The following is a 134,291-nucleotide window of genomic DNA, read 5'->3' on the forward strand; positions in this document are numbered from 1 at the left end:
CCCCCAGCACTGTGCCACCCTGACCCTGGACTGGGGCTCCTGGGCACTATTCAAAGCACCCACCGTCAGGCTCCTGCAGGAGTCCCAGCGCCCACGCGTCTCCCAGAGGGTCTGATTGGCGCCAGCCAGCTCCGACCGCAGCGCCGTGACCTCTGCCCTCGCCCCGTCCCGCTGCTTTTCCAGGGCCCCCTTGTCCTCCTCCAGGCTGGCGAGTTTCTCATCCAGATCTGAGGTCTTCAGCTGCTCCTGGCACTTGACCACACAGCAAGTGAGAGTGATTAATATGGCAGCTAATATGACGACGGAGGCACCTACCAGGCAGACGCAAAGTTTCTTACGCTTGGTGCCCATGTGTTCAGTCCCTAGACAGATGGGCCTGGGCACGACCCCCATCAGCTCTCGCTCCAGAGACTCAGATGGGTGGAGGTTGAGCGACAAATGTTCCCCGCAGTTTATTCCTCTCCTGCCGCTGTGTCTCTGGATGCAGCTGCTGCCCTTGTGCCAACCCCACTGAGCCGACAGCCCAGTCGCTGCTCCCTGCAAAAGGGTTTCTCTGGCCCCCTAGTGTTCAGTGCTGTGCTCCTCCTTAGTGGGAGGTGCAGCTCCAGATTCCCCAGGCTGGGGAGGAAGGACTCCCCCTAGAATGGGGCTTTCTAGAAAATCACATGGTCTCCTGTTAAAGGGCGCTAGGGAGCACTGAGGTCAGCGTCATTTGGCTGAAGACCCAGTTCCCCGTCCGTTGTTCTGATGGCCCTGTAGCCGGGTGCTGCAGAAGCCGGTCAGGGCTGTGGGCTAGCACTGTGGTTAGCCCTGGGGGAGACCTGGGTTTGATTCCTGGTCTCACTTCTTCCCCCAGTTGCCACCAGGGGGGCATGCTGCAGAAGCTGGTCATGGTGGCTAGCGCTCTGGGCTACCACACAGGGCAGCTGGCTCTGATTCTACCCCAGACTCCGGGGCTGGGATTTGTGCCTCCTGCACACGGTGAGGCCCCTGGGCTGCTCTGTGACCTGGCTGGATCCTTCCCCTGCGTTGGCAGAGCCCAGCAGCCCACACAGCCCAGGGGTTTGGCACCGGGTTCCATGCACACTGTGCCATGCCCCTAGGCTGGTGGCGGAGTGGACACCCTTTGCCCTGCTGTGGTCTGTGCCCCATTCTGTGAGGGGCGGGCAGCAGGGACAGAGAGGAGCCCTGCCCAGGGCAGCATGCGGGTGTCTGGGACGTGCTGTGTGGGTGAGAAGCCCTGAGGTGCTGCAGGGGGGTCTGTGTGCTGAGCTCCCCCGGGAGAAAAGAGATGCAGACAGAACAGGAGCTGCTGGGGTAGGTGATGCAGTGCCCTGCTGGGAACCGTGCCAGTCCAAGCTGGTGCCACACAGGCCCCTGGAACCAGCACCCTGGGGTCTCTGTGTCTGGGACTTCCGGGGCTGCTGGGGTTTCTTTTGAGCCACATTGTATTCTATTCTCATCCTCCTGCGTGATGCTGATGACAATAATGGGACATTATCAATTAATAACACGCTGCCCACTCAAGATGGTCACCAGCTGGGATAAATTCAACCCCCAATTCAAAGGAGGGGGGCAGTTGAGGATCATCCCCGCTTTCCTTGTGGGGGGGAACTGAGGCACAGAGAGGCTGTGACCATCAGCCACAGCCCACTGCAAACACACATTTCTTGCCCCAGGATGGGGAAGTGGTTCCCCTTCCCATCAGCCCCAAAACCCCCAATCCACATCTACTGGAAGTGGCCAGGGCTCATCAGTTTTAGTTTCCGTCCTGCTCACCTTTCCCCCTCCCCCGCCCTTGTTAGGTTTCGTTTCTCTGCAGAAGCTGCTTGCCAGGGGGGCGGAGAGGAGAGAGCCCGAGCGATGGGGAGGGACTGGTGGACTTGGAGCCCGGTGCTGGTTGGCTCTTTTGTTAGTTACAGAAAGTTTTCTTTCTTTCTTTCTTAAACACAACGCCCCCCCTCAAAAAAAACCCTCCCCAATATTCCCAGGTTCCCCCACAGCTAAACACAATAACCTCAGGCCATTCCTCCTCCCCTGCTGAGCCAGCCCTCTCTTTAGACCCCTCCCCCCAAAACCCAAACCAGCCCCCCTGCTCCAGCCTGCTCAGATCCATGGGCAGGGGCTGGGCTCCAGCTCGGGGGAGTGGATGAGGAAGAAATGCTGGGTCCAGACCCGCTAGAACTGCCCCTGGTTCTGGAGCGCCCGGCATGTGGCTGCTATGTGGCAGAGAACCCCACAGGCCAACCTGCCTGCTGGCGGTGTTGGCCTGGCAGGAGCTGGGGGCGGCCAGGATGTTTGGTAGATAATGGACTTTGCATTGATGATTATTATCATGTACAGCCCCTAGCGCAGTGGGGTCCAGGCCCATTGCTGGGGCTCTTTGGCTCCACCACTAGACAACTAATAACAGTACTGCCACAGGGTGTCTCCCCCTTTCAGGGGAAGGGGCTGACTGATTGTTCAACTTCTCCCCCCCCGCCCCCCCCGGGAGAGGGCAGGCATGGGAGCTGGACCTAAGAAGGGGTTAATGGGAGCACCTGAGCCTTGTCAGATCTACTCTGCTACACCTGGGGGTGTCCGGCAGGGTGGAGCTGGCCGGAGGAAGCTCAGGGGTGCTGGGGCAGTTGGTACATTAGGGCTTGGCTCTTGCTCAGGGCAGCTGGCTGGGGCTGCAGGAGGCCAGGCAGCCCCTGTACAGCGACCTGGCCTTGGCTGCATGAGGGGCGGGTCTCTGTCCTGGGTCTGAGAGGAGCAGAGGATGCAATAAGAAGCTGGAGTGAGTTCAGTCTTCAACCTATGGGGATTCACTGCCTCTTGGAGTCAGTGCTGGCCCCTCTGAGCTGGTGCGAGGGTCCCAGCCCGAGGCACGGCAGAGCCGGCTGTGGTACGTTTTGTGTTCAAACCTGGACAGCGGAATCTGGTGTCCCGGAAGGGGTGAGACTGTGGCTAGGACGTGGCACGGGCCCAAGTGACTAGAAGAACCAGATCAGCCCTGGGTTGAAGGGCTCTGAAGGAGGTGACTGAGGGGAAGGTCTGGCTATGCTGTGCCCAGCCACACTGGTGAGTCTCCGTTGGGGAATCTCTCTCTGCAAGTACCTAGAGGCCTGCTGTATTAATTTAAATGGAATAAAGGGTCCCCAAAAGTCCAAGGTGTTCCCCTAAGCCTGTCACTGTCCAGCATGAAACAGTGTTAACGAAGGTCCAGGGTTTGGTATACACAAAAAGAAAAGGAGGACTTATGGCACCTTAGAGACTAACCAATTTATTTGAGCATAAGCTTTCGTGAGCTACAGCTCACTTCATCGGATGCTGAGCTGTAGCTCACGAAAGCTTATGCTCAAATAAATTGGTTAGTCTCCAAGGTGCCACAAGTCCTCCTTTTCTTTTTGCGAATACAGACTAACACGGCTGTTACTCTGAAACCTGTCATTATGCAAGGTTTGGAATACAGTGTCCCTAGCCCACTTAGTACCCTGGCAAACAAACTAAAAAACTCATGCTGAGGCTTAGAGGTTAATTGGTTAGTAGAAAACAGGAGAGAAAAGGAGTTATAAAGCACAGCGAAACTGAACGATATGAAACAAACTTAACCCAAACCTGTCCAAGTCCCTTCAAGAAAACAGGATATTGGTTAGAATCCCTTATTTTGCTGGACAACCTTTCCTGGGGGGAAAGAACAGGCCAGTTCTGTTGCTCAGCTTAGCGATGTGAGGAATAGTTAACTTCCTGCCTTTGACAGACAGACAGGGGCAGAAGAGACAGAACCGTAAAGAGGGGGAAATGCAGCTTTTGTTGATGTTCTCAGGACTCCGGGCGACTGGTCCATCACGGGTGTATTCTCTAGGCTGGCAGGCTGGCCTCAATAGCAGGTGCCCTGAGCTCAGGCTTTTCTCCTGGTCGGGGATGCCATCGGGTGGGTCTGGTCCTGCTCCTTTACCCCTCTCTCTGGTGGGCAGAGTTGGCTGGGTCGTCTCGTCTCGGTACGCTGATGCCCTGTGGCACAGCTGACCTGGGGATCAGATGAAAAGCCAAGAAAGAGACGGGAGAGAAGTAAAATCGTGAGGCAGAAAGGACCTCCAAGGGAAGGGGAGGCAGAGTGGAATCTCACCTGTCTCCGGCTGGAGTCTCCGCTGGCACAGCAGTGATGGCCAGGTGTTCCCGCTGCTGGCCGAAGTCAGGGCTTCACGATGGGGTGCGAACGGTTGCGATCCACAGCATCCTGGGAGCAGAGGCCAGACGGCCTCCCACTCCTCCGGAAACCCTCAGTTGGGCTACCTGTTCCTGCCCCCAAAGTCTCTTTATAAGGGCCCCCGAAAGAGGGGTGGGGGGCAGATTAGTCAGTCCTCTCTTTGTTTTATTCACCAGTTAGTGCTAACTTCTGCCGTGCCCAGTTTGGTTCACTGACTTCCGGTCCCACACGTCTCCTCGTCACCAGGCATGATCGTAACACGGTCCCTGAGTTCCCGCAGGAGGCCTTGTTACTTAGGCTAACGCAGCTTTGCTGTGTTTCACTTTTGCCCCTTTTCCCATCAGCGCTGGTCGCTCTAGGTTGTCGGGATGCTCCCTTCCCGTCTCACAGCTGAACTCAGTTAGGATAAATCTGTAGGGCCAGGGATCCCAACAGGCCTGAACCAAGATCAGTGCCCCTGTTGGGCTGGGTGCTGCACAGCCACAGGGCCAGATGATCGCTGTCCCAAGGAGTCTGCAGCGTAAACAAACAAGGTGGTTTCTCCCTTGGTTGACAGTCCGGGTCCCCGCTCCACCGGGCGGATCAGCTGAGTCACGGTGGGACATGTGCTGGTGTGTTGCAGCCAGGGACTATGGCTGGAGAGACCATCCCCACGGTTCATCCTGCTCTCTGCCACTGTCCCTTCCTCCCACCACCCTGCTTGCCCCTCGCTGCTCCCTCCTGTCTCTTCCCCTTCTGGACAAAGGGTCGGTAGCTGGGGGGCAGCCATTAAGAAGACCGGACAGTACTGGGTGCAGCGGTGAGTTCTCCATCTCTCAATGTCTTCCAATCCAGACTGGCTGCCTTCCGGGAAGCTGTTAGTCAAACACGTTATTGGGCTCCATGCAGGGGAAAAGGGTGACATTTAATGTCGGGGGCTATGCAGGAGATCGGACAAGATGAGCTAATGGTCCCTTCTGGCCTGAAACTCTATGAAACTGTGGTCTGTGCGTTAAAACACCAGGAGCTGGGAGCCAGGACTCCTGGGTTCCATTGCCAGCTTTGCCACTGTGTGCCCTGGGGCCGGTTCCTTTCCCTCTGTCTGCTGTGGTTCCCCCCCTCCTCCAGTCCCGTAGAATGGGGCTAATGTTTCTGATTACCCAGGGAGTGCTGCGAGGTTCGGCTCACCCATGTTGGACAGGTGCTTTGAGATCCTCAGCAGGAGGGCCCTGGAGAAGGGCAGCGATTGTTCTGCGTATCCCCCAGTTGCAGGGGCACAGATCCCAGCAGGTCTGGGGACTGCCCCGGGGAGGTGCTAGGAATTGAAACACCAGGGCCCTTCTCTCATCCCTCAGCAGCATCTGGCTCCTGTGAGAGGAGAGCAAAGCTGCGTTTGGCTTGGTTCTGCAAAACAAAACCGCAGGGCGGTGTCGGGTCTAACACTGGGCACCTTCAAGCTTTGGGGCGGGGGGGTGGGTGGGTGCCTGGGTTGGCTCCATCTTTAATATCCCCACCCCGCAGCCAGATGGCTTTGAAGGCAGGGAAAAGTTAGCGCAGACTCTTGCGTCTGAGCCGTGCAGGGCTGCACTAGGCCACCAGAGGTCCGTGCAGGCCAGCGAGTGGAGTGGAGGGAGCAGAGCAGAGCCGCCAGACGGGTGCAGAGTGGCTGCCCCCCCCTGGCATTTCTCATGGCGCTGGGTCGCGGTGTCCCAGTAAGAGCCGTGTGCAGCAGCCCCAACAGGGGGGTGCACGAGGAGGGAGGCTCAATATTAATATTTGTGGCAACACCAGACCCTGTCCATACTTCCTGTACCCCGGCTCTGTCTTGCCTGCAACGTGCTGTTGTTCTGGGACCCCTGCCACAGCCCTGCCGATGCCCCTCGATCCTGACTCGCATCCCCATACTCTCCTGGGTCTGGGCTCCCTCCCTCCAGCTCTGCTGATGCATCTGGATCCTGGTCCGTGCAGCCCAGAGATTTTCAAGAAGCAGGCGTAGCTGTTCTGGCTCATCGATGTGATGAATTGGGCCCGTTGTCTCTGACGGTCCCATTGGCTTTGCAGCGAGTCGTGGTGACTGGCTGGCTGAGAGGCTGGTCTCTGTGGGGCCCTGTCCTGGCGGCCCTGGCCCTGATCGTACAATAACCCCCGGAATCACACACACAGACACACACACACACCCCTCAGACACACTGGCACAGATGTGCACACCCCACACACAATTGCATCAGCCCCCTGCAATCTGAACAGGGGTGTTATTCTCCTCCTGGTTATTTTAGTGGTAACTGGACACCGGGCTGAGCCGGGCCAGCCTGTGTTTGCTTTGGCAGCCCTGGCAGCTCCTGAGGGATCCGCCTGCCCAATGGCTGCTGCATTTCAACAACACAAGGTGAATGTGCAGCCGTCCCAGTGAGGAAGTGTACATGGCCCTGCGGGAGACTCCAGGCTTCCCCCTCGGAGGCCTGTGGAGTGAGGTCCCCGCCGTGGCCCCATCCTACGGGATGAATGGGGTTTTCCATCCTCTGGTAACTCTAGGCTGGTAGCTACTTTGTAACATGCCTTACTCTCCACGATGCACCAGCGTGGCACTAGGGGGCGCTGTGCTGGAGGCAGGGAGCTCAGTAGGGGGCGCTCTCCCCGTGCACGCCGGTTGACCCCAATACTCCAGGGTGGGGTGCTGTGTTGCAGGGGGTCAGGGTAGGCGCTCAGCAGGGGGGTGCGCTAAACAGATAGAAACGACCTGGTTATTAGAAACCCGAGCCGAATGGGAACTGACTCGCTCCAGCACCTGTCCCCAGTTCCACGAGCAACCTGTCCCGCTAGCCAGCTCGCCCCCTCTGCCTTCATGGGCTTTGTCCCCACGCTGTCCCAGGAGGGGGCGAGGAGGCTGCCCCAGGGCGTTAGTTTTCATTGTTGGTGCATTAACCCTTTCCTTGCCATGTGTTTATTCCACCATCCATGTTCGTAACGCGGAACAAGATGTCTGGGTGGTTCTTTCAAAAGTTTACCACTGAACATTGACTTCACACAGCTTTGAAACTTGATTGTGCAGAAGAAAAATGCTGCTTCGAGCCATCTTAATTGAAACGAAACAAACACAGAAGCAGTTTCCTTCCCTTGCTCAAACATTGTTTTTAAACTTTCCCTTTATTTTGTTAGCCGGTGACTGTTTAACGCAATGCTGCGCTGTGCGGCATTTGCTCGGCTTTTGTCGCTGCTGCCTGATTGCGTACGTCCGGTTCCAAATGGTCAACCGAGCCGTCCATAACTCTGGTGTTCGTATCTCGAAAGATTGGGAGGGACTCGGATGCTCCGGGAATGGGGGTCAGAGCAGTACCCGAGCTGCCAAAAGAGGGACGAACCACCCTGCCTCTTGTTTTATATGAATTATTATCATTTGTAGCATGGTAGTGACCAGAGACGCCCTGATTGTGAGCTCTCCAGGGCAGGGCCTGCCAGCTTGTGTGTCTGGGCAGTGCTCTGCACCATGGGGGCCTGCTCTCAGCCCGGGGAGGGGGGAGTCTGTGCAGCACCTGGCACAGTGTGGCCCTGATTTCAGTTGGGACCTCTAGGCACCACCATAATACAGATGATAACCACGGCCCAGCCCCGACTTTATCTGATAACAAATATTGAGGGCCGTGAGGTCACATTTCCAAAAGCCCTTAAGGGACTGAGGAGCCTAAAATCCCATATTCAAAAGTGTCCTAGGCCCAATGGGCCAGATTGTCAAAGGGATTTAGGCCCCTAAAGATTCCCAGAGGTACCTAGTGGGATCTGCAAAAGCACCTGAATCCCCTTTCCAAATCTGGCCCCTGGGAGCACAAATCTCGGGGAGAGTAAGTGGAACTTGGGTACCGTGGAAAAGGTGATCCTCTTCTCCTCAGTGAAAACGGCCAGCAGCCGGTGAGGCTTGGCTCTGATCTCCCCTTGCAGCTGCGGAGAGGGCTGCTCACACGTTTGCTGGACTGCCCTCGAGGGAAAGGGGAGATGCCACAGAAAGGGGTGCTGGTGATTTTGCCAGGGGCACTCGTCCCTCTGCATCAGTCTCCCATCGCTGTCCATGGGGCCAGGGCTTAGGGGGCCAGAGGGGCCTTTTGTACCACGTTTCAAGCATCCAGATGACCCAGGGACAGGCTGCCCAGAAACTTACTGATAACAGAGGTGCTGGAACTAGGGGTGCTGCTGCACCCCTTGGCTTGAAGGAGGTTTCATCATATACAGGATTACAAACAACCTCCATTCCCGAGGGGTTCGTCACTCTGAGGTTCTACTGTATAGTATTTATCCTCTCAGCAGCCCCGTGAGGCACGGCAGGATGTTGTCCCCATGGGGACTGAGGCAGGTACTGGCTAAGTGGCTTGGCCAAGGGCTCCCAGGGAGTCTGTGGCAGGACAGAGAATTGATAAAGTGTCCCTGGCCAGCGCCTCATAAACCTTATTAAGATCCCGCTACAAGCCATCTGCTGAGAGAAACCTCTTTTTTGCAAAGTGGCCTGTTTCATATGGTCACCGCCAGTCTCTCAGAAGGAAATTTTTAAAGGGGGCTGTTAGTTGGCAGGGGTGAAAGGGGCTTTTACCATGAGGAATTAACTTTGAATCCTTTGCGCGCCCACGGGGCTGCCAGAAACCATGTCACTTCGAAGGGTAAAAAATCCAACTCTGTCTGAGGTCCAATGAACCCAGTTGTAAAACAAATGGCTTTTTCTTAAATTGGATATAAATAGCCAACATTCCTGTCCTGTGCTGGCGAGCGGCGCAGTCCGGAATTTCACTTAATGTTTGGTTCCGTTGTGGTGAAATTTAAACCCTTTTTTTTTCCTGGTACGTGTGCTAAAGTTCTCTTTTTCTCTTCTTTTTTTAATTTTTTTTTTCCTGCAGACAGTTTTTAATGCACAATGGAGGGGGTGGGGTGGGGGAACCCAACCAAAGTCAATAATAATTGTTCCATCCTCCAAAGTATTTCAAAATATTGTGGTTAGATGGGGTGGAGCGCTCTGAGTAAAATATATAATTTTTTTGAAATGATGGGGGATTGGCCGGCATGGTGGGGATCAGGAATGAGAGAGAAAGTCTCCTCACCACTAGGTGGCGGTGGCTACATCTGGTAGGGGATAAAAGTGATCAGGTCTGAGAGTTTTGTCTACATGCAGAGTTGAATCGTGGGTTTTAAACCACTTTAGCTACACTGCTGCTGAAGACTGTTTGGATGATCTTATTTCATTTTCAACCAGGCTCATTTCAGTTTAGTTTCAGTTTATTAGGAACTGAAATAAGCTGCTTTCAAACTGAAATGAGGGTGCCCGCACAAGGGGGTTAAACCGATTTAACCAAACTGGAGTAAGTTTGTGTGAACCCAAAGCTTGACTCCGCTCCCTGTTATACACTAATTCAATGAGTTTGATTCACTATCACCTCATGCCGTCATCTAAACCAGCACAGAGTGAGCGTGAGACGCAGGACCGGCTCTAGGCACCGGCAAAGCAAGCACGTGCTGGGGGTGCACATTTCCAGGGGCAGCATTCTGGCCATCCTTGTTTCTCGGGGCAGTTGCGCTCTCGGAGCCGCACCACTTACATGGGGCAAGGGTGCAGCGGGAAGGGGAAGCCCCAGCCCCAGGATGCTGAGCTGCCAGGGCCCAGCCGCATCCTGGGGAGGAGAAGGTGAGTCGAGCCGAGGCTGCACTGCCTTGTGCCCACCCTTATATCGGGGCTTCTCTGCGCAGCCTGACGGGGGAGGTGGGGAAGTCCCTGCAGGCGCTGGGAGAAACACCGCCTGCAAGCCCCAGCCCCACCTGAGCTTGGGGTCGCAAAAAACCTAGAGCCGGCCCTGCAAATCTCACGACATGTGTTGGGTTTCTTAAAGCCCCTGCTCCCGGCGTCTTGCTATGTCATGAGACTCTCGGCTTTTATTTTCTGATGCCAGGTCAGCAGCGGGGATCGACCCTGGGACCTGTGGATCTTAAATCATAAACCCCTGCAGCCTGAGCTGAAATACCTACCTCTGTCAGCTGGGCTTGCCTCAGGCTCATCCCCCTCTCCCCGTGGCCCAGCCACCATGGCTGTGGACAGAGTGCCACAGTGAATGGGCCTGGCTTGCAGCTTAACAAAGCAAAGTACGTTTCCAGCCCTGGTGGTTGCAGAGAGAAGCTTGCAGGCGTGAGCTGCGTGCGACCCCAGGGAGTCAGAAAGAGGCAGCCAGTAAAAGGAGCCCCACATTTATGATCATTTTTTAAAAATCTCATGAAGTTTAAACACTTGCGGTTGCAATAATGGTCCCATTCTGTTCTGCCAGGAGAGACTTTGCCCCCCTGTTGCTATGACAATAGTAACCATAGAACCAGCTGCCCAGGCGAGCTGCAAGATTTGACAATTGGGGGCTATTGGGGGCAATGGGAACCAGCTAATCAAACAGGGTCAGATGAAGCATGAGCTCCCTGTCAGCCCTGCTAGCTCTGATTCTTCAAGCAAAAAGCAGAGCTCATCCTTGGGTGCTTTGTAACAGTCCCTTGATCTCAGCCCAAGTTAATGTGCAATCAAATAAGACTGGTAGGGACAGGAGCATTCTGAATCAGCATTCAGAGCCCAGTGTCTCCAACTGTACTGCGGCTCTGCCATCTTACAACAAGCATTGCACAAAGGAATCATTAACTTATGGAACTCACTGCTGCAGGATGCTTTAAAGGCAAAGCTCAGCAAAGGAAAGAGTGACAGTAATCTCTACAGGGCCACAGACCACCGTGACTGGTACAAGTCTTCAAGTTTCCGGTACTTGCAGGGTCAGGAAGAAATGTCTCTGTGGTCTATTGTTGTGCAGTGGTCTGCAGGAAGGAAGGATGTTTGTGCAGATATAATGATGGGTTCTAAGTGAGCTGTTACTAAGAGATCTTGGGGTTGCTCTGGATAGTTCTCTGTAAACTTCTGCTCAGTGCACAGCAGTGGTCCAAAAAGCGATTGGGAAAGGGACGGAAAATGAGACAAAAGGTATCATAATGCCACTGTATAAATCCCTGGGGCGCCTACCCTTTGATTACCGTGTCCAGTGCGGGTCGCTTCATCTCAGAAAGGACACAGGGGAACCCACTGGGGCAGTGATAACTTGGGCCAGTTACACTCAATTTCCTGACCCCCACAGCACCGCACTCAGGATCTTTCCTTTAGCAAGCGCGGGTGGCAGGGAGGGCTAGAGTTTTCAAAACCAGGGCGGGGGGTAGGGGCTGCAGTCAGCTCCCAGATCCACATTTAGGCACCTAAATAAGTGGGCTCATTTTCAGCAGGGCTGAGCAACCAGCTGCTCCCACCGAAATGCCTGGCAGCACAGCCCCTTTGGAAACCAAGCCCCTGATTTACTTGCCCGTGGATAGACTTAGGAGCCCAGACCAAGATTTTCAAATGAAACTAATGTAGGGGGATTTTCAGAGGGAAGGGTGCGGGGCACTTCCTGGAAACTGGGCCTCTTTCGGGTGTCTCGATCACTGGTCTCCTTTGAAAATCTGGGTCCCAATTTTTTTTAAATCTTAGCCTGAGTCTCTAAGCTGCCCTCTGAACATCTCGGGGTGCCATTATTTCCGGGTATCCTGAGACACTCTGGAGCTCAAAGCTGGGCCTGTTTGATTGCGGAGGTCATTGGTTCCTGCATTCGAGTTGGGTTTTTTAGGCTGGAAAATGGATTTCTTCTTCTTTTATGAAAAACAAAAATCTCTAAAGAAGGCAGGTTCAAGCCAAAGTGCCCCCCAAACCACATGGTGCTGGGAAGGATACGTCAGGCACAGACTTTTGTGTCGGCACTCGGGGGGCCTGGGGAGGGCTATGGTTTGTGGGGCGATGTTCCTAGAGCAGGGTGCCCTTCCCAGCAGCACATCATCCTGCCCCAGCCTGATGGAAAGTTGCTTCATAAAGCTCTGCTAATCCTAATTAAAAGGAGACACAGCCCCGAGCTCTGCTGCATACATGGCTCCCTGCCTGACCCATGGGTCGAACGCTTTGCTTTGTTTTAATTCCAACAGGGATCCCAAGTGAGCTGAATGAGACAATGGGGAAGGGGGGCAAATAATTAACAGAGAGTGAGTGGTGTGTATGTGTGTGTGTGTGTGTGTACAAACAGCATAGGGAGGGCCCAATCCTGCACACCTGGAATCAATGGAGCCCCAGTGTAGACACAGTTCAGGCCTTTTTTGCTGTTCTAGCGTTATGCCGTTCAGGGTGGGGGCTTAACTATCCTGGCAAAAGAACTCTGTTTATTGGTATAAGCTGTGTCTTCACCAGGGGGTTTTGCCGGCGAAGTATTTTTTGTGTAGCTAACCCTTTGGAGTCAGGGTTCAGAGTTGGGCTGGGAAAGTCAGTGGTACTCTGAGCAAGCTCTTCTCTAGGGTATCTCAGGGTTTGCGCTTCTATGAGCAGCGGAGACATAGTTAACCACGCTGAAAGTTACAATGGCATCATCATTAGGTTTCAGAATCAATGCCCCTGCTGAGATGACTGATGTTAGCTTGCTTCTACCTCTCAGAGCAATTGTTTCAGGCTGTCTGGTTGGAGACTTGAGCTGGCAGCCTGCATCAGAAGGATTTCTTTGCAGCAAATAGTTTGAAACTATTTATTTACATGAAAGCTTCATTTCTGCTGGTATGGATCGGGCCTCCTTGGCACAGGTCACCACTGGCTCATTAGCCCCATGTATCAAAGTAGCCACTCATGAATCCAGGCTCCCATTTTCCTTCCTTTTAATCACTAGACCAACGTCCCCAGTAATAATAATTAAGAACAGGTTGCACTAAAATGCCCCAGCTGGCTTCCTGCCTGCAGTTAGTAGTCCTGTGTTCTGAATTTCAGCAAGACACCATGTTATTGTCTGGCATGAAATATTTTCTAAAAGGCTGCTTAAAAATAGCCCTTTCAGTAAACTTTTTATTGTTGTTATGCAATAAAACAGCGTGTGGCTGTGAAACTGAACCCTACCCCCATTCCCCCGCAAAATAATATTTACTGACCGTCAAGTTTTTGAGTCAGATTTTCAACATCTGGAAAATTTTAAAAATCCTCTGGTCAAATGGATGGCTTGTCATCCTAAGGGTGTTTTATTAATGGGATTATTATTTATTATCTAAATATGGGGGATGATTTAGGGTTCTCAAAAATAAATTGGTAAATGGGAATGGATTTTGTCCTTTGGGATGCTAAGATATTAAGACATAACTTGATTTAAATAAATCTGAAGAATACATCTGAAAAGCAACTGGGAGTGGAATGTTCTCTGTAAAATCTTGAACCTAGAATTAGTCTTGACATTTGGTAGAGTGAAACATTCAGGAAGATTCTTTTGGTAAACAGAATGATGTTTCAATTAAAGTCCTTTGCCAAAAAAAAAAAAAATTATTTGCCCTTTCTGCTGTGGTTGAGTCTCGTAGCAAAGAGCCAGATTTTGAAAAGTCTTTAGATGCCTAAATACCTTTAAAAATCTGGCCCTAACCTGCTTGTGTCTGAGTGTTCCCGGTGCTGTACAGACATGAAGTGAATGGATGGAGCTCTGGACTGGGGTTCAGGAGATCTGGGTTTTATTCCTGCCATTGACCTGTTGGGTGGTCCCACTCTGTGCCTCGGTTTCCCCACCTGCACAAGGGGGGTAATGATACTGACCCCCTTTGTAAAGCACTTGGAGACGTAGGGATGGGAAGAGCTATGTATTAGTATTGACTGGCTGCTCCAGAGAGTCTAGAATCTTAGTGGGTTTGATCAAATCATTGACAATCATAGTCAGCAATTCCCTGTAGTGATAGTAATGGCTTGGGGAAAACCAGGCTCCCAGCTGGACTCTGGGTTGACTCGCTGATCGCCAGCCCCCTCCATTTTCCAGCTCTTCCAGCCCAATGAGGAGAGTCCATCATGCTCTCGCCTGGGCAGGGGCCGTGCTGGAACCACCCCACCTTCCTTAACCAGAAAAGGTGCTGCCCCCGCCCTGCTCCGCTGAACCAGGGGCTGGGGTCTGCTGGGGACCTGGCTGGCCTCTGCAAGGTGCTTCGCACCTCGGGGCTGGCAGCTCAAAGGCCCCTGGCTTGTGCGGGCAGAGCTTTGAATCTAGTGAGAGGAAGGGACAGGGCCTGTCCTGGGCCCCACCCCATCCAGCTCTCAAGGAGCAGAGAGGGAATCCAGACCCCACTCTTTTCTATCCTCTTCCAAGGGCGGGGGGGTCTCAAAGCACTTTTCAAACAGTAGAGAAGCAAACCGTCCAGCCCTCTCTGTGGGGCCAGTTTCATCGTCCCTATGTTACATGGGAAACTGAGGCACAGAGAAGGAAAACATTTATGAAGGTCGCTCAGTGAGAATGTGGCAGAGCTGGGGAGAGAAGCCAGCAGTCGAGTGCTCCCCTCCCGCTCTGGGGAGCTGCAGCTTTTTCTCTTTTTGCCCAGCTTCCCAGCAGGCCAGCCTGAGGGGCTGGGGGAGAGACAATCACGCAAAACTCCAACCCGCCAACCCCAGTCACAGCCCTGCCTGCGTCTTCCCGCCCCCATCCCATGCCCACACAGTCCATCACTGATACACGAGAAGCGTCAAACCCTGACGGCTGTTTGAACTCCGTCAGACCCTGAGTGTAGTGCCAGGTATCCCGCCCTCCTCCCAGCACACAGCAGCCCTGTTTGCGAGTCAGACTCTCCCATGAGCTTTCTCGTTACCTGTCATCATTTTCTGCATGGCCCCCATCACTGCAGTATCATAGTCTGTAACTTGTTTATCCTCACAACACCCCTGTGGGGCAGAGCAATGCTATTATCCCCATTGCACAGATGGGGAAACTGAGGCACTGAGACTCAGTGACCTGCCCAAGGTTGCACAGGGAGTCTGGTGTAGCTGGGTATTGAACCCAGGTCTCCCAAGTGAAGGGGTTTCTTCGCCCACAGAGCCAAACTCATTAAAACCCCCTCCTGACGCTGGTTAAAGCCAAGAGAAGCCAAAAGCCACAGAGATTCCAACTCCCCGGCTGCAGGTTTCTGCTCTGGGTGGTCAGTATCATCTCTGTCCAGCTTACCCTAGGGATTGGCCCAGATGAAGCTTGTGAGCCTTGTCTTGTGACATAGCCAGCGGGTGGAGGGGGAGCACTAACTCCATAAAACACAGAGCAATGCTAAAAATGAGAGTTCTTTTGTTTTGGCCAAGAAGCAAGAGGATCAGGTTAAGGAGTCGCTGGTCTCTCAGCTCGACAGTGTTCTAGGAAGCGTTTGTTTTCCTCCTTAACTGTTTGTCCAGATCGAGCAAGGGGAGCAGGGCCACGTTCCTTGGCCAGACGGAGTGGAATTTTGCAGCTGGATGCATCCGGATGTTCACTCGTAGCTGCGGGAGAGAATGCACCGGGTTCGTAGAGACAGCTCTGAGGAAAAGGTCTCTGCCCCTAAGAGTTCACAGTCTACACTCAGCCCAGTTTTCACAAGGCTTCACTCCCCTTTAGGCACCGAAATGAGCAGCCAGATCCTTACAAAGAGCCCAACACGGTGGGTGCTTAGCACATGGGGAAATCTGGGCTCTTCCTTTAGGGGCCTCGCTGGAAGCCGAGCTCTTTTGAAAAATCTGGCCTAAGCTGAGCCCTTGGAAAGGTGCCCCTGAGCTTTTCGGAAGATCTTGCCCACAACTTACAGATGGGAGGATGGCATGGAACACGGCAGCGGCATGTTCTTCCTTGCAGGGTAGACTACTAGGCACTCAGATACAATAGACAGGTGAGGATCTAGGGTTGAAGGAGATAGATAGGCAGCTAGCTAGCTATATAAGGATGTAGGGATGGAGAGAGAGAGAGAGATCAGGCTTTCTAGGCCTCCTGGAAGGGGAGCGGCGACTCCAGGGCAGACTGGATGGAGGACGGTGTTAGTGTGTTGGACCAGTGCAATTCAAGGAACTATTCTGCGTGGAGAGGTTGGTGAGTGGTCAGTGCCAGAGGCAGGCAGAAGCAATGGGTGTTGAAGGAGAGGAAGGGCAGGTGGGCTCAGGGATGCAGAGGAAGACCAGAGATGTAGGTCTTGGAAACGAGATGGCTAAGAGGTGACGACTGGGGAAGCTGCCTGGCTCCGTCCCCCACAATATCAGCGGGCAGCAGCACGATGTGTCCAGCAGATGCAGCAGAAAGTCCAGGCAGGACATTGTGTCACTAAGTGATGACATTGGTAACAGCCTGGGAATGTCCCTCCATATCCTGACCAGGACTTGGGCGAAGCCAAGCAGAGACCGGCCCCCCAGACTGTCCCCCCAGGTTCTATGCCTGCTGGGAAAGGTGATGGCTCAGTGCTGCAAGGACGTGCTTCACGAAGCTGGCCATCTGCTTCTTCCCTCAGCAGTGGTTTGCTGCCCAGTGTGCCCTGGGCCCAGGCGCAGCCCTGCCTTGGCACAGCGGTGGGCTGGGTGGTCCTTGTGATGCATTGTGATGTCACACACGGTGGCTGTGGTGCCCCCTTCCCATGTGTCATAGCATCTCACACGATGCATTTCGGCAGAGATGTGTCGAACCTGGAGGGGTGCAGTGAGGGTGGAGGGCACACAGCTCTGGGCCCTGTCGGAGAGTCAGAGATGCTGGCACAAGATGGGCACAGGCTGCAGCAGCAAAAGGAGCGGGCACTATGGGAATTTAGGAGACACTTCCCCATGCAGAGAGTGGCGCGTGAGCTCCCAACAGCAACAAGAGAATAGGAGAGCTGGGAGTTTTCCAAGCACTCAGGACTGGGAAAACATCGCAGGGCACAAACGCTAGACAGGTGGGTGGACGACAGGCAGCCCGGTCTCCAATCCCAACTCATAGACATTTCATCTGCATTTCTCCATCTCAGCGACTCCAGATAGACCCTGCAAAACCCATCAGCACGAACAGTCATTGGCCTGGACGCTTGGCTTTGGTTGGGCATGGAAAGCCGTGTTTCCTTCTATATCTACAATAGAGTGCACAGAGCTGGGAATTCTTGAAGGAGTGAGTAGCTCACTGCTGGCAGAGATCTGCCCGTTAATAACATGATTAATGAGAGGCTGGTAATGACTTTTGATCTATAGATGTTTTACAGAGAGCAGCTAATAGCATGCAGGGCAGGCTTCCTGCTACAGTTGAGATCATGATGACTGGAAACCCAGAGGGTTGTCTTGGGGGTATTTTCAATCAGCCTTAACTAGGCTTCACAATGGGAGCGGCTCTGCAAGGCACCAGGCGTACAAAAACCCCAAGAGGCTTCCCGTAGGTCAGGGGGTTTCAGCCTGGGTGAAGCAAGCAGGTGTCAGTGGGTCCGTGCTGCTTGGTGGGAGTCCGGCTAGATGGGACAGGGCAGCCTCATACAGCTATGGGATGCCCAGATGGAGAAGGTTGACTGCCCCCTGCCATAGGTGATGCCAGGAGGGGATGGTGTTTTCTGGCAAGGTGAATCTGCCTTCTGTGAACAAATGGAGGGTGTGGGGGTCCCAGGTAAAATGGAGCCCCGCCCAATGCCAGGGTCCCCCCTCCCCAGCTTGTGAGTGGGGAGGGTCTTTGCTCACAGTGCTTATGGGCCAGTGCGGTGCTTATTCTGGGATGGAAATGGAAGAATGGCTCATAGACTTGTAGGACTGGAAGGGACCTTGAGAGATCTTTTAGTCCGGCCCCCTGCACTCAAGGCGGGACTATGTATTATCTAAGTATTAAGGAGAGAGAGAGAGGAGATCTTTGGCCTCCACTTGCCCTCACAGGAGTTAGGAGCCTGCTACCACTTGCTCCTAGGTGATACAGTCCTTTAGCTCAAGGGGTAGCTGCTTGCGTTATTAACTTCACAAGGCCTGGGGTCAAATCCCACTGGCTGCCTGAGAAGGGTCGGTTATAGAAGTGTGAAGATGCTGGTGTCTGACCCAAATGGACCCAGGAAGCACTATAAATCACCCCAGGGAGCCTGGCAAGTGACTCCCTGAACTGAACCTCAGAACCAGCATGTGCTAGTGAGGACTCACGCATGGTCCTAGAGTTGAGCCTGGTGCAAGCCAACCCCACTGCAGCAGGGGCTGCCATGAAGCGCTGGGTGATTGGAAGCAGATTTTCCTGGGCTGGCTCTTGCCCATGGATTCATTAGTCTCTAACCAGAAATAAGCACCCTTCTTCCATGATCACAGAGAGGAACAGATGCTTGGTTTAGCCGAGATGCTTGTCATCCCAGCTGGACTCTGCCATGTGGCTTGGCTAGTGGTGTTTTAAGAACACTGCTGTTTGTTCAAGGCCTGTTGGATGGCTGGCAATGTGGCTCTGTGGCCCAGCTCCTTCCCATTGTTCAGGGGATGAGTTACGTGAGGTTTTAGCCCCTAGCAAGAAGGAAAACAGGAGGCCTTACTGCAGAGCTTGGGCTGGAGCCTGCAGCTTGAAAACGTCTGGATTTCCGTTTCATCTCTTGCCTGGGCATGTTCTCGTTCTGCTCTAACTGCCGTTCGCTCGCCTCTGGTTTGGGTTGATGTTCCTAGTGGGGTCTTTAATTTTATTTAAACTCTGTTTCCGTTATTAACTTTAAAAAAAGACCAGACTCCTCCCGCAGCAGAGTTCCAGCTCAGTCACGCCTCTGTGGCCACGGGGGTCTGAACACGCTGCCCAGAGAGAACGGGGCTTTGTTCGGCTCTTCTCACTCAGCTACTTATCTGGCCCCACCCCACAATAGCTGAGCGCCTCGTGGCCTGCAGCGTGTTTATGGTCCCTGCTCCTTGTCACGGAGTCCCTGGGCGATGCTCTGGAGCTGCTCCCCACGAAGCCAGGCCGGACTCTGGGGAAGTCTCCTCTCTGGGTGCAGCCTGTCTGCAGGACACACAGCTCACCCGGCTTCCACCTTCCTGGGTCTGACCTCGGAGCATTCAGCCTCCTCTGCCCCTCCGTGCTCTTCCCCCAGCAAGTCCGCCCAGGCGGGGTCCTGGGGAAGCCAGATGGTCCTGCCCCCCAACTCCGCAGTCAGACTTGACTCTCAGCCAGCCAGAAAAACAGAAGTTTATTAGGAACACGGTCTAAACCAAAGCTTGTAGGTGCAGAGAACAGGACCCCTCAGCTGGGTCCATGTTGGGGGGCAGTGAGCCAGACAACCCCGTCTGCACTTCACTCCATGTCCCCAGCCAGCCCCAAAATGAAAACTCCCTCCAGCCCCTCCTCCTCTGGGCTTTGTCCCTTTCCCGGGCCAGGAGGTCTCCTGATTCCTTTGTTCTCCAACCCTTTAGCTCTCACCTTGCAGGGGGAAGGGCCCAGGACATCAGTTGCCAGGACACAGTGTCAGCCATTTATGTACACTGGCCCTTTGCTCTGCAACAGTGAGACCCCCTGCTTTATCCTGCCACCTAGAGACTTAAGAAATGCATAGGGGAAACTGAGGCACACCTACAGTATTCAGAGGAAACATTAAGAACAGTCCCACTTCGTCACACCCCTGTGAGGCCAGGCAGGGCCACTCTCCTGTTTGCATAGATTGGACGGTCCAGAGGCCCAGAGAGACTGAGTGACTTACCAAGGTCACACGGGGCAGAGGTGGTGATTGAACCAGGTCTCCCAAGCACCATCCTTGCTCCTGGGCCCAGCATGGGCTTTCCGCACGACACGCGCATTCACCCCCCATTTCCTTTGCTGGCACTAGGGAGCACCTCAGCCTGGCTGCCCCCAGGGTGTGGGAACATAGAGCCCCCGGGAGCTCTGTCCCAGAAATCCCAGAGCAGGCCCTGCAGAGCCAGGGCGCAGGTCCCCCCGTGCAGGTCTCCGTTCATCTCCGACGAGCACCGTTTCCCCTTTGCCTGTGGGGTCCCCAGCCAATGTGGCCGTGAGCTCCTGCCCGCTTCTCCAGGCCGACAAGAAGGGGGACTGGGGCATTAGCGCCAGGCCATCGCACGTTTGAGCTCAGAGCGTCTCCTGCTTTCCTCCCCAGCCCCTCCCTGCACAGTCCACCCCGGGTGTCACCCTCTGGGCCCCAGCGCCAACGCGCCCGGGCACTGACAGAGCCCTAGCGATGGTGGGAAGGGGTGAGGCCCACCATGTTCCCTGGACCCCCACCGGCCACCTGCGAGCGCAAGCTGAGAGCCTGTGGCCCCGCAGCTGCCGGGTTATGAAAGAAAGAAGCTGGGAGAGGAACTCACGCCGAGCTCCCAGCTAGGCTTCTAGGGTTACAGCCTCATGGGCCAGGGAGTGGGGGGGGGCGCTGCTCCCAGCCCCCAGCCCCTCACAGCTCAGCGCCATTTCACACTCTGCGCTTGGGACCCGTCCGAACCCCTGTGCTTCCGATGGAGTTGCAGGGAGAGAGACTCTGAGACTCCTCTTGAAACGCAGGACACGCCTGTGGAGGGGAGGAAATGGAGCAGGAGCTGATCAGGGTGCTTGGGACGGGAGGAGGGGCACTGAGGGCAGGAGAGAGAGACAGCACCCAGACACCTTGGGGAGGGCTCAAGGCACCACCTCCTTTGTGGCAAAGGGTAGTTAAAGTGGTGGGTTTGAGTCCCACGTCCGGCTTGGGCTCTTCCCCAGTCCTTTCATCCTGCATCAGAGAGGATTAAAACACCGTAAAGGCTCAAAACCCTCCCGCTGTAGGGCACAGCTACTAACTAACAGGGTCAGGAGTGAATTTCATCTCCAGGCAAGTTATTCCAGTTGAAGGCTACTCAGCGGCATCTGGTACAGACCACTGTCTGAGCCAGGACATGGGTGAGATGGATCCCCCGCTGGGCCATTCCCGTGGGGCTAGGCAGGGGGTGGGCCATCTCTAAACCGCACCTTGTCCTGATCCTAGGGCAGGCAGCTGGGGGACGGGCCCAGCCGACTCCTCCCTTAATGAACAAGGCTCTGCTGGGGCAGAGCGACTGCTGTGTTTGCAGGTATAGCCACTACCTACCTCTGCGAGCCCAGCGCTCCCCACGGTGCCTGAGCCCAGAGCTGCGAGGAGACGTTCACCACTCAGCAGAGCATTAACATGAGCAGCGGCTCGCGTCCGTCCTTGCAAAGCATGTTATTAATTATTTCTAATATTTTTGGTCATCCAATCAGGTGACAGAAACGATGCCATGTGACTTAGGAGCCCAGTCGCACAAGAGCTGGGTTAGAAGAATATCGAGATAACCAAACAGTGGGGTTAACGTTGTAACCTGAATTATTTGTGACAAGACCCTGGAAGCAGCTCTGCCTGGCGCTAAGGAGGGTGGTCTCGGGACCGTCTTAGATTTTAAGGCCAGAAGGGACCATTATGATCCCCGAGTCTGACCTTCTGCATAACCAGGGACAGAGACCCTAGCCCAGTGAGTCCCGCTTCCAGCCCATACCTTGTGGCTGAGCTAGCTAGCTGTTGGAACAGTCCATGCTGGATTTCAAGAGTTCAAGTGATGAAGAATCCACCCCGCCCGGGTAAATTGTCCCCGTGGTTCAGTCCCTTCCCTGTTACACATTTGCACCTTATTTCTAGTCTGAATTTGGCTAGTTTCAGCTTCCAGCCACGGGATCTCGTGCTGCCTGTCGCTGCCAGATTCCAGGGGCCTCCACTCTCCGAAATCTCTTCTCCGAGGGGGGACCAGGCGCAAGGCTCCTCTTCACCTTCTCTTGGATAAACGAAATAGATGACACTTCTTAAGTCTTTCTCCTTCAGGCAGGTTTTGCAGACCTTGAATCATTCTTGTAGCTCTTTTCTGATTTGGATTCCGTTCCCTGCCCTGCTCACACCCTGTGTGAACTGGGCAAGTCACATAATTTCTCTGGGCCTCAGTTTCCCCATCTATATGATGGCAGCTTTTGGGCTGCCCGTGCGCTGCACTGGCCCTGCTCCCAGCCCCCAGCCAAGGGGGCATGGCCAGAATGCACTGTGATCTGCTTCCCAATGTCCATAGGGAGCCATGGAAACAGTGTGTAGTTACAGCAGCCCTGAGGCTGCTCTAACTCACAGCAGGAGCTAGGCAGAATGTGGGGAGCACAAAGGTGTCTCAAGGCCCCCTTAACACTCCCCCCTCCCCCGCCCAAGCACAGGAATGGAGAAACTGAGGCGTTGTCTACACAGGGAAGTTAGTGCACAATAAGCGAGGGTGTGACTGTAAAGTGCCCGACAACTCTGCACTAACTCTCTGTGTGGATGCTTGTACTGCACAGGGCGGTTTAGCTTTGTACACTTCCAAACACGCAGCTAATACTGACAAAGACATGCTTAGTGCATCCACCTGGGGAGTTTGTACAAAGTCACCAGTGTGCACCAGCTCCTGCCAGCTTTTCCCTGGGCAGACGAGCACTGAGAACTCAGCCTGTGGCAAGAGAGTATCTCTGAGCTACTGCGGACACAGGGCTAAATGCATCCCTGGCTGGTGTCTGACTTCAGAGGAGTTATGCCAAGGATGAATCTGGCCCCTGATGCAGAAGGGGATGTGGTACTGGCCCCGGCTCCCAGCAAACCAACCGTGGGGTGAGCGTGTGCGTACAGAGATACGGTATGTGGGGAGATGCAGGGATGATGGGTCAAGTGGCATTGGGTTCCTCTGTCCCTGCCCCGTGGAGACAGCAACTGCTCCCTGAGGCCGGCCCATGCCCATAGAATCATAGAATATCAGGGTTGGAAGGGACCTCAGGAGGTCATCTAGTCCAACCCCCTGCTCAAAGCAGGACCAATCCCCAACTAAATCATCCCAGCCAGGGCTTTGTCAAGCCAGGCCTTAAAAACTTCTAAGGAAGGAGATTCCACCACCTCCCTAGGTAACGCATTCCAGTGTTTCACCACCCTCCTAGTGAAAAAGTTTTGCCTAATATCCAACCTAAACCTCCCCCACTGCAACTTGAGACCATTACTCCTCGTTCTGTCATCTGCTACCACTGAGAACAGTCTAGATGCATCCTCTTTGGAATCCCCCTTTCAGGTAGTTGAAAGCAGCTATCAAATCCCCCCTCATTCTTCTCTTCTGCAGATTAAACAATCCCAGTTCCCTCAGCCTCTCCTCATAAGTCATGTGTTCCAGTCCCCCAACCATTTTTGTTGCCCTCCGCTGGACTCTTTCCAATTTTTCCACATCCTTCTTGTAGTGTGGGGCCCAAAACTGGACACAGTACTCCAGATGAGGCCTCACCAATGTCGAATAGAGGGGAACGATCACGTCCCTCGATCTGCTGGCAATGCCCCTACTTATACAGCCCAAAATACATTGGCCTTCTTGGCAATAAGGGCACACTGTTGACTCATATCCAGCTTCTCGTCCACTGTCACCCCTAGGTCCTTCTCTGCAGAACTGCTGCCAAGCCATTCAGTCCCTAGTCTGTAGCGGTGCATGGGATTCTTCCGTCCCAAGTGCAGGACTCTGCACTTGTCCTTGTTGAACCTCATCAGATTTCCTTTGGCCCAATCCTCTAATTTGTCTAGGGCCCTCTGTATCCTATCCCTACCCGCCAGCGTATCTACCTCTCCTCCCAGTTTAGTGTCATCTGCAAACTTGCTGAGGATGCAATCCACACCATCCTCCAGATCATTAATGAAGATATTGAACAAAACTGGCCTGAAGACCGACCTTTGGGGCACTCCACTTGATACCGGCTGCCAGCTAGACATAGAGCCATTGATCACTACCCGTCTAGCCCGACAATCTAGCCAACTTTCTATCCACCTTATAGTCCATTCATCCAGCCCATATTTCTTTAACTTGCTGGCAAGAATACTGTGGGAGACCATGTCAAAAGCTTTGCTAAAGTCAAGGAACAACACGTCCACCGCTTTCCCCTCATCCACAGAGCCAGTTATCTCGTCATAGAAGGCAATTAGATTAGTAAGGCATGACTTGCCCTTGGTGAATCCAAGCTGACTGTTCCTGATCACTTTCCTCTCCTCTAAGTGCTTCAGAATTGATTCCTTGAGGACCTGCTCCATGATTTTTCCAGGGACTGAGGTGAGGCTGACTGGCCTGTAGTTCCCAGGATCCTCCTTCTTCCCTTTTTTAAAGATGGGCACTACATTAGCCTTTCTCCAGTCGTCCGGGACTTCCCCCGATCGCCATGAGTTTTCAAAGATAATGGCCAATGGCTCTGCAATCACATCCGCCAACTCCTTTAGCACTCTTGGATGCAGCGCATCCGGCCCCATGGACTTGTGCTGGTCCAGCTTTTCTAAATAGTCCCGAACCACTTCTTTCTCCACATAGGGCTGGTCACGTCCTCCCCATGCTGTGCTGCCCAGTGCAGTAGTCTGGGAGCTGACCTAGTTCGTGAAGACAGAGGCAAAAAAAGCATTGAGTACATTAGCTTTTTCCACATCCTCTGTCACTAGGTTGCCTCCCTCATTCAGTAAGGAGCCCGCACTTTCCTTGACTTTCTTCTTGTTGCTAACATACCTGAAGAAACCCTTCTTGTTACTCTTAACATCTCTTGCTAGCTGCACCTCCAGGTGTGATTTGGCCTTCCTGATTTCACTCCTGCATGCCTGAGCAATATTTTTATACTCTTCCCTGGTCATTTGTCCAATCTTCCACTTCTTGTAAGCTTCTTTTTTGTGTTTAAGATCAGCAAGGATCCCATGGGCTCTGACGGAGGCCAGATCAAGTTAACCGCGTGGCGCCAACAAGGTGGCTTTGGTGGCATTTCAGGATGTGACTGGTGATACGCTGTGGCAGGCGGCGATCATCTCGTTAATGTGCCTTGGGCTCCGGCCACCTCTAATTGCCGAGGGGGAAGGTGGGGGAGAGCTGGTTTCTTTTTCTCTCTCTCTCCTTTTTTCCCTTTGCCCATTTTATTCTATTTTGGACATGTTTGACCATAACGAGAAGCAGCTGGGCCCGCCCGAGCCCTGCGCTTTTCACACCGCCCCCAGGCTGCGTTTCTCATCAAGGCCTCCCCGGAGCAGCCCTGAACCGCGCTGGGTAAATAAAGCCAGGCAATCAGCCTCTCGAGCCAGGTCCAAACCGCCGCCACAGCACAGTGAGGCCTCGGAAAGGCCGTCCTAGGGCGCTGCCCCCGTCGGACACGTCCCAACCGTGGCGGGTGGGGCCTCTCGCCGGCCTTGGTGAGCCGGCTTGGTCCTTCATTCCTTGGCCGCTGCGTAAGGCTTTGCTCCAAAGGCTTCTGGGATTCAGGCCCCGAGCAGCTCGTGGGTCTGATCCTGCCAGCCCTTGTGGGGAGGGATTCTGAGTTATCGCAGCCTGCAGGAGAGCTGTGCACAGAGCTCAGGAGGCTTTGGGCTGGAGGCTGCAGGCAACAGCTCCGCCAAGGGAGCAGAAGGGGGCTGCCCCAGACCAACTCAGGTGCTGTGCAGAACCGGTCTCTGCTGGGAGTCTGTTCCCCTGGGCCAAGCCGGTAGGAGTCGCTCTGCGCCCACCTCAGTGTCGCCTCCCCCTGGGCCGAGCTGGGAGACGCACTGACCTGGAATCAGCTGGGACTCGTCTGCTTTTGCCCATGTTTCCCCCCCACCCCCTGGGACGGGGTCCTGGCTGTGAACCCTGCGTCGCCGGTAGCGAGTCCCCCAGCAAACCCCAGTTCTGCACGCTCCCCCATTCAGCCGTTGCTGCTTAGCAGCTCCCCATGGGGCACAACAAGTGGGGCCAGAGACGGGGGTGCGAGTGGCCCTGGTAGAGTTTGGAGAGCCCCTCCCTGAGGCGAGAACACACCAATGTCTTCCTGTTGGGCCGGCTGCCGCCTGAGGCTGCTGGAGAGCTCCTGCCCCTCAGGAAGGCATGTGCCCCCCCCCAAAGGTGGGGAGAGGCAGGTCACTGGGCTGTCCTTGTGGGCTGGATCTGGGGCAGCACCTCCAGGGGGTGGGAGTGCAGAGGCATGAGGGGGGTGAGAGGAGAAAGCAGGGAGAAGGACGCACAAATTCCCTATGCTCAGACGCCTCCCGAGGGAGGACTCAATGCAAAGATGCAGGGGCACCCCCTGGTCTGGGAAGAGCCCCACAGGAGCACGGCAGGACGAAGGGGGTCCCGCAGCACAGAGTTGTGCTGGCTGCCAGCCGAATGGCCGCCATTGCACATGACTGAGGCAGGATCATCCAGTTGTTAGAGCCCTGAAGAAACCTGGGTTCTGTCCCAGCTCTACTACAGAATCCCTGTGTGGCCTTGGGTGAGTCCTTTAGCCTCTCCAGAGCTCAGTTCTCCCTCCACAGAACGTGGCTAACACCCTGCGCTGCGTCCCTGCGAGGAGACATACATCACTGAGTCTGAGATGCTCTGCTCCTCTGGTAATGGGGGCCAGAGATTGCTCCATCCAGCCCCATGTGCCATGCCCTGCAGAGTCACATCAGACCCTGAGTTTATCTAGCCTGTGTCCTGACTGCAGGGGTGGCCAACAGCATGACTGCGGGGAGGTGTGGGGGATGCTTTTCCTTCCCGAACTGTGCAGCGACCATTCAGGGCCCGAAGCATGGGGCTGGCTGGCCCTTAGCCGTGCTCACCCGCCAGCTTTGCTATTGGCCTGGTCATCATCCAGACCCATCCGGAATCCAAGCGGACAATGACCTTCCCCATCGCAGCCCTGGGCGGTTGGATTTCCGGCGTGGCTCACGAAGACAGTGCAACCCTGAGAAGAACATAGCTGGGTAGGAAGAAGGAGCCTCTCTGCAGGGACCAGCTATTCACGCGAGGAGCCTGTTTTCACCCTGCCAGCCAATAATTGTCAGTGCCCCAACTCTTCTGCCAGTCTAGCTCTACAGAACCTGCCTCTACATGCATCTCTGCACCTCCCCAGCCTCCTCTCCCTGTGAAGCAACCAAAGGCGGACCGATGCTTAGCCATTGCCCATCCAAGATCCCCTGTGGTATCTCCTCTCCCTCCTGTAAGGCACCCATTGGATGTTCTTGAACAGCTGCGGCACCTTGAGCGTCACCTTCCCCCCCACGACGCCTCAGACGCCCCGCCCAGCCTGCAGCAACGAGTTCTGGTCCGTGGCTCTCCAGTGCAGGGGGAGAGACGGTCTCCTTCCGCAGCATCTCTGGGGGCCAAGCAACCAGCCAGCTAACCCTGAGCCGGCTGCTCGTGGTTTTGTGGATTAGAGACAAAGCCGTCCCAGCTGGTGGCTTGGAAGGCCAGCGGCATAATCAGAGCGTGAGGTTTTGCAACTCCCGGAGAGCTGTGGCCATGGGAGAGTTTATTTTCATACTTGACGAGGGTTCCTTAGCATGACATCAGAGCTTCAGCTTGTGGGTGGGAGGCATGTCAGGCTGGTTCCAACCAGCTGTGGGAAAGCTCGGCGGGGGTCTCATGGGCTTGGGGCAGCCAGGCGATCTGGACGCAGTCTCCGGGGCACTGCTGGGGTGCAGGGGGAACCGTAAGCAATGCACAAGGGGCCGTACAATGAGCCAAGCCCCCTCCTGGCACTCACTGGACGCTACTGCTCTGCCTTGGGGCCGCAAGCAGGGCCCAGAGCTTCCAGGGTGAGGAGCTCAGAGGCGTTATATTCCCCCAACACCTCTGCCATAGAGGAGCGTCTCCCACATCCCTGGACATGCAGGGGCTCCTGTGATCCTTCAGGCGCCCTGGGGAGGCCCAATGCCCCCTTGGGTGGTGCGCTGGGCTCAGCTTCTCGGTGTTGCTGCTGGCTACACCGGGCAAGCAGCACCCGAACCATCACCGCAGCCTCTGGTGGGGGCTGCTCCCAAGGTCTCCGGCTGGAATGCTCAGCTCAGAGCTTCACCCTGCACAAGTGCTGGGGCTTTTCCTCCCTCTCCTCCAGCCCCATCTCACCCGCTGCCTGGAGGCCACTTTGCACGGTCGGGCTGAACGGATTCTTTAGGGGGAGGCATCGCAGCTTGTGTAGACGCACCCAAGGTAGCTCGACTCTAACGCACCCAGGCACCGGAGCGGTGACGCCGTGGAAGCACCGGCCGCGTGAGTCTGCCGGGAACACGGGGTGGTTGCTCCGGTGGCCAGTCTGCTGCCACCGTCTTCGGGTGCATCACACGTGGGTGCCCGCCGGGCTTGAGGGGGAGCCCTTGCTCAGCCGGTGCCAGCACACCAGCGAACGGCCCTGGCTTGATGAGCCGCGCTGGGAGGTAGCTGTGTGACGTGTCTGGGAACGTTCATGTGGCTGGAGCCGGGGACTTGGATTCCTTGTGGGTTCAAGCCCTGCCCTGGCCTGCTGTGCGTGAGCGCTCGGGCAGGCTGAGTGTGGGGCGTGGCGCAGTGCAGCTTGCGTGCCAGGATCTACCCGAGTTACAGCGAACCCAGCGGGGAATAGAATCAATATCACGAGCTCCTGGACCAGCCCCGCAGCTGGACAATTCCCCCACACACACCCACACAACGGTGACCCTGCCCAGGGGGTGGCGTTTAGGTCCAGTTTCACTGCCGGCACTGGACGCATGAGTGCTGGGATGCCCTGGAAAGGGCGGGAGCCCCTGGAGCTGTTGCTCTGGGGGTCAAGCCATGCTCGTGGTATTTCTGACCTCGCTGGAAGCAGGCCCTGTTTGCTATTATCTAGTGGGTAGGGCCGTGAACTAGCAGTGTGGAGACCTGGGTTCGGTTCCTGACTCTGCTACTCACCTGCTGGGTGACCTTGGGCACCTCATTTCCCTGCTCTGTGCCTCAGTTTCCCCTCCCTCTTCTTTGTCTGTCTTGTCCCTTAGCACTGTAAGCTCTTTGGGACAGGAACTGTCTCTTACAGCTGAGCTGTACGTGGTGTTATTCAGGGATGACGCTGCCCGTGGACTCTCTTATTCCAAAGCAAGCGTGCCTCATTCCTGTTCAGCTAAACCCACAGTCACAGTGTTTATACAGCGCCTTGCGTAAGGGGCCCCCCATCTTGGCTGCTGCTGCCGTAATCCTAGACCTGGCACTCCCGGCACCTTCTAGAGCTGAGTGGGCGCGTGTGTCCTCCAGGGGTGCTCAGCCCTAGACTGCAGAGCTGGGAGTTCAGGACTCTGGCTGCTTCGGCCACCCAACCACAAACCCCATTCACCCACCCCTCCCGGCCGCAGCCCAGGGTGGGAATAACCTCCCTGCTGAGCCCCCGTGCCGGAGCTGACGCGCAGCAGAGGGAATGCAGGGAAGGGCTAAATAAATAGCTCCTGGCACAAATGATCATTCACGTGCAGCTTCCCCTTGAAGGTTTGAATTTCCCCGCCCCACCCCCCTTTGGGTTTCGGAAAAGCTGCATGGAGTCAGCGCCCGTTCATTGACCTCCCAGCACTGCCTCTGCCCCCATCCCACCACCCTGCTCCCACCCCTGGGGGCATGGGGCTTTGCTTCTGTCACTCCTAGTCCCTGGAGCCCAGCCCCCTCCCGTGCCCTGTGCTGAGCCCTCACAGCCTGGCCCTTCCTTTGTGCCTTGGCTCTGAGTGACTGTCCCATGCGGGGTGTTAGCAGGACCCAGCGAACAAGCCCCAGGGGACTCTCGGCAGACCAAGTGAGCGAAGGGTGGCTGCCTGCGGGATGTGGGTCCCCCATAGCCCCTCAGCGAAGGGTGGTTTGGCCGATGGGATGAGGCAGTGACCCAGGAGGTGGCTGGGTTAGGCTGCATGTTGAGTCCTGGACGTACATTTCGGTGCCCGGACTGGTCTGTGGTATTCATGTGGCTCCTTGCTGGGCCTTACCACGGCACCTCCCGAGCCCTGATTTCAGAGCTGGCCCCCTGGCATCATCATAACTGCAAAGAAATCAAATTCTTGAAGGAAATTCCATCCTGTCGGCCCCCGCACTGCACCTGTCCTCTCAGGCTGTGCCAGGTGTCACCGAGTCCCCGGGCGATGCTCTGGAGCTGCTCCCCACGAAGCCAGGCCAGACTCTGGGGAAGTCTCCTCTCTGTGAGCAGCCTGTCTGCTGGACACACAGCTCACCCGGCTCCACCTTCCTGGGTCTGACCTCGGAGCATTCAGCATCCTCTGGCCCTCCCTGCGCTTCCCACAGAGAGTCCACCCAGGCAGGCTCTTGGGGAAGCCAGAGGGTCCTGCTCCCCAACTCTGCAGTCAGACAGGACTCTCAGCCAGCCAGTAAAACAGAAGGTTTATTAGACGACAGGAACATGGTCTAACACAGAGCTTGCAGGTGCAGAGAACCGGATCCCTCAGCTGGGTCCATGTTGGGGGTCAGTGAGCCAGACAACCACATCTGCACTTCACTCCATGTCCCAGCCAGCCCCAAGGGCCAGGAGGGCACCTGATTCCTTTGTTCTCCAACCCTTTAGCTCTCACCTTGCAGGGGAAGGGCCCAGGCCATCAGTTGCCAGGAAACAGGGTGTCGGCCATTCTCTGTGTCCAGACCCCTGCACACACCTGCCCTCTAGGGCTCTGCAACGATCATACACCCTTACCCCACCCCCTAGATACTTAAGAACTGCCTAGGGGAAACTGAGGCACCCCCACAATATTCAGAGAAAACATTAAGAACAGTCCCACTTCATCACACCAGGCAGCCAGCTACCTGGGTGGGACAAAACCCTTGTGGTGTAGCCCATTGATGGGGCTTGTCAGGCACCAGGGGACTGATTGGGAAACGCAAAGCCACTTGGATGTTTATAGATCAGGAGCTTTTGATCAGGGGCTGGTGCAGCCAGGCCAGCCTAGCTGGGAGGAAAAATCTGTGATGGGCAAAGAGACAGAGGAGACTGCGACTGAGAGATAAACGATCCTAAGGCAGGTTTCAGGGTAGCAGCCATGTTAGTCTGTATTCACAAAAAGAAAAGGAGTACTAGTGGCACCTTAGAGACTAACCAATTTATTTGAGCATAAACTTTCGTGAGCTACAGCTCACTTCATTGGATGCGTTCAGTGGGAAATAAACCTAGGGCAGTCGGTGTGTGGGATTTAGCTACCACAGGGCCTTAGAAATGCCAGAGAGAGAGCAACACTAGGAACGAGGGACAGGTTAGATGAGATCTTCCCAAACCGCTATGAAAAATAAACTAAAGCCACAGAGAAGGAGTAACTTCTGCTCTCCCAAGTGATCTGTGAACAGAAAGGGGAGACAGAGGAGCGGAGAGCCAGAGAAAGGAAAACTGCCTGACGGTGCCCGCCGGATGCAGCAGGGAGCCGTGTCTCTGCATGGCTGATTGCACTGCTGGGGATGTGGCAAACCCCAGCCTGCTGGAGCGGCCTGGGGGGTTCTTCCCCCTTGTTTCCAGAAGCTGGTTTCCTGCTGGAAGGGCCGAGCCCCTTGTCAGCAAAGCTGCTGTACGTGGGGCAGGCTCCTGGGAGCCCACGGTGGCGTCCTGACCGGGGGCAGCTCACGCTGTGCAGCACGTTATCCTGCCGTTGCGCGGAGCGCTGGGGTCTCTCTGGCGAAGGCGGTTCTGGGGGACGTCGGGTCCCAGCTGGCCACCGTGGGCCAGCGCATGGGGGCCACGGGCTGTACTGGTGCCGACGGACGGGGAGGTGAGTGTGTCACTGTTGCGGGACTGTGTGCACCCATCCCCCTGTCCTCCCTCTGAGTGCACCGGCCCTGGGGTCAGGCCTTGAGCCTTCACCGCTGCTGGGGTGGAACCCTGCATTCCCCTGCTGTCAGACCCCCCCCGGGCTGCAGAGCCCTGACTGTCCACGCACCCCCCCCAGCAGGTTTAGGACCCCGTCAGGCACCTGGGGCGGCGTGGGACCAGGCAGCCTTCTTACCCAGCCGTGTTTATCTCGACAGGGAATGGAGCCTCAGAGAGGGAGGATTTGCAAACAGCAAGATGTCTACACAAAGGTCTGTCGGAGCTAAACCCTGCTCCCCTAGGATGGCGGCCTAGGTAGGCCTAGCCGCTGCAGCAACCCCAGAGGGTACCTGTCTCCCTCTGGTGCCCCTGAACAATGCCCCCACTCTTGGGAGGCCCCCCTTTTTAAGCTGCCAGCATTCCTCTGTTTTTCCATGTCCCTGGGCCTTGGCCCTACTTTTGCAAGGGAGGAGATAAAATCTTCCCATCTAACAGCCTGGGCATTGTCTCTTAACAACCCTCAAGTGTTTGTGGAGAACAGCTTATCTTGGGTCTTTCTTCTTCCTTCCTGCTTGTTTTTCCTCACAGCCCCTGTTAAGCCCCAGAGATTCCCTGGGAGCAGGCCAACATACAGCATTCATCCGTCACAGGGCACAGCAGGGCCAGCCAGCGATCATGCCCTGGTCTCTGCGATGGGAGGTGTTGTATTTGCACTAGGCTGCGTCCATCCACATCTGATTACCAGCCCTGGAGAGAGAGAGATGGGGAGGTGGGAACCAAACAGGAAGGCAAAGACTGGGCACCCCCTCTGAGCCCAATAGCCTTTGGCTTCTGTCTGGATCAGACTAATTGGAGCAGGGTCTGGGAGCCAGGACTGCTGGGTGCTGTCTATGGCTCTAGGATGGGGTGGGGTCTAGTGGTTAGAGCAGGGAGAGTGAGAACCAAGACTGCTGAGTTCTATCCCTTTCTCTGGCAGAGCAGTGTCATCTAGTGATTAGAGCACAGGACTGGGAGCCAGGACTCCTGAGTGCTGTCTATGGCTTTGAGTGGGGAGCGGGGGTCTAGTGATTAAAGCAGGGGGGGATTTGGTGCCAGGACTCCTGGGTTCCTGCTGACCTTTCTGTAGTACCACTTTGCTCCTAGTAGGTTAAAATAAATAACCCCAAAGCCATAGTAGCTTTCACGTCCATCTGCCCCCGTGTTCGTAAGGGCCTTTGACAAAGCCAAACGGATGGTGGAAAACAATCCCGAGTGCTAATCTGTTCAACACCAGCACTCGCCGTCCCCATGGGTTCTGAGGTCAGTGACGCACACTCCAAACTATTCAGCCACCGTTCTTCTGCAAACACCTCCTCCCCTCTCCATTCGAGACTAGGTCCAGCCCAGGCTGCAGCCCTGCTCGCACACTGGCAGGACATGCCTTCATGTCTGGGCACTCTTCGGAGGCCTGCCTGGAGCACTGACACCATGCATGCAGGGGTCCCTGGAGAGAGCAGTTTGAATAACAACACTAAAAGCAAAAAGAAAAGGAGTACTTGTGGCACCTTAGAGACTAACCAATTTATTTGAGCATGAGCTTTCGTGAGCTACACGAGCTGTAGCTCACGAAAGCTTATGCTCAAATAAATTGGTTAGTCTCTAAGGTGCCACAAGTACTCCTTTTCTTTTTGCGAATACAGACTAACACGGCTGTTACTCTGAACACTAAAAGCATTCTCCACTCACCACTACATTCCCCCAGGCCCCTTAGAGATGGAGACAAGGATGCACAAATCAGCAAAGTCACTGGCTTGAGGTCACATAGCAAGTCAGTGTCAGACTCCAGGAGTCCCCCTGCTGTGAGCACACACCCACCCAGAGCCAGGATAGAACCCAGGAGTCCTGGCTCCTAATTCCCCAGCCGCTACCCTCTCACCCTTGAAGCCAGGATAGAAGCCAGGAGTCCGTCTCCCATGATCTGAACATTAAACAACACTTGAACCCAGGAGTCCTGAGATCCAGCCTCCGGCTCTGACTGCTGGAGTGAGCTCCCTGCCACTCAAGGAGCAGCTGAGATTCTGCACCCCCTGATCTGGGGCAGCCTAGTGCTGTGTACTGGGGTCTCCCTCCAGCGTGAGGTCCCCATGTGGGACCCTTCATGGACAATGAGCTCCAGGCAGGCTGAGCCCAGGCTGACATGGCTTTGGATCCCTGCAGGTGCTGACGTGGGGCTGTGGGACTGGGACTGGCTGGCACTCACTGGGGGAGAGCACTTTCTGCCTGGAAAAATCTCAGCCCAATGGCTCGGGCAGTGCCTGTGGCTCATCGGGCAGGGTCCCAGCTCCCAAGCACGTGCAGCGAGAGAGGAAGATGCTCGTGTCTCCAACAGCCCCAGGGGTCACTTGCACAGTCAGCTTCCTGCACGTGGCTGGGCAGCTGAGGCACACGTGCTGTCCACTCCAGCCCTGGGAATGAGGAGAGCAGGAACGGAGCCATCCCAGCAGCAGGGTGGACCCAGGTTGCCTGGGACCGCAGGTTCAAAGCATCGTGCCAGCCCGTCACCCGTCCAGGGGGCAGTTCACCGTGGGTGGGGGTCAAGCCTTAGAAACCAGCTCAGCGTGGGCACTGTGAGAACAAGGGGTGGTTCACCTGGTTGTCCTTGGCCAACTTTTCCCCTGTATTGTGGGGGTGCTGAGAACCATTGAACCAAACTGTAAACCCTGTATATGATGGAAACCACTTCAAGCCAGGGGGTGCTGCTGCACCCCCAGCACCCCTAGTTCCAGCAGCCCTGGTCCTCCCACACTTGTGCTGGGATGTGCCCCACCCCAGAAGCAGCTGCATTTCTGTAGCAGAGGGAGTCCACTGAGGCTGGAGCAGTGTGTAATATGGACTGTATGAACTGGAACCATAAACTCACTGAACATTAAATCCCACCAAATGAGGGTAGATCCATCCCCATCATCGTATCCGCTCATTATACTTCAAACCTGAACATAGCCATTATATGGACAACATACCCCCATATCTCAATGTCTGTACTTTGACCGGTTAAACTTTTACCCCCAATCAGGGAGATTGCAGATTATGTATCCCTTACGCCACCAGCTCCTAAACCGAAATCCGAAATAAATTTGATAATCTGTACCTTATTCCCTGATAACCAGAAGCTTCTATGCTTGAACTCTGTACTGTTTTCTTTTTATTTCAACATTATCTTAATAAAATTATTAAGGGATCTGCGCTGGTGACAAAGGCCAGGGCCTACAGCCCAGTCGCTGAGGGGAAGGGACAGATGGAAAGGGCCAAGTGTCACAGCTGGGATGAACAGGCATGGGGAGGGGGAGCAAATTCCCAGAGCAGCTCAGCCCCCAGCAGCTCCCATTGATCTCCCTGGGAGGGGAGGGAGATAGTGATTGTTCTCAGGGGGGAGGGAGATTTTCCATTATTCTCCAAGCAGGGGAGGGGATGCTCCTTTGTTCTCAGTGGCTGCTGCTGGGCATGGAGGGCTATGGAAACCTTGGCCCTCTCTCACTGGGATCACCAGGACTTCGGTAGGGCCAGAGCACAAGCAGCCCCCTATCTAACGCCCTGCGGCCCCAGCACCTGGACCGGGGCCTCTGGGGGCCTTGCTCATACCAGTGAGCTGCCAGGTGGAGCTTGGCTTCTCTGCTGCACAGAACGGGGGCAAGTGGGGAGCTTGTCTGCTGGGAGCACCCATCCATGCTTCCTCCTTGCCACAAACAGGCTGTGCTGACAGTGTGAACTCGGCCTTCTCACCCAGCGGGAGACCCCTTCAGCATGAATTCCATACGTGGCAAAGGCAAATGGCGGGGAACCTGGGGGAGAGCCCCTCTCTGACACCCTGTCAGGGTTCCCTCCCCATTCTGAACCCTGGGGTATAGATGTGGGGACCCATATGAAAGACCCCCTAAGATTAATTCTACCAGTTTAGGTTAAAAGCTTCCCCAAGGCACAAATTCTGCCTTGCCCTTGGACAGTATCGCTGCCACCACCAAGTAAGTTAGACAAAGATTCAGGAAAAGGATCACTTGGTGTTCCTGTTTCCCCAAAATATCCCCCCAAGCCTCTTCACCCCCTTTCCTGGGGAGGCTTGAGAATAATATACCAACCAAATAACCAAGGTGAGCACAGACCAGACCCTTGGGTTTTTAGCACACTAAAAACCAACCAGGTTTTTAAAAACAGAACTTTATTATAAAGAAAAAGTAAAAGAAGCACCTCTGTAAAATCAGGATGGAAAATAATTTTACAGGGTAATAAGATTTAAAACAGAGAGGATTCCCCTTTAGGCAAAACTTTAAAGTTACAAAAATCAGGACTAAACCTCCCTCTTAACATAGGGAAAATTCACAAGCTAAAACAAAAGATAATCTAACGCATTTCCTTGCTTTATTTACAATTTTTGTAATTTAGATGCTTATTTCCGGTAGGGTTTTAGGAGAGGGTTTTTTTTTTTTCTGCCCTGGTCTCTCTCTGTCCTGGAGAGAACAACAAAAGACCACAAATGAAAAAAACCTCCCCCCACAGATTTGAAAGGATCTTCTTCCCTTATTGGTCCTTTTGGTCAGGTGCCAACCAGGTCATTTGAGCTTCTTAACCCCTTATAGGTAAAGGAGGGAGTTTATGCTCCCCTTAGCTGTATGTTTATGACACACCAGCACTGCTCCGACAGACACAGGGTGCTGCAAACCTCCCCTGGTTCAGTGCGGAGTTCTTACAGGACCCCTCTCACCAACCTGGCATCAACCGGGCAAGGCAAACTCTGGAGAAGTAGGGGTGATGGATTGACAGGACAAGTCTTGCTCTGGTGCCCACATTACCTTAATGAAAAGTCACGTTCTCCATGCACCTGGAGGAAAACCCCTGGTCGAGCTGAGCCTTGCAGAGAGTTACTACATGGTGCAGCATGGCCCCTCACTGCATGCAATTCCTTTGGCATGTGTGTATGTGTGGGGTGGGGGGGGGTGGTCTAAGGCAAGCATGTGAATTGTTCGGCTGACGATCCAAGTCAGATAGCTCAGTTCCACTGGCTCAAAATTTTTTGCAAGATATTTATAAGAATCTTTTTCCATGAGAAAAAATAAACAGCCTTTTTAAGTCTGCTCGCTCCTTGCCATGGGAAATCAGGGGCCTAGCGCTCTCCAAGGAGCTAGGGAGGTCGTTGTGAGTCATCCAGTGTTTACCCTACTTGCCTGGGGCTGGAGCAAGCCAGGTTTGACTCCCTGCTCCGCCCTCGCCTGCCTCGGTGACCTTGCAGCAAGGCACTGCAGGCTGGATTTCAATGGGGCGCGGGGGCTTTCCAAATCCCTGTTGGCGCCGCTCTGCAGCCTTTGGTGCCTAAACCCCTTTGATACTCTGGCCCTTCGTCTTGTGTTCCCCCTCTGTATAATGGGGATCATGACACTTCCCTGCTGCTCGGGGCAGCCATGTGGCTAAACCTCTCAAAGCTTGGGAGGGCTGGGTCGGTACAGTACGGCATGGTATGGGCTCACTGAGCGGTGCGCATTATCGCCTGCAGCTGCAAAGCATGAGGTGCTGTTGTGGTCATTAACCAAACACAATGTGTGCAGCGGCTTTGATTAGGCCCCTCCCTGCTGTCTCTCCTGCAGCTGCCAGGCCAGCTGTACTTGGGGTGCTCCAGGACTGAGACACGGCCGCCTGTACATAGGTACCCCCAGGTAGTTCACAGATGAGCGCCAAGTAGCTGGCACTCGAGAACACGGCGGGTAGCTGCCTGGGCCAACGAAAGGCTGTGCAAATGGCTTCCTCTGAGCAGTAATGACGTGGCAGCCGGCTGAGGTGACCTGGCCCGGCCCCGCACCTTTACTTTTAAAAGCATTAAGAGGCAGCTTTGGGAATTTATTAGAGCAAAAGCTTTCGTGAGCTACAGCTCACTTCATCCGATTCATGCTGTAATAAATTGGTTAGTCTCTAAGGTGCCACAAGTACTCCTTTTCTTTTTACGGATACAGACTAACACGGCTGCTACTCTGAAACCTTTGGGAATTGTTTACCTCGTCCCCACTGGCTGCCCCATCCCCTTTGATCTGGCAAAGGGCAGCATGGAGAGTCAGGCCAGAAAAATGCTCCAGACCGGCCAAACCATGTTTAAAAGGGAAAACATCGTCCCGTGAAGAGAAGGTGTTTTTCGACCTATAAACACAAGGAAACTTAGGCAGAAATTGGTCCATTTCTTTTTCTTTGAAGCTTTATCAACATCCCAGTCCCCCTCAGAAGCCAGTAACAAGCCGATGCCTCTCAGAACTGTCAGCTGCTGGCAAACTAATAAACTCTTGGGACGTGAGCCACTGGTGCTATCCTTGCTCTGTAGAGGGGGAAACTGAGGCAGAGAGTGGGCAAGTGACTTGCCCAAAGTCACCCAGTAAATTAGTGTCAGAGCCGGAAATAGCCCCTGCAACTTCCCAACCCCTGGATTGAGGCAACGCTGGGTTTATGATCCTGTGTAGATCGAAGCCAGTGATATAATGATATCAGGCCCAGTTCTGTCACCCTTATTCCCATGAAAAGGTCCTTAACGTCACACTTCTCCACACGGGCGTGAGGGGCAAGCTCTGGCCCATAAGCAGGTGTACTTCGTGCGTCTGCAAGCCCTGGAGGCCGCTGTCTCTGTTTCTTCCTGTGGCCTGCGGGGACGCAGCAGAGCGAGACGCTTGTGACATTACGGGGATGCTGCTGCTTCTCCAGTGCTTTGAGATCTTGGCTGCTACACACTTGCCCAGGGTGTAATATAGCAGCATATGCCCCCTTGCATGGCCCGCGGCACACGAGCCCCTTGGCTCCCGGACCAAGGCACCGACTAGGAATTTGAATGAGCTTTTCAGGCAGCAGCAGGCATTTAGCCTCCCCATCAGACAGTGACATTGGGGGCAGGCCTCCAGGCTGCCGCATTCACTCCCAGTTACACCACCCCTCGGCTCAGTCAGCTGGAGCTTTGTTCCTAGGCGCGGTAGAAACAGCCAAGCCCCAAATTGTGAATTTAGAATCCAGGCTCCAGTTCAAATTACACCCCAGTTAGGCCAGAGCCAGGCTCCCATGCAATTAAATCCAGCACAATTAAGGCACTTTAATTAAATGCCACCACCGGTTTTTGTGCTTCTGTGGTTAACCCCTTCGGTGCCAGATTGAACCAAGTCCTCCGAAGCTGCACAGTTCTGGCTGTGTTGGGCGCTTCGGTGATGACATGCAGGTCCCATGCTTTGGCTGGTGGCACTAGCCTTTGCCAACATGACCCAGGCCGGGTGGAGAAGTCTGCCTCTCCACCTCCACGACAGGTGGCAGCGTAACGCGTTCAGAGCTGCCAGCAGAGGGTGCTGAAGGGAACACAGCTATTTTTCTGGCAGTCTAGTACCAGGTTCTCCAGCCACTGGTATCTGGCATGCCAAGCTTGTGCGGCTGGTTACTTGGGCATTGGCTGTTCAGCTCATTCGTGGCACAGCTTCTGGGTCCTTTGGACAGTGGAAACATTTAGCCAGAGCCACACCTTGACTCAAGGGATGGCTGGGTTTAGAGCTTGCTAGCTGGGCGGCGTGGAGCGGGGGTGGGGGGCACAGATTGATGCTCTCATGGGAGCTGTGTGTCTGAATGGGATTGATGGGTGGGAGGAGCAAAGCAAGGCTAGTCCCAGGAACAGGGCCGCGAGAGAGAGAGAGAGAGAGAGAGAGAGAGAGAGAGAGAGAGAGAGAGAGAGCAGGGTGTATATGGAGATTAGATTAGATATAGGGGGTGTATGAAGATAGATAGATAGATAGGGTTGTGACAAAGTGGGACTGCTCTTAATGTTTCCTCTGAATACTGTAGGGGTGCCTCACTTTCTCCTATGCATTTCTTAAGTCTCTAGGTGGTGGGATAAGCGGGTGTAATTGTTGCAGAGCAAAGGGCCAGGGTACATAAATGGCCGACACTCTGTCTCCTGGTAACTGATGGCCTGGGCCCTTCCCTCCTGCAACGTGAGAGCTAAAGGGTTGGAGAACAAAGGAATCAGGTGAGCTCCTGGCCCGGGAACAGGACAAAGCCGAGAGGAGGAGGGGGTGGAGAGTGAGTCAGTTGGGAGCTGGCTGGGGACGAGGAGTGAAGTGCAGATGTGGTTGTCTGGCTCACTACCCCCCAAAATGGACCCGGCTGAGGGGTCTTGTTCTTTGTACCTACAAGCTCTGTTTTAGACCGTGTTCCTGTCGTCTAATAAACCTCTGTTTTACTGGCCGGCTAAGAGTCACGTCTGACTGTGAGGTGAGCGGGAGGTTGGATTGCTGGTGAACAGGTGGGAGGTTGGATTGCTGGTGAATGCGGGGTGAGCGGGAGTTTGGATTGCTGGTGAACGGGTGGGAGGTTGGATTGCTGGTGAACGGGCGGGTGAGGGGGAGGTTGGATTGCTGGTGAATGGGTGGTTCTGAGGAGCCCAGGGAGATGGACTCTACAGCCCAATCAGCCCTCTAAGAGCGGTACCATAATTGCCTCCCTTGAGCCAGCGTCACTGCACGGCTTACAGCTTTGTGCCATGCAGGCATTCAGGTTCCTTCAGTTCCGGCTGGGCCGAGCCATGGGTTGGGAAATACTTAACAAGAGGGAGCCAGGGCCCGAGCAGTTTTGCTGAGAGAGAGAGAAAACGAGCACACACAATGGCCATGGCCGATACCTGCGTTCCAGCCCCGGCTCCAGCTCAGCTTCGGCCGATGCTGCACGCAGTGCAACCAGGGACACACCTCATCCAGACTGATGAAAACACAGCCATATATTTTATAATAAATAATGTACAAATCTACACAATTTATCGACATGCCTTGGCAAACCAGACCGACCTACACAGACCGTTATCCCTAGCAGAACCCTGCCCCTGTGCCTCGACACACCAGGAGCAGCCAGGCTGGTGGACAGGCCCTTGCATTAATTCAGGCCAATTGCACTGAACTGTTCCATGGACCAACACTGGCCTGGAGCCAGCCAAGCAGAGCTGCTGGCTCTGGTGTGGTGTGGGATGGTCCCTGGTTGAGCAGGGTGCTATGGACACAAGGCCAGAGATTTGCAAATCACTGCGCATTAAGGTTGTCTGGGGCAGCGAGTCCACGGGTGGTATGTGCTGTATCCAGTTCTGGTGTGGACACCTGCTCAGGGTCTGTTTGCCAAGTGGGATTTTTTTCCCCTACACACTTTTTCTTAATTTCCCCTCTTTTCCAGAGGGGAGGAACGTCATTATCAAATGCTGGGAGGACGTATTTTACCCATCCAACCCATAGGAAATTAGGAAAGAAAATAATTTTGGTTTTAATTTGTGGCCCTCCAACCAAAGAAAAGATTGCTTGAAAAAATGGCCTGGTGCCAACTGCCAGTGATGCTGTAGAGAAGCCATTATCGAGGGGTACTGTGGTCTATTCTAGGGGAGACTCCGTTTGCTTTGCTTTGTAATTCTACTGCTTTCCGTACCCAGGCAGGGAGGATGGGGGGACACTATGAAATGGATGTCAAATTCCTGGTTTTTTTCCTTTCCCTTTAACACATCCCATGGGGTTTCATTTCTGGCCTGCCCTGCACTGACCCAAATGGAAGCATTTCCTACTTGAAGAGGAGGCTGTCCGGCCCAGTGGCTATGGATTTCCTTATCTGTGGCACTCATCACCCTTTAGATCGTTAACATTAACACAGGAAGCATGTAAAAATATCTAATTTGCTTCTCTGTATTGTTCACTTTCCCAACCTGAAAACAGGGGCTGCTGGTCAGTTTCAGGTTTGTTTCTAGTCAGTTTCAGAGCAGGGAGCAGCTTAGGGGCTTGGCAGCACAGATGCTGGCTGCTATTCCTGTCAAATTCACCTGTTTCCACTGAAATTTCCTGTTTAAAAAATAACCTCAGAGGCTGGTTCTCTCCAGGCAAGGGTCTGTGCCCCTTGCTCTGAGAGCGTCCTCTGTAGCATACGATGGCTGGGTCAAAGTAAGTAACAGAAACCACCCTCTGGATCTGGCAGGTGCATGGTGCAAGCGGTGGGGAGCACGGGCATAGTCTGGGAGGAGTGAATGGGGGGCATTGCCCCCCCCAAACTGAAAGCCTGAGGGCAGGTGCAGCATTTGCCCCTCCATGCACAGCCCCACTGGCCAGACTGGTGCTGCACCCCAAACACAGACATCAAGCTGCACCTATGGTGGGGCAGGGGGCAAAGCAGGGTTTGGGAGCAGATGTGTGGGGCTGAGCTAACTGCATGAATGCTGGGAAGCTCAGGCGGCTGGATAACACCAGGCAGCAGCCCTACCCAGCCCACGCTAGAGCAGGGCCATTGAGAGCCCCAGGCATGGGATGTTACCAGCGGGACAGAGAGAATGTAGCAGGGAGGAGTCAGTTTGGAGAGACCAGCAACGGATGCTGACTGTCCCGCTCTGGGCTCCGCTCCCAGCCACGAGGTGCTTCCCCGTCTCAGCTGATTTTTCTAGTGATCGGGAACAAGGGTCCCCCCGCCCCACACCGACACTTCATGCGAGGAAAGTCTGTGGGTTGGCGCCCCCTGCTGGCACTAGCAGAGTTTAGGGAGAAGCCATGGGGGACAGTGACTTGGGAGGGGGGACGGTTTCGGATTGGGGGCGAGGTGGGACCCCAGGGCATGTTGTGAAAGGGCCTTTAAACCAGAGTGGGGGCGTGGGGGGGCATGTGTGAGTTGGGGGGCAGCAGCACTGGTGCTGCTCATTGCTGAGCCCGGATCAGGCCCATCCTTCTCCGGCTGCTGGGGGTCCGTCGGGTCTGGGTGGAGACCCCGGTCCTGAGGCCAGCGGGGTAGGCCACCACCTGGGAGGGAGCCCGCAATTGCTCGTTGCCTCTCATCTCGCGGCGGATCTCGGTCAGGGTGTCTGTGGGCGAGCTGAGCAGGCGCTGGAAGAAGCTCTGATGGGTGACGGGCTTCTCCTGGCAGTAGAAGGTCATGGCCGTGCCCATGTCAGACTTCATCTCCCGGGAGAAGCCGTCCGACGTGCCGTCGAAGCACCGGCCGATGGCGATCTCCTTGGCCAGCCGCGGGTTCTGGTCGGTGACCGTGTAGATGCCATAGTTGTGGCCCAGCGGGTCCACCGGCGCCAGCATGTTGAAGACCGTGGTGTCGTTGTTCTCCACCACCGGCGGGTGGCGGCCCAGGTACTCCCGCAGGAGGCTGTTGATGGCGGTGCGGCGGCAGCTGCCCTGAGGGACGATGGAGACCAAGGTGCGGTCAATCAGGCTCTGGTCGAAGAGCATCCCGCTGCATTTGAACTCCACGCAGGCAGCAGAGCTGTTGTAGATCTCCAGGTCCCGGACGCTGCGGGTGTCCCGTAGGCCATACAGCCGGCCACGTGTCCGGGGGTGGCTGCCGCCCACACTCCGGGACCTCACCATGTATTCCTGGGGCCCACTGATTTTCACCTTGATGTAGCAGGCCCTGAACTCCTGGGGGTTGGGCCACCAGGACAGGTAGTCCCCGGTCCAGGAGGTCAGGTCACTCTCCTTGAAGGGCACGACGTTGTACTCATACTTGTCCACCTCCACCCGGTAGAAGCGGAAGTGGTTGGCGTCAACAGGTGCCTCCTCACACTCCCTCAGGCTCCGGTAGGCGTAGATGGGCCCGTTGACCTCATCTATGTTGTTGGGGTTGGGCTTGGCCAGGTTGATCTTGAAGGCTGTCTTCTTGAGGCTGGGGTCGTCGTGGTCCGTCCGGCGGTAGCCCAGCTTGTTTAGGTAGGGCTGGGACACTCCCACGGCGTTGGGGTTGAGCTTGGGGCTGGAGGGCACGGCCTCCAGCTCCTCCCCGCCCATGGTGGCGGTGACGTAGGCCGTGTAGGCATCTGCCCGCTGGCCATCGCAGAAGGCAGGCAAGCAGGCCCCGTTGGGCCCGGTGAGGACACTGTCGAAGCGCCCCCAGGCTCGGGGGTTGGAGGAGTAGCCGGGCTCGGGCTCCAGGTTGATGAGGGTGACGACCACTCCCTCCAGCTGCTCGCTGGGGATGAACTTCTCGTTGCCATAGGCCCGGACCTTGACGAAGCAGCGGCGGCTCTCGGGCACGTCCAGGTTGAAGAGCCGCCTCTCGCGGATCTCCACGTTGCCGATCAAGAAGGCCCTCTCCTCTCGCTTGCCCCGCCGCTCCTTGGCCCGGCGGAAGGCGCCTTCCTCCTCCCACAGGCCTGTCTCAGGGTTCAGGGACCACAGCTTCATCTTCTGGAGGTGCTCGGGCATGCGGATCTGCTCCGCGTCTACCCGCACCTCCACCCGGCCCGTCCGCAGCACTTGATTGGACTCGCTCTCCCGGAAGTCCGCGGAGAACATGCCGTAGGTCCTCAGCGGGACGAGATCCCCCTCGGCATTGATGAAGTTGAGGTCACTGGAGGCAGCAGCCACCGTGGTGACGTCCCGGGGGTCCAGGAAGGTCACGCTGGCCTTGACAGTGCCATTGTACACCTCCCCGTCGGGCCGGAGGAAGGAGCCAGCTGGTATGACCATCTCCCCCACCGGCTCCTGGCCCTCCAGCTCCCCCAGCAGGATGATATTGGCCTGTGTGGGGTCCAGGTCCACTGGCTCTTTCTTCCGCATCACCTTGATGTCCTGGTAGATGGCACCGCCCCGGGGGTCGAAGGGCAGGACCTTGACCGTGTCCACAAACTTCTGCAGCCGGTCCACGAACCGAACCACGAGCCGCCGCGTGTCCGGGGGCACATCAATGGTGAAGGTGCCCTTGTAGCTGGTGAAGCCAATTTTCTCTTTGCCCAGGAAGATCTGGCTGAAGCGCAGCGGCTCCCCGTCGTCAGCTGCCGTCACCCTGCCGTGCACCAGGATCTTGGGCCGGGCGCACCTCTCACAGCCGCACTCGGCCACCACCTTGATGGGCAGGATGGAGCCGGCGCACTGGATCTCCCGCACCTCCATGCGCCGGATCCTGCAGCAGCGGCCTGCCCCATCCCGGCACTGCAGCTCATCCTTCAGGCTCCCAGCACAGCGGATGTCGGGGCAATGCCCCACATTGTAGTATGGAGAGCGCCTGGCCTCCTGGAAGCACTCGCTGGGCAGCTTGATGAGATATTCCTCCGGCTCGGCCTTGCAGCTCGGCTGCCCCTGGGCTGAGCCGGGGAGAGAAGAGACAAGTCACGTCAGGGGCTGTGAGACGAAATTCCTCCACCGCGCTTGACCGTTACCCGAGATGCCAAACACAGTGGTCTCTCCCCCACCAAGCACCAGACACCCCCTCCCTGACCCGGCTCCTTCTACAGCAAGGAGTAAAGCACTACTCACCCTGAGTACGGTTGCTAGGGCCTGCCCCTGCCCCGCCACCCCCTCCTCAATCCCTCTGGGCAGCCAGCCCCCATGCTGCTGAGTGTCTGACCTGGGATCCAGTGGCAGAAGCAACCCTACAATAATAAACCAGGCTGGGTGAAGGCCTGGCAGCTTCAAGTAGCCCTGGGGCAAGCCCCAGTCTCAGCTGCTGGGGAGCGTAGGTGACAGCCCCCCACAGGACAGGAGCACGTCACAGCCTAGCCGGGAGCTCCAGCTCATCCTGCAGCAGCTCCCGGTTCTGGCTGTGCCGGTGCTGGGTTCAGGCCCAGGTGGCCACCACAGCTGCCCCCTGCTTCTTGCCCCTCTCAGGGCCTGAGGCTCTACCCTGAGGGCAGCCTGGGCGCTGATCCAGCCCCCACTGGCATCATTGGACAGTCTCTAACCAGAGTCAATGGCCTTTCGATCAGTGGCCTTCAGGACTGGAGGAGATTCTGTCCCCAGCTCTCCCCAAGACAGCTAGTGCAATGGCCGACCGGGGTGAGCTGGGGATAGCGATCTGGTCTCCTGCCCAGCGCTGCCCCGCAGGGGGCACGGCTGCCCCGGGACTCACTAGTCACGGTCAGGAATGCAGGGGAGGATTTGATGGAGCCCACGTCAGTGCTGGCTTTGCAGTGATAGAATCCGGCCTGGTGCAGCCCCAGGTCCTGCAGCACCAAGCTGCTGTTGTATTTGTGGAGTTTCCTGTCCAGGAGCGTCCCGTTGTGGTACCTGCAGGAGACCGGCAAGCAGAGAGCATCAGCAACTGGCGGGGCTGGAGCATCGGGTCAAGCCTGCTGCTCAGTCGGCTCCTGGAGGAGTTTGTATGCACAGACCCATCCCTTCCATGCACACCCCCACAACCCCCCATCCCTTAACCCCCCAACAACACCCCCCCACACATAACCCCCCCTCCTGACACACCCAACCCTCTTTTAGCCCCCCCATAACACCCATCACCGCTCCAACCCCCACCCCCCCACAACCTCCCACCCCTCATCCTCCCACTACCCACACACTTAAGCCCCATGCACACACAATCCCCCACACCCCTAACACACAACCTCCCACACACACACACACACACTCATGCTGCTGTCTGAACGTTAAAGCTGGTTCTGCCGACAAGAATGGGACACGGGACAGGCTGGTGAAATGCAGGGTTCCTGCACACAGCTGTGCCAGTGCCCCTCACTCCCGACCTGCAGCCCCTTCCCCTGCTATTCCTGTCCTACAACACTGCCCCCACCTCGGTCTGGGAGGCCAGTCTAAGCCGGGGGCAAACCCAGGTCTTCCCCCAAGGCCGATGGTGGTGGCCAAGGGCTGGCTCGTCCTGTTCCTGCAACTCACCAGTAATATTTCGTGGGCCGGGGGGTGCCGGAGGCTTCACAGCAGAGAGTCACGCGCTGGCCTGCCACCCGCACCTTGGACTCCGGGTGCTTCACCACGTAGGGCTTCTCTGCCGGACAGAGGGGGAGCAGAAAAGGTGACGATGCCCCAGCAATAGCAACAACCACCCTCCCACACCACTACTCCGCTCCCCTCCCCCCATCTGCTCCCACCCCACCCCCCGTGTTCTACCTCACTCAGGAATCAGGCCCTGAATCTGCCCAGAATCCAGCTCCCGGCTCCCCCCAATTCTGTCTTACCCCCCCACACACACACACTCGCTGTCAGCTCCCCAAGAAGGCTCATGGCGCCTTCAGTCAGGGGGATCCTGTGCTTCAAGGGATTCTTTTTGTAGCAACCCTCCCAGATGGGTCACCAGCAGGGCTTGAACCTGGGGCCTTCGTCCCTGCAGTGCAGACCTCTAGCCACTAGAGCTCAAAGAGCAACCCCGTTAGCTGGCAGCAGTAGCAGGCTGTTCCCCTCTAAGTGGAGCACTCCCTAGAGGTGGGCATGGGACCGCCCCACACACCGGGCAGGGCCCCTTACCCAGCCTCTGCAGCGTGACCTGCACTGATGATGTCCTGGAGCCGTTGGAGACAATCGGAGCCTCGCCCGGGGCGAACGTCTCCAGCTGGACGCTGACATTGGCCCCGCTGCCGGCACAGACCCCCCGGATGCTGAAGCCGCCCCGGCGGTCGGTCCTGGCCAGCACGGCCTGTGGCTTGGCCTTGAGGGAGACCCGGGCATTGGCGAGGGCAGCCCCCTCGGTGCTCAGGACGCTGCCCACCAGGGTGTGGTCCTGGCACGTGCAACTGCTGCAGTTCTTGCTCACCTTGCCCTCGGTGCAGCTCATTTGGCAGGCTGAGGGGGACAGAGGCGAATGCAATGAGAGTGGAACACTCTAGGCCCCCCACCCCACCCCACCAGGACAGAGCAGGAATGGGGACCCTCGGGGCTCTGAGATGGGCCTACAGGACCCATCACCCTCCCCAAAATATCCAGGTGGTAGCAACAGGGCTCCTGACCCTTCCAAGGGAGGATCAGCCCTTCCCAGGCACTTTCACCCAATGATCCTGGGGAATATGCCAGGAGTGGAACAAGGTGGCCCAGCCAGCTGGCCATTGTACGTCATTGGGAACAAGAGGCAGCTCGTGCTTAAAGGAGACCCATGGCTGGGATGCCAGGGTGGTGGTGGCGGGGCCTGGGGAGAGGTGGGGCGCACGCCCCCCGGTTGGGCCTGTGCTGCTCGGAGCTGGGTTCAGGCCTGTCTCTAAGTCCCGGAGTGGGGAACGCTGGGCTCTGCTCCGTGGCAGCAGGGCAGGTGTTTCCCCCTGCTATCACCCCCACCCTCTGGGCATCTGAGCTTCCTAGGGTAGTTCTGCTTTCCCCAGGGCCGCAGGGAGGGGAGAGAGATTGGGACAGAGAAGAAATGGGGTGGGGTGGGGAGAGAATGGGGGTGAGAGGGGAGCTCACTTGCTGGGTCGTAACAGTCCTGCCTTTCTTACACACAGGTTTGGGCAAGATCTGAAAAGTGAGAGATTTCAAATTCCCCTCAGAGCTGAGGGGAAAACAAAGGGAGAGAGACGCGGACCTGGGTGAGTGGCTGGACTGGCTGGCTGGCTAGATGGGATGGATGAATGGATGGATAGATGGATGGATAGATGAATGGATGGATGGATAGATGAATGGATGAATGGATAGATGGATGGATAGATGAATGGATGAATGGATGAATGGATAGATGAATGGAGTAGGACCTAGGGTAATAACGGACAAGGGGCTGAGCTCGGGTCCCAACCATCTCAACCCAATTCACAAATCCAGGGGATTTTTGGGCTGTCCTGAAGAACAACAGTTCCCCGCCCTTCCTGGACAGATACCCTGAAATGCCCTGCCAGATACCCCAAAATGCAGGTCAGGCATGACCTGCCCCCCAAACCCTGGCCCCCCTTGCTGTGGGTGGCCCAGGGAGGGAGCCCCGGCGCAGCCAGTACCTGAGCAGGGTGTCCGGGCGCATTTCTGCACGTCCGAGGGGCGGCCGACGCAGCGGGACCTCTTGGATTTCTTGCAGCTCCGATGCCGGACTCGCTTCCCGCCGCTACCGCAGCTCTTGGAGCAGGGGCTCCAGGCGCCCCACTCGCTCCACCCAGCATCTGGGGGTGCAGACACCAGAGACCCCATCAGGCAGCAGTTCCTCCATGTGCAGGGTGCTGCACGGAGAATCCTGAGCCAGCGGCAGAGGCTGCCCACCAGCCCTGGAAACGGACCCGCCAGGAGAGCTCCCCCACCCTGCCCTGTGCATTGCCTGGAGAACACATCTGGTAGGGAAAGGGAGGGATCACCACCTGCAGCCCCCCCACTGCTGAGTCCTACTTGGGGGCAGACGTGACCCTCCAGGGAACCCAAGCTGGGTTTGGCCCTGAGCCCAGGGCATGCTGGGGCAGGACTTTGAAGGCTCCATCTCCTCTGTCCTCGTTGACACCAGTGCAAAGTGAGCGCGAAACACAAGCAGAGTGCAAGGGCAGCCGTTCTCGCCTGTGTTCGCACTGGTGCAAATGACGACACAAGGAGACTTGGAACGCACCTTGCCTTGAGTCCCATTGTGCCCCAAACTGGGGATGTGACCAACCTTGGTTTCACAAGAACACCCCCACCCCTACCCCGGCACGGCCTGAGGTCCCGGCCCCCCCCGAATTGGAGGATCATTCAAACCAAGCCTGGCATGCCTAGTGCTGGGACCCCCGGAACTGTTCGTTCCCAGCGTCAAGTTCACAGGCTCACCCTTCCACACGCGCCTGCCAGACTGTTTTTATGTCCTAGGCCTGCTACTTCAATTACCCTGAACGGCTCCCAGAGAACAGATGGGGCGGAAGCTGCCCATATGGGCCCAGTGCCGGAGAGCTGCGTGTAAAGAAAACTTGCCATGCATTGGGCTAGGAGGGGGAGTCAACTGAAAAGACCCCCCCAGCTATGCAAAGATCTGGGGCCTGTTCCCACAGAGAACGTATCCAGCGCTCAGAGCTGCCAGCCACCCGAAATGAACACCAGGCTCCCTGAAAGAGTCCATTAAAAAGAGCCTTGGCCATAAAAAACCAGCCGTTCTAGACCACAAGCACATGTCTGACATTCCTGCCTGTTGATGCACCGGCTGCACTGAGGGCCTTTATTGTTTAAAATTGGGGGGGGGGGGGCGGAGGTTTCCCTCCTTATTCCTGTTTTAATGAACGGGTGAAAGAAAAAGTCCTTTAAAATAATTCAGCTGGTGGCTGTAAGAAAAGCTGAATGTGCCATTGTGCCCAGAGGTGGCACGTGCAGGAGTCTGAAATAACTCGGCGTGTGTAGAGTGGGGCGGGCACGGACCAGCGAACGAGGCTGTACAAACAGAACAAAAAGACAGTCCCTGCCCCAAAGATCGTACAGTCGAAGGAGATTGAGTGAGTGAGAGAGTGTGTGTGTACACTGCCCCCTGCTGGCTGAGACTGTTCATGTACGTGGGGAGGTGCCCTGCCCTCCCCGGGATGGAATCGCAGCTGCTCCGCTGAACACCACAGGCCCCATAGCGCGAGATCTTTGTCAGTCGCTTTTTGGTGGGAGGCTGACAACCCTGCTGGGGCCTCGCTGTCCATCCAGCGCGTGTCTCTCACCACGAACGATCGGTGCCCCCAGCGAGCCAGGAGTGCCCAGGCCTCACGCTGTGGCCAGCCGGCCCCATGGTGAACCCGAGGGCTGAGCTCGGATCACGGGACCAGGACCCGGACCCATGCACAAGCCCCCCTGGGTCGCCCAGCAGCACCACGACCCGTTACCTGCGCAGGGCCCACCGCTGCACCCCCTCCGCTGCGTGGCTTTCCCTGCACACTTGGGCAGCTGCAGCAGCGACAGGGGCTGGCTGTTGAGGCAGCTGCGCTGTCGGGTCTGCAGCCCGCTGCCCCCGCAGGCGGTTCTGGAACAGGTGCTCCAGGCTGACCAGTGCGACCAGTCGTCGTGCTCTGGGGAGGCCAGGGAGACAAGAGGGGTTACTGCGGGGAAGCGCCCAGGGCAGAGAATCCCGATGGAGTAATTTCATGGTGAGTAACCGTTCTCTCAAGACACCCGGCTGGCAGAAGGGTCCTCAGCCTTCAGGGCACAGGGGTCAGGAGGGAGGGCAGGGGCAGCCTGGGCCTCGCGCATCACTGGGACGGGGTGAAGCACCAGGGACTGGCAATGAAGAGTGGAAGGGCCCAGCACCCGTGGGACCCCCCTAGGCTGACACAAAACGGCAGGGTGGTGGGGCTCAACACCCATGAGACCGGGGATCTGGAGGTGGCACTGCCTGGTGACCCTCAGAGCCAGCCCCCTCCCCCTCCCCAAGACACTCACTCACCCACGGGGCACAGGAAGCGGACGTGGTAGTTGGAGCAAGTTCTGCCCCCCGGCTGCTCCCGGTTGATGCACCAGAATCCCTTCTCGGGGCTGTAGTGCACGATCTCGCCCACATCCTCAGGCAGCTCCCACTCGGTGGTGCGGGCTTGGATGGAGACTGGCCGGGTGCACACCCGCTCCCGGTAGTAGAAGCGGACGGCCTCCAGGCTCTCGTAATCGCCCTCCCCGCCAGGGTGGTCCACATTGAACCAGGAGGTCCACTCGGTGGCACCTAGGGGGCAGGGAAAGGAACCCATGGTTATCCCGCTCGGAGCTTGCGGGTGAGGGTGGTTGATCGTCATGCTTCAGGTCAGATTCCCCACTTGCATCAGGAAGGAATCCCCCCCCCCGAGTTATAAGGCCACCCTAGCAGGTGCAACATCTAGGCAGCGCCAAGGCCCCGGATAGATGGGCCACTGGCTTGTTCTAGCCTGGCTGATTTCTTGGCCTTTTGCCGGATCAGGGCTGGTTTTAATTGTCCCTGCTCTAGGTCAAAGCCCGTATGTTTGCTGGCTCTCTCACCAGCCTGGCAGGCAGCTGTGCTCCCCACAGCAGCTGCCATCACCCTGTGCACCAGCTCAGTGGCCTGCCTGGGCTCTGCCCCTCTGGGTATCCGTGCCCAATGCCCCTGTCAGTTACCACCCTCCAGGATGGATGCTTCAGTCCAGGCTTCTTCCGTGGTTCAGTTTATAGCAGCAAATTGCCTCTTAGCGGGGCTATTCGGGGAACTCATTGGGGCAGGGCCTGGCTTTTTGTTTGAACAGCCCCTAGCACCAGTGATCCCGTGCAGGGGTCTGCAGTTGTGTGATGGACACTTGACAAAATTACCGGACTTAGTGAGGACATTGGCTGGGTGTTATGTCATTCAGTCATTCCATTTCTTGAAAAATTACCACAGACCTCAATTTTTTTTACTGCACAGACACGTTGCTGACCCCTGGCTCCTGCGCTGGCCCCAGCTCCACAGCTCCTCCATGCCAGGGGACACAGACAATAAACAGCGCACTCTGTCTACGCACCACACATCACCGCAATGGCTAGGGGACATGGGGCCACCTGCAGGCCAGCTGCACCCCCTTTGCATCTTGCCATCGCAGATCCTGGAGGACTGGAGTGGGGCGGGGGGCCTCAGCTGGCACCATCCCGAGGGATTTGCTAAAGCCAGGAGTCAGGACCCGTCTGGGCTTTCGGATCCGGGGCCTTTAAGCTGCAGTTATTCTTTTTAAAATTATTTAAAAATATTTTATGAATTGAAAGGGAGGGGATGTTGCTGCTTCGCCGGTGCCCCCAATCCCAACCCACAGCCCCCTGTGTGATGAAGTGGGACTGTTCTTAATGTTACCTCTGAATAGTGTGGGGGTGCCTCAGTTTCCCCTATGCAGTTCTTAAGTATCTAGGTGGTGGGGTAAGGGTGTATAATCACTGCAGAGCCCTAGAGGGCAGGTGTGTGCAGGAGTCTGGACACAGAGGATGGCCGACACCCTGTTTCCTGGCAACTAATGGCCTGGGCCCTTCCCCCTTACAAGGTGAGAGCTAAAGGGTTGGAGAACAAAGGAATCAGGTGACCTCCTGGCCCGGGGAAAGGGACAAAGCCCAGAGGAGGAGGGGCTGGAGGGAGTTTCAGTTTGGGGCTGGCTGGGACATGGAGTGAAGGGCAGATGTGGTTGTCTGGCTCACTGCCCCCCAAAATGGACCCAGCTGAGGGATCCCGTTCTCTGCACCTACAAGCTCTGTTTTAGACCATGTTCCTGTCGTCTAATAAACCTTCTGTGCTACTGGCTGGCCGAGAGTCACGTCTGACTGCGGAGTTGGGGAGCAGGACCCTCTGGCTTCCCCAGGACCCCGCCTGAGCGGACTCGCTGTGGGAAGCGCACGGAGGGGCAGAGGATGCTGAATGCTCCGAGGTCAGACCCAGGAAGGTGGAAGCTGTGTGAGCTGTGTGTCCTGCAGACAGGCTGCTCCCAGAAGGAAGTCCCCAGAGTCCTGACTGGCTTCATGGGGATCAGTTCCAGAGCATGGCCCAGGGACTCCGTGACACCCTGCTAGCCCAGCCCTGGGCTGCCTCGACAGGTCTGCCGGTGCCCCCCAGTCCCAACCCACAGCCCCCTGCTAGCCCAGCCCTGGGCTGCCCCACTAGCTCAGCTGGTGCTTCCCCCCCCCCACACACCCCAATCTCAACCTGCAGGTTTGTACTATGCCATCCCCCCTGACCATGGCATTTGGTTACTTCAAAACAGGGCAGGCAGTGAACCTGCAAACAGGGCCAGCTATGGACAGCACCGCACCTGCTGTGTCCACGCTGAGAGGCTTTCCACCAGGCCTCTTTTTCTGGTGTTTCCCCAGCACATTGGTCTTGGCCGGTCGGGAATCATCCTTCAGGGGCTCTGTTGAAAGAATCACACAATGGAAGTGTTTGTATCCCCCACCTCTGCTCCACCCCACTGCCCCATACCAGGCCCCTCCTCCACTGGCCCAGAGAACCACTATGAGCACAGGGCCCTTCTGAATTGCTGGATTTCGCCACAGCGAATAAACAAAAGGTTGGTTTCATAACAAGAGTTGAGACTTGTTCGTACAGCGCCAGGCACAAGGTGGCCCTGGTAGGGCCGGGGCTCCCCAGTGCTAATGCAGCACCTGCAGTCCGTCAGAACGCATGGCTAAATGTATTTGGCTCGTTGATCTGATGAGCAGTTGCAATGGTTTGTCACGTTCTCTGGAGGGCCCTGACCCCCGGGTATTGGAGCTGGGCAGGAAACTGCACAGAAGTGGGTCCAACAAGAGATATGACCCCACCCACCTCGTCTCTCATCCTGGGAACATTTTCAAGCGATTGAAAAAAAAATGTCCCTGTCCCGAATCAAGGCAAAAAGCGGAAACCTCAGAAAATTTTGTGAGCCAGAAATAAGAATAAAAAACAAGCTGAGAGTTTCTTCCAATCATTTCAAAACACTGGTTTGACTTTGACTTTCCCCCCCTTTTCACTATAATGAGCTGAAGCTTTGACACCCAAAGTCACTTCACGCTGGACACTCGTTCATTTCGAAAACGGGGCTCACAATTACAAATCTTTTAACGAAAACAAACTTGTAAGCTGAAAAATGTGTCCCAAACGGACCCTTCCCCAGGAGAAGTCTGGACTTCAACCAGTCGGGGTTTGCCAAAGACAAAGCTTCTGTCAAAAGATTCTGACTTCATCCCATCCCTGCGCTCCGGCGCTTGCTACTAAATCTCTGCGAGCGGGAAGTCCTGACAGCAAAGGAAGGACCTGTTCCCAAGGGCCTTTGTATTGCGTACAAACTCCAAAACCTGCCCAACTGGAGAAGGGGCTCCTCAGTGATCTAACTGTAAAAGACACAACGGCTCCCACAGCGGGGACGCGTCTGTCTAGACGGGTGGTTCTCAGCTGATGGGTTGTGACCCCAGGGCTGTCATGACTCCCGGCTGGGGGTCAGGAGGCATGAAACGTTTATTTCAATCTAAAGCGAAATAATAGTCACTCCCAGCCCACACGCTGCCTTCCTGCCCCCAAGGCCCAGCATTCTCTGCCAGCTGCTCCCAATAGGCACACAAAGTCACTGTATGGGCCGAGCAGCCTTGTCAATACCTTTTATCATAAGGATAAGGAGATCGTGAAGGTTTTTGACTGTGAATAAGTGCTCGAGAATTTGGAACGTCTGAGAGACGCGGGGCTGGAGCTATTGGGCCGATATTGGCAGGAAAGGCGGGTTCCTGTAAGTGATGGGATCTGTGGCCCTGACGGTTCGGAGGTTGTGCTGATCAAAGCAGGAACGCAGCCCAAGGGCTGAACAGGAGTGAGGCCTCCTCGAAAATGCATCAGAGATAGGGCTGGATTCTGATTTCAACTGCACCAGCACAAATCCAGAGCCGCTCTACGCGAGTCGATGGGGTAACTCCAGATTTACACCGAAGCCGGCGAACAGGCTGGGAACCTGCAATGAGTTGGACTTCAAAGGCCAACAGGCTCGTGCGATAAGATGAGCCAAGGCTGCTGATGCGAAAATAACCCTCAGAGGGTTTCAGAGTAACAGCCGTGTTAGTCTGTATTCGCAAAAAGAAAAGGAGGACTTGTGGCACCTTAGAGACTAACCAATTTATTTGAGCATGAGCTTTCGTGAGCTACAGCTCACTTCATCGGATGCATACCGTGGAAACTGCAGTATATATAATGTCTTCTGCAGTTTCCACAGTATGCATCCGATGAAGTGAGCTGTACCTCAGAGGGTAGCATTCTCTCTCCCGAGCCCCCTTGGCTGCTTGTTAATTTCATCTGGGCGGAATCTCCCTGCCAACAAATTGTTTGGCTCTTGATTTTTTGGGATGGGAAGGGGCGGGTCTATTTCTGCCTCCCAGTGGTGTGTATAAGTGATACTGTGCTCATGTGTCCCCCCCACACTGAACTGGGCTGAAGCCCCCCTTCCCATGGGGGTAGGGGAGTCTGGTGGACACAACTGTGCAGCAGATGGCATCTGAAGGGCACAATGCAGGTCCCTATTGCAGGTGGCATGCACCATACAATTCACCCCTCTTCCCCTGGCAGGAGAGAAGAACAGAAAAGACCTCGCCCAGGGGAGCAAAGGGAGCTATGAGGGGTGAACAATCAATGGATCCTTTGTTTATTACACATCACAGGCCCCAGGCTGGGTTCACTAATGGTTCTGCCCAGTGTCCCTGCTGCGGGAAGCCTCCAAACACCAATTTCTCTGGGCTTGTGTCCAGTAGGAACCAGAGAGGTTTGAAACACAACCGATCCGGCTCTGAACCATGAGGGAGGTAACCCAGGGAATGTGGGTCCCTTGCAAATGGATGGTTAGGAGTCTGTGTCTGTGTGCAAGGTGTTAAAGGAATGCAGAGAGTGAGGACTCAGTATATATACACACACACACACTATCAGAGGGGTAGCTGTGATAGTCTGTATCCACAAAAAACAACAAGGAGTCCGGTGGCACCTTAAAGACTAACAGATTTATTTGGGCATAAGCTTTTGTGGGTAAAAACCCATTTCATCAGATGCGTGCGTGTGTGTGTCAGTCCGTCGGTCAGTCTCTGTCTGTCTGTCAGTCAAACTGGCCTCAGTCTGAATCTCTGTCTAAAACTGAGTTCCAAAATGACCCCCAATCTCCAACAGGGGGTGATAGGGTCTTCTGCACCATCAAGCCCTGACCTCAGGAGCCACCTGGCCCCTGCCTTCATGCCAGCAGATTACCGGGATCCGTGCTAAATAATGGAGGAAAAGCCCATTTCCCCATGCTTGACCCCGACACCAGGCATATTTCCATTCCCACACTCTAGGGGGACCATACATCTGGTTTCAGCTGGGACGGTCCCTTTTTTTTAGTCCTGTCCCGGTTTTTTTTTTTTTTTTTTTCCCTTTTCTCCCCATAAGGAGGCATTTGTCCCTGCTCTTGCCGACTGGATCAGCTGACAAGAGCAAACGGGACAGATGCCGACTTTTGCCAAAAAGAAGCCAGGTGGAGTGCGAAGGAGCATGCCGGGGAGAGGGGGTGTGAACGGAGACGCCAATCACTCGCAGCTGGGGGGGGCAGGACTGGGCTGGGGAGGCAGTGTTCCAGCCATGGGCAACGGCCACAGGCGAGGTGAGGGGGCCTCAGGCAAGCAGCTGGGGGTGTCCTGTTTTCTCTTTGGGAAATATGGTCGCCCTGCCGCACACTGCTGGCAGAGCGGGAAGGTGCTGTGCTGGGGATCTCCCAAGGCGTATGCCCAGGAGCTCTCCGGGCACACTCATGTCTATGATACAAAGCCAAGTCGACATAAGGCAGCTTACGTCAACCTAACTATGTAAGCGTCCACACTACAGCCTCCCTCGCGCTGCTGTAACTCGCCCACTTTGCAGACCTAGCGAATCCACCTCGCCAAGAGGCATCGGGCTTAGGGCAATGTCGTTTGGGTGACCTGGACATGAAAAACCACAGTCATGACTGCGGTGGCTGTAAAATCAACCTCACATAAGTCAGCGCTGCACAGGAGCCCCCTGACCCCCGGGCAGGTCCTGGCTCTTCCCCAGTATATTGAGGGGCTGGGGGAAGCTGCAGCATGGAGAGTCCTCCTGGGAGGTGAAAGTCTTGTCTGGGAGGCAGGTGCTTGGGGGTAGCAGCAGCTGGGGGGCTATCACTCAGGGCTTGGGCTGTGCCCAGCGTCTCCACTGGGGTCATGCCAAGCTTGGGCGAGGAGCAGAAATTGGGGGTCACTGGAACCTGCGGAGCAGCTCGTTCCCCTACCGGCCCTATTGTGTCAGTTGACTCAACTCCCCACCACCAAGCGTGAAGCCTCCCAGAGAGCTCCCCAAGGCCCAGCAAGCCAGAGGCCACTAGCCACAAGGGCCCCCCAGCCAGCCACGGTACCTCTGTGCACCCAGCACTCACCCACCAGCCGATCTGCAGGGGCAGGGAAGCTAAGAGCCAGGCACAGGGGTGAGGGTGGGGTGCAGAGATGGGGGGCCAATATTGCCCCTGTGGGTGTTGGGGTGAAGGGAGTGACCCCGCCAGTGGCTGGGTCTAAGCCGATGCAACCCCCAGCTGGCTAGGGAAGCCCCCTGGTGATGCGGGAGGGGGGATTTTGTGTTTCTAACCTCGCCGCGCTTTGCATGCACGCTCGGTGCACCCCGGGCGCTCCCCGGGTCGGCTTCCCCGCCCTGCCCCTGCCGAGGGAGCGGCGAGACACCCGGGGAGCCGGGCAGCGGCCAGTGATTCCCCGGAGGTCACATCACACATGCAGCAAGTCAGCGACAGAACCAGCCAGGGAACCCAGGCGTCCCGGTGCTAGCAGCTCCCTTCTCTGGGCAGCCCCGCCGGCCCGGGCGGCCACACTGTGAATGGGGGGCGGGGAGCAGCGAGCCGAGGGCGGGAGGGGCAGGGGGGCAGGGGGTCTCCCCGGCTGTGCCCCCGCCCCAGCCCAGCCAGGGTCCGGGGGTTCCCCAGCCGGGCCGCGCTGCGAGACCCCAGGAGACAGGCAGCCCAGTGCGCTGGGGGCGCAGCGGCCAGGTGGGGGCTTCTCCCCGGAGCCGGCTCACCTGGGGCTGCCCCCGGCGGCGCAGGGACCTGCGGGCCCCCGCCGCGGCTCACCCCCCAGGGCACCAGCCTTACCTCGGGCCAGGGCCAGGGCCAGGCTGGCGGCGAAGAGCAGCAGGGCCGGCGTGAGTGGCACCATCCCGCTGCGCCGGGCTCCGAATAACCCTCCTCCGGGAGCTCCGGCTGCGCGGGGCGGGGCGGGGCGCTCCTGGAGCCGGCTCGGGGCGGACTGGGAGCACAGCGGAGTCTCCGGGCTATATAGGAGGCCTGTCCCCCGCTCCCTCCACCATTGGTTTGCGCTGGGATCCCGCTCTGGCAGGAGAAATCGGACACTGGCCGTCGGGGTTTGTCGGCGCGGCTGGGGCTGGAAAGGTGTCAAGAGGAAAGGGGAGGGAAAAGCCCCGCTGGCGCGGTTTGGCCAGGCGCGGGGCTGCGGACCCCGGGGAGAAGGGGGCCGTGGCTTTGCAAAGGCGCTAAAACTGGCTCTGGCTTTGTGGATTGGAACCTACAGCGGCCCAGGTCCCACCAACTCAACCCAGCCCCTGCCAGGACAAGAGATGCAAAAGCTGTGGAGGTCTGATCAGAAACACCCCCCCCAGCACCCCCCACCTTTGGAGACCCATGGGTCCCACACACGCCTGGCACAAGGTGGGGCGCACTTCGTCCAGCACACTGCGTGAAACCAGGCAATCACAACCCCCCCCCGCCCCAGTGAACCTACACAGGCAAAGGATAACAGCCGGAAACACCCTGTCACCCCGGCCCAAGGCGTCTCACAAAGCGATGGCTCTGTAGGGCCGGAGCAGTCAAAGGGAACCTGCCCAGGGCCTTCAAAAGAGGAGCCTGAGAGCTTAAATGAATAAACTTTGGTAGACACTAATTCTCAGGGACTGCACTATATCCACACACACACCCCTGCTGCCTTTCACACACACACACACACGTTGCCTTTCACACACACCCCCCCCCCTTTCCCTCCCTCCTTCCTTTCCCCCCATCACTGGAGGGGGGTTAACCGGCCACTTCTCCAGCAATGGTCCCTTGAGAGACATTTTCACCCCTTACACTAAACAAGCGGCTCTGCCCGGTGACACAGTGCCCGTGTCCCAGCCCTGCGGGAGAGCTCTGGGGAGCGCCCAAGCTTGCGTCTCTCTCCGGCAGAAGACGGGCCAACGAAAGATTCCCCCTCCTCCCCCACTCTGTCCGCTCCCGAGGAGCGAGGTCGTTCCGTGCCCAGGCAGCGCCAGCCTGGCAGGACCAGTGATGCGGTCACTCGCCAGTGACACAATTAGATACCTGCTTTGCCCAGACGCTGCTTCCCGCCCCCGGGCCCAGGGCGAAGAGGAAGGCCAGGGGAAGGAAGTGGCATTAGCAGGCTGGTGGAGAGCTCGACCCTGGGCACAACGGGGTACCCCCGGGGGCGGCAGTCCACGCCTGAGTGGGCGTCACTCCGGCCCACATCAGAGGGTTTGTTCTCCATTCGCACTGGGGGTAAGATGCGCCTTTTAAACAGGGAGGGTAATTAAACTGGCTTCTCTGTCCCTTGGCCTCTTCAAACCAGCACGGGGCAGTTCTCAAACAGTGACACTCCCTTCTGTTGGGCGGGGTGCAGGAGTCCTGGGTACAGTTTGTTGGCCTGGGCAATGCAGATGGTGGGACTTGGTGACCCAGTTGGCCTTAAGGGCTGTGAATCTCTCTGATGCCACCAGGAGCCTGTCCTCGGGTTCCTGAAAGGAAATTGCACTTTAAAAAAACCCCCCACGGTGCTGGGGGCATCGCTCCCGTTCCGCAAAGCTCCAAGGAATCAAACCCAATCCAACAGGCTGAGGGGCAGAGCGCCGGGCAGGGACTGGGGCATAACAGCCAGCACCCCTGCAAGCCCAGGAGATAGACCTTTTTCCTCCAGTAGGAAACCAGCCTGCAAGGCCTCAGCACCTGCTACCACTTGGCGGGGGGCAACAAGATGGAGTAGCCCCCTTCTGCAGATGCACAAGCTCAGGAGATGTCTGGAGATGATGCATTTCACAGAGATGGGACTGACTGGTTAACAACCCTCTCCACGATCACTCGGCCTTCTGGCAACACCAGGGACCAGGTTCTTTCAGTGTCTAAGCACCACTTGCGATCTGACCTGCAAGGTGAGAGCAGCCTTGGGGTTGCCAGGGCTGAGCAGAGGCTAAGGCGCATTGCTTTGACTTTGGCAGGATTTCAAACGGCAGCCTACGTACAGCCTGGGAGGTGACCCAATTGTTCCCCATCCACAGCCCCAGTTTGGTAATGGATTCATCATGCTCGAGCGGAGGCGAAAAGACAACGAAAACCAGCCCGGGTGGAAATGACAGCCCTGTGCTGTCTTAAGGGCCCCAGACAGCTCTTAACACCCAGCTGACATGCTGAATAAAAAGCCCAGGCACCTTGGGTCGGTTCCAAGCCCATCTTTATTAGCAGCGTTCTCCCCTGGCTCTCTGTTTGCACACAAACGACAAAGCTCCAGGAGCCCAGAGACACAGAAACATTCAACACCCGCAGGAACAAATCCCAAGGGAGCCACCTGCCCTGCTGTGCTCCACCACACAATGCCTGGCCCAGATTCTCTAGTCCGTTCAGTTCCCCCTGCGGGGCGGACGCTGCTGTCACTGACTTGGATAATCCTCATTAAAAGAGCATATCACTGTCTACACACACACACACGATTCCCCTGGCTCGCCCTGCCCAGCCTGCAGCTTACCTTGCGTGACCTCGGCAGGCGGCAGGGTTGGCAGAGCACAGCGGGTCGTGGGCCTCCCGTTTGTGGCTCAGTGGCGTGCTCAGGTCAGGGGAGGTAAAGGCAGGAGCTGGAAAATCAGTGTCCAGACAGTGCCACAGGGCCTCCATCAGACAAACCAGAGTCCATGTGGGGAGTGGCCAAAGCATCCTGGAGCATAACCAGGCCAGAGCTGTGGCCCTGCGGAGCCACTAGGGGCCATCGAAGCAAGTCGCTTGCCTCATGTGCGTGGGGAGAAGGAAGCTGTAGGGAGGCTCCGGCCTTGATCTTGCTTCCAGTGAGGTCGAGGACAAAATTCTGCTTAGCTGCCCTGGTGGAGAATCAGGCCATGTGTGACTCACCCCAGGCCCCACCTTAAATGCTATGGGAGGGTGGGCGGGGGCAGGTCCTGCTGCCTTGGTGCCCCTGGCCTCTGTTTGCCAGAAGCTGGGAATGGGTGACAGGCAATGGGTCACTTGATGATTCCCTGATCTGGTCACTCCCTCTGGGACACCTGGCACTGGCTGCTGTCGGAAAACAGGACACTGGGCTAGATGGACCTTTGGTCTGACCTAGTAGGGCCATTCTTATGTTCTTATGTTATCTGCTGGCACCGAGGTGTGACGAAATGGGACTGTTCTTAATGTTTCCTCTGAATAGTGTGGGGGTGCCTCAGTTTCCCCTAGGCAGTTCTTAAGTATCTAGGTGGTGGGGTAAGGGTGTATGATCATTGCAGAGCCCTAGAGGGCAGGTATGTGCAGGGTTCTAGACACAGAGAATGGCCGACACCCTGTCTCCTGGCAACTGATGGCCTGGGCCCTTCCCCCCCTGCAAGGTGAGAGCTAAAGGGTTGGAGAACAAAGGAATCAGGTGACCTCCTGGCCTGGGAAAGGAACAAAGCCCAGGGGAGGAGGGGCTGGAGGGAGCTTCAGTTTGGGTCTGGATGGAGACATGGAATGAAGGGCAGACGGGGTTGTCTGGCTCACTGCCCCCCAAAATGGGATCCGGTTCTCTGCACCTGCAAGCTCTGTTTTAGACCATGTTCCTGTAGTCTAATAAACCTCTGTTTTACTGGCTGGCTGAGAGTCAGGTCTGACTGCGGAGTTGGGGGGCAGGACCCTCTGGCTTCCCCAGGAGCCCCGCCTGAGCGGACTCGCTGTGGGAAGCGCACGGAGGGGCAGAGGATGCTGAATGCTCTGAGGTCAGACCCAGGAAGGTGGAAGCCGGGTGAGCTGTGTGTCCTGAAGACAGGCTGCTCACAGAAAGGCGACTGCCCCAGAGTCCTGACTGGCTTCATGGGGAGCAGTTCCAGAGCATCGCCCAGGGACTCCGTGACACGAGGGCCCCAAGGCAGCATATTGGGCCAGATTTGGGGAGGCTGTGCAGCCCCCTGGACCGGGCAGTACGCTGCGTGAGCTTCCCAAAACCGAGCCATGCTCTCACTCAGCATCAACGCTCCCGTGTCATACAAACTCCAGCTCCCCAAAGAAGAAATGTACCAACATAAATGGAACAAGCTGAGCTGGGATGGAGGGTTCGCTGCGTAAACAGCAGTAGGTCCCCCTCCCTCGCTGGGTCTTGCTAACAGTACAGGGAGGGAGGCAGGGCTGCTAACAGCTACTAAGCCCTTGTAATAAAATCGGTCTCATCCAGCCTACTGTGCTTCCTACTTCAGAGAACACTCGCCGGGCCAGTTCCCAGGGGAGTTTGCACCCAGGGGAGTTTGCACTGGGAAAGGGAACGCTACCACCTAAGCTCTGCTTTGTCGTTTTGCTGCACCTGGGAACCAGGAGCTGGTGCAAACGGAGTGGCCACCAAGAGCTTTAGCTCAGAACAGGTGGAAGACGATGTGGGGGCAGGGAGGGGGTGCATCTGGCCCCTGGAGATTTCACTGATCTGCAGAAAAATGCAGGTTTCTCCCCGCATGGCAAAGCAGCCAGGCTAGGAACAGCACCGGCCACCGCTTCGGGCAGGATTCACTGGGGAGCTGCCCAAATCGCTGTTGCCTGCGGTAGTTAGCCTGCTGGCCATGGTGCTAGCCTGGGTCCCTGTTACCTCTAGGGGAATCCTTTGCTAGTGACATGTGCTGGACCCCCGCCCCCATCACTGCACTGAGCCAGCGCTGGGGGACGCCTGCTAAGCAGGGCGGTGCTGACCACCCTGTGAACCCACGGCCTTCCTCGGTGGTTACCCCTTGGGCGATGGCCACCCAACCATTCCCCCAGCTCCGAGGCGGCTCAGTGACCCCTAGCTCTTGGCAGCTCGGGGAGAGCAACACAGAAACCTTCTAGGCGCAATGTCCAGAGCACACCAGGCCGCAGCCCAAGGAGAGCCCTGTTCTCTGGCTGAGGGGCAGCTGGGCAGTTACAGCAAGTGCAGAGGGAGGTCATTTCCTTCCCTTTCCACATGCGGGCAGATCGCCGACAAGAGCAGCAGCTGAGGCCCACGGGGCGAGAAGTAGGAAATCGCCTCCTGATCCTGCCTCTCTCTGCTCTTTCCTCGGCTCGCGGCAGCAGCAACCTGCCAACTGGTTGGCTACAGAGCAGGCTCCTGTTCACATAGGATTCCTGCGAAAAGGGCACTGAGAAATCCCAACACGTGGATCAGGGCAGTGAGTGATGGGAAAGGCCTATGAGGTCAGCTGGGCCTGTCCTGCCAGGGGCCGAGCACATGTTTCTTCCTGCCGTACATCCCCCACCTGCCTTTGGGAGACAATTCATCTTGGAGGGACCTATTCAGCAAGGCGCTTACATGGGTGCCCATTGCTGGGGTATCTGAGCTCCTGGCAGGAACAAGCCACCCGGCCTTCCTCACCCTGCCGCAAAATGACACAGTTGCCCCTGTGACTCCACAATTTAACCCCGCGGCCTGGGCTGAGACGCTGGGGGTGTGGGACCCATGGGAGGAGAGGGGTTCGGTTCAGTGTTGCCTTTGATCCCCTGGGCACCCCCCCGAGTTTAAATGATCAACATGAAGGCTTGGTCATGGTGGCCTGAGGTGCCCAAGGACCTCCTGCCAGCAGACGCCCTCCCTGGGAGCTGCTTGCCCTCTGGATGGGAAGCCAGGCCCTGCTGCCCGGACACAGTATCCCAGCAGGGAGTCACCCAGCTGCTCAAAAAATACAAAACGCTTTGAAGCCTTTTTATTCTGAAGGAGCTGGGTGGCTTTTCCTCTCTCCCCACCCTCAACTCCCCTCCCCGCCCCCGCTTCCCCCAGAGCCTTAAAGCGAAACCACACACTCTGTGCCTGAGTATTCGGGCAGGTTGAGCTCAAATTTCTTCTGCACATCGTAGGGCAGGAAGCGGCCAGCGAGGAAGTGGTGCCTGCCCAGGAAGCGGGTTGCGCACTGCTTGGGCGCGGTCAAGGAGACGAGGATGTCAGGGCTGATTCCCTCGCTGTTTCCCGTCTCCACGTCCCACCCTGCCGTGGCAAAGGAGAGAAAGGAAAGGTCAGAGGCAAGTCGCAGCAAGGTGTGTCTGAACGGCATTGACAGGGAGGGAGGAGTTAGGTGGGGAAAGGGGATACTCATTCCTACGTCTGCCTTTCCCCCCGTGTCACTAACAGGAGTGTCCAGAGCTCACGCACCTGCCCAGGGCCACGGGACGTTGCACTCCATCTCCTTTATAAAAATACGCTTATAAGTGTGAATATGATGTAACTGGAATATGCTTTATGCAAAAGTTCTCTTGTAAAGTATCGTTACAAAGCCTATGATCTACTGACAGGTTTCAGAGTAACAGCCGTGTTAGTCTGTATTCGCAAAAAGAAAAGGAGTACTTGTGGCACCTTAGAGACTAACCAATTTATTTGAGCATGAGCTTTCGTGAGCTACAGCTCACTTTATCTGATGAAGTGAGCTGTAGCTCACGAAAGCTCATGCTCAAATAAATTGGTTAGTCTCTAAGGTGCCACAAGTACTCCTTTTCTTTTTATGATCTACTGAGTGTGTTCCTCCTATTTGTGTGAATTTATCAGTCTTGTGCCTGAAACTAGGAATATGAAGTATAACTCTGAGGTCCTATTGTGGGTTAGAATCTCGTTGGCTCCCATTGACTAGGACAATTGGTTGTAAATGGTTTCTTTACCTGCAAGCCTTTCTGCATAGGTGCGGGCCAGCCCTGGAAGAATGGAGGGGGTCTCACAGGACATGTGAACGTGTCACCTGACACTCGAATCCCTCTTAAACCTGGGGCTTTTCCAGTTACAAGGAGGGGTGGGAACCCAGCGAGACAAAAGATTCCCGCCTTGTGCACCTGCTGAGCAGGTTTTGGTTAAAGTCTGCAGCGTTGGGGACGGGGAACAGACCCGGGTCTGGGTTGCAGCAGGATGGCGTGTCTGGCTCAGCAAGGCAGGGGTCTGGAGTCCCAAGCTGGCAGGGAAAACGGGCTCAGAGGTAAATTCAGCACGTCAGGTAACAGTCCCAAGAGGGGTTCTGTGACCAAACCCATCACACCTCAGCTGGGTGAAGAGCCCCTTTGTGCCCCTCAGGAGCAGTCGGGGACACTGTGCTCTGGCTAGTCTCTCCTGCCTGACATGCAGACACTTCTAGTGTGGAACTCAGCAGCTGCGTGCCCTGCACACAGCAACGCTGCGGGCGAGGAAGCAAAGAAGGAAGTCGGATCCAGTTTTTGCCACTCAGGGAATTTAGAGAGAGGCAGAGTGCCTCTTCCTAGGCTGGAATTCAGCTAGGGTCAGTGAGCTGCGATGCCCCGTCAACCTCACCCAGGGCTATACAAATAAATAATCGGTGCAGAGTGCCAAGCAGCAGGATGGCGGATTTACATCCCACCCGACAGATTAATGAACTGAGTGGGTCCTCTGCCCACACCAGCTGGTCTTGCACCCACAACCCCCCGGACTGAGTGGAAGAGACAGCGGAGATCCGCAGCGCCGTACCAACGGAGGGAGGCTTGTGTCCCTCCGCTCCACGGCAGCAGCCAGCCTAGGGGACGCGGGGCCGGGCAGAGCCAGAACAGCTTCTCCCTCACAGGCCCTGGCATTGGGTGAGAATTTGCACATTTACATCTCAAGGGCTCCTGTTTGTTCTTCCCCTGGCTGGGCTGCGCGGGGGTTTTCGCTGCAGTCTGATGGCAATACCAGGCCCGGCCACCAGACACGACTGTGCGTTGAAATTACATCATGTCTCGCTTCGGGGAGCGTAGTATTTATTACAAATGCCTTGAATGCAACGCGAGGCAGCTCCCTTTCAGCTGCTCTGCCAGAGCCGCTGGCAAGCAAAGGACGCCCAGGAATAGGGGAAGCTGGCACACAGGAGACAGGGTTCAAACGCTCCCCAGGGTCAGAGCCCCGAGGAGAAGCTAGGTCACTTTTGTAGGGAGGAGAAGGGACTGTTTTCGTGCCACGCATCAGCGCAGCATCCAGCTGTTGTGTGGATCCCTGTCACGCGCCACCTCCTCCTTCATTTCACACAGGTGGGGAAAGTGCCCACCCATTGACGCTCCAGCTCATCCCTGGGCAAGGCACCAGCTCCAACCTCTGACAACACCCCCCGTCCCGATCGGCTGCACCCCCAAAAGACACGGCAGATTGGCTTTGTAACGTGAACGGATCCCTCTGTGGCTGGATCCCACTGTGGACTCACTTCTCACTAGCCCCGCAACGCGGGATCCGAACCCAGACCTACAGGCAGCATTTGCACTCCCCGGGCCACCTGCTCAGCCACTCCTACAAACCCCATTGAACATCTCTCGTTAGCCCAGCAGAGACCGAGCAGTGCTTTCTGCTGGCTTTGCTCCCGCTAATCTGCTTCTCTCCTCAGCGCTCCAGGTCACAGGCTCCCCACTGCACTGCTGCGTGGGAGGGCCCCAGTGTGGTCCCAGTTAAAGGGGAGGTCCTGGAATGGAAAAGGCTGAGAACCACTGCCCTAGTTCACCAGAATTCAAGGCCCTTTGCAAACCTGTACAAATTTAGCCTCATGAGCCCCATTCCATGTTCCCTGGTCTACACAGGAAACTGAGGCACTAACCCACTAAACCTCACTTCCCTCCCAGACCTGAGAACAGAACCCAGGAGTCCTGACTCCCAGCCTCCCCTAGCTATCCCACTAAACCTCACTTCTCTCTCAGACCTGAGAACAGAACCCAAGAGGCCTGACTCCCAGACTCCCCTAGCTATCCCACTAAACCTCACTTCTCTCTCAGACCTGAGAACAGAACCCAAGAGGCCTGACTCCCAGCCTCCCCTAGCTATCCCACTAAAACTCACTTCCCTCTCAGACCTGGGAACAGAACCCAGGAGTCCTATTCGTCCTCTGCTCTTATGCACACGATGACATGACTGATCTGGCCTGGGGTTTGCTCTTCTTGAAGCTGCTCTTAGCATGTAACCAGTAACCCCAGGGGTCCCTGGCTGCAGAGGGTGTCAAGAGAGAAGCGGGAGGTGGAGGGGTCCTTACCGGAGTGACTAGTGATCAGCCCTTCCTGAGGAAATAGTATTGTTAGACTGGCTGTGCCCAGCATTTTGCAACCCAGGACAAAGGCCCTGCCCCATGCCAGAGGACAAGACGACCATCCCTGGATGGGTCAGGGCTGCCTGGTGGATCGGATCCTGCTGGCTATTCCAAGGGCAGGAAAGGACAAGCAGGAAGGGGATGGGACCACAGAGAGGGGGTTGGGAGGACCAGAAGGGGAGGGGGAAGTAAGATCATGTGGCTGGTGGGGGTGAGACCTGCAGCCACATGGACATGATGTGGCGAAAGGCAGGTAACCAGGGCTGAGGACTCTTGGGTGCGCGGTGGGGAGAGCAAGTGCCAATAGGAGAGGATAAGGCGAGATGCGGGGATCCCCCCCAGGGAGGCTCTGGGATCCCCACCTGAGGGCACATCCAGGCTGATGATGGGGATCCGGATCTGTTTCAGGGTGCCTAAGATGCTGGCATAAGGCTCCTTCACCTCCCCCGGCTCAGCGTCGGCTCCCAGGATGGCGTCAATCACCATGTTGTAGGCGTCATTGATCAGCTGGACCTGGAGGGGACGGGACCCAGTCAGAAACCCCCCATCTGCCAGCCCGAGCCTCACAGCACCTGGCAGGAAGGCTTCATCCAGCCCATAAGCCCCCTGTGGACTCCCGCGCACACAAAGGCCAAGGTGACCGAGTGCACCCGGTCCAGTGCACAGGGCTGCTGACTCACGGTCCTGGCCGCCCTCCCCCATGTTCTCCCTGTACAGACCCTCCTGCTGGGGCACAGCCCCATCCCCTCTGCCTGCCGAGCTCTCCGTGGCCACTTTCCCTCTCCCTGTTACTCCTATAGAGACGGAACAGATGCTGTCAGCCCACTGGCTCCATGAGAGCTGCAAGCCCCTAACATCTGACAGTACCATTCAATGAGAAAGAGAAGCATCTCACAGAGCCTTCTCCCCTCAGCGAAGTGTCCCCCTACAACATGCCCTGGATGCAGATAAAAGGACCAGCTGCCTTCCAGATTAGCTGGGAACTTTTGCCCAGCCCAGCACTGCAGATCAACCTCTGCAAACAGTCCAGCCAGCTCAGAGCAATGGAGAGAGAACAGCTGTGGGCAGTTTATATCTATTGCAGGGGGCTCAGGAAGTGGCTCGGCAGGAGAAGTAAGCACATGTGGCTTGTATCAAGCATTGTTCGGTGTTAGGGTGCGTGCTCGAGCCGCAGGCCGGGTGGGGTGTCGGTAGGTGGTGGCTGCAGCTACTGGGTTCGGTTAGAAGCTGTAACCATGAGCCATTGCCCCCGGTTGGTGTGACAGCAGTGGACTGGGTGTCATCCAACGGGCATGATGAAGGACCATCAGGCTCCAGCTGTCTAACTGCACGTAGCAACATGGCTTCTGCAGTTTAGGCCAGGAAGTGAAGACTAATCCCATGCAGGGGGCTATAGGGAAGCAAGCTGGAAATTGCCACACCTGGAGTCTGGGCAGCACACTCCGGCTCTTACAAAAATTCCCAGAGGATCTTTAATGATCACAAATGGCCGGGGCCCACAACAGAAGAGGAACATTCCCTTGGGGATGTCTCCAAAGACGAAGGCAGAGCAAGACAGAGTGCTCGGACTTCTGAATGCAGCAAGAAAGCCAGCTTGATTCATCTGTGTCATTTTCGATCGTTGTTCTCCCATGGAGGTTTCTCTTTAAGGCCTGACCACAGGCATTGGAGTGACAGGTGGCTTCCCGGAATGACGAAATCACAAGATTAAAGTTAGCAGGCCTGGTCTCCCAGAGGGTTAGTGAAAGCTGCTAACACCTAGGACGTCAGAGTGAAAACCTGGTGCGCTGGCCAGAAGCAAGGGCGTAAAAAAATATTTTTACAGGGTTTTTTATTTTTTTTCTGTCCTGATGCTGAACTTCTATGGCACAGCTTAAAAAAAACACTGCCCCCAAAAGGAGCCAGGTTGTAACAGGTTTTAAATTGAACATATTTGATCTTATTGTTGCTGTAACTAGAAACTTCTCCTACTGTGCATTTCCAGAGCCTGCGGCAGAATCTGGGACCAAAACCCCAAAGGGTTTTAAAGCAACTGTGCTCTTGCCCATACAGTGGAATGGAGCCACACAGGACAGTAATTTGAGGTCACATTCCTTTAACCGAGTCCAATGTTTAAAAAATAAAATATCTGGCAGTGTTTGTTTGGGAAGGTAGGAAATAAGACTCAGTAATTCCTTTTCCAGCAGCGAGCGGATCACACTCGCCGTTTGGCGTTTTTGGAACCCTGATGCTCGGATCAGATGCCTGAACAAAAGGCCATAACTGTCTCTGCACGGACTACACCTCAAATCTAGTCTGCACTCTCCTTCTCCCCATAATCTCAGCTTTTGGGTTCCCCTCACACCAGTATTAGGCCCCGGGTGGTTTAACCTAGGAGCCCCTGTGCCTTCCTTCTTACCCGTATTGAGAGAACTGCATCTAAGTAGGATTATTAATTATTTGTATTACTATAGCGCTAGGAGACCCAGGCATGGCCCACACCCCCATTGTGCTAGGCACTGTACAAACACAGAGAGAAAAGACAGTCCCTGCCCGGAGGAGAGTTAGAGCTGAGAGGCTCTGCTCGGACGCATGTGATTGGCACGGCCAAAAAACCCTTCCAAATCCCCCTCACTCCACCCATGCTCTGGGCTGGAGTCAGAGCCCAGGCTGCAGCAAGGCAGCCCACACCATTAGGGGGCGCTCTTTAAAAAGAGCTGAAAACCTGATGTTCTTTAAGCCCTTGCACACACCTGCCTCCCTGCAGCACCACCGTGCGCAGCCGCCAGACAAAGCCTCGCGGGGGCTGATCAGGGAAACCCCCTGGGCCGGCTCCCTTGGGAAAGGAGAGCTCTGCACGGCGCAGTTGAAATGATCCGAAGTCGCTTCCTTTAGGCACAGCGGCAGCTTGGTGAATCCTGCACCGAGGATGCCCCCACTGGCCATTTGAAAGTCTCCCAAGGTCCCCAGTGCCTATAAAGCCCCCACTGCGTCAGGCTGCAGAAACCTGCTCCCCGACACCCAGCACTAGCTCAAGCCAGACTTTGCTGCGGGGTGACGGCTCTAAACCCTGGAAGAACTTTGGCTGTTAAGTTTGGGTTTCTGGTGGGGCGCTCGTGCCTCCCACGTGGCTGGAGAGCGCGTGGGCTGGATCTGAATGGGGGACGGCTCAGCCGGCGGGGTGGGCAGAGTAAAGGGGAGGGGGACCACGTGCACACACGCACACACCCCCGCGCTCCGTGCCACCGGGGCGTCGCTCACCTCCGTCGGCAGGTACGAGAGGAAGGGGATGTCCATCTTTTCACACTGGGTGGTGAAATCCCGATACAGGGAATTCAGGGACCGCTTGGGGTAAAAGATGGTCGGCTCGTATTCCTGAGGGAGGAGAGAACACTTTAACCTGCACCCAAAAGGCCTCTTCCCACCCCAGCCCCTTCCTTCCTCTGCCCCACCTTGACTGGCAGCTGCAGGCAATCCAGCACCTTTGGACCTCTGCTTCCCCTCCCCCAGCATCTGAAAGGGCCACAGGCAGAAAGGGAATCTCCTGGGGCCCAGTATCAGAGAGGTAGCTGTGGTAGTCTGTATTCACAAAAACAACCTGGAGTCCGGTGGCACCTTAAAGACGAACAAATTTATTTGGGCAAAAGTTTTCCTGGGTAAAAAACCCCACTTCCTCCCGGGGCCCAGTCCAGCGCTGCCGGCATCACTAGAAAGACTCGCCCTGAGCCCAGTGGGCGCTGGCTCGGGAACCGCCATGGCACTAAGCCAACGGCTGCAGGGGGGTTATTCAGCTGGGAGGCCCACTCGGAATGACTGGCCCAGCAGATGGCTACCAGAGGGGTGGGAAGGGTGGTCTTGTGGCTGTGGAGAAGGGACTCAGGCTGACTCCTGGGTTCCACTGGAAGATGCAATTCCCTGAGCAACTTCGGGCAAGTCGCTTTGCCTCTCGGTGCCCCATCACCCCATTAGACGAGCAGGGAGAATCCTGCGCCCCGCAGGGGAGTTGGGTTTTAATCACTCTTTGCAGAGCACTCAAAGCAGGGGCACGGGGCAGTGCTTTTCTCACCAGACCAGCTCCTGACCGTGCCCAGTGCTGGTCCTGGGCTTTTCTCTGGGACGTGGAAATGGGCCTCTGGGTCGAGTTTGCAGCAGGCAAGTGGATGAGCTTTGTATTGAAAGAAGGAGCTGGGTCTAACCCGCTGGCAGAGCCCCAGGGGCTTGTCTGGGAGGGCTCCTGGGGGCTTCCCACAGCCCCTCAGGGATCAGGTGGAGGAATGGCAGGATGACGCTCGTGGTTACAGGACCCAGCTGGTTCCTCCCTGGGAGCCTGGCGTGATTCTAGCCTGAGTTAGCCAGGATTAATGGAGCAGGAGGTGCTCTTGCCCCTGATTGCTGGAATACAGGGAGCGCTGAAGAGAGGCAGGCAGGTGGCGTTAGCAGGCGTCCAGGGAGATGCTGCATTTGCTCCCATTCGGTGTTTGCCGCTGGGCCTGCCTGGCTTTGCACCACGCTGGGACCTCTCCGACTGACAGCACTTACAAGAGACTGCAGCATGACATGGGACAGATCCCCCCTGCCCTTCCCGGGGCATGAGAGAGCCAGGAAAGACAAGCCACCCCCGAGTTTACAGGGAGGGCAATCCCCAGCGCCCCCACACACCCCCTAACTCCCTGCTGCTGTGACATCTGGCAGGGAGACCGCTGCGCTCCTGGGACACAGAGCGTGGAGCGCAGCTGAGTGGTGGGCAGCCCTTGGTCCAAGCTGGGAAAGTGCCGCTCAGCTAGAGAGCTCCCAGCACCAGCCTCATGCGTCTATCGCAGCAGCGTTCCTGGCCGCATCCTGCAGCGCATTGACTGTAACCGCTGTCCCGGCCCCCTAGGAGACATGCCCTGGTCAGACGGATCACGCCACCGGGGCCCGGGGCTCTGGAGGAGCAGCCTGCGCTATTCTTAGCTTTCTCTGCTCCATTCCCTCGCGCCCTGCCCGACCCTTTCCCATGGGATTTTCGCTGGGAGTTGCTGTATTTAGCTTGTCTGATCTTTATTTGTCAGTCAGCTCTGGCAGCGTTTAGCGGCTCCTGAATTTCCTGCAGTGTTGCGACTGGCTTCTAGCCCAGAGCTGGACCCGGCGGACTCTGTGTGCAGCAGTACAGACAAGGGGTCTCACCTAGAGCATGCTGGGATGCCTCTGCACATTGGACATAAAGGATCTGCACCAGCCCTGGCACTGGGGACAGCACGCTGACTAGGGTATCCTCCCATTCCTAGGGGCCACAGGAAGCAGAGCACAAATTAGAGCAGCCCTGGGGCTGCTCTCATTCGCTCTGGGAGCGTGGGGGTGCTCAGAACATGGTAAGCACAATGGTGGCTACAGCTCCTCAGCCACCCCGAAGTCCCACCTCCCCCAGCATGTCCCAGAGTGGGAATGGAGCAGCTGAGAATCGGGCCCATTGAATGCACAGGCTGCTGTCTGCCCTCTAGCAGATGGGATATCAGACCTGCTCATGTCATGCAGCCCCCAAACTGCATTAGCTTCCACTCTCTGGATCTCATTGCAAGATCAGGTTAGCTGCCCCCAGGCCCTTCCCTGGCTGCCCCAGGGCTCCAGTAACAAAGAAAGGTTGCTACAGGGGATTTTAGTACTGGCGAATGGTGCCTGTCCGCAGAACAGGTGGCCAGAGACAGTGAAAGCGGGGGCCTCCCCCACCCCTCAGCTCTGAACGGATAGATAAGGGTCTAATCTCTCTGACCCACTCAGTCCTGGGTCTCTCTGCGAGGGCTGCCCACAGAGGTGCCAGGCCCCGCCAGGGGCACCGGTTGAGTTTGCCATGTGGAAATTTGTCCCCTGGGAAATAGTCTCAGCGTTTCCTGGGCCCCCAAAGAGCCCCTAAGTGTCTCACCCTGGGCCCTGAGGATCTGAGTCAGGTGCCAACTGGTGATGCAGAACGGGGATCTGTCCCCATCCTTGCATCTCCTGCTGCAGGTGAAGAACCTCTGATGAATGAATTAACAGGAGCAGCTACGCTGAGGAACGAAAGAGCTGCCTCTGTCCCGGCTGCTAGCATGGATCGAGAGGCCATGGGATCAAGTCTCCTCTCGCTTACACCCGTGTTAATCAGGAGTGCGCTCACTGACGCCAATGGGAAGAGAAGAGAATCCAGCCACATGCCTGGCTCCATCGGGCAAGTGATAGTCAGGGCACCGGGAGGCCCGGAGAAGGGCTACTGAGATTGCAGCGTGGGGCCACCCACCCCCAGGAGCCACAAGGAAGGTGGCGGATGATTGATTTGTTAAGGATACTTACAAACACCCGCAAATGCCGCGCGCACACCAAGCCGATGGCACCGTTCTGATCGGGACCACACACCACAAGCACTGTGGGCTGCTTCCTTGGGAGGGACGGCAAAGGGAACACCTGCAGCGCAGAGAAAAACAATGGGATCAAAACTCTGCAGCGTCACTCAATCTGATCTCTGTCCCCATTCATATCAGCTTGGGCCCCATGGTAGGAAAAACCTCCCATGTCTCTCTCTGGCCTTCCATCCCCAAGGTGCCTAAATCCATAAGCAGAGACAGGAAAAACTGCATCTACTGCTGAAATGCAGCCACCTCTGGATTGGAACACAGCAGCTGTTTAACAGGGCACAGCAACGCTACACCAGTGGTTTAGAATAGGAAGTGGAGAAGTGTGCTGTATCCAGATGAAACTGCAATGGAGTGGGGAAGGCAGAATGGCGTTACACCGCCTGGAATTTAGCCAGGCCACCGGGATTCACACCTCAATGGTTGCACAACGTGGTCCCAGAGGGGCCGCCAGACTTATCTGAAAGACGGTGACCCCAGGAGCACGGGACCCGTTAGCCCCCACACTGGGACACGTAAGCCAGGCTGGAAGCACCCCGCGAGACATGATGTACTCCCAGCCCCAGCAGCCATCTAGCAAGCATGGAGCCCGTGCACAAAGGAGCTGATGCAGAGGAGCAGGGCAGCTTGGCAGGCTCCTAACTGTCTCACTCGCTGCGGCCCTGCTGGACGGAGCAAAAGCAGTCTGAAAATTACCCAGTTGCACAGAGACCGCAGGCAAAGCCTCCTATTTATCCATTGGCTGATTTTTCCTGCTCTTGGAGTCTGGCCTCTAGTTCCATCCAAACACCGGATACAACCAAACTGCACAAACTATTTACGGTTCCTGATGCCCTGAACAAGCTTTTCAGTCCCTGGGCCCTGGCTGGCTCCGCTGCACCTTGGCGGGGACTCCAGACTTTGGGCACTGCCATGTTTCCGGAGTCTCCTGGCTCCAGGAGGAGGGAATGTCACCATTTCTGGGAAGGAGGGGCAGAGACAGAGAGAAGACACTGCTCCATGAGCCCCCTCCTTGGGGCCTGAGACCGCTCTTTGCAGCCATGAGGCTGTTCCCGGCAAGCGCCGCGGTCGGGATTGGAGCTCAGGGATTGACGGATTTTTCAGTTCACCAGCAAGTCTGAATTGGTTTTAAACATTGTTTTGGGGCAAACTGAAAACATCATTTTTGGCAAATCAAAAAGTTGGGAAAAAATCCGTTTCAGGTCGAACACGGAGCGCTTCTTTTCTTTTTACATTTTCTAACAATAAAGACAAAGGAAATTTTGAAACAAAAAGTTGTTTCAAGTCGAAAAAATATCTGAACATTTTGATTTTTTTGGTTTGTTTTTAGGGGTTAGCTCAAGACTCAGCTGAAATTGATACAAATTCACAAAATGTTTTGGTGTCACCAAATCTGAATTTTTTGCCAAAAAACATCTGGGTCAATGAACTTTGCTCAGTCTATTCGGGATGTGCCCAGCGGCTTGGCAGGAAGGTGGAGAGTGAACCAGCTCTCACAGTGATGGCTGACTGGTTCTCAAGGTACATGATAGCATTAATGAAGACAATGTTACCCGCATTTCACACCTAGGTAAACTGAGGCAGCACAGCAACTAAAGGCCTGGAGTACAGAGGGTGTTGAGGATTGCTTTTCTCCCCTAGATGCTTTGAGAGGAAGGCTAGCCTTGAGGGTAAGACACTGGGCTGGGAATCAGGAGCTCTTGGTTTAACCCTGGGCTTTGCCACAGATGCACTGGGTGACTTTGGGCAAGTCACTTTCCCGCTCTGGGCTTCCCCTCTGTCCGAGAGGGACAATGACGCTTCCTTTCTCCCATGGGTTGGCTAGTTAGACTGTGAGCCCTTTGGGGCGGGGACTGTGGCTCACGGTGTGTCTCTGCAGCCCCTGACACAGCAGGGCTGGCAGCTCAGCTGGGGCCTCTAGTTGCTCCTCTATTACAAATAACAACAACCGCCCACGGTCACATGGTGGCAAAAGTTTGATTCTAGCCCAGGGGCCCGATTTTCACAGGGCCGGCGCACCCTTTCCTCCAGCTAAGTCCCCGGAGCTCCTGACCCTCAGGTTCCTGACCCCCAGGAGCGTGCCTCCAACCCGCCCTCCTCCTGCACAAATCGGTACCTTCCCCCGCCGCCTGCCACCCTCCCGGGCTGCAGAACAATTCATCGGCCAGGCTACAGAAATAAAGAGCCGCACCACCGGGCATGCGGCTCTCCCAGGGAGAACGCTTAGGCACGCCCAGCCAGCCTCGCGCAGCCAAGGCCACAGAGGATCGAGGAGCTCAACTCCCAAATGTTTCTCTTCCCAAAACAAATTGTTGTGCCCTTAAAGGGGGGGGGGGGGCACAGGCTGGCACAGAGGCTTAGAATGGAAAAGCTGAGCCAGCCCTAAATACAGTGGCGCTACTGAGCCTTCGCCCTCATAAGACACAAAGCTATCTTTGATCCATAAATCTTCTCTCTCTGTTTATGAAGGCCAAGCTGTACAAACACATGGGCACCTATTTTCTCCTGGAAACGGGGCGAGAATGACCTTCAGAGCTCTGTCCTGTCCTGCGCCATGTAAAAGGCAAGACTGAATCGCGTTTATCCCCCGAGCTTTCGTCGTGACAGAAACACGCAGTTGAGGACCTTGCCCTGTCCAAAGGTGTCAGTGCGGCGAGCCAGGGCTCCGGGATCTGGATGCCATGAGACTGAACGGGGCGTTGAGAAGCAATTTATTCCCTGCCTGACGTTCGGAGGAGACTTGTGGCTGGGAGGAAGTTTCTGCTACAATCTGTTCATTTTTATTCCCCCTCATTAACACAGCTGAGGCCTTGTCTCCAGCAGAGAGGTCACCCTCTAATTGGGCACGCCTAGATGCAGCATTGCCTAGTGGCTAGAACATCAGACTAGGGGACCGCTGATCAATCCCTGGCTCTGTCAGTAAAGTCCCGCTGGGGTGCCTCTGTTTCCCATCCTACCTTTTGTCTTGTCCATTTAGATTGTTAGCTCCTTGGGGCAGGGGCTGCCTAGGTGTACGTACAGCCCCTGGCACAATGGGACCCTGGTCTCTAGGTGCTGCTGTCATACAAATAAATAAGTTGATGTGGCAGACAAGGGGCGGAAATAACTTTTCACAGCCTGTCCATCAAGTGATTCCAGCCAGGGGTGAAGCCTTACTCAGGGACAAAGCTAGATTTACTCAACCTGGAAAACTTTGGGGCAGGGACTGTCTTTTTGTTCTGGCTTTGTGCAGAGCCCAGCACAACGTGGGCCTGGGCCATGCCTGGGCTCCTAGGTGTTACTGCAATACGGAGCATAAACAGTAACAAGTGGTCACTCAGTTGAGTCTTGGTGGAGAGGAAGTGTGCAAACAGCCCTCCCGCTGTGGTCCCACAATGCACTGCTCACTGCAGAGGTGGCCTGTCCGGTCACCTTTCTGCACTCCGCTGTCCAGGGGTCAGCTGTCCCCATAGCCCTGGCACAGAGCTCACCTGCTAGCCATTGTCAGAGCCAGCGGTGCATTCCACGCAGTTGCTGGCAGGTGGGGCAGAGCTGGGCTGGGCCGACGATTCTGCCCCGGGAGACAGGGAGTGGGAAGTGAGCGGCTGTAGCCGATAAATGTGGAGCTAGGTCTCGGGGGAAGAGGGGTGAGTCAAATCGTGTGCAGGACAGTGAAGATCAGCTTCTAACTATAACCTTCTTGGCAGCTGCGCTTTGGAGGGTCCCGCACGTTCCCAGGCACTCTCCGCTCGGGAGTTTCCCTGGGGACTGGCTGAGCAGAAGCAGGAGCTGCTTCGAGGGGTTTTAAGCGACAGCTGAAAATAGAAGGGGCTGGTTTTATAAATCCCAGCGGCTGGCGGGTGTGCTTCTGAACAGTCGGCTCATTGCCAGGGCCAGAATTAATCCTGCGGCTCAAAGATAGCAGAGGAAGGTGATTAATAAAAGCCTGCCTGGATAGGGAAGAATATCTGTCTAATACTCCTATTAACAACTGTCCGCTAGCCACGCTCTCCCACGGAGGGGTGTGCTTAATGCACCTTCTTTACATTTCCCCCCATTTACGTAACTGGATTTTGACAAAGCTTTGCACACGTGGGGCTGGAAAGAGACACTTTCAGGCCCCTGGGGAAAGGCCCCTGGCCACGTGGGCCTCCCCACAAATGCAAATCTGTTCTCCCCTCCTCTGCCCTGCCGTATTCCTTGCCAGATGGCAAGTGAGGTATGCAGCTAGTCCATGGAGCCGTGCGTCCCTTTGCTGGTACCCTCTCCCCTCTAATGTGTACTACATGCCCCTGGCGTGTCCTGTCTTTAATTAGATTGTAAGATCACTGGGCAGGGACTGTGCCTTTCTCTTTATCTGTGCAGCTCCGAGCCCATTCCTGACTGGGGCTCTGAGAGCTGCCACAGGAGAAATCCGGAAGGCTGCTAAGCTTCACCAGCTTTTGCAACAAAGACCGGTCAGGTTCAAACAGTCCCCAAAATAGAGCCAAATCTCATCTACCCTCCAGTAACAGCAGAATCATAGAATATCAGGGTTGGAAGAGACCTTAGAAGGTCATCTAGTCCAATCCCTTGCTTGAAGCAGGACCAACACCAACTAAATCACCCCAGCCAGGGCTTTGTCAAGCCGGGCCTTAAAAACCTCTAAGGAAGGACATTCCACCACCTCCCGAGGTAACCCATTCCAGTGCTTCACCACCCTCCTAGTGAAATAGTGTATCCTAATATCCAACCTAAACCTCCCCCACTGCACCTTGAGACCATGGCTCCTTGTTCGGTCATCTGCTACCACTAAGAACAGCCGAGCTCCATCCTCTTTGGAACCCCCCTTCAGGTAGTTGAAGGCTGCTATCAAACCCCCCCTCACTCTTCTCTTCTACAGACTAAACAATTCCAGTTCCCTCAGCCTCTCCTCATGAGTCATGTGCCCCAGCTCCCTGATCATTTTTGTTGCCCTCTGCTGGATTCTCTCCAATTTGTCCACATCCGTTCTGTAGTGGGGGTCTCAAAACTGGACACAGTATTCCAGATGTGGGCTCCAGGCTGAAGATCTGCTGGCAATGCTCCTATTAATGCAGCCCAATATGCCATTAGCCTTCTTGGCAACAAGGGCACACTGTTGACTCATATCCAGCTTCTCATCCATTGTAATCCCCAGGTCCTTTTCTGCAGAACTGCCGGCTAGCCAGTCGGTCCCCAGCCTGTCGCAGTGCATGGGATTCTTCCTCAGTGCAGGACTCTGCACTTGTCCTTGTTGAACCTCATCAGATTTCTTTTGGCCCAATCCTCCAATTTGTCTAGGTCCCTCTGGACCCTATCACTACCCTCCAGCGTATCTACCTATCCCCCCATCTTAGTGTCATCTGTGAACTTGCTGAAGGTGCAGTCCATCCCATCATCGAGATCACTGATAAAGATGTTGAACAAAACTGGCTCCAAGACTGACCCTTGGGGCACTCCGCTTGATAGCAGCTGCCAACTAGACACTGAGCCGTTGATCACTGCCCGTTGAGCCCGACAATCTAGCCAGCTTTCTATCCACTTTATAGTCCATCATCCAGTCCATACTTCTTTAACTTCCTGGCAAGCATACTGTGGGATACTGTATCAAAAGCTTTGCTAAAGTCAAGATATATCATGTCCATTGCTTTTCCCTCATCCACAGAGCCAGTTATCTTATCATAGGGCCAACTTGGTGCAAAGCCAGGTGCAACTCGGTACTCTGCTTTGACCCAAGCATGTAGCTGAGATTTGGGGTTCGTTCGACCAGAAATTCAGAAGGCTGCAAACCCAGGTGGGTCAGAACCGCAAGAACGGGACCGTGGCTTTTTTAGGCTGTTCTAATGGAAAACTGTGACCCTTGCATTCGCACCCTACGGGCCACTGTAATAATCTCTGTACAAAATACACCTGGTGAGGTGAAAACTAATAACTCGCCGCCGATCACTGATAGTCTTGGGACGTGTGTAGGCAGTGGGGAGTAAGCGCTATGGATGCACACTGGAATGTGTTTGACCCAGGTATGGCGGGGGAGTTGGTAACCAGGCCTTTCCACAGGAACGTGTCTTTAAACTGAACTGTTTGGTAACTCCAGTTAAAGTAGCAAACTGTTGACTATTGACTCCTGAAAAGGGCAACGAACCTTAACATCTGATTGTCCCAGGACTGGGCTGGAGGCTTCAGAACACACCTTTCTGGGGCAGAGGGTGGAGTCACCGTACCAGGTGTGACCCAAGGCTGGGGGAAGCCAGGGGAAATCTGTGGCATTGCAGGCAGGCTCCAAAGCATCAGCCCAGGGCTTCCCAGTAGTAGGCAGAGTGCACACTTGGTGCTGGCTGTGGGCACCCCAGGCAGAGCGCCACCGTGGCCAGGCAGCGGGAGGCACTCAGGGTTACAGGGTAAGAGGTGCCAGCCCCTCACCAGTCTGGATTGCACCCCAGAACGTCACAGGAGCGATTGCAGCAAACGAGTCAAATGCCCCCACCCCTGGATTCCAAAAACATTTTCAGCCACTGGGACAAATCCCTGCCCCACATGGCCCCGGTAGCAGAACGGGGCCGCTGGGCGTGAGCATGGCGGTGAGCTGGAGGAGTCTGAATTCTAGGCATCCCTGCTGCCGTCCATGAAGGCAGAGCGCGCCTGAGCAAGCCCAGAGACCGACGAGCTCACCACTCTCACTCTGTGCACGGCAGCCGTCCTAAGTGGCATTCTCCCCGCCAACCCCAGGGAAACTCGTACATGTCGCCTGTCCCCTTGCAGGCCAGCCCTGTAGCCCGGGAGCCTTTGCGACCAGAGACTAGCAAGGCGGCACAAGGCAGCCAGCCCCAGGAGCAGCCAGTTTAAGAATGGCCCATTATAAAGAGCACGGACCAGCTGAGCCGTAGCCTCCCTCCCCCGCCTTGCAAATCTGACTGTCTCTACCAGGCTGCCAGGTCAGCGAGCCGTGCCAACTGGGTGAGCAGCAGGCTGGCAAAAGGGGGCCAGAGCAGGTGCAAATGGGGCCTGGGGTGGGCATGCTCCCCCTTTCCCAGATCCTGCAACAGCCTCTTCATGTGGGGCCAGGGCTCTGTGTGTCCGGGGCAGCTGTGGCCAGGTGGGTCAGATTTCACGTGGCGTGGAACTTCCCCCTTCTCCCACCAGTGTGGTGGGTTTGGGGCAGGAGCCAGTGGAGGAGACAGGCAGCCCAGGGAGTGAAGCAGATGCCCCTGTCCTCTGTAGGGGTCCCACGAAGCCCACAGATCTTCGGGCGTCTGTGTGGTGGAAGGCCCCAGGTGCAACGGAAATCAGGCTCATGTCTCCACTGCCCTGGCATCATCTCCCAAGAGCCTCAAAAGCCCCGGAAGGGAAAGTAAGCTCCCCGAGGTAACAGCCTCCTTCCCTGGGAGATCAGCCAGGGCTCGCTTGTTCTAATGCTGCAACCTTCGAGCCAGCGAACGACAAGATGCGGGCATTGTCTGCGGGCTCTTTGGGAAGTCTGCCACTGGCATCAGCAGATGGCACATGGTGCTCTCCATGGGGCTCCTGCTGTGCAATTCCTCCCTCCTAATAAACACAGCTGGGTTTTGGAATTCGTGGCTGGACTCTTGTTAACAATGCTCCACTCCAAGCAACAAGCGGGGGCCAGGTAGGGATGAGGTGCCAAGCTGCCTTCCCCATGGATTCTGTTGATAGATGGGGAGGAAACTGGGCCATGCCTTCCTCCAGCTCCAGGCTCCCTGCCAGGGGAGGCCTGGTTTGCATGGATACACTGGATCCCCATGCAAGCAGCCGTCTCCCTAGGGCACTGGGTACCCCCAGTTTTGCCACAGGCACCGGGTAACAGGGCGCTGCAGCTGACTCCAGTGCTTGGAACATTGAATGGCTCACAATAAGCTTTGCATCCAGCAGAAACAGGTCCCCTTTCCCCCTCCGGCGGCCGGCCCGGCTCTCTGGGAACGGGAGAGCATTTTCCCCTGGAGTTCGTAACCTCAGATCACATTTTTTAAAAGAAAATAAAAAGTTGACGTCCTGCGCAAGCAGTTTAACCCAGATGAAATAATTGAAGGTGCCCAAGGAATCCAAAAACAACAGCGGGAGGAAGAAGGAGAATGGAAAGCCTTGGTCCCATTGCCATCTGCTTAATGTCCCAGCAAACAGCCAGCAGCTGACAGGAACGGCCACGGCTGAAGCAAATCTCTGCAGCACGACTGATTGCACCATGCAGCCAGGAGCCACTGGGTGCCAGTCCCAGCTCTGGCTGATGGGACCCCTCTCGGTGCCTCAGTTTCCCCATCTGTACGGGGAGGATGCTGCTGCTGAGCTCGCTGCAGAGGGGATGCTGCTGAGGGTTAATCAGAACACTGGGCAGATTGTATTCGTGTGCGTAGGGCTGGGAGCTCTTGGGCAAGGACCGTCTTCACTGGGGTGGGGTCCTTAGGGCTCCAAAGGCCACATTTAACCAGGATGGAGCTGAGGATGAACCAGGGAATTCTGCTGTGCATTTCAAATGCCTCAAAGTCAGTTTGTGGCTCAGCCCCACCCAGCCCCACAGCTGCACTTTGAGCCGCTGGAGGGTCGCTGACAACCACCCACCTCCATACCGTGGCTCTCTAAGGAGTCACCTTGGGGAAAGCGGACCTGACCACTGGGCTCTGAGCCTCCAGACCTGGAACACCAGACCCACAGCAATCAGGCCCAACCCCCAGCCCCAGAACACCAAAGTCCATCTCCCAAAGGCTTGGGAACCTCAGAGCCGTGCCTGGATGTGGAGCCAAACTCTCCAGCTGGGGCCCAGCTGCAAGGCTGATCTGACCCCAAACGCCCCAGTGGCTCCCGGCGTCGGACGCTGATCTGGACCTGGGGCCTGACCTCGTGACTCAGGCCTCTCTCCATTTGGTTTCCAAACCCTTCTCCGCAGGAGAAATTGTTCAGGTGTTCATGTGTCCTGTCGAAAGGACCAAGGGGCCCGCATGCAGCGGGGTTCTGGTTTGAAGGGGCTGCACGGGGCTCTCCTAATGCCGCAGAGGAGCGTGGGGGGATCGAATCCCACTTTGCGTATCACGCCGGACAAGCGAAGGGTTCATTTTTCCCCTTGGCAGGTTTGGCCTTCATTTGAGGCAGCGCTGATAGGATCTCGCCTCGTCGGCTGTTTCAGGGCCTAGCTCAGCTCCTGGAGCCGCTCTGCACGGCCCCCTACCTGTACTCTGCCACCCCAGGCATCCGTCACCCCCTGCAATGAATTTGTGGGGTTTGAGACTCTGAGTCCAGGACAGGGGGAATCGCGGCCCTGACAGGATACTCAGGAGACATGAGCGCTGCCCCTGCTCGTTATTTCAGTAGCAGGGAGAAGCCCCACCTGAGCTGAGAACCCCACAGTGCCAGGCCCTGCATAGGCACAGGGGGAAGAGACAGACCCTAAGAGCTCACTGTTTAAATAGACAAGACGGCCACAGGAAGGATCATTAGCCCCAGGGTGGGGTGAGGCCCAGAGAGATGCAGTGACTTGCCCAAGGTCAGGGAGTCTAGCAGAGTCCAGAATCAAACCCACATCTCCTGAGCCCCAGCCCAGTGCCTTAGCCACGAGGCCAGGGCTTTCTGAGCGGAGAAGGGGGCAAAGGGAGGAAGACTCCTCCTCATGCTCTGATCAGCCTTTTAGCCTTTGCTGGAATCACCATTCAAACAGCTTGGTTCTGAGAGAGAAAAATGCAAAAACAAAAAACAAAACAAAAACAACCCCTGGGATATATTTATTGTTTTAGAACTCTCCAAATTCAGGTTCTTTGGTCTAAAAAGATAATTTAAGCTCGATCACACCCCAGCCCTACCCTTCGCCAGCCCCCCAGAGCAGTGATCTCATCAGACTTCCTGTGTGGAAGAGCCCTGTGGAAAACCCAGGTGTTCTGAGACGACGGGTTGGTGAGTCCATCAGAGGGGTTCTTTCCTCTGACCTGTAACAACGCCCCATCGAGGCATCTTTGGTGCGCGGTATACACTCAAGATCCAGTTTTTGCAAAAGCCCGTGGGGGCCTGGGTCAAACTCAGGTAACCTCCAGCACACCTGAGAGCTTCCCCCGTTGCTTCAATTGGATACAGAATTCTACTCCACTTCCTGCTCTAAACTGTCACTATGCACCAGTGTCCCACCCCAGAGGGGACTAAAGTGATTGATCCTCTTGCTTACCTCACAGGGGCATTAACTGATCAATAAAATAGCAAAGCCAGGAAACCAACAGATAGTGTTGTCTGTCTGCAATAGCTAGTCCAACACCCCTTGCTTACTTCTCTCTTTTATAAGTTGCAAATCAGATCTCCGTCTAAACCCATTAGGAATGGATTTCTTAATGCCAAAGCAGGGATAAACCCTTGAACTGGCCTCTCCCAGAAACTAACCCAACAAAAGGTCAGAGGCGGACGCTCCAGCCTGACTCCCTGACACTTATATCCATTTTGTAAAAGATGTTGCTTGTTGCATCTTAAAAAGTGTTACAGCGCAGGATTCATTTGTAAGAGATTTCAGTCCTGAGGCAGTACCCTGGGTCTCCCGGTTCACTGGGACAGCACAATCCTGGGTCCACGGTTCCAGTTAGTAGCTCTGAAGACTGCTACAGTTATAAAACTAACCACGGACCATTGACACTGGGCAGGGAAACTGAATTCTCAGACCCCCGTGCAGAACAGACAATACCCAGCCTGCATCTCTGAATGTGTTTGACATTTTACCACCGAAGTCTGCCGAATCTGGAGCTGCTTGTTAGAGCCGCCTGATTCCAGGTCAATATTTACTTACTGAGTTCTAGTTAAAAAGCAAGGTGTTTGCCGGATGATCTAAAGGTTGGAGGAAATCTTGGGCTAGCAGATGTACATCCCAGCTATAAATGCAGCAAGGGGCCCTCCCACACACAACTGTGATGCACCAAGAAGGAATATTCCCTGCTCGGTCTTGTGTGGGATAATCTCTCCTAGTGACAGACAAAATCCTGCTGAGGCTGAGTTCAGAAAAGCCACCCAAAAGTTTGGACACTTCTTCCAGCCACCGCTGGGCCACAAATGCTCTAGTTCCAAACTGCCCCCAAATCTCAGGGTCTCTGGATCCAGGGTTTGGGCTTGTCTCATTAATTTATTTATTAGCCCTGTAGTGAGTGGAGACTGGGGCTCAGTGAAGAACCGATTTTTCAGTTTGGTGGCCGAGCTGAAAAGAAATTTGGTCCCTTTCGAACCCAAACGGGCCCTTTTCCATTTTTTGCCTGAAGCTGAGAACATTTCATTCGCGTCAAAGGAAGCATCGATTCTGATTGACGTTTTCAAAGGGAAACGGTTTGTTTCTAGATGAAATGTCAAAATGAGCCATTTAGACTTTTAAAAATGAGGAATTTTATTTTATTTAACTGAAACTATTCACCCAATTTGGCCCAAATTCGCAAGTTGTTTCAGTCGCCCAAAATCTGCTTTTGTTTTTTTTTTTGGAGAACTTTACTAATTGATGAAAAGTGTTTGCCCAGCTCCACTAGAGACCCCAAATAAAGTCACAGCCCCATTGCGCCCAGTACTAGGCCCGGACCCTGAGTAAGAGAATTCAGGACCCTGTAGAGGTCTGAGTTTTGATTTGAATCCCCTTACCCAGCTGTTGAACTACACTACACAGCAGTTTGAGACAGGAAGTGAAGAAGAATCCTACAGTCACTCAAAATGGGAGGAGAATGCTGTGGAGTCTGTCGTCTGCCAACCTGCTCCGCCTTTCACCGTGTTTGGACTGCAGCACGGGGATGCTACCTCCAAAAAGATGCGGGGTGGAATCTGGTGGCACCAAAGAGCAGTTCCCAAAGAGGCTGCCTGGGCATAATACCTGCCTTGACCCAATTACAAAGAAGTGGGCTGCTAGATCTCACAGCAGCAGGACGGGAAGTGTCATCTCCCAGGTAAGTCAAGATGGGAGGGTCATACTTGAGGAGAACATCTGGCAGACAGATGGACTGAACTCCAGGCCTGACTCGCTACTACATCTACAAGATCTTACCCAGCCGCTGGGCAAAGAACAAAACTGGCCGCTTGTTAAATACAGGCTCCCTTCTTGTGGGAGTAAAAGCTGATGGTTACCGGCTGAGAACTGGAGAGCGTCGGCTTCCGAGCTTTGCAAACAGAAGGGAAAGGTGATGTTAATTTCAACAGAAAAGCAGCTCCCAGCTGCCTCCTCCAGTTTCCATGTAAATCATTTATTCTGCCCTAAGTTGGTATCAGCTCAGTATGGAAAGTGAGCACCAGGCAGGTTGGGAGCAGCTGGCTCTAGTCAGCTGTTGTTCTCTGGTTATCCTCAGCTGCCTTCTCCCTGGGTCTTCCCAGGGAATGGCCCAGTGGCCTGCTATGTTGTTGACTCAGCCAGCGGGGGCCAGCATTAGCCAAGCTCTGGTCCTGCTGGAAAGCACCCAGAGTTTGCCATGAAAGGGTTGTAATTTACAGCTGCATTGGCTTCTCTAGGCAATGCAGCTCCAGAGAGGGAGGCCTTCAGGAAAGGATCTGGCCTCATCCCAGCGGTGGCAGAGAGGAGGGGAGGAGACCTTAGACAGAGTAGGCTGATCCAGTTCCTCTCTGACTCCACAAATGATCTCCTCTTTCCTCCCGGGGGGCGCCCGGGCCTTCTGTCTCTCTCTGGAAGCCTGGTGGTGACTGGCTACTGTCCTGCAGGTTCACTGCCAGATGGGACTCCCCGCCAGCACCCTCCTGAATTGAGCACAGGAAGCACAGGGCCACCCGAGGGGCTGGTGATGCTGCTTCTGAAAGATGGAAGCCACCAGCAGGGTCAAGCTCGCCTAGCCTGGGGGGGACAGAGCTGGGAATTGCAGCCGGGCTGGCACAAGACCATTCCCCGCCGGAAGCTGCCAGTGGGGCGAGGAGGGTTTAGCTGCGTGGTTCACATTGTCTCTGATGGCAGCACCATGACTGAGCCCCCTGTCCTGCCAGCACATCCCTAAGATGGCTAGGCACTGCCCTGGCATTTGTGGGGCCGGGGTGTGTGTGTGTGTGTTGGACAATGGGTGTCAGGTACACACCACATAGGGCTAGCTGGAAGGTTCAGGGTCCAGTGAGGACAGGTTTGCGCTGCATCGCACCTGGGGAGGCGGAGGGCGCTGCTTTCCCAAGCTCCTGCACTCCCAACCATACACACCCATCGCATGCACAATGAGTGCTCGTTACCCCACTTTACCACGCTCAGCTGGTTTCTGATCGGCTTACACCCCACACGGAACTTTCCCTGCTGCTTACATCACCATAGAATCTGGCCCCATCTTTGTTAAGGAAATATGAACCTTATTCTATTTCCACTAAGACCCCTTTGCACCACACTGGCAGTGCGAAGGGGCTTTAAAGTGGGTACAAATGCCACATACAGTGGCAGAGCCACATAGAAGGGCCTGGGCGTGAATGAGAATCAGGCCCCCTTCTCGTTACCTTCTCGCTCTTCACTCTTTCTCAGCCCCTGCTGAGCAAATTTGCTGTGGAAAGATCTTGAGCTAAATATTTATGAGCTGACATTTAGGTTTTGCATTAAAATCTGCTCCAGCAAAGGCCAGCCCGCACCCGGACTCGGGTTTTGCTGCGTTCAGGTGAAAGCAGGAATCAAAGACTGAACCGACTCAGACGTGGGGGCTTGTGACAGTTCGGCTGACGATCCAAAGTGAAAAGCAATAGCGTGTCACGGAACAGAAGTTTCTGCTGCAGTAGTTAGGAGGGGAGCTGACTCACCCACCCCCACACATACCTTTCAGTAGCTTTGCACCTCGCATCCCTTAGGGAAGCTGGGATGCAGCAGGAAAACATCTGTCTGCAGACAGGCTTCTTCCACTAACGAGCTGTTCGCTGCTAGACATCTGTTGACTCAAACCCTTTGAGGTGCGATAGGGCTTGGGGCATCACACCCTGTGGCCTGGTAGAGTTTCAGTTTGGATCACTGCATTCTGTCTCCTTAACTCCCACGCCTCCCTGCCCAGCCCACTCTTTAAATGGGAAGGTGGTCTCTCCTTCACTTCCGGCCAGATCCCCAGTGGGTGTAAATCAGTCTAGCTCCATTGGCATCAATGGAGAGACGGGGAGGAACTGGCCCTTCGGACGTGGCGTAGCAATGCGGTGTGGCTACTAAACAGCTGCCATGCTCCACCCCAGGGGCGGGTGCATTTCAGTGGCTGGCAAAGCAATGCCTGTACACACATTGGTAATGCACTCTGGTGTCCTTCAGAATGAATGGCGAGCTATAGCTCTAAGTCCTTTAAGCACGATAATAATTCTTAAGCAGGCCAAGGCAAGACTGCCTGTTGCAGATGCATGTGAGGATGCTAGATACTGCAGTATATTGACAGATGTTACACTCCATCCACAGTGACGTCCTCTATAAATCTTCTACATCGTGTCTCTGCAACAGCCCACAAAGCCTTGACAAGTGCCTGTGTCACACGCTATGGAATGACCTGGTCCAGGCAGGTTTGACCCACTTGTTAGTTCTGGCCTGTTGCTCAGTAGGTAGCAGGTGTGCGTGGGAGAGGAGATCTCCAACACATGGTCCTGGCTCAGGACGCCCTGCTCACCTTAGAAGCCGTGGAACAAAGAAGTGCAGAGATAAAGCCACTGTTGGACCAGTGGCTGCGTAGTTACCCAGAATCCAGCCCCCAAAGGTGCTCAGTGACTTCCCCAAAACTCCCTTGGAAAGAGCCAGAAGGCTTTCTCCAGCCAGTAAGCACATCTCCAACAGGCGAATGACAGGGTTTTCGTTCCCCAACAATTCCATCCAAATCAGGGGGAAAATTTGTTTGGAGGTCGAACCAAAAATGGAATTTCCCCCACCCCCCCCTTTTTTTTTTTTGGTAAATTCCAAAAGTAAAACCCCCGGCGGTTCCTTTGATCGGATATTAAACGTTCAGGTTTGATTTGGGGGCACACTGAGATTTTTTTTGCAACCATCTGTGACGATGTGACTCAGCAGGGAGGGGGGACCTGGGAATGTGTCCTAGGGATGGGAGACCTGAGAGCCTGTCACCTGAGCCAGGAGGGGGAGGGGGAGGTAACACCTCTGCCCAGGAACGTGAACAGAGGCTGCAGAAGGGAGCCTGCTGGGGGGGGGGGTGTTTAGTTTCAGTTTGGGGCTGGGTGGAGGAACACAGGGAACCCCAGGGCTGGGGTCTAAGCTCCCTGCTCCCCCAGAAGGACTTGACTGAGGGGTCCTGGGTGTACCCACAAGCTCTGTTTTGGACTGTGTTCCTGTTGTCCAATAAACCTTCTGTTTTACTGGCTGGCTGAGAGTCTCAGTGAATCCCAGGAAGAGGGGTGCAGGGCCTGGACTCCCCCACACTCTGTGACACCATCAAATCAAAGGAACTTTCCAAAGAGTCATTTTGAACCAAAAAATGGAAACGAATGTTGCAATGGAACATTCGGATGGGGGGGGGGGAGAGGGTTAAAATGAACCATTTGACACAAATTCGCCGACTGCTTCAGGGTTGCCGAATCTGTTTTCTTGCCAAAAACAAAAAAAAGTTTGGGCCCAAATAACGTTGCCCCGCTCCAGCGTCTTCCCAGGCCCCCTGTCTGATTCTCCCTGAAAGAGAGAGCGGTAATTCTGGAGCAAGAAGCCAGCTGGCCCCTTTTCTCTCAGGGTAGCAGCCTTGGGACAGAGGCTGCAACTGGGGAGAACCAGCCCCACTTCGTAAAGAAGATAGGGCATTAAGAGCATTCCCCCACCCCCACATGACACAGGAGACCAGCAAGCGCACAAGACAAATCTTGGCCCCGTGGCAAGTTTATTCCCTCCGGTTTCCTCAGCACGTTTGCCAATTCCCAAAGCAAATCTGTGTGCAATAGCTGCACAGGGGTTACCCTAGCAACGGGCGAATGTGGACAGGTTCGCAGTTCGTGCTTGGTCCTGACGTTAGCCAAAACTCCTTGGAGATGCTGGAGTCTGCTGGAAAGAGCAGCCCTGGATGGAAAGACCACGAAAACGGCCGCGGGCTCAGGCATTTCAGTTCTGGTCCCACATGGGAATGACCATGAAAACAGCCGATGCCAAGGGGCTTTGGATCCCGGCTGGCTCCAGGGAAGGTGAAGATGGTAAAACCTACCGGTCAGTGCCTATTACATGTCCCTCCCTGAACCAGATCCTGCTCCAGAGTCTGACTGTAGCTCAACCTGTCGAGACTTGTGCTTTCAGCTCTGGAGGTCCCTGGGTCAATCCGTGCTTTGTTGGCCAAACACGGCAATGGAGGGGGAAGAAAATTACCCAGACATTTCCGTGCCGCCAACAAACTGCACTTGAAGTTTGGTCCAGAACAGGGAAGCTAACAGAGAAGCCAGACTGGGAGAGGGAAAGAGACCACAGGAAAAGGAAACACGTTTGATAACAGCCCAGGGGAGCACACTCGCATGCCTGCCAAGCCCCTGGCTTTGCAGTGGGGGTCCCTCCGAGTAACAATCCCCAGAGCTCCGAGGGGAGAGCACCCTTGACGCACGCTGCTCTAAATTCTAGCATGCCCCCATCATGGCACGGCACTGCTCTTACCTTGGTCACAGCCATGGCGCTGGCGTGTCCCCAGATCTCGATCAGCTGCTGGCGACCAAATCTGTAATCTTCCAGCAGCTCCTTCTCGATGGCTTCCGCCTCCACGCGGCTGCAAGGCAAGAGGCAGAGGGGCTGTGAGGACGATGGTGGGATCCCCCATCACGCTGCAGCTTGTTATTGCACCTGCATGCTCAGGCCAAGACTTTCCAAAGCAGCTGCCTGCAGCCAAGCTCCTAGGTCCATGCAACCAGCTTTTGGCATGTGCCAATCAGCCAGGAACTCCCACTGGAGTATACACCAGCAACTGGTCACTTGCCACTTTGCATGCTAGGCCTGTGTTGTGACATGGGGCCCACCAAGCACCAGCCTAGGTAAAAATGATCCTGCTAGTAAGTTGCCTCAAAAGATTCCCTCTTGCAACTAATCTCCAGCCCCGCCGGCTTTCCCTTGTGCTGGGTAACATCACAGCTTGCCTCCCCACCACACCGACAGGGCAGTATTTTGTGGAGGAAGGGAATAAGTGGCTACGTATCCCAGACCTCAGCCATGCTCCCCATTGCCCCCTTCCCGCCCTCCCACCCGGCTGGTGCTCGTTCAGGAGTCAGACCTTCCGCTGGATCCTTCTGGGAGAGCTCTCCTCGCTCGTTTGCCAAATCCAGGTTTGGAGGGACCTGAGCTCCCACAGGTACCTGGCAGGGTTAATCTGGGCTCGGCTGTATCGAAAGGCAGAGCTGTGCACCCCTGGACCTTCTCTGCACCCAGCCCCGGCCACCTGTTTGTGGTACCACGATGGGAGAACATGGAAATCTGCGCGCTGAGGAATCTGCACGTTGCAAAAAGCTAAACAACGCGTCACTTGGTCATTCATGAGTGATCCCAGAATACTGACTTTGGAATTGGACAACGATTGTTCACATCTGCTGGGTCACCTGACTGCAGGAAGAGACAAGCAGGTGCTGCTTTCAGGACAGAGCCATTTTGCTTGTTACGAACGTGGAATGGGACATCGAATCCGCTGCGACGGCCACCAGACCGGGTTCTTTGGGGACGAGGCACCGGGACCCTGGGGTCACTGGCAAAGTCAGACTCGGTGCAAGCTGGGAAGTGGGGGGGAGTCGTATTAATTCACACCAAGGATCCAGTTCTTCACTACCGTGCACACTGCATGTCACTGTCCCAGTGCAGAGCGGGCGTGTGAACGGTTACCATTCTGAGCTGGTAGCATTTCACGCTCACTTTGCACGGCGGTCAATGGCACACAGTGTGCAAGGCAACAGGGAGTTTTTAAAAATATGTATCTATTTCTGTCTGTTAAACAGCTGCCACCCCCCACCCCCCAGAGGTGGCTGCCTCACTGTAGTGGGTGATCCTTGTATATCAGCCACCATTCACATACACTGCTACTACTCAGCACCTTCCACTTGCAAATCATTTTACGAGCCACACAACACCCCTGTGAAGCAGCCAAGTACCATCCCTGCTTTATCAACAGGGAAACTGAGAGAGAGAGGGTGTCTTAAAGCCACAGATGTTGTTAGTGGCAAAAGAGGCAACCCCAGAACTTTTTCACCACAGCGGCAGCTAGGCTCTGGTCCACCAGGAGGGCTCCCCGCTCTGCGTGGTGCAACCCGGCGCAAGGGGTTTCAACACCCCTCAAGTTTGGCTCAGCGGCCCCTCCATCAAGGAGCCACTGGCCCAAACCTGAGCAGAGCTGCGACCCCACAATGCCAGTTATGCCACTCGGTTTGGGGGCCCACTCAAACAAGGCAGCTGGGGCAAACTGCTCTGGGCAGCCCTATCCCCACCCATCGGCACCCATGCCAATGATATGCACTGTGCGTAATGCGCATAGGGCCGCAGGTACCACTGAGCAGAAGAGCCGGGATTGGAACCCCCGCCATTCTCGCGCCCAGCCTCCTGCTCAAACCACGAGCCTACAATTGTCTCCCAAATAAAATCACAAACTCAGACAGTTAATTAGGCTCCTGGAAAAACAGGCACAAGGGACGCAGCTTCAGTGTGAAATGTCCTTGCTTTCAGTCAGCTTCCAGACGGGTTATTTAAATGCAGCCCTGAGTACTTAATGAGCATCCAAGGCCCCCCCAGACTTCTATATTCTGTCTAATCTGCACCGCGTGTTACCGGTGGTGCGAGGCCCCACAGATTCCGCTGGGTTAGAAACCGAAATATTTCTAGCGGGCGAGAGGCCCAACCTCACTGCTGGAAAGCGCCCGGGGGTTTTCTGAGCTCCAGCTCCAGCAGGTTGGGTTTATGGAGATTATTCACAGGACAGAAGCCCCTAGGCACGGTCTGAGATCAGAGGCCCATTGCAACCCAGACCAGGCCAACCAAGGAAGGGTCATTATCCGAACTGAGCGACTGATCCAAGCTCACGCACGGAGCCAGTGGCACAGCTGGGAATTGCCCCCAGGGCTCTAGGGTCCCAACCCGGTGCCTTATCCCCCATGAGCTGCCTTCTCTGAAGCTGATGAGACCGTTCCAGCTCCCTGGGGCAGGGAGGGTACGTGTTCAGACACTAGACAGCCCGGAACGAGTGAGGCCAGGGCAGCGTCTCACCCATGCACAGTGCCCAGGTGAACTGAGGATATGCCTGTCTGTTCATGCAGATCCTGGGCCCCCCCCGGCTTAAACTCTGTCCTGAAGGTCACTAAACCTGGGCTCAGACAGACAGCAGGGAGGTGGGGAATTCCACAGGCCCCGGCTTTCATCCCAGCATGCCTGGGGCAGGACCCCAGCCACTCCTTCGGGATCGATGGCAAGAGCTCTCCAGCTTATTTCACGGGCCATGACAGGGCCTAGGAGAAGAGGTCTGAGATAAAGACATCTGCCAGCCCTCCTGGACCAGGATCTTGCCTGCCCCCGCTGCGCATCGGAAGCCGGCGAAGCACCGGGCGGTAATGTGCTCTTGGCGGCCAGACTCAACGCGGAACACGAGCAGCACCACGGAGCCACAAACACAGGGAAACTTCCCAAGCTATTCTCTCGGGTGCTTGGCGGGTTTGAAGCTGGAGGCGTTGTTCTGGCCTGGTTTTAGTTTCTACCCTGGCCCAAAAGATTCCTGTGGCCCAAACCCCCTGTAGAAAGCAGCGTCTCGTGTAACCTGGGCTCACGCCCTGTGGCTCTGCCCCCTCTAATGGCTAGTCGATGGGCAGCACTCTTTGAGCCGGCTGATGCCCTGAGCTAAGGGCGCTCGCTGCGGAGCTAAGGAGGCACGTGCACCCTGAGCCAGGGGTTCGAGCCCCCGACGCCCCTTCCCCTAGCAAACGGGATTCAGCGCCCGCGGTTTTCTAGATCATTAAGTTCACTGTAAGTTTTGCTATTGACAAAACGTCTGCGCGGCTGAGCTGATCCCAGCCCTCTGAAATAGGAGTCATCCCTGCACGCCTCCGCAGCCAGCTGCTGCTGTCGAGCAGAAGGGGCCTGGTCGCGACATTTCCACCATCTGCTTAATCGGCACTAAAATAGCCAACCGCAGCCTCTGCTCACTTGCCGAATCGGGCCCGGCGCACGCCCCGCGGTGCCAGCACGCCCAGCTAAACCTCACAGTGGATTGTCAGGGCCTGCAAACGCTTGGCTGTTTTGGCCTGGCTCCACCGGCGCTCTGGAGCCACGGAATGGTGGCGGTCGAGATCGGAGGCTGCCCCTCTTCTCCTGCGGCAGCTGCTCGGGGACTGGTTTGGGCCGTGCGCGTCTTTCTGGTTCGGACAGGAATCCATCCCGTTCTCAAATACGGCTACCGAGCGCGGCCGCAGCCACGCCCAGCTCATTGCTGCCCCCAGAGCCAGCAGCCTGAGAAGCCATAAAGGGGCCAGCACCTGGCTCTCCCTCCCTGGAGCTAAAATGAAACAGACAGATCGGGGTCTTTCGCCCTACAGAGCAGTCCCACCTGGAGCCCCCCACCCCGTGGCAGCAAGCGGCACCGCCCCCTGTAATACGTCAGCCGCGGGGCACAGGGTTTTATTATTTATGATTTGTATTATTGTAGCAGCCCCTAATGTAAACGGGCTCTGTTTTAGAACAAAATCCACCTGCAGGTTCCCAGATGTTCCGATCCCAGGCAGGGATTTATGCATCCGGACGGCTGGGTGTTTATCTGAGTCCAAACCCCCCTGTTCTCTTTGAGACTCGCCCATCCCAGCCACCTTCCCTGTTTTCTGGCATAGCACAAAGTCAATTTGATGTCCATCTGTTTGCATTTGGAAAGATGCACAAAGTCAATGGCAGCACCGGATCCGGGGTCAACTCTGAATAGCCTCTGAAGGCCCAGATTCTCTCCCCCTGCTCCAGCCACTTTGCAGGACTCAGGCATAGAGGCATCAAGTGGCGGAGCTGGTTCCTTGGCCAGCTGCCCCCTCACACTTGGTGGAGTGCAGCGCCCCTGAAGGACTCGAATTCACAGCTGATGTAAGGTCCCCTAGAGACCATGGCCAGCTGGTGTACATTACAGGGGCCCGAGGACACGACTTGATGGTGATGGGCTGGAGCTTCCACAGATGCACCATACGAAGCAGGGCCGAGCTGCACTGAGCATATCTTAGTGCAAGAAGAGAGCATCTGGGCCAAAGAACTTAGTCAACAATCCTAGCCACACGCAGACACACACCCCATGGCTGCAGCTGGAACTTTATTGCGAAGGTCAGCAAGCTTTGGCTTATTGGGCCAGCTAGCTGAGACGTGAATGACAGTCACGAAATAGTGTTTGAAACCCAGAGAAAGCTGGAAGCTGCCAAGAGCATGATCAGAGCACGAGCGACCACGTCCTCTAACGAAATTTGGTGATGCAGTAGGATGTGAGCTAATTATCGCACACAAGAGACTAATTGACATACTGCACTCCTCGCTAAATTTATGCATAAAATTAGTGGCTTTCACTGCAGCTCATCCCTGGATACAGATTTGTTTGATGAATTTGGGACAGCCAAGTTGAAATGAGTTTCTGAAATTCCTTCCCTACGTGTCTTGATGGGATTCCCTATAGTGCGGTCTAAACATGCATCTACTGGGCCAGCCCCATAGCTGGTATGAACTGGTGAAATCAATGGAGCTACAACTGCTTTCCTGGACCCCAGGCCTCAGTGGCAAAGGCTGAATCACAATTAAAGAACGAAGGATACAGGCAGCAATTCAGATGCACTTTGCCGTTCCACTCCAATACTCCAAGAGACAACGTGCTACTGACACGACTCATTGCTCAAAACCTACGTCCGGTATTAAGTCCCCATTGTGTGTAGCACTGAGAGGCCCCGGTAATTGCTTCAGAAAGATGCCATGAGTAACAGCAATTCTTGTTGTTAGACTAGATGGTACCCAGGGGTAACAGTAATAACACAGCTTCACAGGCGAAGTGGAAGTGTTCTTTTAGCGTTAATTTGCTGCTAACAACCTGATGCTTAAAGTCAATTCAGGCATTTCTTAGTTGCAAACTCATAGCTTCTTGGAATTTAATTATAAGTCAAAACAACAGATGGGCAAGAGGGTTTCCTCCAGCAGCTGATGTTCTAGCACAATTCCCCAAATTCATCGGCAATAGGAAATTGCAGAAGTTCCTTCTCATGTAACAGAAGGGCAGGCGATGCCCAACGTGGGTGTCATTCAGAAGTAACTCCACTGAACATAAAGGTGTTAGATCAGCGTACACGAGAGTAGAGGATTATCATCGCCAGTTGCACATGCTACAGGAGCCCCCGGAAGTCCCCGTTGATCAAGGCCCGGTCGCAGGAGGTACCACACAAAGCCAGAGACCCGAAGACACATGAAGTGGGAGGGGAAAGAACAGCATGGAGAAAGGCAGTGACTCGCCTGGGGTCACTGCTGGGAATAGCACCAAGCTCCACAGCGTCATAATCCTCAGATCTCATCTAGCACTTTTCAGCCACGGATTGCCCCCATTTTACAGATGGAAAACTAAGGCGCAGAGAGGCAACGTGACTAGCCCAGTGCCAATATCTCAGTGGCAGAGCCAGGACCAGACCCCAGCTCGGCTAAGGCCCAGTCCCTAGGAGGCTGCATCAGGCCTGCCCTGTTCTCCCATCTCTCTTCCTTCAGAGGCTAACGGGGTTCCTGCTGATGGATGGCTCAAGAAAAGAAGAGCATTTTTCTAGTCCTTTGGTGCCCCCTAGTGAACTCCAGCCCAGGGCGAGCTCCCAATACAGAGACCTTGGTCCCTTAGTGGCATTCCTCTAAATCAATGGTTCTCAAACTTTTGTACCGGTGACCCCTTTCACACAGCAAGCCTCTGTGTGCAACCCTCACCCTTATAAATTAAAAACATTTTAAAACATTTAACACTGTTATAAATGCTGGAGGCAAAGCGGGGTTTGGGGTGGAGGCTGAGAGCTGGCGACCCCCCATGTAATAACCTTGTGACCCCCTGAGGGGTCCCGACCCCCAGTTTGAGAACCCCTGCTCTAAATCCCAGGTTCGCGGCGCACACACACACGGAAGGAAATTGAAGGTTTGTATCACACAGGAAAACTTAGTCCTGGCAAAGTGCTCCACAGCCCTGCAGCAATAAGCAGCCACCTGGAGACCTTCTCTGCAGGTTCCCTCCACTCCCAGCCACTGAAAGCCTGGCTTGAAAAGACACTGGTACCCACAAGCCTCCCTGAGCCCAGCCTCAGCGCCCAGCCCGACACAGCCCAAGGTTCAGTGCATCAGGGAACGTTTTAAAGCGGAGTGGATGAGATGGAGCATCATTCAGCTCTGGCAATTCCACACTCGGTCACCGCTGGGTTTTATTTCACAGCCCTTTGTGCCTCCTTTTTGGTTCCAAACACTTGTGCTGAAACCACTCATTGGAGCCCGGAGAAGCAGCCTGGAGTCTCGGAGCCACATGGCAGTTCTACCAGAGGGAAGGAGGATTGGGGGTTTACAGCTGACGAGCTAGATTGAGACTCAATTTCCAGCCCTGCCACTGACTCCCCTGGGTGACCTTGGACAGTCATTTGAGGAGCCCTTTGGAAAATTGGAGCCCTTGAAAATCATTTGAAGCTCCCCACTTGTAAAATGGGGATACTGATCCTGGCTTTCTCCACTCTCACTTCTGTCTTGTCTATTCTCTTACATGTATGTACAGCGCCTAGCACAATGGGCTCCAAACACAGCTGAGGCCTCTAGAGGATACAGTCATACAAATTATAATAATACTAACTAGCTAGTTAACCTGGGGCAAGTCACTTAGCCTCTGTGCCTCAGTTTTCCCACCCACAAAAGTGGGATCCCCGAGGGTTGACTCTAAAGAGCTTCGAGATCATTTAGACAAAAGATGTTCTGGAAGCCCAAAGCATTAGTTTTTTGTGAAACGAGGAAAAATGAGCAAGGCTAAAAATAGCTGGATTGGTAGATTAGATAGAAGCTATTATCTCTCACTCCGCCTTACCAGACTCTTAAATACATTTCCCCATTTCCTCGCCCAGCACTGGGCTCTCTAGAGAGATTAATCTCATTCCATTTAATTCGCACAGGGAATTCAAGAACGGCAGAGCACAGAGGTACCTCTCAGCCAGGAGATGAGTGAATGTTTAATGGGTGGGTATTTTGGGATGCTGCACATCAGGAGCTGTAGGGGAGGCAGATATACAAATGTAACATTGAAATAATACAGTAAATGCTAAAGTCAATTTTCAATTAGTGTCAGAGCAGCACAGGGAGGTGGGGTGGGAGGGGACATCAATATTACAAAACCTGCACAAAGTATTTGCTTGCCAAAGATTGATCGGATTCTCCCCCCCCCCCCTTCAAAGACAGTCGGAGAAAGGCAATTATTTTGGTCATTAATGCTCCGTGTCCCTGTCATTATGGGTATTGTTAACACCTGCGTTTGCACTCACACTCAACAAAAGCCCCTTATTACAGCCCTGGGTGTCTTTAAAAAAAGATTTTCTGCCTCCAAACCAGGGGAACCATGTCCTTAACTCCTGTGGGGCGGGGTCAGGCTGGGGAAAAACCCGGTGGCATTCTCCCAGGCTCCGCCCACCCCCCAGGTCTACCTACTGCAGGCACCCCACTCCCAGCATAGCATGCAGCCCTTCAGAGCATGGTCAACCCACTAGTGTCTTGTGGGCACTGACAAGCAGTGAAAGAGTTAACAGTGTTGCCATTTACCTGCCCCCATTAGCTTTCAGGGAGCTGATGAGGCAAATGAATGGGAGAGGGATTTTGCTTAACGGACTTCCCCCCACTCCCTTCAATGACACTTATTTAACTCCGAGGCCTAATTAACCATGGGGAGAAAAAGAGGGTTGTTAAAAAAAATCCACACCCAGTATTTCCACCCTTTGCCTTCCAGGTGCAAGAACTCACCCCAGAGGCCTTCCGAGCCCTCCAACAAATGCTGCGCAGCACGGTCGGCTGCAATGCGTCGCCACCAAGGAGTCCTGCCGCCGGGGGCTGTGGCATTGGGGTCTGTGCCTTTAAGGGCTGAGTGCCCCAGACAGCCAGTCTGGACCGGGCGCTGTGAGCTCCTGTTGTCCTCAGCCAGCTGGAGCTGGACACAGCTGAACTCTCGCAAGGACCTGACTGAGCCCCGAGCAGCACAAGCTGCAGGCCTAGCCAGGAGCGTTAGCCCAAAGGAAATGGCTCCCGCCCCCTGCCAGCCGCTGGAACGCGCCCCCCACCCGGATCCTGTCTCTCTGCTCCGCAGGAGGGGCTGGATTTGAAGGGAAATTGCCCCAGCGTAGAGTGTGCTCAGGGGGTAGCTGTGGGGGCTGCTCATTGGCCCGGCCCTGTTTTCATCAAGCTGTTTTTCACACCCGTTTCTCCAGCACTCAGCAGCGTGGCCAGGTGCTACCGGCGCAGCCCTAGGACCATGGGCGAGGCCCTTCCCCTCTCCCTGCCTTGCCTGGCTGATCTATTTAGAGTGTGAGCAATTAGAGGCAGAGACTGTCTGGCCCTGCGCCTGTGCGTCACACACCAGGAGTCAGTGGCAGGGCTGGGACTCGAAGCCAGGTCTCATGAGTCCTAGCCTTGTACCTTCTCCACAAGTCCGGCCATCAGGTGGGATTTGGTACACCGTTGGGGCAGCATCTGAGCTGTCCAGCCCAGTTAGACACGATCATTCCCCCAAGCGAGCATCCACTGACCAGGATTCTGCTGGGCTGCCAAAACCCCTTTGAAGGGCAGGGCGGAGTAACTCAGGGCCCAAGGTTTTAATGTCCTGCCCATCAGCTGAGCAGCTTGGGCTGCTAATCCCCCACTGATAGGCCTTGCCTTTGCGTGCATGAATCTAGTAGCAACCAGGACGTGAAATGGCACAAACTGAAACTTCAGATCCCCCTCCCAGGGGCCACATTTGGATGTTCTGTCCCTTTCCCCCCACAAGTTTCGGTTCTTCGGTTCCCCTTTAGCATCCTCCTCCCTGCTGTTTGGAGAAGAGAAGGATAAACTCGTTGGAGGTGCAGGTGCAAACGCTGCTAATGTCGTTGTGTTGTTGTTTTTTAAGGCTGTCAGTTTCAGAACACCCACTAATAGTTGCTGTGGCAACTGACACAAAGGATATGTTAATGGTGGAACTGCACTTTCAGGTCACTCTTTGTAGCAAGGGGGTGTGTGAGTGAGAGAGACTTCTGGGGAAATTCATCACAAGGGAAAAAACGCTCACAATAATTTATACTCCTATTTACTCCCTGTTGGTCACTGTTGTTCTTTGAATGTAAGTAACTTCTCCTAGCAAAAGGAAACACAGGGCTGGGAGAAAATGTATTTGATGGATTCCAAATGCCAAACTGCAGCCCAGTTCAAGGAGGGCTGACAAGAGGTCTAAACCACCACCGTTTTCACTGGAAAAGGTTTCTAGACGCTTAGCGACAACGGAAATGTTTTTTTTTTTAAAGTCAGTGACGGTTTTCAGAGTTCCCGGCCAGTCTGGTTACAGGGAAAAGCTTGTGGCCTTTAAAGGCTGAAAGGCCAGAAGGCAAATAAACAGAACCCAACATGTGTTCTTTTAAAAATCTCACGATCCTTAAGCCAAATCTCACACACTCATGAATGTCGCCTAGATTCAAACACCGGCCCCCCCTCCGCCCCCCGCCCCAAACACCAGCGGGGCCTGGCTGTTGGAAATGCAGAACAGCCACAGCTCCAGCCAACACCAATGGAAACTGAACTGAAAAAAAAAAAAAATCACCTGCCCTGTGTTGTGCGAAGTCTGGAGAAGCAGGGGGGCAATATGGTATTATACTGGCCCCAGCTAAGTAAAAGGCTCCAAAAAAGCAAACCAAGGCAGCGCTTCATTTGTGCCAGGGCTGAGCCCCGGCACCTCCGGGCTTGCTGCCTCACTTATGAAAGTTAAAAAGACGGCTGGAGCCCCAGCGCCTTTTTCATTACAAATTAAGCCCTGAAGCGAGGCGCATTCCGCCCTGGGGTTGCAGCCAACCGAGCGGCAGGAGTGCAAAGCCCGAGGGTCGACATGCCTGATGCTAGTGGACCTTGATTGGCCCAGACTCCGCTCACTCTGGGTTCGAACCGCTTTGCCAACCTAGATCCTCTGAGCTGAAAGTGCCCCGGGGCCAGGCTCAGCGAGAGCCGCCCGCCGGAGGTGCTGTCCATCCGTCAGGCTGCTTTGCACGTGCAGAGGCAGCTGCCAGCCCAGTGGCAACCGGCTTACAGGAGACATGGAGACAGGCTCGTCCTCTGGAAGCAGAGCACAGGTCTAAGGGCTGAGCTGCCACCTGGGGCATATTAATGATTAATCAGCTCCCAGAACAGGCAATGGAAATGGAGACTCCCGAGGGTCCAAAAGCAGTTTAACCCTGGACGACCAGCATGCAAGCAAAGCAGCCAGCCAGGCAGCCCCTCCCTGCTGCCCTGTCCCCTCGGTGGGACGGGAAGATGTCTGGACCCACCCCGGGGAGGATTGGGCCTGAGAGCCCAGCAGGAACCTATCGTAATGCCAGAAATGCAGATGCCGGGAGGCCTTTGGGGGAGGGGGAGATGGACGCAGCACAAATGCAAAGGGCACGAGCAAGGCCCCTCTCCCACCGCCTCCTCCACAGGGCGGATTCAGGGGCAGCCGGGGGGGCGGGGGGGAGGGCCTGCAATTCTATACCCAGGGTTTGTGAGATACCAGTTAAAAATAATCCCCCTATTTTAACCCTCAGCCCCTGGCGACAGGGGATCCACAACCTGGCATTACCCAGCCAGGACCCTGCCCCCCATGGCGTTCCCGTCTGCTTCACCCCATCCCCCACAGTGCTCCCCATCACAAACCGAGCCCCCCCCCCCGAGACACGCTCTGACCCCAGCCCTGGGCGAGGAGACGTGGGAGCAGCCTGGGTGTTGTCACGGTAAGAGCTGGGGGGGCTCTTGGTTCAACCCCCAGAACCCTGCCCCCCAGCCACCCCCTCTCTGCTCCCTCACTGACAAGGAGGGAGCTGGGTGGGCGCCCACCAGCAAACACGCTGGATGAATCCATGGATACCCGGGAAGCAGTTTCCGTAGCAACAGCAGCAGCTCCAGCTCTGAGCTCCTCCTCCACCCCCAGGAGGCTGAGGGAGGTCGGGGCTGACCAGTCCTGAATGCGGTGGGCACAAGGCCTTGCGCTGGCATTATCCCCACAGCACTGGGGAGCTGCGTGGTTCTTCCTGAGGCTAAGGGTTGGGGCCAGAGCAAAGGCAGGAGCTCAGGGATTTCTGGACTCTCAAGGGCCCTTTTGCTTGGGCTAAATTCACTCTCCCTGCACATCAGAGCATCTGCCAGGGGGACAGTCCTCACCATGGTGGACTAAAATATCCAGAGCAACATCCCATTGGGGCGGGGAGGGGAACGGTGGGAGATCAGCCCCAGGAAAATCCTTGAGGGGGGAAGGAATCCACAAGGGGGCAGGACCATGTCTGCAGACACCCCAGGGGCCAGCACTATCCATATTCCCAGTCCCCAGAAGAGTGGGCCCAGCAGCGACGGGGAAGTATCAAGGCAGAACTGGCCGCGCCAAGCATCAGTTGATCTCGGCAGCATTTAGGGCTATGCCTGGGAGCAGCCAGAGGGATGATCAAAGCCATCAAGATTTTAAGCAGCTCCGTGGCTGGCAGCCAAAGGCAGCTCAAGAGCTGACGAAGGGCTCCACCGGGGATACCATCCCTGCTTCCAGTCCATCTGCAGGGACGGCTCTGGCAGCCACACCCCAGCTGGCTCAGCAGTTTCCCCCCGCCCCACTGGTGGCTCACTGCCTCAGAGCACTGACCAAAACGGAAGTAACACCACGGCAGGGCACCGGGATTCAGGGTGAGGCAGATGCTCTCAATCCTGAGCCACAGCTCCCCAGCTATCCAGCCCTAGGCCTAGGCCTCCGAATGCCTCCGCTCCCAGCAGCAGCCACGGGCAGGTTCCTCTTTCAGCTAAGCCCGGGTTTGCCTCTCACAGCGAGCTCCCCTTCACATCCATCCATCTCCCCTCAATCGCTTTTTAATTTTGTAATTACAGCTAAACACATTGCAATTATCCGGGACGCTGCACTGCCTCCGGCTGCAGGCAGCAGCACCAAGCTGCTGAGAAGCTTCCACATGGAGTCACCCTTGTCCCTGATACCCGGCGCAGACGGGGGCTAGGGGCTGCCCTGGCTGCTTCCCAGCCTCTGTGCTCAGGTCAGAGGTTCAGCATGGTCCCCAGGCCTTGACTCAGGCAGGGGGAGCTGTGCGGACACTGGCCCAGCCCCCTGGTTCAGTGAGTAATGAAGGATTTGGTCTCCAGCCAGAATCTTCCAAGTCCACTGCCCACACGGTCACCCCGAGCTGGAGCTCCCAGCTCAGCGGGCAGCATATCTGCAAACCCCCTTAGTGTCCAGGCCCCCAGACCTTGGGCTGGACCAACACAAGACACTTTTGCTGGGGTAGCATGGTTGTTAGGGGGCTGACTGGTGACATTTCTAACCCAGCAAGAGCCCCAGTGCAGGTGCAGTGAGACCCACCCAGAAGTGCTTTTACAAGGATCGCGTATTTTGCTCAGGGAACTGGTCCAAAAGCCCCGTTTTTTTTTTTTTTTTTGGCCAGTATAAACTGCATTTACACCAGGAGAACGTGCTGGTATAGCTACGCTGAAATAACTGGTCCAGCCACTCTTCCCTAGTACTGACCCGGCCTAAGTCTCTCACACCAGAAACAGCATTAAATGGCTCTTCAATCGTGACCCGCAGCCCCTGGTATCCCCGTTCCCAACCTAGAGCTCCCTACTCTTGCACTCAGAGGAGGCTGGCAAAGAGCTTTGTTTATAATGCAGACACATTTCCACCATGCACAGAGCAGAGAGGGCCCCCAAGAAGACATGGTAATTATGACCAGAGCCTGTTGATTAGATCTAGCCTGATTAATCACACAGTTCTACCATGCCAATGTCCTGGTGCCAGGGGCCTCAGGAGAACAGAGCTGCAAGGAGCGGGAGCAACTGCTCAAGATGCTCATTGTATCATTGCCCCAGGCTGGTTCACCATGTGCTCATGCCTGGAGAAGCCCTGATGTGTGGGGAGAGACTTTCCCCTACACTGCACCTGCTGGGGGCTTGCTCAGCTCTGACGTGCCTCAGCCAGGAGCCCAGTACCACCAGGGGGGCCCCCAACCTGGCACTAAAGGGACCTTTTTACCCGATCATGGCCATAGCAGGAGCAGAGCATCTGGAAATGGCTGCTGAGCGGTTCTGCATCTGCCCAGGCTCCCCCCAACCCCGTCTGTACCTTGGACAGTTCCCAGAGCTGTTCCGTCCACTAGCAAGGCCCACCCACTGTTCCATCCACAGCACAGGCCCATCAGCCAAGGAAGAAGAGAAGCCTGGGAGGCCCAGAGGAGAGAAGGTGCCACCAGCACTCAGTGCTACCTGGAATCCATGTGAGGCAGCTAACAGCTGGCGAGGGGATGTGAGATGAAGTTTGTCCCATCACAACCCCTCACTGGCCACAGCTCTGTGCGTGCTGAGACGCAGCATTATAGGGGGAAGCTGCATTCTTCGGAAGCACCAGTTAGCAGCTGGCAGAGCAGACTGATGCCAAGACAGATGGAGCAGGTGGCTGGAGACTGCTGGGAAGGCCCAATGTGCCATCAGCTTAGGCTGTTATTTAGTGTGTGTATTATAGTCGCCCTATCTGAGATCAGGGCCCTGCTATGCCAGGCGCTGCACAGACAGTGAGCAGCAGTCTCTGCCCCAAAGAGCTCACCATCTGAAAAGACAGAGTGGGAGGGGAAACTGAGGCACCAGGAGGGGAAGGGACATGCTCAGGGTCACCCAGAAGATCAGCAGCAGAGCTGGGAATAGAACCCCGGGCTCTCGAACCCCAGGCCAGCAGCCCTAACCCCTAGGCCACACTGCCTCCACCCTTTCCGCATCTCCTCTCACGTGTTCTGTCCTGCTAGCACCATGGAAACAACATCCCTGCCCCTAGGGTGCCACTTGCCCCCACTGGGTGAGGCCAGGGTCCCATCTTGAGGGTACTGGTATCATCTTTCAGTGCAGCCGGCTGGGAGGCTGAAGAGGCAGCTGCAGGTCTAGAGCTTTCCTAAGGGCTGAGCCCACCCTGAAGAGGGTTCCCTTCAGCCCCACCCACAAGGACTTGGCCAGTTCAACCCTCCCTGTGCAGCCAGGTCTGGAGAGGACGCAGCCAGCGCTCCCCCAGTCCCATCTGCTGCAGGGACACTGGATTCTTCTCCCCAAGCCGCAGCCTCCGTAGGGGGAGGTCACGCTCCTCCTGAGCATCTGGCCATGCAGGAGCCATTGGCCTGGGTGGATGGAGCAGTGTTCGGGGCCCCACTCAGGAGGAAGCTGCCCCACCCTAGCAGACAGAACAGGACCAGCAGGGGCAGAGCCTGGGGCAGGGACTAATCAGAGCCAGGACAGCGATATCTCTCAGTCCCTGCTATGAGTCCAGATGGGGCATGACCCCAGCACACAGCAGGTCCCCCCACCTGCCCCGGGCCAGCCTGCAGGAGTCACCCAGGAGGGGCGCAGCGGGTATCTAAGCAGGGCCCTGGCCCAGCTGGGGATATTCCAGCTCCAGCAGCAGCTTTCTCCGAGTGCTGGGAGTGGAAGAGGGCAGGCTCAGGGTCCCATTTCCAGGAGTGCTTGGCAGGTGGGTCCTTCCAGAGGGCAGGGTGATGCCAGCTGGCCCATCCCAGTAATCCTGGCTTTGAGATGATGCTCCGAGGTGTGCCCCATTCTAGGTCAGCCCATGGGGAACAGCTCTCATCAGGCTGTCCCGTCAGCATGAAGGCTGAGGTACATCGTTGTGTCCCTGATACAAGTGCCACATGATTTCTCTCTCCTTCCCGGAAGAGACAACCCTAGGAGAAGGGCCAGGAGCCCCGAGTAGCTGACAGCCCCTCTGCACGTGGGGGCAGGGCTGGGTGACACCCCCAGAGTGCTTCCTTCATGCCTCCCCTCTGCTTGAATGTGGAGGGGCGCAGCCAATCCTCCCGCCAGGGACAGAGAATGGAAGTCTCCTCTCTCCTTGGCCCTGGTACCCCTCCCTGGGCTCCACAGTGAGATCACAGCGACTGCCCTAATCCAGACCATCCCAGTGCTCTGGACACCTCCGGCAGCCCTGCTGAGCCACCACACCTCCAGTGCACCAGAGACAAGGGACATGGGGCTAACAACTGCTGCCAAAGGTGGCAGCTGGATGGCCCTGGATGCCCCAGTAGGTGCAGCTGATTAAGATTCTGTGCCAGCCCCGGGACCTGTCAACTGTGGAAATTGCTCGTTTCAGCTACTGAAGTACTCACGGGGCTCACTGGCACAAGAGACAGCCCTGACTAACACAGCCAGGGGAGTGCTCGGCCCTGGCACCGGCTGCCCTCGGATCAGCCCAGAGCTAGCACCCGAGAACTGCACAGCTCACCCGCTGACCAGGCTCATCAAGGGTGTGGTGACAACAGGGAAAGGGTGCGATCAGAAACAGCAGCCAGTGTCAGCCATTGTGCCCCAGCCAGGGCCAGGAAGGGTGCACTCTCATGGACCAAGGCAGCCCTGCCTCACCTGGGGAACCCGAAATAGCTCAGCATGCCCAAGGCTCCCTCAAACCGCATCCCAGTGCCTCAGCGAAGGGCAGGGACACACAGCAGGGGGCTCAGAGGAGAGCATCCAACACTGGCTTGCGCCTCACACTAGCGTCTGGGGGCATGGCAGTGGGGGCTCTAGTGGGCAGGGTGGCAGGGCTGCGGCAAGCCCATTCCCTGCCCATGCCCGAGAACAGCTGTGGCATGGAAATCAGGGCAGAGGGTGGCACTTTCTCTTCTCTGTCCAGGAACAAACCCTCCAGCATCCCCAGGACTCCAACCCCTCTGGGTCAGCAACTCTGCTGTGTCCTGCTCACTCCCTTGCAAGCTAACCCAGGCTGCGCCCACTCTGCCCACATCCAGCCTCATGTGCCCTGAAGAGCCAAACAGGAATTCAGCTTCCTAACCCAAGCTTGACAATAGCAAGAAAGAGGTGCGGGCAGGCAACCAGCAGCATGGGCACCTGCTCCAGCCACCCCTGCTCGTGCAGAAACTTTCCCTGCCCACCCTAATCCACTCTGCATCAGCGATGGAACTGCAGGCTCCCAACTGCCTGGGGGTCCTGTCCCTTCCCATGGGCTCGCACTGGGGCACCTTCTGATCCCACAGTGCCCAGAGCACCAGCGAGCATGAGACCCTTTCCTGTAGCCCAGCTGCTCTCCCACCTGCAGCTCCACTCACCTGAGGTACCTGAGCGGCTCGATCTGCTCCCCGCTCTGGGTGGACGGGCAGCTCATTTTCCCTGGCTCAGCACGGGGCAGGGGGTACAGCTGCCCCCTCTCTGCCTTGGCTCCCAGCAGCTGGAGCTCCCTGCACTGCTGCTGCTTCTCTGCTCCTCTTCTTTATGGCTTCGAGAGCAGAGCCACCTTCCAGGAGACTGAGCCAGTCATGAGACAGCAGCTGCTGCACGGAAGGAGGGCGATTGGTTGGAGGAACAAGCAAAATCTCCCTCGCCCAATGGGAAACGGGGAATTGGTTAACTCCTTCCAGCCCACATGGCCATCGAGCCGCTTCAACAAGTCCCGTGGCTGGGTTTGCTCCTTAGACGGCGAGTGCCCCAGGTTGAGTCGTGCCCACCCGAGGGAACTGGGGCGTCGCTCTGGGTGGAATGAGCTGGCAGGTCTCAGTACTGTCCTGCCATCACAAATGGAACAGATTGTGACCGGGCAGAGGGGCCAGCCAAGCCGCTAGAATTGGGTTTCCCCATCCACAGAGAGGCATGAAGTGGCACCTGGAGGGAAGCCTGCAACACTGTGCTCCATTCCCAACTGGCCACAGAGCGTGGGGAGAGCCGGAGCGCTCAGCCCGGTGCTGGCTTCACCCCCATGAGCACCAGGGCGGGAGCTCGGCAGATTCCAAACTGCCCTGCACAGAGCAGTTCCCAGGGGCAAGGGAGCCCAGCCCTGCTCGCCCTTACACCAGCGTCACTCCATCGGCTGCAGTGAAGTCACTCCTGATTGACACTCCAGCGTGAGGTACAGCAGCCAGCTCAAGGCCACAGGGGAGGTTCTGCCCTGGGACGGGGTACCCAGCACAGCCACGGCTGGCAATAAAATAAGGAGAGATTAGTGGGGTCAGTCAAACCCCTGAAGGAGCCTTCATCCCCCACCACTCAGACCAACTCGAGGTCTGGGCATGGTTTGCAGTGAAGAGACCAATAGCCATTTCCTCAGCTGAGTTCTAGCTCCCCAAGGCACCTGCAGAGCCAGCGAGAAGCCGCCTGGAAAGGGCCCTTGCTCAGCTGGTGAAAGCAGCCACCTCGTTACCACCACCCACAATGCACCCAGCCTGGTGCAACCCTCCATATCCCTTCCTGATCCACACAGCAACCCTGAAGCACTATGTCCCCCACAATCCAGCCGGGCAGCTAGCAGGGCCACTCACCGAACTCCTTGTAAAACGCAGCTCCGAGCCGTCTTCCTTCCCTCTGCAGCTGTTCCCCAATGGCCTCGGAGGCCTGCAGCCCTGCTTGCGGGAGGGAGCAGCAGTGGACAGGATGGGCTTCCGGCTCTGCAGAGAAGACAGCTCCTTCCCCAGCAGATCCTTGGGAGCGGGAGGGGCCTTCCCCAAGTCCCTCCCCCCCAGAGGCAATGACCCAGGGACAGCTCACTGATTGTTCCTGCGCCCTCGGGCCCAGCAAGATCTCTTCCACCTGCAATAAGCCTCCTCCAAAGCATGGGGTAGATCATTTAGAACTAGGCAAAGCCCCAGCTACTAGAGTCTAAGGAATCAGACTGCTCCCTGGGTAGGGGTGTAGATGGGGATTTGCTCCTGTAAAGGAAGGGGACCCCAATCACCACAACACAGAGTAAGTTGCTAAGAAAAGGCTCTCCCCTACGGATGGGAGGTGATTTAACAAAGAGGACGCTACTGCCTGGACAGCCAAGATCTGACAACCTCCCCGTCGCTGTGAGCAGTTACTGGAGCCTGGCCTGTACGCTGGCTCCTTGCATGGGGGGTGAGTTTCACCCAGCTCAGTCCAGTCCTGCAAACACTTGCACATGTGCTTCACTGTCAGACAGGCAAGCTGCACCAGAGCTATTGTTCCCATGCTTAAAGTTCAGGCCGTTAACCCATCCTCTCTGCACTTGAACAAGGCTCTTCCCACAGCCCCCGCCCTGGACTCTGACAGAAGCAGGAGGGTGCAGCCACAGCATTCTGAGCATTCAGAATCAGCACAGCCATCAGCGAGGCTATGGGCAGAACACGGTCAGAAATCTCCCCTCTTGGTCCCTAAAATGGGGAGGGTGAAATTAAGCATGTGTATATAAGTGTTTGTAGGATCCAGGCTTCACTATGCGCTCAAAGGGCAAGCTTCAGTTACCACAGCGGAAAGGCAGCCTAGCATCAGCTGGGGACAGCACCTCCTGCTGGGAAGGGTCGATAAAACAGCAGTTCCCACTAGGAAAGAAGCCCAGGACAATACAGGTACTGAAAGAGCAACAAGGTGGGGAGGGGGGTCCTTAAAATAAATTTAAAATTGCCTGTTTTTCAAAATTCATTTTAACAAATCCCTATAATATTTTGGGGGGCGGAGGTGACTGTAGACAGCTGCTAAGGTATTGGCCCTAAGCACTGGGGTTCTGTAGGCATCACTAACATGCATTTCTAAGTGGGTTAGGCTTTGAATGGCTCTTTCCAGGATTTGCATAGAACAAGCCCCCATTCTTAGCCCCCTCACAGTCCTTTAATAGCCCAACAATGGCCTGCACTACAATTCCTAGAAGTTAAAAGGCCGCACAAGCCTAGTTATTTCCCTCCATGCAGTTCTGCCTGCTGTTAAGGATAAGCGTAAATTCAGTCTGCCAGCTTGACTTTCTCCTGCACTCATTAGATTGTGGCCGTGTTGTTTCAAAGTGAGGCTTTAATCAGGCAGCTGGAGAGACGCGTGCATTTCATGGACCTGATCTCGGTTATATTTTAAAAATACTGGAGCGGAGTTTGAAGTGGGGTTTGTTTTATCTTTTCTTTTTTAGAAGGATGGAGGTTTCCTCCTTCGTAAGTTCACCACCCCCTTCTTTCCGCTTAACTAATTGCCAACTTGTTCCCTTTGGTTCTGCAGATGGAGGGGAAAAATCCCAGGCTTGCACTGGGTGGGAGGGGGAACCCATCTTTTACATTACACACCCACATCTATGGTACAAGGCAGACTGCTCTCACAGTTAGGACCCTGGTCTGCAATTCAGGAAAGCTGAATTTCTAGCTCTGAATCAGACTTTTCAGGCGACTTTGGCCTACATCTCTCTGGCCCAGATCCTCGATACACAACATCCATGCCTTTGAGAATCCGGGTCTCTGCACCTAGGCAAAATGAGGACAACACTTCTCCCCACCCCAACTCAGCATTTCTTTCTCGGATGTTTAAACTGCAAAGTCTTCCAGGCAGGAACGGTCTCTCACTCAGTCCTGCACCTAGCACATTGGGGTCTTGATCTCAGCTGTCACCTCGAGACACAACTCTAACACAATACTTGGCACTTGCAGATATTAGCCAATTAGCTAACGAAAACACTCGAAGTAGCAGCCTTCCACACCTGCCTTCCATTGCTAGCCCAATTTTGCAGAGGAAAGACTGGACATACTTAGAGGGCTGTGCTGGAAAGCTCCCCTCACCCACGAAGAATTTCAAGTTGACATTTCAGGCAGGTTAGGCTCAGTTGAAAGGAACAAACATTGAAAGAAGCAGAGGGTTATAGGCCCTGATCTGTATAGAAACTGGTGGGATTTTTTTTTCTTGAATGTCAACTAAAAGGGACACGGTGGGAGAGGGAATATCTTTTATTAGATCAGCTTCTGCTGGTGAAAGAGACAAGCTTTCAAGCTTACAGCAAGCACCCGGACCTGAAGACCTCTGTGGAGCTCAAAAGCTTGTCTCTTTCCCCAGCAGAAGTTGGTCCGGTAAATAGATCACCTTCCCCACCTTGTCCCTCTCATATCTGCAACCAACACAGGAAACTACTAAGGACGTGCAGTTTAGATACAGAATTTGCCCTGCAGCAGTTATAACCCAAGCACCAGAGCAGGTGCTAGGGTGGGAGAGCCAGAAAGGGAAACCAACGAGTCAACAGACAAGGACCAACATATTCAGAAGCGACTTAGGCACTCAGATTGAAGTCTCACTGAAGTCACTGTTTTAAGTCTGCCTACACTGAAGCCGGGCATGTGATTGGCAGCTCATGTATACGTACTCCTGCGAGCCATGCTCCAGCTCGCTCGCTCGAAAGAGCAGTGAGGAACAGGCAGCATGGGCTGCACAAATGGGGAGGGGGCTGTGTGTGTGTGTGTGTGTGTGTGTGTGTCAGGTGGGATTGTGCAGCCCACAGTGAAGCCCCGCACCATTGTGTCCTCTCTGCTATTTTTAGTGAACTAGATAGATTAAAGCTAGCACCGGCATGTCTCCACTCGCTGCAGATCACGCCGCCAGCTCCAGTGCAGACATACCCTTACTGGCATAGCTGTGTGGGTTAGGGTTGGGGGTAAAGAAGTCACCCCCCGTAACCATAGTTGTGCCAGCGGAAGCCCTCGTGTAGCTACAGTTACGCTGGGAAGGAAGTCCTAGTGCCATTATGACGTTCTGGGGAACTGAGTTAAGCAAAAAGAACTCTTCGGCACGGTAAGAGCAGCTCCCCCAAGAGGAGGGTGTCCTGGGATAGCTTAATGCAGTTCTAGTAAGCCAGGATGGCTCTCCTGGCAAACACTTTTCAGCACAGGCAGAGACTGACACGTTTGAAAATAGGATCTGGACGCCTAGGTGACCCAGACACTTTTTAAAGTTTTACCTCCAAAGCAGAATTGTTAACAAGGAAAACACCACTGGAAATTCCTCCCTGGTGCCATAATTGCAAGTGATGGTGGTAACACAGCTAAGGAGATTTAAAATACCTCTGTTTTTTAATGCCACCTGCCCTTTAACACCCCAAGGAAGGGGTTTTAATCCGTTTCTCAGGGTTGTGAAGAACACTGACAGGTGTAATAAGGTGGATACCAGGCTCCCCTCTATCACCCTGGGTACGTGAGAGGGGCCTGTCAGATCCTGTTTAATGAGTCCCTCCACGTCCACCTGGTGCTACACTGGCCTTTTCCCATTTTCTAAAATGCCTATTCATGTCTCCCCTTTGCTCCTATTTCACAGCATCTTAGCTGCCAGCTTGTATTGCTTAGCAACCACACAGCTGTGAGGGTGTGTGTGTGTGGGGAGGGGCAGGCAACCACTCCTTAGATAGAAATCTTATAGTGCTTTGCCAGGTGGATCCTGGCCAAATCAAGGCACAAGCTGACCTTCTGACTGATGAAAGCATCTGCAGTTTAAGTAACCAACGCTGCTCCTATAATGCACCCTTGCACCCAGGGCTTCAATTCAGCCAGAGCTGTCCGGAGCAGAGCTCCAGTAAATATTTTCAAACCCCATGGAGTTTTTATAGCATGTTGGGAAGGAGCACGGGGGACTCCAGGAAATACTCTCTAAGAATTAAAGCCCAGCCTGTGCCAGCGTGCTGCTCTGGCTAGAGCCCTATTGATTCTCTGAGCACACCTGCCAAGTTTCTGCTCGGCAGACCACATCTGGCCCTGCTGCACAGGAAAGGCAGGCCCTGCTCGTCTCCCTCTGGTGGCGCAAGGCTGTAAGTGAACGCTCAGGGGACAAGCCTGCAAACACAATTCCTTGCCTCCTGTTTGCACAATGCACCCGGGAAGCAACAGCCAGCTCTGCAAAGCCGGAATGACTGCCTGCAGTCCTGCTGCAAAGATCCCCTCCCCATTTCCTGTCTCAGACTCTTGGGTAATGCTGCTCTGCCCTGTTCCTCGCCAGACATGGTAGAAGCAATGCCTGTGTATCTCTAAATGCAGGAATTTCTAGTGCAGGGTCCATCCTGTCCCCTATCCATCAGCACCGGCAACTTCAGAGGAAAGTGCTAGGCACCCTGCAGGGCTAATCTACCCCCAAGGAAAAGCTCTTCCTGATCCCCACTAGAGATTGGGGCTCATGTCCTACAGCAGGAGGGTTTCCAGCTCTTCCAAAGTTGTAGCTATTGGGATAAAAAGATCCCAAATTAATGTCCAATCAATGCTAATCTCTTGGCTTCCAGCTTGTAGCAGTGAGTTGCACAGTCTAGCGCCAGCGTGTGAAAGTCTTCCCTTATCCGCTTTTTAAAGTTGCTTTCAAAAAGCTTCTAAAACCCCTTAAGAGAAGGTGCCATGGGGCAATGGAAGAATTGCTTAATTCAAAGAAATAGAGTCAGCTCCTCTCCAACCTGCCAGCAGGATCCAGGCCCATCACAAAAGCTACACCCCAGCCCCATAGACAAGGGTTCTTGGCATCAGCTACAAAGAGAATTGCTCATTTTGGGGCCTGCATGGACATCTGTCGAGATTATTCCTGCTAAATAAAATTGCCCCTTAAAGTGGCAGAGAGAGATTTCCAGTAGCACAGCCATTTTCATTTCCCCCTCCAGTAAAGCGGCTACGATTGGTCGCACTGAGCCTTAGGACAGACATGCGCTGGGTTTTTAAAGCATATGGAAGAAATGAACATAACTTGGGATTTGACTGATCCTTTCTGACACTAGAAATGTGACCTTCTCCCCTGTAGGAGCTGGGAAGACTGAGCTATTGAAACAAGCCCTGGGATCCCCATGGCTAGGGAGGGGTGTGTGTGTGGGCATGTGTCATTTCTCACATTCTCTCTCTTAATAAGCAAGATCAGGAGGCCTTGACTGCGGGGGGATGGGACCCCAATATGTTGACTGCTGCCTAGACCCTTAGTGAGAGACCATGGCCCCAAAGATACTACATTCTAAATAGGCCAGCCTGGAAAAGGAAGAATTATCTGTACATTCTGGATGGGGAGGCAGACAGGGAACATAAGGACAGATTAGGGGGCAGATTTAGGAGCTAGCCACAGGGTCACTGGGAAAATGAATCCAGCTCTCCCGAGTCCCAGCCCAGTGGCTTAAACACACACCCATCATCCTTTCTCCACATCTCCTCTCCCCAAGAGATACATAATTGAAGGCAAAGGTAGCTAATGGGGCTGGACAGAGCTGGGAGCGTGGCACCAGGACAGCCTGTTAAAGCAGGAGGCTTCGTGCCAAGGATGAAGAGCCCAGGAAGAAGTGCAGACAGCTGTTTAGGAAATAAATGCACACACACATTTCCACCAGACTGTTTAATGTCACACACTTGGAACACATGGCCTTTGAGCATTGCATCTGACATAGATAATGCTACCAGTGCAATAATTGGAGGAACCAGGGGGCTGGGGAGAGTCCTGGCCAAGCTTCAGACATACCACTGCAAGCCAAACTTCTCGTTGTCCAGCTCACTCATAGGCCTGAGGTAATACAGCTCATCTGATGTCGGAGGAACCCAGCGGTCAGTGTGGAATACAGACTCCCCCACCTAGAGAGAAAGAGCTGGTTACTGCAGCTCCTACCAGTACTCCACAGCAGGATCCCTGCAGCCCTGTGCCCTCACCTAGACAATGCAGAGCAGCATCCAGGGGCCCGTGTCTGTGCAGTAGCACCTCGAGCTTCCAAATGAGGGCACATGAAGAGGCACGGACTTGCTGCCACTCAGTTTCATCTTGAGCACAAAGCAGAGCCTCCACTGCAGAGGGGAAGGGGGACAGGAGGTGCAGCACCCATAAAACACCTCAAAGAACTCAAGTTACCACAAGATAGGTAAACTCTCCTTCTTGGAGAGTATGTCCCTCTGGGGGCTCCACTGGAGGAGACTCCCAAGCAGTAACTCAATGCAGAGGCAAATCCAAGATGCTTCAGAGGACTGCATCATCCCTGGAAGCTGGTGAGATGACATACTGCTTGGCAAAGATATGAGGGAAGACCAAGGTGTAGTCCTACAGATTTCTGTTACGGGAACGCTTTCAGTAGAGCTACAGTTGTGGACGGAGCTCTGCTGGGATGTGCTGTCACTCTAGGAGGGGACTGCATGCACCCTAGCAGATTCATAAGTTAAAATGCAACCCAGAACCCATTTTGACAGTCTTTGGGTAGAAATATGTTGCGCCTTCATCCTCTCTGAAAATGATACAAATAGCCTAGAAGAGGGCCGGAAAGTCTTAGTCCTGTCAAGATAGAAGGCAAGGACCCTTCTGGCATCTAGCACACGTAGGCTAGTCTCCTCTCTGGAGGCATGAGGCTTTGGGTAGAATACTGGTAGGCGGATCTCTTCATTAAAGTGGCTTTCTAAAGAGATCTTCAGAAAGAAGCAAGGATGGGGACGCAGTGTAGCCATATCTCTAGGGAAGGAAGTAAATGGCGGGTCTGCCTTGAGAGCTCCAAGCTCTCCCATTCATCTAGCTGACATAATGACAATGAGGAACCAAGTCTTGAGGGGCAGAGGGAGGAGAGAACAGGTGGTCATTGGTTCAATGTGGGGTTTCTTCTGGGCTCTGAGAACCAAATGAAGGTCCTAGTGTGGAGCCAGGTTTCCTACAAGGGGAAACAAGTTATCTAAGCTCTTGAGGAATCTGGCCCCATAGAGCGGTGGGGAAAAACTGAGGAGCCCTCAGTGGGTTCATGGAAGGCTGTGACAGCACTATGAGTGAGCTCAATGACAGACCCAGTCTCTTTAAATCCAACAGGTAGCCTAGGATCTTGGAGAGTGGAACCTCTGAGGTTTGAGAAGAGTGAAGAGAATACCCGAAATGAAAACGTTCCCACTTCTGAAGGTACGTTTTGGGGGTACTAGATTTCCTGCTCTAGATAGGAGAACCAACTGAACCTTATTCGCACAGGTTAGCTCCTGGCTCGAGAACCACCCAGGGACTACGTTCTCAGGTTCAGGGAGAAGTCGGGAGGGATCAGGGTCCCAGAGTTCTGTGATCCTTCCTGATGTGAAGTCAGAAAGGCATTGCCACTGAGAGGTGGAGGAGGTTCAAGTACCAAAAATTGCCTTGGCCAGTATGGCACTAGGAGGATAATTCTAGCTCGGATGTGGTTTGATTAGGGTTTTGAGAATTAGAGTTAGAGGTGGACAAGCAAACAGTGTTATCAAGGTCACAGTGTTATCAGGGTATCTCCCAATGAGTTGTAGCTGTAGCCTCCCTTGGAGCAGAAAAGATGACATTGCATTGTCTGGGCTGGCAGAGGTCTGTTTCTGGAATACCCCAGGTCTGGCAGATGCTACGGATGACAGAATCGTTGAGCTCCCATTTGTGGTCCTGATGGAAGTTCCTGCTCAGGGAGCCTTTCAGGTTACTGGAATACAGCTGCAGACAAAAATCTCATCGGTCTGATGGGAAATGTACCAGTTCCACAGCTTTAGCGACTCTGCGCACAAGGACTGTGATCTTGCTCCACCCAGTTAGTTGTTAGAATACACTGCTGTCCTGTTGTCCTGCATTATCCTGACTGAGTGGCCCTGTGTGGTGTGATGTGAAAGAAGTTTTGATAAGCATATCAAACTGCTATTGGCTCCAGAATGTTGATGTGGAGCATGACCTCTTGTGCAAACTACTCGTCCAGGGCTGGATCCCCTTGGAGGTGAACCCTACATCCCTAAAGAGAAGTGTCTGTTGTGAGGATCTTTGAGGGTGGGAGGTATGTGAGAATGGGGTTTCCACACTTCAGTGGGTTCTTCCACCACCTGAGAGAGTCCAGAACTTTTTGAGGTACTGTGATGCACTGAGGGCAAATGCAGACCGTAACTTCATCTGAAGGAATCCGAGGTCCAAAGGTGGAGGCCAACATGTGGCCCAAGAATTGTACTTGGTTTCTTGCAGTTCTTTGCAGGCTGTGTTGTATCACCAAGATTAGACAGGACAGAGTGGAGAATCTCTCTTTCAGGAGACAGCATACCTAGAGCGGCTCTGCTTAAGTCTATTCTTTGAACTGGGCTCAATGCAGACTTCTTCTGATTGATAAGAAGGCCCAGAGACTGAAACAGGGCTAGTGCCAAATAGACTCTAGAATTGATCGACCCCTGAGGAGACAGGGTTGGGGAGAAATACTGCCTTACCTGGGGTTGAAGAGGACTTTGCTGTTGGGGAGGAGTTTTCCTCCATCTATGGGTCCTCCTGTTCTTGGTTGCTTCCCAGTGCTGAAGGAAAAGAAGATACTGAGGGGGTGGTGGGGGGGAGGAGGATCCTAAAGTGCTTGTGAGTGATGTGCTACTTGTAGGTATTGGGGTCTTTCTGGTTGGTACATCAGACATAGGTGCCAGTACTGAAGATTGGAGGTCTGATTGCAGTTCAGTCCGGGAGGATTGCAGTTGCAGGAGTCCGAACTGTACGGGGGAACGCCAATGCTGAGGTGGTGAGCCCAGTAATGGAGAGGCTTGTTGACGAACTTCTCTGACTTCAGAGCTCTGGTGCAGGGAAATCAATGGTACCGGAGCGTGAGTAAGAGCCCTGTGCGCATCTTGATGCCAAGAGGTGTCAGTCGGTACAAGGTAGATGGCTCCCTGGGCTGGCTATTCTCCACAGGCTGCTTCCTGTGCAGTACTGGTGTCTCGGAGCTGGCACCAGATGGAGCCTCAGCTGTACCCCTCGAGGAATGCGAGGACTCCTTAGAGTGGGATTTATAGGGTGACCTACTCCTCTTCCTAGTTTCCCTGGTTTCTTCTTAAAAGGTACTGCTGAAGCTGCCAACAGCCACGGGAGCAGCCTGAGATATTGAGGCCAATGTACAGGCTGGTGAAGCAGATCTCACTAGAGCTAGTGAGCGCTTCACTAGGAGGAGCTTCAGTTTAGCCTCTATCCTTTCAAGACATGCCTTTAAATCCCATGCAGACCTTCCACTTTGATGGGACATCGCTGAGGCAGCGGAGGCAGCTCAAATGGCCATCACTTTGGGGAAAAGCTGCCTGGCAGGGCTTAAAACCTGGGGTCTTCCGCATAACCCAGAGAGGTACTAGACCAAAAACAGGCAGTGTTAAGACTAAAAAGAAATAAAATAACTAAACAAAGCAACGGATAAACTAAGAGAATAGCTAGGTTAAGAAATGTGGGAAGCTGAGAATTAGCAGACATGCAATGGCTCCATCTCGAGCCAGAGGCAGTTGCGAGGGAACTGAGTGGCAGCGGCCCTGTGCCTTCTTATATACTGTTGTTTGGAGGCATGAGGCGCTGGTCTGCGCAGGTGCGGCCCAAAGACACTGCTCTGCATTCTCTGGTGGAGAGCGCATGGGTGCACGTGCATCCTACCGTGGAGCACTCATAGGGACACACACCTGAAGAAAAATTCCCTGCTGCTGACTGCACTGTAGCTGCTCCCGGGATAAATAGGACTTCAGTTTGAGCTCCCCAGATGAAACTTTAGCAGGTGTCTCAAACAGCAGTGACCATTGCAAGGCTGAGACCCTGCATGTTCTGCAAACATCCCCTCGGGGCATTAACATACCGCAATCGAGAAGCCCTTGATTTCCCCTGTAGGCTCACAGAACATGCCAGTCTCTCCCAGCACAGAACACTATTTTTCCTCTAATCACATTCACTCCTGTCCTATGTATCAGGGCTCGAATGCAACCCAGCATGACTAGGATAAAGTGTTAGTCCCACCCTGCTTAGTATCAGCTGTGCATGCTCTCATTCATATCCTCTCCTTAGGCGGCCACCTGGCATTAATGCCTTCCTTCATAATCGCATTATCTGAGCCTGCTGAGAAAACCAAAAGGTAGACTGAACCAGCCTCTTGAATTATTAATTTCTACCACTGGTTATAAGTGACCTTTGGGATACTCATTACAAGTCACCTCCTCATGCACTATTGCCAAAAACACTAATGATCTGGTGTCAGTAACTTCCACCAACTTTCCTCCCACCCCACCCTCTATCCCAAACTGTATGTTACTCCCCCTTGCCCTTTGCTACTAGCATTGCAAGGCACAAACCTTCCACCCAGGAACATCTTTCATGATTTTGGCCTCCTCCTCGAGATTCTCCCGTAAGAGCCGCAGGGTCCTTAAGCAGAAAGAAAAGCCTGTGTCTGGATCAGAAGTCATTGGGTGGCAGTCTCTTCCCTGCACCATGCAGAAGTCAGACTAGAGGATCTTTACTGACCCTGCTAGCCCTAAGTTTGTTTCAGAGGCGATCAGGTTGCCATGGGCCACGTTTTAAACAGTATACTATTCTGTTTGAAGTACCCACAAACACCCAGTGAAATTAGCACAGGTATCTGGGGGAGCCTTAACCAACTTCTCTACAGATGACAATAACCAGGTTCACCTTTCATAAGGCACAGAATCCTGGCACAGCAGGCCTCAAGCTACAAAGAGATACTGTTTTTGTGGTCAAAGATTTTGCTCCTAAAGCGGTTTCCACATGCGGTCTGCAGTACTTTCAGGCCTTGCAAAGCGATGGACCTGTCAACACCCTTTGGAGAGATGAAGTGGTGCCTTGTCTCTGTTAACAGGGGTTCCTTCAATGCAGGAAGGAACCTTGCAGGGCTCCAAAGGATTCACATGCAGGGACCCACCAGGGTACCAGCTGGCACAGGTCTTCAGTCTGCATCCAGAATGATATGGGCCTTACACAGACTGGGCTCTGCCCTGAAGAGCTTCCAGTATAAGAGACAAAACAGAACATTGCTGGTGTGGGGGAATGGATTCAACATATAAGCAAAATTAACGAGCTCATGTTATGCACCAGCTTTGGCATTTCCAGTCAGGTCCCGTCAGCCTGCTCACTCGCTGCTACCCCAATCCCCTCAAACAATGCCATTCACGGCCAGTAGTTAGGGTCAGGTTATGGAAGGGGGACAAGAAGCTAGGCCATCCCCTTACGTTCATCTGCTGAGTCCTCTGGGACGGAAGCTTCCCTCACAGCTCATCAAATCAGAAGCTCCAGTCCCATCATGCAGTGTGAGGCAGAGCTAGTCCTGCATGGTTCTCTGGGTGCAAAAAAAGGACAGCATTGCCCTATGCAGGGGGATGGATCCTGCAGCCCCTACAAATACCGGGGCATCAGCAACAGCACAGTAAACAGCTGTTCAAGATATTAAGGTATACCTGGGTCTTTAGACAATAGCTAGTAGAGGTATGACAGTGGTACAGCAACCATGACAAGGGCCCAGCAAGTGCAAAATATTACCCCTCCTTGGAGAAGACTGTTAGTCACCACAAGGCCCTCCCCAAAGCAAAGGCTGAGCAAGGCAGGTAAATGTGGTGGCATGTAGAGTCGGGTACCCTGAATCCAAATGATCAGCTTCAGGGTGGGGATGAACTTACCTTCGATCGGACTCTGCTTGCAGAAGGGGAAACAAAGCGATACGGGTTTCCAGATCCTCAATCTGCAGGCGCCTGGTACCAAAGATAAGGTTTGAAGAGTGGATTTCTTATCTGAGAATCCAAAGGACCATTTCTGTATCTTCATTTCAAAAACGCCTGTACTAAGAACACTAGACTACCACGCCACTCAGTTGTCACACACACATCAGCCAGAATTCCCAGCCTTCTGCAATACATCCTCACACTACACAAACACAGGAGACCAGTCAGCCTTCGGATGCTCGCCCCTTTCTCCAGTCAGGCCACATTGTATAGCGTACGGGGGAAGAACACAAAGATGCCCAACAGACATTTACCTTCTCTCTCTGTTCCACTTGACCAGGTTGTAGTAACCCAGGAGCAGGCTGCCAATGCCAATGGCAAACAAGCTATAACCTACCAGAAGAAAGAGGGAAATTCACTGGGCTGTCCTGGGTCAGAGCTTCCCTTTAGCCTCTCACCCCCTGCAAGCAGAGCCCCTCAAATGGCAGTACCTCATAAAAAGTTGTGGTAACTGCCCCGAAACGGGGGGGGGACAGGGAATGACGATGGGGGCAAGGGCAGTAACAGCCCGGGGGGGTCGACATGGGGCGGGAGAGGAGCAAGACAGTAAGAGCCTGGAAGTGGAGGGAGACTGGGAGAGGTGCAGTAACAGCCCCAGGGGATGGAGATTGGGGGTGAGGGGCGGTAACACCCCCGGGGGGGGGAAATGGAGGGGAGGGGCGGTAACAGCCCGGGAGGGATGAGGGGGATGGAGATTGGGGGGAGAGAGAAGGTAACAGCCTCGGGGGGAAGGGATGAGGAGTGAGACTGGGGGGGAGGGGCGGTAACAGCCCCGGGGTGGGGAAGGGGAGGGGAGGGAGACTGGGGGGGAGGGGCGGTAACAGCCCCGGGGGGGAAAGGGGGGCTCCACCCCCCGCACTGACCCGAGAGCCCCCGGCGGGGCAGGTGCCGCTTGTAGTCGATGGGCCCGTAGCCCCCCGTGGGGGGCATGTCCTGCTTCACCTTCACCGCCGCCATCCTCGCCCCCCCCCCCCCGCCGCGCGCAGGCGCACGTCACTGCCGGCTCGTTACCACGCTCACCCGGAAGTGACGACGAGACGCTGCGCTGCCGCCATATTGGAAACGTGCTGTCTCGTCACGTGACCGCAGCGTCGGGCTCCTCCGCCTGAAAGGGCCTGCGGCGCTGCCGGCCTCGCGCCTTCCGCACCCCCACGAGCCACGGGCAGTTCGAGACCCGCCTGCCCCGCCCCGCCCGAGGCTGCTGCGTTGGCCACAAACAACAACAGCAGGAGCCCGGGAGAGAACCCAGGAGTCCGGCCCGCCCCGCCCCCGCTCCCACCACTAGGTCTCGCTCCCCTCCCACAGCCAGGGAGAGAACCCAGGAGTCCGGCCCCCCCCGCTTTAACCAATAGTCCCCGCTCCCCTCCCAGAGCCAGGGAGAGAACCCAGGAGTCCGGCCCCCCCGCTCTAACCACTAGTCCCTGCTCCCCTCCCAGAGCCAGGGAGAAAACCCAGGAGTCTGGCCCCCCTGCTCTAACCACTAGTCCCCGCTCCCCTCCCAGAGCCAGGGAGAAAACCCAGGAGTCCGGCCCCCCTGCTCTAACCACTGGTCCCCGCTCCCCTCCCACAGCCAGGGAGAGAACCCAGGAGTCCGGCCCCCCTGCTCTAACCACTAGTCCCTGCTCCCCTCCCACAGCCAGGGAGAGAACCCAGGAGTCCGGCCCTCCTGCTCTAACCACTAGGCCCCGCTCCCCTCCTACAGCCAGGGAGAGAACCCAGGAGTCTGGCCCCCCCTGCTCTAACCACTAGGCCCTGCTCCCCTCCTACAGCCAGGGAGAGAACCCAGGAGTCTGGCCCTCCTGCTCTAACCACTAGGCCCCGCTCCCCTCCTACAGCCAGGGAGAGAACCCAGGAGTCTGGCCCCCCCTGCTCTAACCACTAGGCCCCGCTCCCCTCCTACAGCCAGGGAGAGAACCCAGGAGTCTGGCCCCCCCACTCTAACCACTAGTCCCTGCTCCCCTCCCACAACCAGGGAGAGAACCCAGAAGTCTGGCCTGCCCCTGCTCCCACCACTAGGCCCTGCTCCCCTCCCACAGCCAAGGAGAGAACCCAGGAGTCCGGCCCCTCCCCCGCTCTAACCACTAGACCCTGCTCCCCTCCCACAGCCAGGGAGAGAACACAGGAGTCTGGCCCCTCTCTCGCTCTAACCACTAGTCCCCGCTCCCCTCCCACAGCCAGGGAGAGAACCTAGGAGTCTGGCCCCGCCCCTGCTCTCACCACTAGACCCCACTCCCCTCACAGAGCTGGACATACAAGGACCCCAGGCCTTTCCACCTTCAGAATGAAGTCCAGGCCCCAGCTTTTTCTCCTGCTTTCCCACACTAGCAGTGATCAGCAGGCAAGGCTGGGAACGTATCCATTGATTGGACAGGATAATTAGCAGAGTCCAACAACCCCTTGGTGGAAAAGCCCTAGAAAATGGAATAGAAAATTATCACCTACCTTGGTTTTTAGTACCTCCTATAAAACGTAACTGAGGATTAAATCCCTGCAGTGGGATGGCCTGCAAACCCAACTGTAAGTAGAAGTTACAACCTTTCTCTGTTTGATTAGGCTGGTTTAACAGAATGCTATCGGACGCTTAAGTCGTGCTGTGGCTAGATGGCCTTTCTCCATTTACCACTGAGAGTCAGTTTTGATACAGCCCTAGGCTGTTTATAGACAAGGACTGGTTCCACAGTATTTGTCTATAAACCCAAAATGCCAGTTTGAGAGTCAGATACATGGTGGCCTGGACGGGACCTTCCGTACCTAGGCCTGAGCTTAGCCACTGAGTTTTGGTCTTGACAGTGCATAGAACTGTCTGCAGGACGTAACAAAAGGAAGCTGAACTCATTCAGGTGCTTTCCCGTGGTTCTCAGCCAGGGCTTTGGGGGTCCCCTTCGGGGCCGTGAGCAGGTTTCTTGGGGGCTGCCAAACGGCACCAGTGTTAGACTCACTGGGGTCCAGAGAAGAAAGCTGAAGCGGGTAAGCCCTGAGCCCTGCCACCTGGGGCTGAAGCAGAAGCCTAAGAAACTTAGCTTCTCGGTGCTCCCTGGGGTTTTGGGCCCCGAAATGCCAGCTGTGGCTTTTATATGCAGAAAACCAGATGTTGTGCTACAAGCGGAGTTTTTGCGCAGTCAGGGGCCCTCAGAAAGACAAAGGTTGGGAACCCCTAGTCTGAGCGAGGCTGTGAAGGGTTATAGTGATCTGCAGCTCAGCCAGTGGCGCCTCTGATTGTTCTTTTCCTGGCACTAGATGGCGCCCCTCCCTCACCATTATTGCAGGGTACCCTTGGAATTGAAATGCCCCATGATTTTAAAAAGAGCATTTGCTCGGCCAGGGGTGACTAGGTTCCTTACAGATGCTGTGTTTTGGATGTATGTGATTTTCCAACCCCCGGTTACACACCAATCCGGAAGCTTGACTAAATAAAACCTGCAGGAGCCACAGCAGCCACCCCCCTCTCTCGTCACCCTCCATTCTCAGCACAGGGGATAAACGTACAGGGCAGCAGAGCTGGGGAGTGGGCAGGAGGGCAGTGTCTCTGCACTAATTGCCTAGGCATGTTGTACACAAGCGTGAAGGCACTGCCTAGTACCCAGTGTTTCTAGTGGATGTTAAAAACCCCTGGCTTCCCAAGGGAGTTACAGGAGCCCTAGCAACTCAACAGGGAAGGGGAGGGAATGAAGGAGTCACAGAGGAGCCACAGAGGCTCTGCTAAGGGGAATGGCAAGAAAGGGTTAAAAAGAAGGGGGTAAACAGCCTGCATTTTGGGATGCGGGAAGGGACAATGCATGACCCTCACCATGCACAGATCCTAGAGACCACCGTCTCTGTGGTCTGTGCAGGGAGGGTGCTGCAGATGTGGCTGACCCTTCACCCCTCCCCCCCCCGCACATGCTGGGGCCCCTCTGCACAGGATCGACTGGGCACCATTGCGCCCCGATGTTTAAAGAGCTGCTGTGTTCAGCACCAGAGGTGGCTGGATTTCAGCAGCAGGCAAATGGTGTAGGTTTGTATAACGTGTCGGGAGCTGGTTGATGATGTTTACATTGCTGTTAAGAGAAAACTGATTTGGAAGCCTGGGATTTTAACGTTATAAAGAGGTTGAAACTGTAGGTCCCAGGTGAACCTTGCTGTCGCCTCACTGGGATAAGGGAGCTGCTGTGTGCCCGAGGAATGTAGTGATGGCCCAGAGCCGTCAGCCGATACCAGGGTTTTGTTTGGTACAGCTCACAAGCCCCACAGCGAGGGAGGAGACCGACGTAGGTTGGAGGTTTGGTAAGGGCAGATACTCAGAGCTAGCCCTCACACTCTGACTCCTGGTAGGGAGGAGGCTGTGTGTGCACACGTGCTATGCAGGCAGATTGGACAGGGTGCGGTAAAGCTTCTGCCAGGCAGAAAAACCTGGGTGTGAATTTAAGATCCTGACACAGCTGAGAAATGGCCAGAGCAGGGTCACATCTACCAGCTGCCCCGGGCCCTTGAAATGCCAGTGATACCAGGAGCGATGACGGTGTCAGAACAGGACTTTTTGCTGCTTTGGAGTTTAATTTTATCCCACATTATAGACTTATCTGTTCTTGACATTTTGTCACCCTGTTATTCCTGGCAACACTTTAAACATAAAGCAGTAACTCACAAGGGGGAAGGAAGTGTTGGCAGGTGCTTAGAGTGATGAGACCAGGGATCAAGACTGCTGGATTCTGCTGCCAGCCTGGGGTGGGAATTGAGGGCTACAGCAGGAAGATGGCGAGACAAGACTACTGGGTTCTGTTCCCAGCTTTTGGAGGGAGTAGGATCTAGGAAGTTGGTACGGAGGACTGGGAGATAGGACTCCTGGATCTGCTCCTGCCTGACTGTGTGATCTCAGGTAAATACTGTTAACCACTCCGTGCCTCAGTTTCCCCATTTGTACAGTGGGGTCTAATGACATGCATCAAGTTCCTGAGTTCCCCAGCTGACAAGCTCTAGCAAAGGGAAAAGTAGTATTCATGCACCATTCTAATCATGCAATAGTGAACCTATCTGACAGCTTAGGGGAGGAGTAAGAGGGGAAAACTGCCATGGCACCTGGTCTAAAGTGCAAGGGTGGTCAAAACTGGTGCCCGACCCTCCCCGCCTAGGGATTGAAGCCAGCAGCTCTCAACAATGAGCCTGCGAGGAACTTTGCCCTGGCCAAACCAGTGGGAGCTGGGCTGAGCTGGTGGCAGGCGAGAGTATCCTTGCCGGAGGGGAGGAGCCAGGCCGAGCTGGCCAAGGCAGATGTCACTCTTTGCACAGCAGGAGCAGAATTAAAAGGAGCGTTCTGCTTGGAATCGGCCTGCAGGCCGATGGCAGCAACTCCCACAAGCAGCAATGGTGTCTGGGCAGGTGCGATCTGCTCCTCCCCAGAGAACTGCTCCCATGCCCTGCCTCCCGCTCGCCCCCGGGCTGGGCTGGTCACTCCAGAAAACTCATTTTCGCACCTCCTACCCGTCGCTCTTTGGGGTTTATTTAAGGCTTTATTAAAAGTGCCCGTGGAGCGGCGCAGTGTAAACAGGCCCATGCAGTGCCTGGAGCAGCCCCGCCTCTCCAGCGCAGGACGAGAGCCACGCCGCTGCGCCACTGGCCAGGAATCTCCTTGCACCCTTTCTGCTCCAGCACAGGCCCCACGGCGTGCCACCCGCTGGAAGAACAACATGGGCTTATGCAACCAGCCCTCCTTCCACGGGTTTCCCCTTCCCTCCCTGAGCCAGTGACCTCAGCCATAGCCTGGCTGCAGGGGATGATACAGCTCGAGAAGCCCAAGTCTTCTCACCAGCAGTTGCTGAGCTGCGGAACTCCTTGCCACAGGAGAAGAGACTGAGCCCTTTTCGGCTCCCAGCCACTTTCAGGTCAAGCTGCAGGCCTTCCCTCAGTAACCACACCATGGCCAAACTGCACCGGGGATCAAGGAGAGCAGAAGAGGGGGTAGCCTCTGGCATCTGGGAAGGAGGAGCCACTGGGTGCCAATTAAATCAGCATGTAGGGCACTTAGGTGCCACTGTAATTGGCATTTCACACGGCACTGAACCTGTCAGACAGGTCACTGCTAACCTGGGCTGGCTTTGAACAGCAACCTCCAGGTGAAACTCCCTGAGCCCCGGGTCCCTGAGCTGTCACGCCTCAGTCAGAGGCAGTGACCGTCCGTGGTGGGCAGCATTGCTCTGGGACCCAAGGGAGCAAGAGGAGTCCACAGCCCTTACGTGCCCTGTATCCCCTACTCAGGGCTAGAGCAGCTGAGGCTGCTTGAGTACCTGCAGCCTGGCGGGAGGCTCCAGGAGGCCTAGAACCCCCCAACTGGAGGGTCACGTTTGTCCTTCGTTGGGAGTTGGAGCATTGACCCAGAGCCTAGGGCTGGAAGGATGGGTGTGGGGAGGGAATCATTAAAGCAATTACTGGTTCCGGTTTGATTATTTTTATTTTATAAAAGTTCCTTCTTTGGCCACCAAGCTCCCTGCTGCTTCCTAAGCTGGTGAATGTTTCAGAGCAAGGTCACTCTTGGTTTAGCTCTAATCAGGGCTCATAATCACTCAGCTGCCGCAGACTTAACAACATTGCAGATGGTCAGACCAAGATCTCGCATAGCAGACAGGACCGGGTATCTCAGATGTGCAGCAGGCTCCTTCCCTGCAGGCTACAGCCATGGCTTCGCCGGAGCCCCCGGTCCCAGGGAGACGTGGGGTCTCTCCTGCTCCCCATGGAAGGAGAGGTAGTGACCAGGCATTCCCCAGCCAGCCAGAGCGCCCCTTCCCTCTAGCCCCTCGGCGGTACTGGAGACAAAGCACGCACGCTCGGTTGAGTTTGTGCCTCTGAGTGTGACGAGCACCCTGCAGGTCTGCGCTGTTCCTGCAACATCAGGCGGTCTTGGGGGCTGGGGTGGGAAACCGTTGCTTCCTCGTGGGCCCCTCCCCCCCCATTTCTTGAATACCCCAGGCACTTGCCTGGACGAGACACGGTGCAGCAGGGATGGGCTGCTACTGTGAGGCGCTCACTTAAAACACACACACACCAACAAACGTGGCTCTGCAGGGCAGGCAGTGCTGGGAGATGCCCTGCATCCAACGACTCTGCCCCGCCCCGGATCTGGGCTTCTTGGCGCAGGGCCAAGCCGGTGCCTAGGCTGCAATGCAGCCTGCCTCCACTAGGGGGTAGATTGAGCTCACCCAGCTCAGCAGGGTTTCAGAGGCCACAGGGCTCCAGTTCCGCCCTCCCTCCCCCACCCTTACAGCATCCCCCCCCCGCCCGCCCCATTGTGCTAGGCCCCATGTGCCTGGCTGTGATTTTATAGATGCCACTTCTCCCACCCCCCTGCCCCCATTTCACAGGTGACAGCTAATCTGTGTCACTGGAGGGCCAGAGCGCACTGTGTTAACCCTTGCACGGCTGGCGTTTTCCAGTCTGCCCGCTGAAGGAGGGTTTTCAAAAGGGGTGGGCGAGCATAGGCCACCATACTCGCAGCAGCCAAAGGGTTAAGCTCTAGATTTCACCCGCTCCTACTGGGCCGCACTGGCCTTTGCCCAGAGCCTGGCTTCTCCCTGGTGCTGCTGGGCCCGAGTCGGGGACGCTGCGACCTGCTCGGCTCTCTCCCGTGTTTATCCACTGGCTGGAAGAATGGTGCAGAGAGACTGGGCTGGAGCCCAAAATGATTTATTGGCTTAATCTACGGGAGCTTCCCTGGAGGGTCATTCCTCAGCTGGCGCTAGTGGCTCTGGATTCCTCCCCGTGGCAGGCTCTGTGTTTCAATCCTGGCTGTGACTTTGGGAGGGGGAAGCGCGGGGAGCACTGGCAGCGTGATTGCAAAGGACTTTTGTGCGCTTGATTCCTACAGCTCTCCTGGGCTGCGGCTCCAGGGTGGGGCAGGGCGAGGGGTTGTGGGCGCCTGTGGTTTTCTTCCCCTTCGGTGACGCTGCACAAGCAAGCAGCCGCCTCAACTGTTTCCCGGGTGCGGGAGGGAGTGTTGGGAAAAGTGGGGGAGGGTAAAGGCTTAGCCCTGTCTGAAACTGTAGACGGGAGAGGCAGGCGGCAGAGCCCGTGAGCCCCACAGAGTCACATGCTGTGCAGAGCCCGGGGTGGCTCTGCTGGGCCTGCCCTCTTGGCTGAAGTACAGGAAAATGGAAGGACAAGAGAGCAGCAGTTCAACAAAATGGCTGCAGCTAAGCCCCACCCTTCCACCCTGCAGCTGCTGCCCTGGGGTAACCTCTGACAGGGAGGGGCAAAGGCAGGAGCAAGGCCTCCAAACCCCCACAGTGACTCTGATAGCGCTGCCTGGCTAACGCCCCTTGTTCAAGTAGCCACGGGGTGGAAGCCGATGGCGAGAGCAGCGAGCCTGGTTCTAAGGCTCCCCTGTTACACCCCAGGGCGACAGTCACGCGCCTTGCGGGCTCGCTCTGCCCAGAGGACGTCAGCCCCATGCGCTGTCCTGAGCCTCCTAGATCGTTAGCGGCATGAGCATAGTGCAAGTCAGCCCCCATGGCACACCAGCGCCACTGGGCTAGCCTAGGAACTGCCTAGGGCTGGAAGAGAAGGGGCAAGGTGAGCTAGTATCCCGGTTAGGAGGGAGAGCGGTTGGCAGCACTGGGGGTGGAGGCCCAGAGCTGGAATAACCCTGGGGCTGCAACTCAGGATTAAGGTGCATTGTCAGAGCAGGATGCTGACATGCTCCAGGCCAAGCTCTGAACAACACCGGCAGCCTCCTACGTGCATGAGGACAGAAATCCAGCCGAGAACTCAGGCCTCACTCCTGCTGAGGTCAGCAGTCGCACCAAGAGGGTTTCCAGGCTGAATTAACTTGCTCCTCCTTCAGGTTAGAGCTGCTACTAGCCCAGCTCCTTTTTTCCTTTCTATATCAAAGAGGAAAGAGCTGAGAATCTGTCCATATAAGACCCCCACAGCAGTGACTCCCCATCCTAGCCCTTGGGGAGGGCAGCCGCTGCTGGCTAAGGCATTTTGCTTTTAGTAGAAGGCATCAGTGTGGAAACACCCCATGCAGGAATTTGGGTAAAGGAGAAGTTTACAGCCAGCAGGTGGTTATACATTGATCTGAGAGGAGCCTAATGGCTCAGGAAAACCTGTCTGTCTTAGTCCTTATTTTATCACCCCCTCCCCCAGGACACATGAGCACCTCCCATCATTAAGGAGTGTATCCTCACTGCCTCTGCGGGGTAGTGGTGGTAAACAGAAACCCAGAGAAGTTAAGCGATTTATCCAGGGAGTCAGTGGCAGAGCCAGGGAATTGAACCCCGCCCAGTTTGCTAGGGAGAACGCTCTGGGCCAGGCAAGCAGCCTTCAGCCTTCAGGCTGGGCCCAGTGTGTTTTGCCCTTAGCTGGATGTACTGTTCCCTCAGTGAGCAATAGGACGAGACCAACCAGTCCCCAAGCACGCAGTGCCTGGGCCACTTGCAAATGGCTGAATCCAGGGGAGGCAGCTCCGGTTAATGATTCACAGGTGAGTTGACAGGGGCTTGAATCATGTTTTAGTTTAACAGCTGCTGTAAGTTATGGCGTTTGGTCAGGAACTGCTACCAGCCCCGTTGTGCCAGCAAAATGGATGGCAACTGAGAACCAGGAAGTCATTTTTCTTCATCTTATGCTCAGTAATGGTTTCCCTCCTCCCTACCTTTGGAATAACACCCCCGCACCGCACACACACACACGAGTCAATGCCAACCTGGTCCAGGGCTCACAGTAAAACAGAAAAGCAACATCAGGATCTTGGGGTTGGAGAGAGAGGCAAATAGGGGAAGAGTTTCACAGACGAGAACGGAGTCAGGAATGGGTCTGGGCTCCCAGCATCTATGAGTAGCCCTAGAGTGGAGGAATCACTTTGATTCAGTCTAATATAGGAAATAACAGGCCCAGTTGGCACTAGTATGAAGGCCATTTGATTGCTCTCTAGCACTGTAAAAGGGCCTTAAAAGGGGAGACAAGGCCCTCAGCATAGCCCCGCATGCGGCTCCCTTCAGCTGGTGCAGAGCAAGCTTAAGAGCTCTGAGCCAGTCCTGCTCCCAGCCCCTTGCCACAGCTGGGCAGATCAGGACACTACTAGAGCCATTGCCCTGTGGCTACCTGCTGCTTCCTAGGCTCCCAGGGGGTACAGACAGGCTAGGGCTCCATCTCAGGCAGAGACACTTGAGAAGGAACTGAGGGCAGTTCTCCCAAGCAGCCATATATACCGCGTGCACGGCCCAAAAGTGTATTGGATGCATGCACAGGCCGAATGGATACTGCTAATGGAAAATCTCCAATTGAGGGCTGGAGGTGCGTGCGGACCTGAAACAGGGTGAGCCCAAGAATGCAGGGAACACTCAGGTTAACACCCCTTCCCCCCCTTACACACTGACCCCTGCGCAGAACAGCGTAACTGAGAATCAGGCCAAATGATTTTGATTCTGCTCTTACTGCTCTTCTGCTCACCAGCATCAAACTGGCGTGAGGCCACTGAAGTCACCACAACTATCTCCGTGTAAACCAGGTACAAGGGCCTTATTGGAAATCCGGGGAGGTGGGCGGGTGCACGCCTGGCCGCGTCTAAAGGCCCCTCCCCCAAGCCTTGCCGGAGGGACCACTGGACCCAGGAACCAACTGAATTCGGGGAATGACTTGCCCAAGATGACCCAGGAAGTCTGTGGTGGACCAGGGAATTGAACATGGATTTTCCAAGTCTTAGGCTAGTACACAAGCCCCTGGATCAGGTACAAGGGAAGGAGTCTGACCTATTGACTGCGGAGAAAAAGATACAAAGATCAACCCTGTTCACTTGGACCCCCTTCACTCTTCCCTAGAGTAAGTTGCAAACAACCGAAGAACTGTGGCCCCAGGGAAGGAAAACGAAATGACAAACTAAGCTGTAAAATGCCCACGTCTTGGTTTATTGTTCATGCACCACTTTGTGCCTGCTACTGAAAAATTAAAATGCATCGAGCCCTGACAAAGCAATTCAGTAGCCCCTAATTTTTGTGGGACCTAGGTAAACACCTCAGTTGCCCCCCGCTGGCTTGGTTTCAATTGTTGCTGCAAATACTAAGTCCAGTGTTCTTCTGAGAAGTTGGATGATGGTGATGGAAGCTCCTTCACGTGGCTGGGGAGAATCAAAGGCAAAGAGCAGTCCTGCGTGGAAGCGTGATTCGAAGGAGGCTCCATGGGAGTTGCAGCCTGGTGAGTCCAGATTTGATTTGCTGAGTTTACGAGTAGATATCTTTGCATGTGCCAGTGCTGCAGTCTGGGAGCTGAGAGTCAAGCTGGGTTTGTAAAGCATGTTCTCAGCAAGGAAGAGGCTGTAGATAAGGCCAAATTCTTCTTCACTCTCATCTGTGCAGACCCCGTGGCATGGCCCCGTAGGTCTGGGTTAACGAAGCCACCGGGCTCAGCCTCCTCGCGCTGCTGCAACTCTTCTGTGCCCAGGTCACTTCACTCCTGTCACAGAGGCTTCCTCTCCGGAACCTTGCCGCAGGCAGCCCGGCAGGGGGTAGCAAGACGCAGTGGCACCAGCTGGATTCCTACCTTGGCAGTTGCGTTTCCTGTGGGGCCCTGGGGTAGTTTCAAGGGCCTGTTGGTTTCTGGGTTGGAGCCTGAACACAGGCTGGCTCTGGGATTTTGGCGTTTTCCCTTGGAGGAAAGCTTCAGTAAACAACCTGCAGGCAGCTACGCCAAGGGGGTTAAGTCATTAAATGCTACTTTGCCATCGCCTGTTCCCTTTGTTTTCCTACTCAGCCTGGTGACGGAGGTGATATAAGGCAATCGCTAGCTCATGATAAAGCTCCTAGAGGCTAAGAACCTAAAGAGTGGGGGTGGGGAGAGGAAAGGAAATAGCCTGGCTGAGCAGTTACCGACAGCAGGATCCTTGCCTGCCTTGCGTAGAGCATAACCTTGCAGTCACGCCACACAGAGTCATGAGCTGGGTCCTTGATTTTGTCTCCCACGCCAGTCAAGCCTACTGAAAGCCAGAAGCAGATTGCATGTCCTGCTGGGAAGCTCTCCAGAGCCAGGGTGTGAAGAGGAGGGCACTGCATGCCTGTCAGAGGCGTTAGCCAGCTCCAGTGCAGAGAAGGTGGTTTATGGTCCAGGCAGTGAACTAAGAGTCAGTGGGGGAAGAAACGCTGTGTGACCTCACAGCGGACCCAGTGGCAGGAGGAAATTTCTTATGGAGGGTGAGTGTTTTCTGCACCCAGATGGAGAGTTCACTTTTGCAGTGGGATCCTGGTGAAAGCCAGGCTGTCATTGCCACGACCTCCCTGCTCTCAACACCTCCACGCGGTGTTTGGTGGCTACTTGGGTTTTCTGAAAACAAGGACAGTGCTGCCAATTCCCATGATTTTGTCATGAGTCTTGGGCTTTTCCTTAAAGCCCCAGCTCCTGGAGTCAAGGGGATGTGTGATTATTTCAGCCTTCATTCTTAAAGGAAAAGTAAGTTTCCAGCCCTCCTGGCTGTGGAGAAAGCTTCAAAATGTAACCCTGGTGCACCCTCGAGGCTCAAAAAGGCAGCATCAAATCTATTATTATACATAATCTCATGATTTCTGGTGACAATCCTGCAACTAGACCCTAGGTCTCTTGAGACCATAGTTTGCACAGAACAACTGCTAAGGGGAAGAGCATTCTCCCTTAAAGAGAGGGAGAGAAAGCAGAGTAGTTGGTTAATCTGCTCATTCAAAGGAAAAAGGCTCCTTTACCAAAGCCAGTCATCTCCGATGCCATTGCATTTGCCCTTTTCCATCGAGGACAGCTGCTTTTACAGCATCCGTTCGCTCAAAGCGCAGTTCTGCTCAGAGAAGGGACTTTGGAAGACACGGCATTCACTGGTTTTCCAGCCTTAGCGATTTCCCAGGTCAAGTTTGCTCCAGGAAGAAAACACAAAAACCAAACCCACCTTTTGACCTGCAGCCTTCCAGTCCAGCCACTCAGCCTTGGAGCTGGGCTCTTTCGTTAGCACTGATGATATGGGTCACAGTGCTGCCCCTTGTTCCAGCTGCGTGAATTCAGGGGAATTCATTCTTGCACTGCAGCACCTTTCTACCTGCTGAACAGGCAAAGGGGCTATAAGCCACTCAGAGATGTTGGCAGGCCCCACAGACGTTTTGCAGGTCTGTGCTGCCCAGGCCAGAGGCCCCAGTGCCTTGTGGACTGGGCGGTCCTGTACCTTGGTGATTTTGCATCAGTGCAATGGGTGACAACCAGGCCAATATTCAGAGCACATTATGACTTCTGCCCTCCCCCAGGGGATGTTACAGACTGAGCTTAACAGCTGTGCTTCCCAGACATCAGGGCCGCTGCCTCAGTAAGTTACCACCTTTCAAGCTGTTTTTAAATTAGGTTTTCAATGCCTGTCTTGAAATAGTATTTCTGTTACAAGGTGGATCCAGTGAACTGGGGCTGACTCCCAGCGTCGGAATTGAAAACTAAATTCGGTTTGGTAACTTCAGCTCCCAAATACACAGGGGAGCTAAGCTGGGAGTTTTTCACTACAATGCAAATGTTTTTTGTTTTTTGTTTTTTTTTAAAGTTGGCTCCAGTTCTGGAGGGTTTAGTGCTAGAATGCTGTTTATTAGGAGAAGTGTTCCACCCGGCCCGTGTAAAGTCCAGAGCTACCCCTTAGCAGAAGTGCATGGGAGCATCCTGCTTGCCAGCAGCTGGGAGTTCAGACGATGGTCACATGGCTGAACATCACGAGCTAGTTTCCATAAGCATGTGTTCCATTTCTGCCCTGTAGGAGATGAATGCATACAGTCAATCAGGCTCCCCAGCACTGCCAAAGGCCATTAGCCCTGATTTAGTTCTCCAGCCAGCTCATTGCTACTCCTGCATTTCCAGAAACTCTAGAAATCCTACATGCTTTACAAACAAGGCTATTATGAGACAGTGCAGGGTGTTCGCATGTAAACAGTCAGTGTGTTTATCAAATGTACTTGTAACTAGCCATAAACTGGAGGCCAGACTCAGCTCCCGCGTCTAAATAATTTAAGGATAATTTGGGTTACACATGGTTAATTTTGTACACAGTAGGTTACATTTATCCCTGTGTGGAGGCCAGCACAAGGGGTTTAAACAGGGCTTTAGCCTTGTTCTGGGCCCTCTAGACTAGGGTTAATTTCCCTCCTTATGCGTAAGCAAAGGAGAAGGAAACTGTTCTTATTCTTTTCTGAATATTGCTGCAAGCAGTAAGAATCTCTGCAACCCCATCTACAGAGGAGTGCTTGTCTAATTCTAACAGATTTTAAACTGGGCTACTGTGTTGTAAAGGGGAAAACATTATTTTGCTTTCAGAAGTAATTACTTAAAATGACTTTGTAAAACTCTTGTTCTGACATTTTCTCCTCATTAAAACAGCAGCACCATTTAGTCTTAGAAATGCAATTATTGTGCACACAGAGTGAGAAGCTTGCTGTCAGTTTAAGGAAGATGCCTCTTTACTACGCAGCAGCTCAGCATTCGCTCCCATTCCCCTGGAAGGAGAGTCATCCTAGCTGGGTCTTGACCAGCGAAGTTTGACCTTATGGTCTCTCTGAAAATGTACATACCTATGTATTTGTGGAGCAGTAATTCCTAGAGGCCCCACTGAGAAGACCCCATTTGCAAGGCAATGCACATACAAGCCTCTGCCCTGAAAAGCTTACAATTTAAGTAGGGTTGTTAGCCTCATTTTTGAAGATGAGTAACCAAGTGACTTGCCCAAGGCCTCACAAAGACTGTGGGAGAGCTGGGAATAGAAGCTAGACCACACTCCCTGTGCATCAGGTCTGAAACCTGTCAAGCTGGTTCGGGAAATGCTCAGGAGAGGCAAGGAGTTGGAGCTAGTCTCCCTCTTTCTCTTAAAAGGGGTTTTGGCACAGACTTGGACACCACTGTGTTGAATACAGAAAAATATACTCGGGGAGCTAAGGGCTAGTGCTTCCCTGGCTCTAGCTTACAGCTTCATTT

The 134,291-nt window shown here is 55.2% G+C and overlaps 4 protein-coding genes across 5 annotated transcripts in view; all 4 read right to left on the reverse strand.

The window, feature by feature from the left end:
• The window catches only part of LOC144280207 (uncharacterized), a 7,753-nt gene extending 7,186 nt beyond the window's left edge, over positions 1-567 (reverse strand). Inside the window, exon 1 of the mRNA XM_077842064.1 lies at positions 64-567. Within this exon, the coding sequence (XP_077698190.1) occupies positions 64-393 (330 nt within the window). The 5' untranslated portion in view covers positions 394-567. The remainder of the gene's footprint in view (positions 1-63) is intronic.
• Positions 568-42,128: 41,561 nt separating this feature from the next.
• CILP2 (cartilage intermediate layer protein 2) lies at positions 42,129-57,686 on the reverse strand. Its single transcript, XM_077805418.1, has 9 exons — positions 57,623-57,686; positions 52,787-52,885; positions 50,464-50,733; positions 49,907-50,089; positions 48,095-48,253; positions 46,647-46,961; positions 46,062-46,170; positions 45,286-45,443; positions 42,129-44,521 (listed from the first exon to the last, which is right to left on the reverse strand). Exons 1-9 carry the CDS (start codon positions 57,684-57,686, stop codon positions 42,129-42,131), a joined length of 3,750 nt encoding a protein of 1,249 aa, XP_077661544.1.
• Positions 57,687-59,983: 2,297 nt separating this feature from the next.
• YJEFN3 (YjeF N-terminal domain containing 3) lies at positions 59,984-107,617 on the reverse strand. 2 transcript variants are annotated; one of them, XM_077805370.1, is made up of 8 exons: positions 107,472-107,617; positions 106,278-106,490; positions 89,596-89,704; positions 73,042-73,152; positions 70,000-70,113; positions 67,122-67,272; positions 63,530-63,710; positions 59,984-60,621 (listed from the first exon to the last, which is right to left on the reverse strand). In XM_077805370.1, the coding sequence occupies exons 2-8, from the start codon at positions 106,322-106,324 to the stop codon at positions 60,390-60,392; spliced, it is 945 nt and encodes a 314-aa protein (XP_077661496.1). In that variant the 5' UTR covers positions 106,325-106,490; positions 107,472-107,617; the 3' UTR covers positions 59,984-60,389. The 2 variants fall into 2 exon arrangements, with proteins under 2 accessions (XP_077661496.1, XP_077661497.1); XM_077805371.1 differs by lacking the exon at positions 59,984-60,621 and having other exon boundaries at positions 63,490-63,710; positions 106,269-106,490; positions 107,472-107,615.
• Positions 107,618-113,235: 5,618 nt separating this feature from the next.
• NDUFA13 (NADH:ubiquinone oxidoreductase subunit A13) lies at positions 113,236-120,380 on the reverse strand. Its single transcript, XM_077842176.1, has 5 exons — positions 120,236-120,380; positions 119,627-119,705; positions 119,271-119,342; positions 117,936-118,005; positions 113,236-113,483 (listed from the first exon to the last, which is right to left on the reverse strand). The coding sequence occupies exons 1-5, from the start codon at positions 120,327-120,329 to the stop codon at positions 113,364-113,366; spliced, it is 435 nt and encodes a 144-aa protein (XP_077698302.1). The 5' UTR covers positions 120,330-120,380; the 3' UTR covers positions 113,236-113,363.
• Between the last annotated feature and the right edge of the window lie 13,911 nt (positions 120,381-134,291).

Source organism: Eretmochelys imbricata, chromosome 25 (assembly GCF_965152235.1).
Source record: "Eretmochelys imbricata isolate rEreImb1 chromosome 25, rEreImb1.hap1, whole genome shotgun sequence".
Classification (NCBI taxonomy): Eukaryota; Metazoa; Chordata; order Testudines; family Cheloniidae; genus Eretmochelys; species Eretmochelys imbricata.

Bases quoted from the DNA above. Each gene is read 5' to 3' on its own strand.
- CILP2 (XM_077805418.1), bottom strand. From the start codon at position 57,686: ATGGTGCCACTCACGCCGGCCCTGCTGCTCTTCGCCGCCAGCCTGGCC. The intron at 48,254-49,906 runs GTAACGGGTCGT...CTGCACCCCCAG, and splicing joins CAGCGGTGGGCCCTGCGCAG to ATGCTGGGTGGAGCGAGTGG. The intron at 45,444-46,061 runs GTGAGTTGCAGG...GGTCTCCTGCAG, and splicing joins CGGCCCACGAAATATTACTG to GTACCACAACGGGACGCTCC.
- YJEFN3 (XM_077805370.1), bottom strand. From the start codon at position 106,324: ATGAGCTGCCCGTCCACCCAGAGCGGGGAGCAGATCGAGCCGCTCAG. The intron at 73,153-89,595 runs GTAAGAGCAGTG...TCTGCGCTGCAG, and splicing joins GCGCCATGGCTGTGACCAAG to GTGTTCCCTTTGCCGTCCCT. The intron at 60,622-63,529 runs GTGTGTGGTTTC...ATTCTCCACCAG, and splicing joins CCCGAATACTCAGGCACAGA to GGCAGCTAAGCAGAATTTTG.
- NDUFA13 (XM_077842176.1), bottom strand. From the start codon at position 120,329: ATGGCGGCGGTGAAGGTGAAGCAGGACATGCCCCCCACGGGGGGCTAC. The intron at 119,706-120,235 runs GTCAGTGCGGGG...TTCTTCTGGTAG, and splicing joins GCCCCGCCGGGGGCTCTCGG to GTTATAGCTTGTTTGCCATT. The intron at 113,484-117,935 runs GTTTGTGCCTTG...CTTTCTCTCTAG, and splicing joins AAGATGTTCCTGGGTGGAAG to GTGGGGGAGTCTGTATTCCA.